General features: G+C 38.6%; 2 protein-coding genes across 7 annotated transcripts; both read left to right on the forward strand.

The window, feature by feature from the left end:
* Positions 1–12576: 12576 nt before the first annotated feature.
* PPP6R3 (protein phosphatase 6 regulatory subunit 3) lies at positions 12577–80085 on the forward strand. 5 transcript variants are annotated; one of them, XM_050898051.1, is made up of 25 exons: positions 12577–12654; positions 28662–28831; positions 29208–29320; positions 40898–41130; positions 42532–42718; positions 43575–43712; positions 44221–44286; positions 44771–44883; positions 45567–45680; positions 46390–46519; positions 48404–48556; positions 50586–50735; positions 51260–51324; positions 53314–53429; positions 53804–53889; positions 58517–58603; positions 62298–62395; positions 62903–62957; positions 63688–63818; positions 65002–65120; positions 66562–66715; positions 68109–68215; positions 69163–69313; positions 72740–72862; positions 76465–80085. In XM_050898051.1, the coding sequence occupies exons 4-25, from the start codon at positions 40904–40906 to the stop codon at positions 76514–76516; spliced, it is 2622 nt and encodes an 873-aa protein (XP_050754008.1). In that variant the 5' UTR covers positions 12577–12654; positions 28662–28831; positions 29208–29320; positions 40898–40903; the 3' UTR covers positions 76517–80085. The 5 variants fall into 5 exon arrangements, with proteins under 5 accessions (XP_050754008.1, XP_050754009.1, XP_050754010.1 ...); XM_050898052.1 differs by lacking the exon at positions 29208–29320; XM_050898053.1 differs by lacking the exons at positions 12577–12654; positions 28662–28831; positions 29208–29320 and adding exons at positions 38575–38614; positions 72405–72422.
* Positions 80086–127891: 47806 nt separating this feature from the next.
* Positions 127892–137195, forward strand: GAL (galanin and GMAP prepropeptide). 2 transcript variants are annotated; one of them, XM_050898066.1, is made up of 7 exons: positions 128400–128456; positions 128652–128732; positions 129406–129460; positions 130522–130593; positions 130997–131083; positions 134410–134487; positions 136873–137195. In XM_050898066.1, exons 2-7 carry the CDS (start codon positions 128652–128654, stop codon positions 136926–136928), a joined length of 429 nt encoding a protein of 142 aa, XP_050754023.1. In that variant the 5' UTR covers positions 128400–128456; the 3' UTR covers positions 136929–137195. The 2 variants fall into 2 exon arrangements, with proteins under 2 accessions (XP_050754024.1, XP_050754023.1); XM_050898067.1 differs by lacking the exons at positions 128400–128456; positions 130522–130593 and adding an exon at positions 127892–128088.
* Positions 137196–144179: the final 6984 nt, after the last annotated feature.

Here is a 144179-nt window from a genome sequence, read left to right on the forward strand (position 1 = left end):
CACTAGCAAGAGGAGGCAGAACTGCCCAGCCAGAATTGACCTTTTCAGTGGCAGCTTGAAGTTATGATGAAAAATTACTGAAAGGGCATCTCTACTCCATTCTTTCTTTCCCAATCCCTGTGCATCTTCCCCTGCCCCCCAGAGTCTGAGACAGAGCACTTACTTACTTACTTCTTACATTCTTGATCCAAACATGCCACCTGCTGTTTATCAGAAGGGAGACATTGTATAGTCTAAAGCCAGTGCATAAATTAACCAAACTAGAAGCGTATTTGCATTGCAAAACCAGCCAAAGGACCTGGGTACCACAGGTTAGAGTCTGCTCTCCACCACCGTGCAAGAATTACCCTGCAACCCTACACTCTCAACCTGCAAATCTGTAAATGCCATGGAGCAGCAAGGCCAGAGCCCGGACAATCTTACAGACTACCACCATACCAGCCAGAGTCAAGGCACAAAATTGGCACTGCCTGAAAAAGCTGCAACACAAGCAAACACCACTGCTGTGGGTTTCTAACACAGGGCAGGGAAGGGGCTAGCAGGGACAGGACAAACTGGTGTTGAAGTGGATTGCAAGGCAACACTCAAGGGCTGCTTCATAAGAGCAGTGATAGCAGAGGTAGGCCTCTGGGAGGAAGCAGTGCCTCTGTAAAAGGGAAAATTCTGAATGGAGAGACCTCATAACATGCTTTAACTTTTGGTCAGCCCTGAAGCAGTCAGGCAGTTGGACCAGATGATCATTGTAGGTCCCATCCAACTGAATTATTCTATTCTATTCATGAGAAGCAGGATGAATATCTGATTTTTACCCCATGGATGTTGCTGACCAGACTGCTGCTAAGCAAACACAGCATCCCTGTTCAGCATGGGGAAAGGGTGCCTAAGAAGTCCGTGGGGAAGCAAAAGTCTCAACGCTGGGCCCAGGAAAGTCCACTCAGGCAGAGCCTGTCTCAGGGTCTGGGGGCTTATCTGAACTAAGCAAGGAGAGCCCTTCCCTTTTTCCCAGGCTGCAGCCAACCCTGTGGCCCTCTCCCAGTGCAGTGGGAAGCCAGGCGTGCCATGGGACTCCCATCTCATCACCCCAGCCCCACTACTGCTCCCTGCTGAGCCAGGCCTGGGAGGGACTGATGGCTACAGACAGGCTGGATCCAGATACCCCAGGGAAACTTGTCCAGTGATGCTGCAGGGCCAGCAGCAGGAGGCCTGGCTGGGTCACCAGCATGTGAGGGGGAGGTGAGGTGCCCCAGGACTTTCCAGCTCGTACCTGGGCCCAGACAGCTTTGGGGACACTACTGGGTGACGTTCTGTGGCACAGAGGTAGAACTGCAACCCTCTTTGGTGTCCTGTGTGCACCCCCGCTTCAGCACTGCCTCCTGGATTATCTGCCTGTCCTCCCAGTCCTAAAGCAGTCTGCAGGACAGCCACAGCTCCCTGGAAGGGCTAGGAGATGGCAGATGCTCTGCAGAGAGAGAGGGAAGGAAGAAGGAGTTAAAGGACAGAGGGAGGAATGGGCTACAGTTAGCAGATGTCCAGGGCTGAAAAGTAGGTCACCTATTTCTGCTTGGGGGGTGGGATTTGAAAATCGACACTGCATCAATGCACAAACAAAGCCAAGTAATACAGCAAGGAATAAAACTGAGCCTTGGAAGCCTGACAGAAATCCTCCAAGTACACACAGCTCCTCTAACACACCATACACAGCTATTAATTAAGATTGCCTAATTAATAAAATGTATATTTTTACCTGCATATACATATATACAGTCACAGAAGAGGAGAGGCTAATGAAAAAAAAATAGTGAAATTTAAAAAACCTTCAAAACCTAAAACCCAAGAAAAGAAGAAATTCTCTTATTACCTGTGTACAAGGCTTGGACAGATATGAACTTAATTCCAGGTTTTTCTCAGCAGCCTTGGGCACGTTATTTAGGCCTAGATTCCCAAGGTTAAGTACTAACTCCTGTTGACACCTTTGTGAGTCCTTGGAAGACATACACTTGCAAATACTTCTGAGGTTGTGGTCCTTGGTGTGCCTGTGTCTTTCAATATAAAAAGGTTTAAATAGCATCACCCAAGCAGGTCATGAGGTCTCTGCAAGGCATTCCTTATCTCAGATGTTGGAGCTACATGAACAGTTAATTGCAATCACGTACACTTTTTAGGAGCCTAATCCCTTTGACTGGCACTTGTCATGTTTGCATATATGTACCATGCTATGGGGGCAGCAGGGCAGGGGAGACAGGAAGAGAGGGAGATGAGATACAGAAAGTTAGGTGGGTTTCTCTAGCCAGGTCAGGGTAGAGACATTCAGTAAGTATTTATAGTCTATAATTTATTCAGAAAAAATAAATCTGAGGACAAATTCTGATTGACATAAAAGCAGCCTCCAGCACATACTAATCTCTCCTGACACCACTTTATCACCAAAGGATGAGAGGTATTTGACTCACTGAAATACAAAAAATCTTCCAGGTAGAAAAAAATGGACTCACTACTTTGTATAATTTGTTCAGAAAACACAATATTTCTTAACTTTCACAGATTTTTAAAAGCACTCTGGGTATTAATGAGAAACTTCTGAAATATTTTAAATGCTGCAGAAGACACGTGGGTGGGTGTTTTTATTTGTTTGGGGGTATCACAGAAGAGTTATCAGGCACTTTTTAGAGCTCTCTGGTGCAGGATGTTCCAAGCCCAATTTCAAAACTCTTATCCATTGATGTCCTCCTATTTCTTTCACACCAACAACCAAATTACTTTTGGGAAAGGAGCTGTCAGATGAAATCCTCAAGCACAAGGGATTAAAATCAGCTACCTAAAGCCCAGACTAGGGGGCATAGGGACCGTGTCACATTTGCTACGAGTCAAGTCCTTAGTGAGATCACTTGAGTTTGGAGATATTTGCTCATGAAAATCTCAAGCAGAGGCTGGAAAACTACCCCTCGTATTCTGGTATCTGTCTTAATCCATCCCAAGGTTAGCTCAAGGTCTGTTCAGCCTGGATATGGCATCCTTTGTGTGCCTGTGCTTCTTTCCTAACTTAAAAAGGTTTAAATAGCATTGCCCAAGTGGGTCATGAGGTCTCTGCAAGGCATTTCCTATTTCAGAGGTGGGAACTACCTGTACACTTAACTGCAATCACTTACACTTTTTAAGAGCCTAATCCCTTTGACTGGCACTCCTCATGTTTGCATACATGTACCATACTATGAGGGCAGCAGGTTAGGAGAGATCAGAAGAGAAGGGGGCTGAGGTAAAGAAAGTGTTGTCCCAAAAATCAGGATTCTTTCACCCAGTGTGCAAAAAAGCCGATTAACACACAGAATTGAGATATTTGTTTATTTCATGTCTGTGCAGAGATGGGTGCTAGGTGGTAACTCCACAAAGCTAGCACACCCGGTTAACACACGGTAAAGCATTTTATACCTTTCAAGCAACAGTTATCAGTATTTTTACAGTTTTGCTTAGGTACCCTCCTTCTTATTGGTTCTCACAAGCCTCACCTCCACTTAAAGTCACAGCGTCCTCTTTTTTTACTGCGCATGTTCTGTGAGGAAGGGGTTTCTGTTGGTAGGGGGCTCTCCCTACCTAAGGGCGGGTTTTCTAGTATGTTAATTAGGATAGTTCACTCAAAGTTCAAGTAGATCTTTGGTTGCCCTTGTGTTTATCTTGGTATTTCTTTACCCGCTGACTTATGGTGTCATCTTGTTTCTGTTCTCAAGGTCACGCCTCGTTAACTAAGTAGCATCCTTTGTTTTTGTTTCTCACATATCTCCAACAAAAGCATCTTCATTTTCCTAGAAGTATCATGAAGGTAATTTCTCCACCTTGTTTTTCCTGTGCTCCTTTAATCATCTTAGCTACCAAGAGATGGGCTAGCTGATCATAGCGGTCCTCTCTGGCCTTCAAACACGGAAACAACTTCTCTTTCCTCTGTTCCTTCCTATCCAGTGGAACAAGGGGGTAAAACCAGAGTTTGGCTCTGTGTTTCAAGGTTGCAGTACTTAAACTCTGTACAAGTTTCCATCTTGACCAATTTGAGGGATGACACGCCATTTTCTGTGGTGGAATTGAAGGGGATGAAAGAGAAGGGAGAGGAAAGCTTAAAGCAAAAATAAATTGCAACTGCTCGTTATGACATGCACCTGATTAGATGACTATTCCCAGTGTTCACAAGTTTGCCTTGGTGATCCAGCCTGTTTCTATCATCTCTTTCAGTCCTGTGCTACAGTTTCACACAAATGTGAATCAGTAGTTACTAGGCAGCTATATCTTGGCTGGCTGGGAAAGACACATGATATATGCACTTTGCACGCTTGGAAAGCACCTTAATTTTCCTAGGAGAAGTACCATGAAGGTAATTTCTCTAACTTGTTTTTGCTCTGTGCTAGTTTAATCGGCTTAGCTATTAAAAGATAACATGGGTTTAGGACTATCGTTGGCCCAGAGTGGTCATGTGGTTATGCTGGTAATTAGCACTGCTGCTGAACTCAGTGTTACATTTTTTTAAATAGGTAACTACACAAAAAAACCAGTACCCACCGCACATCTAAAGAAGCAAAAGAAAAATGAACACTCTCTCTCCCTGAATCTGTATTCAATTATTCATTTAGTAGCTTTCCTCCCTTTTTTCTCTCCTGTGTGATATTAGTATCTATATTCAAAGCATTTAACTGCTTGAAACGGGATTAAGACACTCCAGTCTAAAATTGCAATCCTCTTGCTCAGCTGCTCTGTAAGGTTTAAGGTATCAAAAATCCCTGGGAGGGCTCTGAGAGGGCCAAGCAGCTTACATCCAAATCATGATGCAGAAACTCTGTATTGCTTGGCCTGGGTCCCCAGGAGTTCAGTTTGGTCAGCATCCCAAGTTCTAGGCATGCTTCCAGGATACTGGACTCTTCACAACTCACAGTCCTTGGCTATGTTTTCTTCTGAAGCATAGCCAGAGGGAAAAGAAATGGAGCTGGGTGCTTCTTATATACAGCCTAGGGTGTAGCCCACTTAATGAGGCTGCAGGATACCAAGCTCCCATTCCTTTCTTCGCCCATGGGAATTTCAATCTGCATCTCTCAAGTGTACCTATAACCACCAGATTACAAGATCTCCTGGGGTGGGAATGTGCTGCCAACCTCCTGTCAGGCCAGTAATACCAGAGAAAGATGAGCGCTGCTGTAGTCCAGTCATAAAAGGCAACTTCTCTGTGTCTGCTCTGGGTGCTGCAAGTGTATTTTGTCTGGTGAGTGTTTAAAGGATATTTAATTAAGTTTTGCTCACCTTTATCCCTAGACTTGGGTTTTAGCCTCAAAAGTTTGTTGGAAACTATACTTCATTATTTCTTCTGCTTACAGTACAACCTGTTTTATTATTAGAGCATAATTTGGTTCTGATGTTAATAATTGATGTAACCAGCTCTTCCCCTGTTCCCCATGATTTCTAATTAACAGTGTTATGTTTGGATGGGAGATAACCTGTAAACATCCAACCCTTTTATCTAGACAAAAAACCCACAGGTCTTTGCTCAAGGGAAACCACCCTGACATATACATGGGGTCAGTGGTAGCACCAGGGAGCAATGTTTAGGATCATCAGGCTTCCATTTCTGCACCCATTTAACCATGTAATAGGCTACAAGGAGTCTCCAACAAACTACGTCAAGTTGCCTTGTGCTGCACAAACAGCTTTTGACCATGCTCTGCCCAGTACATCACTGTTTCCTTGGCTCTTTTAGAAAATGGATGGGAAGAAATCGTAAGAGGTACTCAGCTAAAAAAACATGTTTCCTAGTTGTGCAATACATGCAAGAAAGACCACACATACATATGTGCACATAACACAGCATGGAAACACAAAGATACCTCAGAGAGCTCAAACCATTTAAAAGGACCGTATACTACACATGTGGCAACAGGACACAGTCAAATCTGACAGAAGATTCCTCATAACTCTTTACTACAGTCAAATTCACTGTTCCTAGCACATTGTGCAGCCCTTAAACTTACCAGATAAAAGACATCATGGTCTCTGGTCTTCTGAGGATTTTCTACAGGTGGATGAGACATACTGATACTTGCAGGCATTTATCAATGTCAATGTAATTGCTGTCCATCCGAGCGCAGTTGGAGAAGTGGGGGAAACATGAGTTTGAACAGCCCTTTAGCTCCCGGTACAGGGTTTTCTTGTCTCTGTGGAGATGACAGTCCTATTGTAGAGGTCAGTAGTTTTTCCTGTATTCTTCACAGTCAACAAGCTTTTTATTTGCTTCCTCTCAAGGCAGACTTTCCTCTCCTACAGCACTCACTGGAAGACTTTGATGCTAAAACAGGGATACATTTCTCCTGATACACTTGTGAATCTCATTACTCTTTCCTGCCAAAGCAACCTCCTTGATCACTACAATGCTTTTTTGGGAGAGAAGGCCAGCACCTTCTACTTCCTCATGTGCAGCTCATCTATGAGAGAGTTCAAAATTTTTATCCCCCCCCCATGTGCAATAAATTCCTCTTGATGACTTCACAGCACTTGGAGCCTTAACCAGAATCTGCCTCAAACTCACTTATCCTCTCACTAAATCTCAGCTGCCAACTTCACCAATCCTTCAACAATTTCCAACGTCTCCATCTGCAAAACCTTCTGGAGAGAGGGCATACATTCCTACTAACCTCATGCAAGCAACAACCTTGTTCAGTCACATCCCAGACCCAAGGGACCTATAATTCCTCTAGGTTATTTCCTTTTTAGCTTCCCTCCACACGCCTTACCAATGTCTTTACAATTAGGCCTCACTGCCTCAGGAATCTCCTCCCTGCTGCTCCCTTGCTCCCCAAAACTGCCCTTTCCTACCCTCAGACCAACACCTCCTCCAGCACGAGCAGCACAGGGCTCATGCTAGTGAGCCCAGCTGAGCTTATTAGGGATTTGCTCAGTGCTTTGTCCATACCGCTGGCACACCTTGCCAGCTTCCAATATCCTCTGAGAAAGTGCAAGAACCATCCTGTCAAGAGGGATGGGGTTGGTTAGCCAAGACAGCTGTCCTGTGGGGCCACCCCATTCCTCTGGCCATCCAGCAGGCTCACATAGCCCATCAGTCTGCATGCTGTGCCCACACTGTGCGCCTCACTGGCAGATCACCAAAGCTAACAAGTTCTGTTTGCTTTTTGCGCCCAGGTGACATGCCATTATTGCTAGTGCTGGGCAGGTGGGAGAAAATATGTGAGGAGAGAGGAGGACAACCAGTACTGATATAAGCCCTAAAGCACTCAAGGCTCAGGTGAAAATCAAATGGGTTGGTGCCAAAGCTTTCCTCCGTGCTCTTTCCAGCAGGGCCACAGCAGCTTTGCCTTAGAAATGCTAATAGGATCAGTGGTGGGAATGAGATTAGAAAACTGCATTTGAACACTTTTTTTCAACTAAATGGATTAAGTTGTGGGTTGGGTACAGCCAAATATCCACGTTCACCCTCAGGAGTATAACCATGAAGTCATTGTTCAGAAATGCTCCTTCCCTCTTCCTAAAGCTACTTAGTTTTCACAATTTTAGTAAGACGTTGGGCTAAACATTAAGTCATCAAAATTCTTTAAAGGGCTTTATTCTCTCCTGAACTATGAGGAGGATAAAGGATTTTGTAAGGGCTATGGTTAAATCAGAGGTTTTTGTGTCTCGGCTGACCTTACTCTACAAATATTCATTTAGTGTTAATGCAAGGTACCGAATTGTCCCACTCTTTCTAGGTCTGTTTCCTAAGTGTAACTTGTCGGTGCTCAGAAGAGTTAACTACAATCAGATTAAAACCAGTTTAGAGTATGGCTTCATTTTATGCCTGAGGTGATCAAATGGCCAGATGTCACCAGTGGGGAGGTTCAGCTCCAGATTTGCACGCAGGTGCTCCCACTACCTTGCAGGCACTGGTTCTTCCCTGCTCCTGCGAGGAAACCCAAATCTGCAAGCTGGGCAAACTGGAAACAAATAACTCTTCATAGGGTCCCTCAGCTAGGTTCTCCCCGGCCCTGGAGGGGTGAAGGGAAGACAACACGTTGGTAGGGACAGGACCATGGTCATCCTGGCAGAGCTGAAGCAGAAGCACACCCTACATGCTCACAGTCTGACATTATGGCCATGCAGCAGCAGCTAGTGGTGAAATGCTGCTGAAAGGGTGCAGTCCTGCCTCGCCTCCCCTCCCCTGGTGTCACATCTAGCAACTGTAGAGCCATGGGATGAGCAGGCTTGGCAGGCTATGCCACTGCTTGGGAAGACAAGCTTGTTGTCCAAGGTGTGGCAGAGCTGCTGAGTCACAGCAGCCCCTAGCAAATGCTCCCCCTGGCACCTGTGCAGTGGGGTTCACCAGCCCCCACCAGCTTCAGGAGGTGGCAGCAGCTATGGCTGAGTGGTTAATGGTGCACAGTGAGGAAACATGCTCAGCATTGGTTGATGGGGTGATGGTGGTTGAGCAGGCTGATTATTTTTTTTATTTGCATACCACGATGTTGAGGAAGTGGCTGACTGGAATGATTAGAGGAATCCATCAGAAGCGGCCCTCTGAAGTGCCCCAGGCAGCAGCCATTACAAAGTTAAGATACTGACATTTGCAATACTAGCAACAACCCGTTTAGTAAAACACTATCAAGCTTCAGGTCACAGACCATGCCTATAAGTTCTCAGAGTTTCCCTGCCAGCAATTTGTCCTGGTTTCAGCTGGGATAGTTAATTTTCTTCCTAGCAGCTGGTATAGTGCTGTGTTTTGGATTTAGTAGGAAAATAATGTTGATGATAACACACTGATGTTTTTAGTTGTTGCTAAGTAGTGTTTATACTAAGTCAAAGATTTTTCTGCTTCTCATGGCCAGCCAGCAAGAAGGCTGGAGGAGCACAAGAAGCTGGGAGGGGACGCAGCCAGGACAGCTGACCCAAACTAGCCAAAGGGATATTCCATACCATATGACATCATGCCCACTATATAAACTGCGGGGAGTTGGCCAGGAGCAGCAGATCACTGCTTGGGAACTAACTGGGCATTGGTCAGCGAGTGGTGAGCAATTGCATTGTGCATCACTTGTTTTGTATATTCTAATTATTTTAGTATTATTATTGTCATTTTATTATTATCATTATTTTCCTTCCTTTCTGTCCTATTAAACTGTCTTTATCTCAACCCACAAGTTTGGGCTTTTTTTTTTTTCTGATTCTCTCCCCCATCCCACTGGATGGGGGGAGTGAGCAAGCGGCTGCATGGTGCTTAGTTGCTGGCTGGGGTTAAACTACAACACAATTAAATACTACAGCCACCCAAAGCAGGCTAGGGTGTTTTTCTGATTTGCCTGTAATCACAGGTATAAGAATGGTGTGGAGGTATTCAAATTTGCACACAAGTACCAGGGGTAAAGGACTAGGATTTCAGTATTTTGGCTCTGGTTCAGCTTACTGTGTGACAATGGGCAAGCCACATAATCTCCTCATTTCCCCTAACTGTTCAGTAGTGCTTTGAGATCCTCCTTGTAGACATGAAGTGTTTCTACCTTGAGGTAGTAGCACCCTAGCATTACTAACTTGTATGGTAATGGTAGTATCACCCGGACAGTTGTAGTTTTAAAAAATAATTACACAAAATCAAGATTTAGAAATATATTGACAGAAACTCTATAAGACAAAAATAGTGCCTGTGATGTCCCAAACCTTTCCAGAATTGAGATGGCGGTGATAAAGCCCTTGAAAATCAGATGTGTGGCAGTGCAAACACCATCCTGCCCCTTCTGAGTTGAGATCCATCCCTTACATCCAGGGCATATTTGCTCAGGATATACGATGCGTCAACAGCAGCACAGTTTAACACTAGTTTGTTGTGAAGCCAAGCTTTATGCTTACGGAAACTATACTAGGTAGTTAATTATTTTACTATAGTAGCTGTTCTACACTCAAACTATTAATCCCCTCTCCAGATACTGCCTCTGGTGCTTGCTATAGGTTATAATCTCATCACCCTTTTAACAACCTAGTTGCTTGTCCTGAGAATGCCATTTAACATTGTACTCTCATTTATCCATTATTTAAACCCATAGGCCATTCTTTCCTATTATCTCCCTGCTCACAGTTTCCAGTGCAATGTCCTTCCTCTAGACTGTCATTGACAACTGACAATACAACCAGAACTGCCTCTATACACTTTATATTGTGAAATCTCCATTTGCTGTAGTCAGTGCAGGTACTCACTGCTAGAACATGCAAGTGGCATGACATAAACAAAACAAATCAAAAGACACAGTGAAAGAAAAGAAAAAGGAGACAGCTAAAATAAACGTGGAACAAATACAGTCTAGAGAGCTTTCTGGACTGAGGACCAGCTGAAATAATGAAAAAAGAAACAATGTCCCATTTCATGTTGATTGTTTTGAGGATAAACTTTTTTTGTACATTTAACTAAATAAATCTGCTTGCATGAAAAAGAAAACAAAAACAGGCTCTACGCTCAGAGACCTAACTGCACAGCTCTGTGGATCAGCAAATACATTTCATGCTGCTGCATTTTTACTACGTGTTTGCAAGACATTAAGATCACATGCATCCATAATTGCTGCAGCTCTACTAACTTATTCAGGCAAAATAAGATGATCATGTGTCTGAGCTGGCAGTCAGCAATCTCCTTCTAATGGAAGCAACCCACTGGGCCCATGGCTTGGGGAGGGCTTCTGTTCACCAAACTTTTGTGAAATGAGCATGTGCAGATACATTATTCAAAGTGGAGTTGCTTTACCCTAGACTGCTGATTCATAATGAAGTCAAAGAAATGTATTGTTTTCCCCTTCCTTTGGTACACTACCTGGATACTACAGGGATCTGTGCTACCCTTCAGTTTTCAAGTGCTCTACATGAGGTGCCCGCAAGAACTACCCTATCACTAAACTATCTTATCATCTCTGTTGTTTCTTCCCCCATTGTAAATAAATAAATAAGTCCTTGCCTTAACCATAACATACCCGTTTCTCTTCTTAAAGCTATTATGACCAGTAACTATCAGAATAGTTATATATAAAAAAAATATAATAATATTAAAAAAAAATCACCTCATGCATGATTCACCCTTACTCATTATAAAACACAGCTCTTTCTTTGCCACCATTCACAGAAAGCACACGCTACCCTCATAATGGGCAAGGCAAATGCTAGCATGATGGAAAACTAGCTTTGGTGAGCCTGGACTGCACCATTCAGCTACTTGCTTACACACATTGATGAACAGTCGCCAACACCGTGCTGTCATTGTGCACAGTGCCCTGATGGAGCAAACCTCCGAGAAAAGGAGTGTTTTACAAGTCCCTGATGTCAACTAAGAAGGAGAACAACAGGCTTTCCTGGCTCTGTTACTATATTGGGAAGAGATGTTGAGAAGAGGGGAGGTGTGGGAGCTGGGACTTGCAGACAGGCTGTCTCACTTTGCCCCTCCATGCACTTTCATTCACAGATAGGCAGACATTTTATATACATAAACATTACTGACAACCCTAAACTTCTTCAAAAAACCCAAACACGCAAACTGTAAAGGGCAGAACCCCCATGCTGGGTCAGGCATGGTGACTCGGGCTCAGCAGAGCCCCCTTTAGCTGCGCCTTACCTCCGAGGAAAACCAAGGTGGGTCCAGGAAGGGGGGGACCAAAAATAGTTGCAGATGGCGACCAGGCCAGTATTGCCACCCCAGGGCGCAACCAGACATTTTTGGCACCCCCCGCCTTGCTGGTGCCACCTCTAATCAGCAGCCCCCTCCAGCTCTTCAAGAGCCACGCGCAGCGGAAACCGGTCAAAACCAGACAAAAACCCATTGAAACCAGGTTAAAATACACTGCCAGTTCTTAGGTGGAGTTGGAGGTCCCATGGGCGCCCGCACGGAGGCTCAGAAAAAGAAAAGCCCTAATTATGGAGAACGCGGGCACAGATCCCAGTAGCTCGCTCCTGCTAAGCGAGCGCTCTACCAATTGAGCTCATTCCCCTCCTCAGTAGTACCTTCCCCCCCTCCCCCGCCGCAGGCTGCCACATCGCACACCCTCTGCGCGCGCCACGGACTTGTTGTCAGGCAGTTTGGCGCCCGCGCCGCGCCCTAAAGGGCGTGACTCCGCGCGCTGGCCAATGGCAAGACGTAGGGGGTAAGGCTACGGGGAGATCGCCACCACAGGTGCCCACCCCTCCCCCCGTGGCCTCCTGCCGGGTTTGAGCGCCTCAGCTCTGGATTGGGCGGAAAGGGTTTATTTTTAAAAGGAATTTGCTCTTTCTATTGGGCAGGGGAAACGCCTGTCAGGGTGATGTTTCCTTGTTGCTAAGTCGGGAAGGTGGGAAGCGAGCTGCACCCGCCCCATGCGTTGACTGGCCAACAGGAAGCCGAGAGCCCGCCTCCATCCCCGTTCGACCCTGTTGCAGTCGCGTAGCTGAATGACTGACACCCAGCAGACTGCCAGTGAGAGGCCGAGCTCCTCACACCGCCCAATAGAAAGGCGCGAGCCGAGGAGGAGGGTGGTGCCGGCGCGGTATGATTGGCAGGTGGGGCGGAGGGAGAGGAGGGCTCGCAGGAGCTGATATGTCCGCCATCTTGGCGCGTCGGTGATGGTGGCAAGCGGTGGCTTTCCCGCCTGAGCGGAGGCAGCCTGGGGCCTGTGGCGGGGGGACGCGCTTGTCGAGGTATGGGCGGGATAGCGGTGAGCTCCACCTGCCGCTGCTTCGAGGGGACCGGTGCTCCGGTGGTGGCTCTTCTGTGGCGGCGCGGGCCTGGCGCCTTCTCCCCTCCGCGCGGGGTGCTCCGCTCCTCAGGTGCCGCCAGGCTGGGGCTTGGCGGGGCTGCTGGGGCCTGTCGTGTGCGGCGCCCCCTCGCAGACGCACCACTGAGCCCGGAGCGCCCGGGCCAGGCGCGGCGGGCCACGGCGTGGCTGCGGGGTGCCGCGAGCCTGGGCGCGGCGGGGAAGGCCCGGGCCGCGCTGGAGGGAGCCCTTCCCGCCCGCTGCCTCTTTCTTCCCGTGGCCGTGACGTTGGGTGCCCCGAAGCTTCTTCCTGGCGTCTGTGGCGCTTCATCCCGGGTGGGGAGCCGGCCGGCAGCCGCGGAGGGGCGAGGACGCCGCGGCTGTTCGACGGCAGCTTTTGGACGCGGAGTGTCGGCGGCCTGGCGCGGAGCGGGTCGTGGCGCGGTTGGGTATGGTGCGCGGCGCATTGTTCCCCGGTAGACCGGAGGAGCTCTAAACTGGGTGAAGTGTTTTGTCGAAATGGGGGAAGCTGTCTGCACTACTCCCTACCCCGGCAGTCACTTGTGCTATTGCTGTAACTTACAGAACTTTATTCTGGCTTCACTGTTATCTCTCGGATAATAAAACAGATAAGCTTTACTTAAGCTAATTTTGCATTTGCTTCTTTAAAATCAGTGGCTCAGTATTCCTGTGAGGACGCTGCCTTTTTTTTTTTTGGGGGGGTGGTGGTGGGGGGTGGTGTGTGTGTTTGTTTGCGGGGGTTTTGTTTTTTAACAAGGCAGCTTCTTTCAATTAGAATTTTTTAAGAGCATAGCAGTGTTTGGGTAAGCTTTAACTGCTGTTAAATATATTTGGCAAAATATGACTTTGAACCTGCCAGTTCTTTTGGTTTTGTTTTGCTTTAGTCGCTAAGAACTTGAAGTGTAGGAGGGAATTAGTGTTACAGTCTTGTGTCTTGTATGACATAAATACAACTGAGGCTAAAGATCATCTCTGTCAGGATAAATGTTATTTAAGTTAGAACAGTAGGATACTTTGAGTAGATGTGATGCTATTTTAAAAAAATATTCTGAGTGGAAGAGTAAAGAAAACTTATGAGTGGGTGGATAGCTTCAGGAAGCATTCTTTGTGGGATGCTGACAACTTAAAAATGAAAGGTTATGTTACTGCTAGTGATATTACTTAGGTTTAAAATCTCCTTCAGTGGAAGGAGTCTAAATGTACTCTAAGTGTGGTGTCTGTTTGATTTGTTTTGGTTTTTGTTTTTTTTTTTTTGTTATTTGATGATATTAAGCTAGTTTAAAATTTCCAGGTAGTATATAAAGTAGCTTGTGAACTGCACAAATACATGCGTGGTTCTTTTTTTTTTTTTCTTTTTTTTTTTTCTGGAATGCTGAAAGATGGGAAGTCTTGCTGTTTCAGTGTTCCAGATAGATTACTGCAGTTATTTGAAATGCAATGTGTATTTTCAGTACAACATACATCCTTGTAAGAGTCTGTGATGACTTAGCTCTGTGTTATTTATGTTTTCAATAGTGAGGCATGGACTAACTGTAGCTTGCAAGAGTCTGTATTATACAAATATAAAAGAACACTACAGAATTATCTTTCAATATATAACTTGTTAATGAGACTTCATGCAAATGTGGTATCCAGTCTGCATGTTTATTTCTTGACAGTTTGTAGTTTGAAGTACTTGTTTAAGTTCACTTGATTTGTTTCCTCCATCTATGATATGGCTTGAACATAGGTGATACTTCTTATTTGCTTTCCGTATGAAAAGCAGAATGTGTATGCAGTATTGAATCCCACGCTTTCTGAGTTACTAAGGGAATTTATCTTTTAATACTACTAGAAGATTTTATTTTGGCCAGGAGAACTGCTGAAGAGGTCTGTTTACAATGAACTTAAGAAAAACACTGAGTTAAAGTGAAAGTTGTAGTTTAGAAATTCAGGATAAGTGGCCTGTTTAACAGGAATGTCTTTAAGTAGGGTAGTGCATTATAGCTTCCTTGCAAGCAAGTTAGATTTATATGTAAACTGCTGTGACTGTAATATCTTTGGATTCTTTTAAATATAAATCAACTAGCCATTATTATTCCCTTATGGAATTAAAGATACTAAATAGCTTGTGTGTCTCTTCAGTATACTACCTGCAAACTGTTCACTCTACTTCTGTTGGCTTGCTAAAGTGAGAAAATGTGGCCGTTTCCTTCAGAACCCTTCTCTCTTGCACTTAACAGAGGTGATGCTCTAGCCTGTATACCAATCAGAGAAGGAGATGATGTTCTAAAAGTGAAGTTCAAGTGAATTAATAGAATGGAATCTGAATTTAGCAGTACTAAAGCAGAAGATTATGTATGTAGTTTTAGTATTAACAGATGGTTAGAGAGTGAACTCTATTGTTATGGCTCAACAGCTTTCCTTCTCTATTCAGCTTAAGCTTGAAATGCATGTCCTATGAAATGCTAAAGAGCTGGCTCAAAAACAACCAGTATGGGATTGAAACAGTCAGAAGGGAGAAATGCTTTGAAGAACTGTCTGGTCCACTCTTCTTTCTCTCCATCGATGTCCTCTTTTGTCCAAGTGCTTAAAAAGCCTTAAAGTATTTACTTAACTCTACAGTTAGTTAAGATCACTCTGTATCAGTATATTGAAATAAGACATTTTCTAGTTTCAGTGTTCCAGCATACTACACAACATCTTTGTATGTAGGAGGCTTGCATATTCACTTCTTGCATATAACTGGGTTAATTTGTGGCCTTTGGAAGTTAAGGTGGAAACCATGGCTTTTCTGCTTGGGCAGAAGACACTAGTATGAGCATAGTGATCTGTTTCTCTAGTAGGGTAAGATGTGTTAAGCAGATTGTCTACCATCTAGATTCGGCTCTTATAGCAGCACCTTCATCTGTGACCCTTAAGACTGCTATGTACTCTCTGTTATTTCATGTCAGGTTTAGGAGTAGTGCGTTATCTCAAAGTAGGCACCACATCCAAATTCTGGAAGATCAGATGTCTGATTGGATTATCATAAGAGCAAGATGTGGAGCCATTGTTTTTGGCAAAACTTTCTACAATAATAGAACAAGTAGGGATAAATGAGAATTAATATCTTGCCTGTCTCATTTTGTCAAGTTGGAGGAAGAGAGCAAAGAACTTGGGAAACTATTTAGTGATCACGTTTGATCCTAATATTTTTGGGGTGGGAGGCAAGCCTGAAAGATCAATCAGAAAATACGTAGAGAATATGAACATAATGTTGAAAGCTTTGCATAGCATGTTTAATTGTTTTTGTGGTGTGTCAGGGTGCCAGCATCTGTTTTAGAAACCATATGCTACTAAGCAACTGAAGTAAAATGTTTTTCTACTCTTGGATATTATATGCAGATCTGTAGCTAGCTTGGGACACTTCTCAGAAAATGGGATAGACTGAATTGATAGGATTGAGAAGACATTTGGTATAAGCTGTTAACAGCTTGCTTGTTTATGGAATAGTTCTTCACACAATATTGGGAAAAAATCTGTTACTGTAAAGTACAAGACTCTTCATGACCTTTGTTTATTTAATAACTTCCATAAAGCGCCAAGAAGCATGTTTGAAGTTGTGTATGTGATTTGGAGTGGGTGAAAAAGTTACTGCCTCACCCTTTGACTGTTCTTTCTTCTTGCTGTTACTCTGTATACTCATCCCCTAATCCTGTTAAACAGATCTGTCTTTTCCTCATCCATGGGACTTAAACCTGGAATGCTCAGTGACAGAATCTATGCAATGGGTTGCATGCCAGCAGTGCAAAAGAATACCAAAAGGACCTCAGCGTATAACTGTATGGAACTGTGAAGCTGTAATACACTCTACTGGAGTGGTGGTATATGTTGTTAGGCATGTTGGCAAAGTGGCTAAGAACACCACCTATGAAATTGGTAGTGAGGATTTGGTTAAAGATGTGAAGTGAGGCAGAACTGAGTAAAAAAACATGTATGAATGCACAAGCAGGAACTGCCCCATAGTGAGATTTGAGGGTTAGTTTCCTTGAAGTTTTGAGAACATTCCTATTTCATTTTGACTGAGATGATTCCAAGCATTTATACACAGTCTAAGTTGCATATCTGCAACGAGATGGAGTACATGGCCTAGTGGTCTCCATCCTGTGTCCACTGGGTCTTCTGGAAAACGAGCACTGAAACACCACAGGCCAGCTCTTGTCAGTTGTGCCAAAAGATACTTTTAAACATGAAAAAACTCTGAAGTCTTTTTATCATGACCAAGCAGGTCCTGGGTGAGGCTTGTGAAAGGGCCATGTGATTTCCAGTTTGGTAACCAAACATGGTTGGGATTGAGGATGGAAACTTCCAAATTTTTTTAGTAAAAACTAGTGACTTGTTTCTGAGTTTATTTAATATGTTCTAGAATATGGCAATTCCAGTACTAAAAGCATTCTCATTGTTACTATGTATCAAGTGAATCCTAGGCCTCTTTTATCCCTGCTACGCAGTGGCACAGTCCCCACCTTCAGTGACCATAGGCAGAATTTCTAACTGGATCCGAGTATATAAAATAAGATTCTATTGTGCAAATTTAACTTCTACTAGAGGTTTTTGGAGTGAATCTCGTTATTTCCCAAACTAGTAGCAGAGAGAAAGATGCTTTCTATAAATGTACATTATACTCCTCCAGAACAGTGAAGCGTAAGACCCTAGTCTGCAGTTAGGTGATGCACATTTCTCACTTGTATTAGTGCCCTAATTGATAGATAAATCAAAAGCAAGTTAATAAAATTTCAAGTAGTGCTTTATACAGTGGCTGTAGGCAATGCTAGTACAGATGTGATTACATCTTTTTTTTTTTTTTCACTGTACTCTAACTGGTTTGAGCGGTTGAGTTAGAGCAGAAAACAAGGGAGTAACAGACATTTCTAAAGGCTTGGCTTGCTACAAATTGATATTACTTCAATGCTACTTGCATTGTGAAAGGAGTATGCTGCCTCCACAGGGTGGATTTTTGCATCTTTGTACCAGAGTGGTTATACAGTTAGTGTTTCTCATATAGAAACTGTAAAAATACAATGCTATTTGCTTTTATTTTGTGTAAGTGTAGTGGAAACCAAGCCTTGTGGGGTAGTTTTGGGGTTGGGTTTTTTTTTTTACTAAGAGTTACAGTAGGGCAGAAATCATAGGTAAGGTCTTGGTGAAAAAACTCTTCTTTCTGTGAAACACACTGTAACTTACCTTTAAAGCAGACGTAGGGCTCTCTTCATATTCTGTTCTTACTTACCATGTACTACTTTGACCAGTCTCCAATCTAAAGAGCTCAGCTGGAAACTTTAGGACTGGTTTGAACTACAGTAATTCACATTATTTCGTCTGTTACTGCCTTGACAGACTTGCCAGATATCTGAGTATCTTTGGAAGCTAACTCTTCTACAAAATAATTAGTAGATTACATCTGTTTGGTGACAGCAGCTAAACTTCTCAAACATCTTGAAAAAGCATGGAAAGTCTAGAGACTGCTAAGACAAAGCTGTAGTAGTGGCAGGATCAGACCCACTTCTGGGTGGGTGGTTTTCCTGCTGAAGTTGTAAGTGGCTTGCATCTACAGGAAACCAACTTCCATTTCAAATTGATATTGGTCAGTATGCATTCCAGATGGAAGTTCATTTGAAAATTGCAACAGCATAGGGATTGTATTCCCATCTTCCATGTGTGTCTTTCTCTGTTCTTTCTGGCTGTTTTGAAGGAGGAGTTTGTCACTGCTGATGGCAATTCTGAGGGCTAATAGCATTTTGGTAAGTGTTTTTTCCTGCCTGTCAGTGACAGCTGTAGAAGTTAGACTGAAGTGGCTATGAAGTAGTCAGTTATTCCTTTTGGCTGTGACAAGGAAGCGTTTACCAAAGGATCCTTCTGTGTGTGTACTTGATGTTAATGATGGGCTCTTTGTTATAGCTTCAAGCCACATTTAATGGCAAAAAGATGTTGTACGCTGAACATTGTATTCAGATGAAATTTGTCTGATAAAGGAGGTGGTAAAGATAACATTAGTAAGAGGTCTGCATTTCTTAATGGTCAACATAAAAAACTAAATGTGTCCTTTCATGCTGCTTGCCTTTACTGTAGTGATTAGTATGCTGTTTCCATTTTAACAAGTTTTTTTTCCCCTTCCTTTCAAAGAAGGAAAATGGAGGAAGATTTAAAGGCAATGCAGGTAGAAATCCAGTAGTTGATGAAAGATGGTGTAAGACCACTGCACAACTTGTTGAGCTCTGCAGGTTGTAAGAAAGGATAATTGCTGTCGTGGCTGTGAGTTGATAATAGCATTCAGTGCTTAATTTTAATTAACTGTTAGATACTTGTAAAACTTTACAATTCCTTTTGACATTACTGAGTCCTTCCTATTGCTTTACCATTGGTGTTATGGAATGTCTTTCCTCATTTAAACAGGATCTACTTTGCCATCAGATTATGAAAGCTGTGTCTGTAATTCTGTAGCTTTATTGTTTTTTGGGCTAAGGCTCTCTTCTAGAGTCATTTATAAGCCCAAAGCTTATAAGTTTTGCTGTGAGACCAGTAATGTGTGATTGGGGACTGAACTTGCAACTTTACTCTTTCTCAACCCGTTATAAATGTTTGTTTGATTTTATTTCTCAGTAGTTGTGCCAGGTGCAGTTGTCTTATTAATATGATTTCAGTTGTAGATGGGCACATACTTTTTTTTTCCTGTGGCTGTCTGTTCCAGTATGCTCTCCTGCTGTACTTAAGTATTATTTATTTATTTTGAGAACCAAAAAAGAAAAACCTTGACATGGCTGAACTGAGTACCAGCCACGCCCGGCTTGGATGCTCTGCTTCAAAAATGCAATTTATAAATACAAATTAATCCCTAACTCTCCAGTTACTTAATAGGGAATTTAGTTGCCCAGATTGGAATTGTAGAGATGGGATATCGAAGGCAGAAAAAAAAAAAAAAACCCAAAACCTCTGAATCTTATGTATGTGGGTGTCTGTGAAAAAAGATTCAAAGTCTGAAAAACCCATTGGTTGTTTGATATCTTTTGTAATATAGGAAACACCTGCGGGTGTTTGATATCTTTTTCATTATAGGAAACTGGCTTCCTTTTAGGGCATAACAGAAAGCAATGATGTTAATGCTTGTACAATAGCTTTTTCTTTGAAATACACTGTTCCAATCCTCCACTTCTCCGGACTCGGGAATTCTGAAGTTTAACTTGTACTCCTCAGAAAAATATGCTAGCCGTAAGGCTGGAGACTAGAATGCAGTGGGGTTGCTTTTTTCCCCTCCCATGTTGAAGTTGTAGCCCCATACAGCAAGAATTAAACTATTAATAGATACAATAGAAAATTTGTAACTACAGTACTGATCTCATGCTCATGAGGGAGGGATTATAGATTATTTCAATGTCTATAATTTATTTAATTTATTGGAGATTGTGAAGATTATGAGTGTGAAGATTAAGGTCTCTGGAAATGTGAATTGGTAACTATGATGTTATATAGTGGAACTACTAAGCAGCAGAATGCAAGTAAAAATGGTAAATGTGTTTTACCATTAAGTGGGTTTTTGTAGAGAGTGATCTCAATTTTTTTTATTATAGGAAAAAACTGGAAGTAACAGCCAGTGAATCCATCCCCCTAAAACTAAAAGCAAACTGGCAGTTGAAAATAAAGAAAGTTGGAGAGGGAAAGAGATGAAGTTGTTTTGTTTTTAACTGCAGCTAAACCACCTTTAAAGTTTTGTTTCTAGACTCTCAAGCATTTTGAACTAAGCTAATTTCTGTGCCACTTGCCACACTAGTGACTTGACTTTATGGAATGGTGATAAGACTTACTTGACAAAATCTGTGTGGAACCCTAAATGTTACTTAAAAGGATAGAAGACTTAAGTTCAGGTCTTGAGTAGATTGACTTCTAAGTTTCTGCTCAGCAGGGTATTGCTTTTTAGGGGTACATCATGTAATGCTGTTGTAAATACCATTTTAAGTTCTGAGCTAGCAGTTTAAATGGCTTGCTTTCTTTGAAACTTTGTTCTTCAAATCCCTTGAGTAGTCATACAGCACAGAAATATCAATGTAGTTTTCAGTAACTATTTGTCTTGCATTTGGATTAATTATAGCATTGTTATTTCAGTAATTCCTAGTTAGTAAAGTAACACTTCTTGGTGAGAGTTGAGGCCTCCTCGTGCAGTGGGAGAAAAGTGTTGACAGATATATTGGTAGCTAGAGAAGGGACTTGTAGGAAGGAATGGATGCTAGAAGTGTTTTGGGGAATTACTGTGTTGTAGACCTGTCTTGAAAGTGCATGAAGAAAATGAGACAGGAAACAGCCAGTTGAAATAAGGGTCATTCCACAACAATGTTGTATCCCTAAACTATGGCATGTTGCTTGAACGGCTTTTTTAAACTCTGTTTGCATGTATGTATTAGTGCACTTATGATATTACACAACTGATGATTACTTCAGTGTCAAGATTTAGAATATGAAAGGAATCTCCCTTTGAAAATAGTTTTCTTTAGAAATGCTACTAAACCTTTGAGGTAGACTTGCCCTATAGTTTGCCACCTGCAACTATGATAGAGTTTTGAAAGACACTGTAACAAATGTACTCTTCTGATGTTCCAGAGAGAAGCATTGAAATAGAGCTTTAAAAAGATTATTTTGCAGATTACAGAGAAAACAGAGTAGGCTTGGCATTTCCATATAAAACTTCGGCTTTTTCTTCATAAGCAGGGTGCGTGTTGCAGTTGGAAGAAGGTAGCTTATTCTGTTAGGCCATCTTGATTTTTCTGGTATTGTTCATCGAAATAGAAGAGTTCCGTGCGGAAGGCATACTTCTGTTCAGTGGAGGCACCAGAGGCATCTGTGCCTGAAAAATGTGGTGTAATTGCAATGTGTGTGGTTTGTAAAAGCACCGCATGGCAAAACTTGGATTAGTGGAGTGATTTGCTCTAAAATATAAACTGCCTGGGGGGTTGGGGAAGGAGGAAGAAAGATAATATTAACAACTTAATAGCTACTTCAAACTCTTCTGTGCAAAATGCCTTCTCAGTGATCTTTCATTATTTTGCTGGGTTTCTAATTTCTCTTCTAGAATTTATTTTTGCTTATACCCAAACAAAAATGATAGTCATTCATTAAACTTATGTAGGTGAGACTTGGTGAAATAGTCTCATTCAAAGCAGTTTTTTCTTAGTTTTGTAAGCTGAGTCTCTCAGAAAAGTAAAGCTCGTCAAGTCTCTATCTGTAGTTTCACTATGTAGTGCTAAGTGCTCACTGTTTAAATAACATGGGGCAGGGGGCTTTCTAGCGCTTTGTATTACAAAAAATGATGGTAAAATGCTTGTGGAGGATGTTGAATCTCTATTCAGTTGTCTTAATCTTTGAGTGATAAGGTAACCCAATTGTTCGGTATCCAGTGCTTGACATTCCATATGTATTAAAATATTTTTCTTTTCCAACTACTTAACTTCATCCTCAGAATATCTGCAGAGATGGGGAAACAGTTGTGTATAGACTATTTTCCCGAATATACGGAGTATGTTCTGTGAAGGACAGTGTTCTTACTTGGTTAAAGATTCAATTAAAGCCATAGCATCAGCACTAAACTAGGGAAGATTCCAGATGGCACTAAAGCATTTGTCTAAATGCAGATACCAACATTTAGGTAAGCAAGTATGGTAAAGTAGTATCACTTACCTTGTATCCTGGTGCTGCTGTTGTATTTTATTTCTTTTGCTTGACATTGGAATAACTTTCCTACTTTTGTCCTAGGGGTTGTATTGATAAACATGAAAATTTAGGGATTGTAGAAATAAGTATAGATGGGGCTTAAGCTTTTTGGTAAGTGAGGTCAAATTAGTAATCTTTCCCCGAGAGTAAATCAAAATGAAAGATTTATTTTAACCTGCTTAAATTAAAGATTAAAAGAGAAAATATCTTCAGTTTTTCTTTTCATGCTGTCGGACCTGCACGCTCTTTAAAGAGTGTTAGGGATTCCAACTTTCAGTTTGAAAAGCAAAATAAGTTTGTGATACTGTCATGTTAGGGGAGTATTAGCCTGTGTCTGCATGCAGGTGGGTTGATTAGTTCTGTCAGTTTTTGCAGGATATGGTAGCACAGAAATCATAGGTAATATACTTAGTGGCTCAGTTCTTGATATCCTAATTAAAAGGGCGGTCCTGCCTGACATGTTGAAAATGTGCAGCTGTAAAAACTTACTGAAATAGTTCTGTAAACCTTAGTGTGAAGAAAAGCAGGAAGATAATCTTGCCCACAGCCTTTAACTAGTGCAGTTCAGGTAACCCGCAATAAAAATGCGGGTTACCTGAACAACAGGTCCAAGGAACCTTTAATGAAAGTGAAGAGTCAAGAAGTGACAAACAGTTTTGGATTTAATTTTGAAGTTGCTATCTTAATGCAAGAGTCCACTCTAATTCTGGCAGCAGCTATAGCTGACTGGAGCTTCAGGAGGCAAAACACTGGCAGCCTCCTAGAGGCTGCTGACTTCCACTTCTGAACTGTGAATGATCTTAAGTACTCTTTTTAACAAGACTAAGATTTTGCATAAAAAAGAAAGCTCATAACAGACTTGAATGCACTGTCTATACAGAAAGAACACTCTGGTGTCCTGGTTAGAAGTTGCTGAAGTAAGCAGCTTTCTTCTGCCTCCATGCACCTCAAAATTTGATTTGCATCCAACTTGCAGGGTCTAATCAACAACGTGAAAACGAGGATGAACTTGTTTTTCTGAACAGTTGAAGGTTGTTCAGAGAAAATGGGTGTGTTTACATGATACACTACAATGCCTTGCTAGAAATGTCCAAGCCAGTTATGCATATGCTTTTGTTTAGTGTGCCATGCCAAGTAGTGATTTAGGTTCAAAAGCTGTGTTGCCAGTTAGCATGCTGTTGTACTCGGGTTAATTAAGGGAAGTGAGAGACAGGGCTGAGTAGCTTTGATACAGCAAAGTGTCTGATGCAGCTGTATTGGCCTTCTAGTAGCGCTGCTTCTGGTACTACCTTAAGGAACTCTTTATCATGCTATTGCCAAATACTGGTAAGCATGTTCAAACAGTAGTCTTCTCATCTCTATCCTACTCTTTTAGCAGTGTTCCATCTGGTTGGGGTGGAGTGGGGCAGATTGAATGAAATGCTGAAAATTAAAGCTGTGGCTCAAGTCGTGCACAGCACTAGTGCAGCCATGGTAACTGTATCCCTGTGATCTGATGGTAGTGTCTTAGACTTGGGGAAAAAAAAAATCGAAACCCACACAATTTTTGAGTACTAACTGGAACAGAATAGAATAAATGCTTAAGAAAAAGAAACCTCTGCTAAAATTTATACATCTAACCTTAAGGCTGTCTCCTTAAGTTACAAAATTTTTCTTTTAATGTTCAAATGTTCTTTTAATGTTCAAACAAAAAAGAAAGTGTACTGCTGAAGCAGTCAGTCAGCATTACTGATTTGTACATTTCCAGAGTAGTAGTACAGGAATTCAGGATTCATTTACAGTTGCAGATTATCAGGTGGTTGAGACAATAGTAGAACTGATGTTGAATTGTCCAAATTCAGCCTTACATATCTTGTTCTTATTTATCTTCAGATTCAGGAGAACTTTTACACTGCCATCCTGCAGCAGGCCTAAGGTGATATAATTTGGGGCAAAGATGGAAGATGCAAATCCTGGTTGCCCTGTCCCTAATGGTGTGTTCCCTCTTCCTTGGCCGTGCTGGCCCTGGTGATTGACAGACCCTGTCAGCATGTGGACTTGGCAGAAAAACTCCTTCCCTCCTTCCTCCACCAACTGCATTTGTCGCCTCTTGAAGTATGTTTTTTCACTCAGAAATGACTTGGCATCTCCTTGACCAATGTCGGGGAGACAATAGAGGGAGACAGCACAGCAAGGGGTAGTGCGGATCTTCTTTGCGTAGCCAGCTTAGCCTCCTTTAGCACTCCTGTCAGAGACTGGATGGAATTTCAATCCTGGTCCTCATCTGAGTATGGATGGTGACACTTCAGCATACAGATGTGCTCTCTAAGCAAGGTGTTTGGAGCTGATAGCCAAAGCATTCAAAGTTTAAGTCCTATCATAAGTGAGCCACTTCTTACAGCGTTTAAAAGTTGCCTTGGTTATCATGCAGATTTTTTTATAAACTTCACTAGTTCACAAATTAGAATTCTGGACTAGATCAGATGCACTGATTTCTCTGCCCTTCAGCTGTCTCTACCCTACCAAATTCATGGCGGTGGACAACATTTTAAGGCCAAGTTTCTTTTCTTTGAAGACCATCTGGTCAAGGGGTTGCTTAAATAAAAGTTTTTGGGAAGAGATGTTCCTGATTAACTTCTGTAGTAAGCCCTCAGACATGAGTGTTCTAAGGAGGACACGTTGTTATTTTTATTTTTCCCACCAGACATTTGGAGAGGCGTGGTAAGGAACAATAATGATTTCACAGTGCTCTGCCTTGAGCATTAACATTAAGCAGTTTTGTATTGGTAGACTGTAACTTCATTGGAGAATCTTTCTGAGCCAGTAAGCCAGTGGAAAAAGGGAAAAAAAATCTACTATTTTTTACTTAAGCACAGTTGTGTATAAAAACACTTGCTCTTGTTCCGAGTACAACATGGCTCAAAGAGGGAATAGAACTAAACCATGCAGTGGCCTATGCTTCCCATTATTAATTACAGTCCAGACACCTTTATTGTTCCTGAAGAGATGCTGGTGTTCTGCTAAGTGTTTTGTCAAACTGATTGCCCCCATGGTGGGAGTGTTGGGGCTACAAAATGAAACTGGAATTTTTCCACTGAGGTTTTTTACATCACAAAAAACTAATATAGCAACTTCATTTCAGATATAGTAGGTTGTGTAAGTTACTATTTTGCATGCATGGAATGAATTACTATAAGAGCAGCACTATTCAGTAGCTTGCAGTTCTTGCACTTTTTTACCAGGATGCACAAATGTTGCATTGGTTTCTGTAAGCGAAGAGACCTGTTTAGTTTAAGTGTTTGGGCCAATAGAGATGCATGGGAACGGTTTTAGCAGTAGAGATATCCCAGTCCATGCAGCATTAATAAAATTTGTTTAGTCCTGTCACACAGCTGGTCACATAGTGGTTAACTTCTCCATCTAAAAAAGTGTAAATAAAGTTCATCAGGTAATACTTTAGAACGAGCTTTACCATGCTGTTGCACTTCACATGAAGATGGATGCTACCCTGGATAGTTGTGCCTTGCTTATTTTTCAGGTATATCAGATAAACATGTGAGCATGGATATGTTCTAGTGGTGATGAGTTTTCATAGTTTTATGTTTGAATGTAATATGTATACATGACAATACTTCCATCCTGCCTTTGCACGTTATCTTCAGGTTTAAATTTTTGATACCTGCCATCATGGCCACACTTCTCCCTGACAGAAGTACCATGTTAATGTGGCTGAACTATTGCTGGATGTGAAAGCCAGATTTCTGGATGTAGGAAAGCCAGATTTAAATAGACTTGAAACCTCATCCCATCAGTTGATTCTTTTTCTTATTATTTAAAGGAAAGAACTCCTGTGTATTTTCTTTTTCCTTTATCTGTACTGCAGTCCCTTTCAATATCTAATCTGTGCTGTGGAGGGGAACAGTCTGAGCCAATAAACCATCTGTACCGCTGAGTGGAAGTCATTTTTTAAGCCAAACTCTCTATTCTTGTAGATTCTGAGGTGGACTGAAAAAGTCCTGATTGACCAGAGCAGGCATCTGGTGGAACACCCTTCCCAGGGTATGCTATAATACTTGCACTGCTAGTATCTTGTTAATTTTGATTACACTAGTGTTTTTATTTTCCTATATAGTCCTACTGTATTGAATTCAGAAGCTGACTGTTCTGATGCTGAACAACGGTATTTAGACACTGAAATTTTCTTTTCAAACAGAAAGAGGAATAGAGAAATATCAGGAAGACATCCTTGTAAGGGGAGTAATAATAGTGGTTTTCGTTTGGATAGTTTTACTGGCAATTGAAATCTCTGTGGATAGTATCTTAAGAATTTGTAAACTCTTCTGAAAGTGCATTAAGCCAAGCAGGCTTCTTATTTTGCTTCCACATGACATAATTGAGGAAGTGACGTTCTCTCCCTTCTTGGAGCTCTACCTCTGAACATAGGTGTGCATTTGAAATGCAGAGATGATAACCAAGGAAACTTTAGTAAAGCAAACTAAGTCCAGAAAACTTGTTTACTTTTTCTGCTCTAGTTAGTCACTTGACTCACAAGGGATTGGCAAATCTACTTGACATGTAGACCTGAAGGTCTACGGATGAAAAACACATGTGACCTTTGAAAGTATTATGGTCAATGTATTACAATGACATTCAGTTCATGTGTATGTTTGTTACTAAAATAGCCTTAGAGAAAGTTGTGTTTGGTGGTTGTGTATGTTAAGGCTTGGAGTCTTTGCTGTTGTGAATAAAATGCAAATGTGGTGGCTTTTGGTTCCAGAACTGTTGAAGGTAACAAACAACATGGTATTTCAAGCCACAAAACTTACTAGCCCTAACAAAGCTAAGAAAAACCACTTTTATTTGGTGATTGTTTAACTAGAATGCAAGAGCTTCTTTTAGTTCAAGAGGAATTTGTTTGTAGTATATATCTTTAGGTTGACAGGCTATCTATTAAATCATCTGCAAAGATCAAGAAATGGCTTTGGAGACACAGCTTATCTTTAACATGGAAGGTGTAAAGTTAACTCATTCTTTTCTTTAGCAGAATACTTGAAATGCTTTTAAGGTGCATGGTTTGGGTGGGTTTTTTTTTTTAGCTGAAGATATATTTGTGACAAAGTCTAATAGCAGAGCTTTTCAGCCAAATACTAGGTAGTCACTGACATGAATTAATGAACATGCTACTATATTTGCCACCCTTCTTAGTTGCTAGTACTTCTACTTTTTTTCCACGAACAATATCACCAATGTTCCCAAAAGAAACAAAAGTCTTGTCTTGCTTGAAACCTGTGTTAGAAAGCAAAATCAAAAAGCCCTCTGTAACTGGTGGAAAGGGAAGGTGAATTTTTGTATTAGAAATTCATCTTACAACTGCCAGAAACAGCTACATCAGAAAGAAGCATCAATTGATAGGATGCTTTTTCTTGCGTATTTGGTGTTGACCAAAGCACAGGCAGGTAAGTGCCACTCTGAAGCCAGTTATGGATATCCAATTAAGCTCTTTAATGTTACTTTGCTTTACATTGAAAGAGTTAAACTGTCAAAAGCAGAGATTGTATTAATGATAAATTTTAGGTGACTGAATGCTGACTTAAAACAGCTGGTTACTTTGTAAGTCTGTGTGTGGACTGTGTTGTTTTTTTCTAAGTTAAACTGATTTCAAATTGAAACTGGCTGAATTTTTTAGACAGACTTACGCCAAAGTAACTGGCATTCTTAATGCTTGTATGTTTATTTCTGTGCAGGTTTGTGGATAAATCAGATGTTAATATAACAAGAGAATAGTTGTGAGGATAGAAAAACTGCTGCAAAAAACTCTAGTAATGGGTATTTCAGATCTTCTAGATCTGAAGATGTTGCTTCATATGAAATTGCTAATAGTTTATAAAAAAGAAAAAAGTCTGAATTTGTTAGATTCCGCAGTCTAGTGCAGATTATAAAGGCAGTTTTATTTCAATGAGGCAATGAAGTGTCTTTGTCTCCCAAAAGTAAAGGGGGATGTTTAATTAAAGTTGGTTTAAAAATAAGTCTTTCAGATGACAAGCTGCTTTTGAATTTATTCTCAGAGTATGCTGCACTGAACTGACACTTTTCTTCCTAGCAAGTTGTTTCCTTCTTCAGTTCATGTGTCTTATTCCCTGCAAAGCGATGCTTAGTATTTATGCAGTTGTTGAGCTATTGAATAGAACCTGTTAACAGTATTAAATTATAAAATGTTTTTTTTTGTCGTTGTAGGAAGAAATCTGCTTCATCTAATTCAATCCTAATTCAGTCCTGCTAATCTGCTAATACTGTAGATTGAAAGATTTTTTGCTGTTGCCAGGATACCCTGTAATGGGCAAGGAGCCTGAGAGAATACAAATCATTCTGTTTTTTAACTTTTAAAAAACTTTTGTGTTTAACAGGTAAGAAACTATTAAACTTCACCTACAGCAGTAGATATAGCTTCTGCATCTATAAAGCCTTATCTTAAATTTTAAGTGGTTCCTGAATGCTCTAAGTTTTTAATGTCCTTGATGTCCACTAAAGTCTTATTTACCTGATTTCTGTAGGTTCACATTTACCACCTTCTGCTCTTCCTTCTTCAGTTCAGACTTTGTGGCCATTCCTTCCCTTTCCTTGCAGCTTTTTTCTGACTACTTTCTAGCTGGCTGTTTCTAACTTTGTCTTTTAGCCCACCCTGCTGTTGCACTACCATCTTTCTCTGCCCTGCTTTGGTCTTATGATGAGAATCAAGGGTCATCTAGATGCACTGTTGTGGTTATTCTATTTGTTTTACAGGGAACATGTTTTAAAGTGTTTTGGTTTTGTGCCAGGAGGTGTATCTGCTGCCCAGCCTCCAATTCTTTGGAAGAGTTTCAAAGCAAATGTGTTCATGAACTGACATATATTAGGTATGAATGATGTTTAGCACTATAGGTTATTATATTGAAGTATGGTAATACTGTCTTCTGCAATTGAATTTTTGGTACTAAACTGCATGCTTCAGTGTAAAATTGTCTTCTGGCAATGTCTTATGCATTGTTTAGCTTGTTTTTTATAATATTATGGAACCATCTGCTTTTCTCAGTCCATAGATATCTTCATATTTTGAATTCTCCCAATTATCTTCAAAATGGAAGAATTTAACTGGATTCTGTGACCAATGAATATTTTAAATGTGTAAATGTTTGGCTGTTGAAGTGGAGTTACTAGAAAATGATTCATCTTTTCTACTTGGGCAGGGGAGATCAGTGTCTAATTTGTAGTTATTGCAGGTAATTAAGATCTGTATTTATTAACACTTACTAACCTGTGGTTTGAGATAGAGTGTAGGAATTGACAAGGATACACTTGTTTCTTGGTATAAAATTGCTCTTGTAACTTCATTGCAAACTGTAGATTTCAGCTGATTTTTGTACTTCTGCTGGATGGTTATGACCTCTTGAATTTTGAGGAATTGGTGTCTTTGAGTAAACATTAACTAGTTTGGACTTGATTATGTACTTCAGCATGTCAAAGCAATTGATTATTGGGACATTCAGTCATAATAAGGGGAGGGGGTGTGTATATGCACATGATGGATATATATAGTATCTATATATTATGTAGAAAATATATATTTATAGTTCTGATCTAGATAGAAGTGCAGCTAGTGTGCATAAATAAGGGAGGCTAGTGTGATAAATAAGGGTGAAAGTGATTTCACTTCTATCTCAATTCTTAACTGTTCTGTAACCATAGTAGGCTCCCTCTTCCCTTGTCTGATAGGGGAGTGAAAGTCCCTGCTTACTAGATAATTTGCCTCCTCATTAGGAGGAGGAGGCAGCAGCTGTTAGAGGATGTTATGAAAATTACTGTGTCTTCATAGAGTTTTCTGACATGTGTCTCTCCCAGTCAAGAAAGGACTACCACGTGGTGTCTTTTGCTTGCATTTCACTGAAGAGTAGGTAGTTACCTTCTGAAAGTGTAGTAGTTAGCTGAGGAGCATATGTGCTGTAAATGAGTAAATGGCTGGAAGAATTGTATCTGTAGTACAAGCTTAAATTGTACGATAGTCAATGAACATGCTGAAGTGTTTCTCTTGTATTCTGAAACATAGTTTGGTTACCCAGGAATTCTTGATAGTATTTGGGAGAAGGTGCAGTGTTTTGTTTTTTGGTATGTAAGTGAAACTTTACCTGCAAATAGTTCAAAACACTGAAATGTTGCTAGCTTATGTACAAGGAATGCTCCCCCACAATTCCTGAATCTTACAACTTGATGATGGTAAGGTCTTATTAAGATGATTATAGAATCATAGAATGGTTTAGGTTGGAAGGGACCTTCAAAGGTCATCTAGTCCAACCCCCCTGCAATGAGCAGGGACATCAACTAGATCAGGTTGCTCAGAGCCCTGTCCAACCTGACCTTGAGTGTTTCCAGGGGTGGGGCATCTACCACCTCTCTGGGCAACCTCTTCCAGTGTTTCACCACCCTCATAGTAGAAGATTTCTTCCTTATCTAGTATGAATCTACCCTTTTTCAGTTTAAAAGTGTTACCCCTTGTCCTATTGCAACAGGCCCTATTAAAAAGTCTGTCCCCATCTCTCTTATAAGCCCCCTTCAAGTATTCAAAGGCTGCAGTAAGGTCTCCCTGGAGCCTTCTCCAGGCTGAACAACCCCAGCTCTCTCAGCCTTTCTTCACAGGAGGTGTTCCAGCCCTCTGATCATTTTTGTGACCCTCCTCTGGACCCACTCCAACAGGTCCATGTCTTTCCTGTACTGAGGACTCCAGAGCTGGATGCAGTACTCCAGGTGGGGTCTCACCAGAGTGGAGTAGAGGGGCAGAATCACCTCCCTCGACCTGCTGGCCATGCTGCTTTTGATGCAGCCCAGGATACAGTTGGCTTTCTGGGCTGCGAGTGTAGATTGGTGGCTCATGTCCAGCTTTTCATCCACCAGTACCCCCCAAGTCCTTCTCTGCAGGGCTGTATTGATACTGGGGGTTGCCCCAAACCAGGTGCAGGACCTTGCACTTGGCCTTGTTGAACCTCATGAGGTTCACATGGGCCCACTTCTTGAGCTTGTCCAGGTCCCTCTGAATGGCATCCCGTCCCTCAGGTGTATCAACTGCACCACTCAGCTTGGAGTCATTGCAAATTTGCTGAGGGTGCACTAAATCCAACTATGTGATTGATGAAGATATTAAACAGTACTGGTCCCAGTACTGTCCCCTGAGGGACACCACTGGTCACTGATCTCCATCTGGACATTGAACCGTTGACCACTACTCTCTGGATGTGACCATCCAGCCAATTCCTTATCCACCAAATAGTCCATCCATCAAATCCATATCTCTCCAATGTAGAGAGAAGGATGTTTTGGGGGACCGTGTCAAAGGCCTTACAGAAGTCCAGATAGATTACATCAGTAGCTCTTCCCTTGTCCACTGATGTAGTCACTCCATCATAGAAGGCTGCTAGGCTGGTCAGGCAAGACTTGCCCTTGGTGAAGCTATGCTGGCTGTCTTGAATCACCTCCCTGTCCTCCATGTGCCTTAACACAGCTTCCAGGAGGATCTGTTCCATGATCTTCCCAGGCACAGAGGTGAGGCTGACGGGTATCTTTCACTAGATCAGGTTGCTCAAAGCCCCAGCCAACCTAACCTTGAACAGTTCCAGGGATGGGTCATTCACAGCTTGTCTGGGCAACCTGCTCCAGTGTCTCACCACCCTCATAATCAGAGGCAGTTCCCTCATCCTGCTCTTGTGTGTCATGTGCCGTGGCCCCTCACCATCTTGAGGGCCGTGGGCTGGGCCCACACCCCATGCACCAGTGTTGTTCCTGGACTAGGGAGACCAGGAGGGGACAGAGGAGTCCAGGTGCAGTTGCCAAAGTACCAAATAAGAGAGAAGGAAAGCATTTTTACTGTTATTTTCTTGTTTTATTGTTTTGGGGTTTTTTGAATTGTTTATTACCCAACCTTGAAAAGAACTCTTAATGAAGCAGCTAGAATGGACCTTAATGCTGCAGGCCAGCACTTCTCCCTGGCAGAACTGCAGTCTTCTGCTTCTCTAAAGGAACAACTGTCTCTAACTTCTTTGCTTCATCTGTTGCTATTCTTTGTGCACCGCTGCAGAGGGTCTGGCTTCATCTTCAGCCACCCATTGGGCAGCCTTCTCGTCCTCAGACTGAACAAACCCCACCTCCAGGCCCCAGGGACCTCAGTGGCCCTCCGAGGGACTCCTCTGTCGCCCCAGTGCAGCAGCCCAGTGAAAGCCAGGTCATCTTACTCCCTTTTCTTGGGGCTTAGGGCAGAGGAGATAGCACTCTTTCAGGAGGGGTTGGGGAGGGGATGGGGCATGGGAAAGAAGGGCTCACACCACCTGTGCCAATTAACAAAATAATTGTTAATGCTGGGAGATGGAACAGGTGAGCCTGCAGGACACTAGGTACAGAGGCTGGGCCTCCCAGCTAATGACAGGTGTGGAGGCTGGGCTGATGGTAGGGTGCTGCCTGGGTGCTCCTGTGGTGCTGTGTTGATGGTGTCATGGAGGGGAGCCCTGGCACGGTGTAGTGGTGCCAGGGGAGCCATGCTGGAGGTGGATCCACTTCCATCAGTTCTTTCTCATCTCTGGGTGGATCTACCTCCATGGGCTCAGCCACATGGCCATTGCTACCATGTGGCTGATGGTGCCCCTACTTTGATGCTGCCTCCTCTTCCTCCGTGTCTCCTGCAACCACCTGTCTGCCTTCCCATGCAAAAGTGGGCAGCCATTCACCTTGCTGCTGTGGGATCTCTTTGTTCCAATCATCCTTGGAATCAGAGGGCCTCGAAGCTGAGCGAATTGTGGGCCAGCTGTCCAGGTCCCTGTGTTTATAGGGCCCAGAACAAAAGGCAGTGAGGTGGCTCATGACATCAGGAGGTCACTGTGATGGCAATGCACGTGGCCGGATATGGGAGCTGAGGGGCTGTGGCCTGAAAGATGCCCTCATGTGGGAGAAGGAGGAGGATCAGGGGAGGCTGAGGGCCCATTTCCTGGGGATTGCTCCCCTATGCTGTTCTGCTGCCCCTTGGGCACAGGGACTGTCCTCCACCTCTCCTCATGTGCCTGGGCTTCAGCCCCATCCTCATCCCGTGCCTGGGGTCCCCTGGAGGAGATAGTGGCAACAGTGTTGCAGGAAGGTCTGTGGTCCTCGGTGACCTCCACTGACCTGACTCCCTGCAAGTAGTGCAGCCCCCTGTGCCCAACAGGGACTGAGAGGGGGCAAAGCATCCAGACATCCCGCAGGCGGGAAAGGGAGCCACAGCCAGCCTGCACAAGGTCTCCCAGCACTCCATAAAAGAATTGTTGATTGGTTTTGTTTTCCTTTCAGTATCTTTTCTAGTTTGCTACATCCTTCTGGAAATGGGAGGACTAGGACTGTGCACAGTATTTGAAATATGGGTGCAATATATATTGAATTGTTGAGGTAAAGGTGTTTGTATTTTGTGTTTTATTTCATTCTTTTTAATTTCAAACCATCTATTGGCTCCCGCCTCCACAAAGTTTCTTTGAAACTTCACTAGCTTGTAATAATAAAAGTCTAATTGTTAGTGTAAGTAATGGAGTATTTCTCAAAAATGAATTTTCACTAGGACTGTGGTGGGTTGACCCTGGCTGGATGCCAGGTGTCCACCAAAGCCGCTCTATCACTCCCCCTCCTCAACTGGACAGGGGAGAAAAAGTAAAACGAAAGGCTCATAGGTCGAGATAAGGACAGGGAGATCACTCACTAATTACTGTCACGGGCAAAACAGACTCGACTTGGGGAAAAATTAGTTTAACTTATTGCTAGTCAAATCAGAGCAGGATAGTGAGAAATAAAGCCAAATCTTAAAACACCTTCCCCCCACCCCTCCCTTCTTCCCAGACTTAACTTTACTCCTTATTTTCTCTACCTCCTCCCCCCGAGCGGCGCAGGGGGATGGGGAATGGGGGTTTGGGTCAGTTCATCACACGTTGTTTCTGCCACTCCTTCCTCCTCAGGGGGAGGCATCCTCACACTCTTCCCCTGCTCCAGCGTGGGGTCCCTCCCATGGGAGACAGTCCTTCACGAACTTCTCCAATGTGAGTTCTTCCCATGGGCTACAGTTCTTCATGAACTGCTCCAGCGCAGGTCCCTTCCACAGGGTGCAGTCCTTCAGGAACAGACTGCTCCAGCGTGGGTCCCCCGCGGGGTCACAAGTCCTGCCAGCAAACCTGCTTCAGCGTGGGCTCCTCTCTCCGCAGGGCCACGGGTCCGTAGGTCCTGCCAGGAGCCTGCTCCAGCGCAGGCTTCCGACGGGGTCACAGCGTCCTTCAGGCATCCACCTGCTCCGGTGTGGGGTCCTCCACAGGCTGCAGGTGGATATCTGCTCCACTGTGGACCTCTATGGGCTGCAGGGGGACAGCCTGCCTCACCATGGTCTTCACCATGGGCTGCAGGGGAATCTCTGCTGGGGCGCCTGGAGCACCTCCTCCCCCTCCTTCTTCACTGACCTTGGTGTCTGCAGAGTTGTTCCTCTCACATCTTCTCACTCCTCTCTCTCTGGCTGCAACTGCTACTCCCCTGTAACTTCTTTTGCCTTTCTTAAATATGTTATCACAGAGGCCCTACCAATGTTGCTGATTGGCTTGGCCTTGGCTAGTGGTGGGTCCGTCTTGGAACCCTCTGGCATTAACTTTATCAGACATAGGGGAAGCTTCTAGCAGCTGCTCACAGAAGCCACCCCTGTAGCGCCCCCCCCCCCCCTCCCTGCTACCCAAACCTTGCCACGCAAACCCAATACAAGGGCTCACATTCATGGCCTGAACAGGCTGTTCTGATACTGAAGAGACTGCTGCATCTTACTTTGTGTTCGCCTGAGATTTTTATTCTGTGTCAAATTGATCTTACATTTTGTTTAAGAAATGTAGCAACTGTACCATGAAAACTCTCCTGTATTACTGCTTTTATTTTTTTATTTGTGATTGCTGGATGTAATGTAAAGTAATGTAGTTAAATCTAGGGGCTTGGAATAGTAACATGTCTTTCTAGCTAATAACACAACAAACCTCACTGCTTTAATTGAAAATAAATTTATTTTCAAATAGGTTATTGGGTAAGTATGGTCTCTATTGTATTATTTGAAGTATTTAGAAATAAAACTAAGGAATAGTTAAGAGTAGAGTTCTTACACTACTGAAAAACCATGCTATTTTAGTGGGATAGAAGATAAAGAATTCCTTATTTTTTTTTCCCTGAACTCTCAGTGCAGAAGCAGCAATGTAAGTGTGTTGCTGTATATGAGAGATTCTTTCTTGCATTCATTAAGTGGAAAAAGTGGGGAATTCAGTTATGGCATAACTGTGTATTGCTATAAATTACCATTACTTTACAGAAAAGAACTGTTTTGGTCCAGATCTTCAAGCTAGAATGCAGGTGTCTTATTTTTTTGTATTTTGTTGTTCGGATTGCCCTCGATTCCAGACTAAATGCATAAGTGCTTAATTTTCCCATTTAATAGGTCTTGGGATATTTAATGCTTTGAGGAATTGTGCCCCAGCCTGCAAAGAGCAGGCAGTTGTAGACAGCAGGTGTACAGTGGGTGATGCTCTGGCTGAGTGAAATAGGCAGTTTAAAAAGTAGCCACTAGAGTGTCTTCTCTGTCAATTTGAGTGACTGGTAATTCTGTTTAGCTCTAAAATTTTTTCAGACATGCAGTCATGCTTAGGTTTGTTTTGAACAGGTGGTCCATTTCCAGTGTCAAAATAAGCACTTTTTAAATGCTAGTATGGTGTCTAACTACTGTCCGTGGTTTGGAGAAAGGAAAAAAAAAAGAAAAAAAAAAAAACAACCCACAAAATGGGAAACTAATTAAATATACCTAGGGACTAACTGGTTGAGGATATGTGAAGCTGGCAGAAGGGCATGCTTAGCATTTTAAAGAAATCACTTAATGCATTTAAAAGTCTTTAAAATGTTGGTAAAATCTCTTCTAGTGATAAAAGCATAAGAGTTTATCTTCACCATTACTTTGTCCTTCCCCAAACCTACCTACCTATTTGGTTTTTAGAAGGCAATGGATTGTTTGCATTGGAAATGCTTTTATCATTAAGCAACGTAAGACCTTCTTGAAAGCCTGTGGTGGCACCAGGGACTCCTTTGGTGGTTGCTCTCCTTGCATCCAACAACTAGCTTGTCTTTTGCTGGTTGCTACACAGGAGTTGTTAAAATCCTGTTTTGCTGAAGTAGGCTACGTAATTTAGGATGTGTTTCAATCATGGAAAAGTTTATTGGTGCAAAAGTAACTGATTTTTTTTTATCTGCACTTGAATCCTGTGGTAAGAAAATATGATGGTACATAAAGAAAATTGACAGTTACATTCTGAGTTTAGTTTTTTGTAATGCAATCCTTGTTATAACTCTCTAGCATTTCTCAGACTTTCATATATTACAGAATCTTCAGCTTGACAGATATACTTTTTAAAAAAGTTTCTCTTGCTTGAAAAGTGAAACTGGATATTGCTGTAAAATCTGCAAAGTTCTTACTGGAAGCTCTGTGTATATGCTTTTAACATCCAGTTCTAAGGTAGAACAGCCTTCAGCTGGCTAGCTGAGGTCCTTTTGGTTTTCTTTCTGCACTGGTCTAGATCCTCGTGTCTGCTTGTAGCTACCAATACTCAGCTGTTAGGTAGAAGTATGAGGTATAAAGTTGGAAGTAACTCCTTGCAGAGTACGTTTCTCAGGTTTGTTTTACCGGAAGTCTGATGCTGAAAAGTTTAACTTAAATGAGCAGCTTACTTTAATAGTTTTCTTATTTACTGAAGGGACTTCTGGATGCTTTAAAGTAACAAGTGTGTTTTGTAAAAGGTTCAATATAGGAGACATTGTCCAAAATTAAACTATATGCTTGTCTGACGAGAATTCACGTCTTCATCCTGTAGCTTGAAAACAGGAATGTATGTATTCAGGAAAGGTGCTTGACAGCTAATTCCAAGCTACAGAGAAACTTGCTGATACAATTGTTACCAACTTTTTTTGATGGAGATGCCAATTAAGCATTTGGCCTCTAGAAAGAACCACAGACTAGTTACTGTTAAACAAAATACACAGTGTGGTTTTCTTTAGTAGGCAGAAGACTTCAATTTTTTTCTGGTCTGAAAGGATTGCTTCTAAGCTTTATTTCTTCCCTTTAGCAAACAATTCGAGTGAGAATTTCAGTTACCTGTATCTCAGAGCAGTTGACAGGCTTTCTTCATTTTGGTGAACTGCTTTCTTTCCTTTCAGATTTAAGTCAGGTGTTTATTGCATGGAATGTTATTTCAGCATTCATTCAGAGAAGAATCTGTTAACAATATTAACTAAGAAAACAAAGCAATATTTTTCTGAATGCTAGGTGTTCCTTAGGGTCTTGAATTGTCATAACTTGTACATCAGCAAGTTGATGTAGACTTTCAGAAGTACTGTTTACATGAATTGGAAGTCTGTTAGTCTTGCTTGCTGGGAACTTTCAGAGATTATGGAAAGCTAACTCAAGTTACAAAAGACAGTCAAGTATCTGAAGCAGCTTTATCATCTTTAACACAATTTTTCTTTCCACATCTGAGAGTTGTTAGTATTACCCTGGATTATTTTGCTTCTTGTGGTATCTAATCTTAAGCATGTCTCGTATTTGGCAGTCTTTTGCGTCTTGCATTGAATCCAAATGTGATTCTTCTGCTCGTGGAGTTGAACACTAGGAGTAACACAACCCAATTGACCTGTGGAGTTTATCGTAAATTTGCAGGTAGTGAAATTTTGGGAGGAGCACTCCTGATTTGTGGACCTAAGGCCTAATTCTGACTGTGTTAATGGGACTGAAATTTGAAAAAGCATGAAGATAATTCAGAATTTCAGAATTGGTAGGTTTTGGGAGGGAGAGTAGAACAGTAGGCTGTGGGAAGAATAACTTTTTGTTTTTAAAACTTCCATTCTGAACTATGGTAGGCTGGTTCTAGATTATCACCAGTGATAACGCCTAAGAAAGTTCTCTTCAGGGTTCCTGGACTTCCTCTTTGGCACGTTTTATGTTGTTTATTTTTCCTTATTTCAAAGGACCTGGGCTCCTGTTGAAAAGTGATGGAATAATCTCTGGCCGGCACCTGACATGTTGAGGGAGCACCCCCTAAAAGAGCTTGCCTGGGAGACAGTTTGTGAAATAACACAGTAACATGTTTGCAGTAGTATGCCTCTTTTTTTGTTGTTGTTGCTATTTTCCATTGTTGAATTTCTCTTGAAATAAGTAACTGAGAAATACATTGAAGCTACTGAAATAAGCTTTAATTACTGCAGAGAGATTTACATCTGGAATTAGCATTGGTAGTGGTTACTTGCAAAGATGCTACTTTCACTAACTGGGGCAAGGGGAGGGATTTGATCTTCTTTCTAGAGGCTTAAAAAAAATCCCAAACAAAAAATATCCTGTGACTTTAATAATGCACTAGTTTCACTTGCTTATAGTAAGTCTGTGTGTAGCCTGAATACCCACAAGCTAGTGTTTTTAATAACAAGTTTGTATAATTTGATTTAAGCTAATTTGTGAGATCAGGTATTTTGAACCCTGCTTCTAAGTTTACTAATACTTTTAGTAGAAAAGAATTTTTTTCCTGTTTTTTAACCACTCAATCCTTGCATGATATCTCAGATGATTATAAGTACTGATACTGCAATTGAAATTACCTGTAACTTTTCCTGCTGGATTTCTGTTTGACTCCCATACCTTTAAACAGAAAGCTATGTAATCTAGGCGCAGTTATGTACACTTACAACTTCTGACAAAAGGCTAAGCAAAGTAAGGTGGTATTAAGTGATCAGTGTGTAAAGGTTAAAGCAACAATGAAAACCCAAAAAGCAAATAAAATTTCTCCATAGTGAGTATACCAGGCTTTTCAATATTTAGGCCAAATACTGGAAGTCTTGCTAATGAAGAGAGTCAAAGGATTTTGCTGGATCCTTGGACTTGTATCTGCTTTCTAAACTGCTCAAGTACTAAATTTGACACTTCATTGTTCTAGGTAGCTGTAGTGTGTATGCTGAATCCATTTTAACTTGGAAATAAGTGCTTAAAGCTGTCTACCTCTTAGTTTGCATAAGAATCAGATATTTCTGTTTCAGTTTTTGTAGGTTTTTATAAGGGTATATGACAAAAGCATAGTTTGATTGTCTTTAAGCTTGCTCCTGCATACAACCTGCACCTTACAGAAGTGTTCTTGCTAAAATAGTACTATTCACCTACATTCTCTGCGGTAACTACATGTCCTCGCAGCTGATGATGTTGCTAATGCACAGCAGTAATTAATGTATTGAATTAACCCTTCACACCTGGAAGGCAGTTACTAAAGGAGCAAAAGGAGTGTTTATTTTCTTACTTGAGTGAGTACTGCTCAAAACCATGCTGCTTGCAATTGTAAGGGAAGAAAATTTTCTCTTACTGTTTTCTAGCATCTGTAGTATCTCTTTCAATCCACTTAAATTCTGCATTCACATAAGACCAGCTGATACTGTGTCAGAGGTTAAATGTCATGTAAAAGCCCTATTTTGGAGAGGGGGGAATGGAATGAATGCTTATATTGAGCTTAATGAGAGGTGAAAGCAGGAGTTTGTTGGATCTATCATAGACTGAAATATTCTTTTCTGATAGCACAGTTGTCTCAGTAGCAACTGTTTGCAAGGTGTCTTAGAGCAACAGAATTAACATGGAGGTGCCAAAGCATTTTATATGGAAAGGTGAAGTTGCTCTTCCTTATACATTTCTGTTACGGCTTTTTACAGTGTTTCAGTGGCTGGGGCCACTGCCCTTTCACATGTTTGCATAAGGTATTTTATTGTCCCTTGTTCTTCCTCCTCTGTCAGGTTTGTGGAGGGAGGTATAGTGAGAGAGTAGGTCCTGTGTTGAAATTAGCTCCAGCACTTTGATGTGTGCTGCCTGCAAGTTAAAATTATTATAATTCCTCCACCTTTATAGGTGTTTTCTTCAACGGTAGGGGTAGTACTCTAGTGCATTTATGCAGTGCCCATTTTATCTTCTGCCAGCTCTATTAATTGCTGAGCAAGTTGTTCTGAATCTGAGACCTGGTACATAGATTAAAAACAAAGGTTGGGCAGACCAAATTCAATAAATTGAAAACTGAAGTTATCCTTTTTTCTTGAATGCAAATTAGCATGTTCCTTTCATGTAAGTAAAACCCTGGAGCTGCCTAACTCTATCTTTGGATCTTAGAATGTTGCCTGTTGCTAAAGGTACAAAAATTACTATGGAGTATTCAGTCATCTTTAATCAAGCCTGATTTTTGTAGCTTTTGATCATCAGCATCTACTTTTGTGTCTCATTTGAGTTCTAGAAAGTTTCTATGCGTGCAGGTACCTTTGGGGTTAGAAGCTATGAAATACTACTGTGAAGCATTAATACAAATACTGCTTAAATAGATTTGTAAACTTAATGCTTTGTGTATATGCTTCTTATCCAGACCAGCATGTTTTGGAAATTTGATCTCCATTCGTCATCCCACATAGATACACTTCTAGAGAGAGAAGATGTAACACTGAAGGAATTGATGGATGAAGAGGATGTTCTGCAAGAGTGCAAGGCTCAGAATCGCAAACTTATAGAGTTTCTGCTGAAGTCAGAATGTTTGGAAGACTTAGTTTCATTTATTATCGAAGAGCCACCTCAAGACATGGATGAAAAAATTCGATATAAGTAGGAAAACTTTTGGGGTTGGGGGAGACTTGGGAAGGTGGAAAGAGGGGTAACTTAGTCCAGTTAATTTGTTAGTATGTTTTGAATCCCTGTGTGCTGGTGTGTAGTACAATCCTGGTATCTTTCGAGTAAGTTTGTTTTCAAAGGGCTTCGTAGAACTCTTGAATAAATCATTCTAATATTTGCGTAGTTTTCAAATGGAAACCTCTTATCCACAGATGCTTCCAAAACCAATTGCTGTCCAAAGGAGGCTTAAAAAAAAAAAAAAAAAATCGGAACTCACATGAAGAATCTTGTAGTTGTGATTATTAAGAAAATAGTAGAGTGAAAATCCCCATTTGGGTAGTATAGTTAAGTGCTTAGCTTTGTTTTGTCGATGATTGGTAAGATGTTTTGAAGATGCTTATTAGAAAGTCTGTAGCACTCCTTGGAAGAATGTACGTAACGTCTAATTGCTGGTGTTTTCCTTTGCAGAGCTAGAACTGTAAGAACTGGGTATGGCCATGACTTCAGCTAGCTTGCTGAGAAGGTTCAAATTCAAAAGTCAACCTAGCAATTCATATAAAAGCACTTCTACCATTTTTGGCCTATTTTAGAGTTGTCTATGCAGAAAGCTGCTTTTTTTCTTAAAGCAGTATGTAAAAAAAAAAAAAAAGTAAAATAAGCTACACTCTTAGTTGCAGCACTTCACCATTTCTGGTAAACCAAGCCTCCTCTGAGTGTTTCTAGTAGAGTTTGAAATTGAAGCATCTTTCACTTAGAAACCTTAAGCTGCTGATGCTGTCAAAATTAACTTTAGTGTGAGTGGGTGATAGTACTGCAGGAAATTACTGCTCTTGATGGCCTCTTAGTTTAATTACTCAATGTTCTGAACTGTACTTCTGACTCTGTCATGAAACAGTACTAGCTAGTTTTGCAGGCTTTGTCAGACTTTGACTAGTTTACTGAGTTTCTACATAATTGCAATATATATATATATAAAAAATCCTGAAGCTATTCCTTTTGACCTTTTTAATATAATCCCTGTTATATTAGAAAGGGGCAAACACTGCTCCCTCCCCAGTATTGGTCCAGTACTATCAGTGTGTTTAATTTCTTGGTAACTGACTTGAACAGATGGATTTAACAATAGAACAGATGGATTTAAGAATAGATCTTAAAATAAAAGCTTGCCCTTTCCTTTCCCCACTTTCCTAGCGTTGTCCTGTTGCTACTGAAGAACAGAGGAGCTTGTAGGCGAATGTGCAGTTATGTTACCATGCAGTAGTTTGCTGTTTTAATTAGTGCAGACCAATCCTGCTTGAAAACTTGGTCAGAAGCCTTACCAGGTTCTGAATTCAGAGCTGGAAGTATGACAACTTTGAAGTATGAAAGATGGATAATTTTTTTCCTTGTCCCCAGGTATCCAAACATATCATGTGAGCTGCTTACATCAGATGTCTCACAGATCAATGATAGGCTGGGAGAAGAAGAATCCTTACTTATGAAACTGTACAGCTTCCTCTTAAATGAATCTCCTCTAAACCCTTTACTGGCCAGTTTCTTCAGCAAGGTGCTAAGTATTCTTATAAGCAGAAAACCAGAACAGGTAAATATTTACAAGTGCTCTAATAAAGTTGTAGTACTTGGCAATGCTGCTTTAAGACTGCACATTTGAGGGGTAGCAGCGGAGTCAAAAAAGAGCATTCGACTTCCATACTAGCTGAAGACACTTTTTTTATGGTATGCACAAGATTAAAAAAATATATCTGGATGAGTAAGATCTATTTGATTTGCCTGAGCTATTTGTGCAATCAGTGTGTGAGTGCTTACCTTTTGGCTTAGCTTAGCTCAGTATTTTATGTGGTGATATTTGCATTAATTGCTGTTAGAGGTGAAGGTAAGTGAATTGAATCAGTGGGAGTGGGTCCGATTTGGTGTGAAGAATTCTTACAGAACAAGGTGAGACACGTTTGGAGTCCTTGTTCAGAAATGTTGTTGTACTCTGTTCGTGTGGCCCAGTACTGCAAACAGCTGCAATGACTGGTTCTCATACCTGAGCAAATTAAGTTTGTGACTCTGATCTGTATCTTTAATTTAGGAAGCTCTGTATTTGTTTGTATTATGTTAAGATTTTGCTGTGTCGAGCTTTGCTCACTAAGCAGGGATGAGAGTAATTTATACCAAAAAGGAAAGCTGACTGTGCATTGGATTATAAGTAGTTTATGGTCAGCAAGTTGGACTTGAGGAGGCCCAAGACACACGGCACATGGTATGGATCTGTCCTGTGCCACTTCTGGTACTCTATACGTGCCTTGTACTGAAGCTTTAAGTGGCAAAAGTGTTTAAGTAGTTCTCACTTATTTTCTCCATTTGGTAGGAGAGAGAAATTAAAACTGGTTGGTGTAATTTACCATATAAAATACAGAAAAGCAAATGCAAGCTTATTTCTTTTTAATTTCTAGATTGTGGATTTTTTAAAGAGGAAACATGATTTTGTGGACCTCATTATTAAGCACATAGGGACCTCTGCTATCATGGACTTGTTGCTCAGGCTACTGACTTGCATAGAACCTCCACAGCCCCGACAAGAAGTGTTAAATGTAAGTAAAACATCTCAAAGGATTTGTCTGACGTGTGAACTGTAAGATGGCTTATCTTCTGCTGGTTTTACTAAGTTTGTTTCTTAAATGTGCTGAAATTAGATGTGTGGGGTTTTTATTGCTTGGAGCTGCCAATACTTTTCCAGTGGAGCCACAGCGCTGGTGGGGACCACTTAGAACCTGAGTGGCTGGTCTCTTCCCATGGTCTTTAATATCTAACTTACAACTGCCAGATGCAGTTTTAAAAATGTTTTGGACCTTACTGAACACTTTTTTTGGCATCAGAAAGTTTATTTAAAAATTATACCTCAGGCTTTCTTTTCTACAGTTGCTCAGAAACACTAATTTTTTTCCTTTTTTCTGAAGTATTATTAGTTCTTGTTTAGAAATATCGACAGTATGACTCATGGCAATTGTCAAACAACTACTTTTAATTTTGTTCATTTTAATTCATTTAATTCATTCACTTGGATAACATTCTTACTAACACTCACAAACACTTTTACAGTGGCTAAATGAGGAGAGAATTATCCAGCGGCTTGTGGAAATTGTACATCCATCTCAAGATGAAGATGTAAGTATTGGTCTGACAGTCTTCTGGGTCTATTTGGTCAGCAAGTTGCTGTACAACATAGTGTTAGAACTTTTAGTTTTACTGTTTTCTGCTTGCTTTTTTCAGTAAGCTGATTTCAGTATTTAAGTGTGGTCATTTGAGGGAGGGTGTGTGGTCCCCGTGGTCCCTCCCCCCCGCTTCACCCCAATCCAGGTCAAAGCCTGTTCATAGTCAAAGCATATTCAGGTCAAAGCATATTCAGTGTTGTTTAAAGATTCAACTCTAATGTTTTGCCACCTTAATACTGGAAATAGATTCTTGCCTCATGCCTCAAGGGTTTTTTTTGTCTTGTTAAGATTTAGTTATGGCATAAAGCTATTGCCTGAATGTTTTTTGGGTAGGAGAGACTCTTGTCCAAGTTGAAACTTTCACCTTTTTTAATTGAAGATTTATAGTCCAGCATGTTATTACTTTTGTAGTGAAAAGCTATGTCTTTCTGTTCCAGAGGCATTCAAATGCATCACAGTCGCTCTGTGAAATTATTCGTCTAAGCAGAGACCAGATGTTACAAGTACAGAACAGTTCAGAACCAGATCCACTGCTTGCAAGTCTAGAGAAGTAAGTTGGTTTGAATTTCTGATTTTATTTTCAGTTCATAAAAAACATAGTTTTTAACTTTTTGATCTTGAAAACTGTTAGAAATGGCAAGCTCTGCTTTTCAGGTGAATTTTCTTGGCTACGCTTGTCTGTATAATTTAAAATAACTCAGCAAGTAAGCAGAGCCCACCTGGAGGACTTCCTTGGGGGTGTGTTGTCTCATTAAAATACTTCCTGTGCTGCCAGAGTTAGTGGGATCAGACATGTGGAGGTCAGCTTGATACTGTGCAGAGTACACATGGGAGACTTTGGCTTTGATCTGTTATTTGTTTTAAGTTAATCTAAGTGTGTGTTTCTGCCAGAGAAGATTATCATGTATTCCCTTCTTCCTTTTGCTCGTTATAGGTTTAGGTTTGTGTGGCTGTTATGGCAAGCTGAATCAGGTTTTTGATCTGACTGAAAACTCCCTTTTTGTGGTGTTGGTTGTCGGATCAAAAAACTAGATCAATGGAAGGAGTAGGAAAATATGATTGGGGCAGTGAGGATGGGAGTGATTGTCCTAGTGGTACCTGCTAGCTTGAAATAGCTACTAGTTTTCTTTGTATTATCCCCTTATTAACTTTATATGGGCAAATGGTAGCTACTTCTGTTAACAGCTGGATCCTGAAATAGTGTTATATCTGATGCCATACTTTTCTTTTCAGACAAGAAATCATAGAGCAGCTGCTGTCTAATATTTTTCATAAAGAAAAAAATGAATCTGCAATAGTCAGTGCAATCCAAATACTATTGACCTTACTTGAGACAAGACGACAAACGTAAGTGTTCTTACTCCACTTAAATTATGCCTGCATAATTTAATTAAACTACTGTTCAGCATTAGCAAGTGTCTTCCATGTACTTATGACTGAACCATTTTTGTGGCCGGTTGTAGCTGAAGAAGTAAAAGAGCAAACCAAGTGATTGCGGTTGGCATTACTACGCTTTCACCAAATGACTGGTCTTTCTGCGTTTTTTTTTCTAGAAGCTAGTTAAAATGCCGCTTGACAGATCACACTAATTACATTTCATCAATTTGTTTCTGGATACAAGAATAGAGTAAATATGTACAGTGCAGTGAGTGGGTATTGGCTTTTTTAAAAGTCATTTGGAATTTCATTACAACTTCACTTTGAGAAACCGCTGAACAGATCTCCGTGGTACATTCAACTTGTTTATGTTGTTCAGATGAGTGAAGCTCTCTCTCTGCCTCAAAAGACGAACTAGAACAGCTGTAATGTTTACTCTCAAAACCATATTGGAGGTTCCAGGCACAATAAACCCTAAAAATAGTAGGGCTAGTGTTTGGAAAAATCTTGTTCAACCATTACTTCATGCTTAATTTATATTTGTAACCTTATGTTTTTACTTACCTCTTCATTCTTTTCACGTGCCTTCAGAACCATGACGCTCTCAAAATCATACCTTAAAGATGTTTTACAACTAACTTTGATATTAATTATCAGATTTTGCTTGTGTGTGTTTTAGATTTGAAGGCCACATAGAGATCTGTCCTCCAGGCATGAGCAGTTCAACGTATTCGGTCAACAAAAGTGTTTTAGAAGCCATAAAAGCACGACTTTCATCCTTCCATGAACTCCTTCTTGAGCCTCCAAAAGTAAGTGAAACCTTGTTTCACTTTAATTGAAACAAGACTGTCACTGTGTGACTGTATTTTAGGCAGGTTATAATAACAGACAAAACCCAGTTTGACAACGTTCAGGCAAGTGCCCAGGCTCCTTCCCAGCCTGTTGTGAGCTTTGTTCATTATTGTTGTCCCTGAGCCAATGTGTTGTGCTAATTGATATGCTTTTCCAGCTTAAACTTCAATTGGCAGAATAGCCTTGAAGCAATTACTTCTTTCTGAAAGCAATGAAAAGAGATTTGCTATATATTCTCAAGGTGGGTCCTGTTCTCTGCTTGGAAATCCGATCTGGATAGGAAACATGGACTATGGATGCTTCAGTTTTTTCAAACTTTGGCATGGCCTGCATGAGGCCTGCGCAGTTCCTTTAGACTTGCCCAGGACCCAAGTAGACCAGCTCCACAGCATGCACCCTGCACGCTAGGCATGTTAAATTCTTTGGGCTTTTTAACTGATTTAAGCAACTTACCTATGTCATGCTGTTGCAAAAGATAAATACAAGATGTGTAAATAGGGGGTTTATCTATGATCCATTTATATTTTTCCACTCAAATTTTCACTGGCAGAATTTCAGCTGGAGCACTGCACCCTGAACTGGGTGTCACAGTTGGTAAGAGAGAAGGACCTGTGGGCCAAAGTGAAGACCAGAGGTGTATAAAATACCATATGGGGGGGGACAAGGTAGTGTCAAAGTTTATTTTAGCCTGGAGAAGATGAGACCTCAAGATTTCCAAATGCAGAAGAGGTAATAAAATGCAGAGAAACTGTCTTATCTTTATTGCAACAACATGGCAAGATACAGGTCTATGTTACAGTAAAAGCAGGGTTACATAAGATACTTGAGTATTTTCTGATGGTTGGACATACTTAGCATTTGAATAAGTCATCTGATGAAGTTATCTGTTGCTCACTTTGAGCACTATTTAAATGAGCATCCTTAGATTTTTGCCTTATGTAAGGAATGGACTAAATGCACTAGCAGGATGTTGGTCATCTTTTTTCTGATGCAAGGGTGGCACTGGTCAGGCAAAAATGACATCCAGTGTTACAGAAGGCAGTAGTGGTCTCCTTGTCAAAATCTGTTTGTGCCTTAAGATAGGAAGACATTTTCATTATGAATTCCCCTGCTCATTGCATATTTGCTACTAGATTTTTAGATTTTACAGTAGCTAATACCAGATTTTTCTTATTGGCTGACAGTTATGTGACAACAGTTCTGGTTTGTTAACCAGATAATATTTTCAATGTAAGAACCATGGAGCTTATGATTGTAATACAAGGACCCATTAGTGCATGGAAAGAGATTCTTGCTGTGTTGGAAGTAACTCCTTCAAAGACTACAAATGGAGCTTGTTTTGTGTATAATGTTAGAATAAGACACCAGAGAAGCTTGTGGCTTAGTCAAATTATTTTCAAGTATATGAAGTTAGGGTTGTTGAGGCATTATAATATATTTAAGAGGCTGTCCACCTAGCTGTTTTGTGTATATTGTAGCAGTGTAGACTATAGCTGTATGTGGATTAACCAGTGAGAAGTATTTCCTAGGAATTATCACCTAATTCCTTTCAAGGTTGGGTAGAATGCATCTACTTTGAGATCCTGTCTGTAGTTAACAACCAATTTTTACAATGTCATTGGTTTCATGTGGCTGTTCTTAGTGCTTCCTGTCTATGGAGTGAAAATAAGCTATAGTGTTCAGAACTAAAAATTGCTTTTTTGCAGGGTGAAGGTAAGACTGTTGCTCAAGGACCGACTGTATATATTTTTAAGCACTACTCTGTCATTGTGCATAGTAATGATGAGCTGGTTTTTTTAAAGATACCTTAATGGGTTTTATGTATGTACCTCCTTTTTCAGAAAAGTGTCATGAAGACGACCTGGGGTGTATTGGATCCACCTGTGGGAAACACGCGTTTAAACGTGATTAGATTAATATCCAGCCTTTTACAGACGAATACAAGCAGTGTGAATCAGGAGCTTATAGAGCTTAACAGCATAGGAGTAATATTGGTAAGAACTTTATGCTACCTTCTTTTTTTTTTTTATGGATTGCTATTAAGATCTTGCCTGTTTTTTCTGTCACTGCAGATAATTTGTTAGTATATTTTCCAGCCTAACTCTTCAGCCTGTTGGTGTTGTGGCTTCTTTTGCACCGTTTAAGAACTCTTAATATTGGATTCTACTGTTAAATTCATCTGTCTGAAGTCAGCATTTTCCTCTGATCACTTGAATGGTTCTTATTCTCTACACCTTCATAAACATATGAAGTCGTTTTCTTAACAAGCTTATTTTTTCATCTGTATGTTCTCAAGTTTTCAGCCATGTTCAAGGCTTCCCTGCTGTTTTCATTCTTTTCCTAAGTTCCCTCAAAACCCCTTTTCCTCTGTTAATACTATATGGCACATCAAATGGTATCTCAGCACTGTCCTATAAAGGGACAATTATTCTTGGTAGCTCATACGCCTTCAAACCTCTGAAAGCAAGATGTTGCACAACAAACTTTCAGTCAGTTCATTCACTGCTTTTTGCTAATGTGGAATGTGTACTTTGAGTACTTCCTACCTCATACTTCAACTATAGCAGGACATATTCTTTGTGTTTAGGTTGACCAAAAAATTCGAATGTTGGTATCAGTTAAAAAATAACTAGTGAAACATGCTAGAACTTATACTACAGTTTCTGAATAAAATAAGTAAACTTCTGCTTCTAAGCAGGCATTTGCAAACTTAAAGTGTTAATATTTTCTCTACCCCAAATTGGTTTAGTCTAAAATCCCTTTTTCCTTCAACTAATACAGCTATGGTTGTAATGTCTTCATCTCAATTTCTCTGCACAACATGGGTTTGCAGACAGGTACCAACTTTTTATACAAATAGCTAACTTCACTGTAACTGAAGCTTTTCCCAGATGCGTTATCTAAGGGAATGTACATGCTATGGACACTTGCATGTTCTTATAAGTAGATTATTTTGTAAACTAAATTCAGTGAGGTTTGAACATGCTTTTCTGTTGCAGGTTTTACATAAGGAAGAAGAAAGTAATTATAGCCATATTAAACTTCTCGCTGCTTCGTGCTGTTTGCTGAAAGAGCACATGCTTTATTGTGCAGACTTGACTGTTAGGAAAAGTAATTGTCTAGTTCCAGTAGCATATCTTTATGGGAGGATGTCATTAGTTTAGGAGGACTGAAGGAAAATTGGAGATCTTTAGCTGTATTTTGAATGAGACTTAAATTGTTTAATACTGTTCCAATCACTGCATGTATTTCCATAACTAATTTCATTTTACCAGTGACAGCAATCATTTGAGTTTTGCAGTAAGAAGTAGTCTAAAATAACTGGACATAAAGCTGGAAAAAAATCTTGCCTATGTTTAAGAGGAAAAATGTGGAGAACCAGGAACATGACTAAATGAACACTGTTTATTGTATCTCAACCTTAGTATTTGTCTGTGTCTTGTGTAAGGTGTTTAATAATCTTAAACTGCATCTCAATTATCTGAGGTAGCCTTCTGTAATAAAAGAATAAAATTAGTAGATGACAGGTTCAAAACGGGTAGATATGATTTTGTAAGGAATCTCGCTGAAGCGAGGAGCACATTATAAACAGCATGGTAGATGCTAGAAGGTTAAGTGAACTCAAAAAAGAGAAATCTGTCAAGGGCTACTGAAGTCATAAATAACACTTCTGACTCTGGGACTCTCTGGGCTGCAGCTAGCAGAAAGAATGTAAGTGGGGAATGTCATTCCTCCCTGTCATTGTTCTCTGAAAGTGCATTATTGGTTACCCCCAGGATAAATCCAGTTACAGATGAGTTTTTGTTCTGATCCAGTATGATAGTCCGTGTGTTTAGATAATAGCAAGCACAAGAATTAACTTTTTTTAGGTCACAAATTTTCTCTTGCACAATAATACTTACTGTAAAACTTAAAGAATTTGTTCCAGTGTACTCATTCACATGACTTGCTGAGGTGAGACTATTGGTTATGTTTAATGAAAAGACCTTGGTTTGTGTAAACCTTATTGAATTTGTTTTTCAGGATATGTTCTTTAAGTATACGTGGAATAACTTTTTGCATACTCAAGTAGAAATCTGTATTGCATTGATTCTTGCAAGTCCTCTTGAAAGCACAGAAAATGGCACAATTACAGATCAGGGTTCCTCTGGGGACAATCTCTTACTGAAACATGTAAGTTGTGGTTTTTTGGGAATCTCTTGAATTTTCCTGTCTCCAGGTTATCGTAGCAGTTACTCTTACATAAAATATACCCCAATTTTACTTTATGTATAGAATGAACAGGAATATTTTTCTATTTTTTCCTAAAATGTTTAGTTCAGGGTGTTAAACCTGTGAGTGCCATAGAATAGATTTTTGCTTCCCCAAAGTGAGCATGTGTGCAGAGCTGCAAGTATTTATTTTCCTTAAAGGAGAAGTTCCTCTCATTTTTAAGAATTAAAACTGCTATTTCAATAGCTTTGTGCTACTACAACTCAGCAGCTATAAAGAGAAGCAGAATTAATGTAGGTTTAGCTTTTAGGTTTCTGGTTGGGATCCGACTGCTGCTTCTGAACTTTAAACCCTTTAATGAAAGTACTTATCCTGAACCTGAAATTAGTTGTCTTGTAAGACTTTAATATTTGTTAAAATCAACTGTAAAATGCATAATAGTATTCTATTTTACTGCTACTAAGCATATTTTGCTTTTTTGATAGCTCTTCCTTAAGTGCCAATTAATAGAACGAATACTTGAAGCATGGGAGATGAATGAGAAGAAACAGTGAGTAACTAGTTTTCTCATTCCCTGCAATTGTCTATGTAAGACTTGAATTGTGAAGTGAATGTATTACCAATTCATAACTGATCTGGCCAGTTCTAAAAACACTTGCATGTTAATATTTGGGTTAAAGCTTTCTCTCATACTACTTTTTGGTAGCATTCTAATGCTTTTTCCCATGACCATTTGAGAATACAATAGTTTGTCATTCTCGCCATGTATAAGATATTACTATGATCTTTAAAGTCTGCCCATCTTCAAGTACAGAAACGTAGGAGAGAAGTATGGAAAGTCATTTCCATAGATCCAGCCTAAAACTATTCTTTGGTTGGATAAGAATGTTCTTGATCCAGTGCTTACCATATGGATGAATTAATTAAATATTTAGTCTCATGTTTGCAAATACTAATGTGGAAAATATTGTTGTAAACCTCAGAGTGTGCTTTTATCTGGAAAGAATTTATTTTTATTTGCAAGAAACGAGCAGGCTGTTGTAAGTAATTCAGCCCTTTATCCAATTTTGTACAGGTATGACTCCAAATATAAAAGATAAGTCTTTAAGATAATCTAAAGGTATTTTTAGCTTAGCTGCTTCAGGCAATGGAATTTTTTTTTAATGCTTTTGTATTCTGTCACTTAATGTTATTTTGAGCAGCTCTAGAAGCTTGAGGGTGACTGCTTTCTGCTGGTGAAAATCTGACATAGTAAAAGCTGTTTGATTCACTTGGATTAATAAGCATTTGCTAAGAGAAGATACAATCGTATTCTAGACTTTTTGGCTAGGCAATGACAAGTCAGTCCACTTTGTCAAATACAAGTGTTCTTTATGGCATATCCTGTGTTAGAAATGATAACCTTTGCCATCATCAGACGTTGCTTGTTTTAAATGTACTTGCTACCTGAGCAGTTGAGGAAATAAGACAGGAATCTCAAGTTGTTCCAGTAAACGATGTGATGCTGTTTCATTCATGACATCTTGCATTGACATGACATAATTTCAGTTAGCTCATGTATTAGATGATGATAGTGGAAAACCAAGTAATGTGATTTGTGTTTGCATAACCTAATCTAATTCCTGAACTGCTGTCACTTTACAGAGATTTTAGTCAAGTTCATGGGAGGTTTGTCTAGCCAATTGAGTGGGCCTTTCTTGATTTTTTTCATTTAAAAAGCACAAAACCTTAAAAAGCTGACACAGCAAATGTCTGGTTAGCTTGCAGCTAAATGCTAGAAATTCAGTCCAAGTCGGAGCTCTCACTTTAGCTTTTTGGTCAGATCTAGAACAGTTCCAGCTGATCATAGCTACTCAAAGCACTACTCTAAAAACTGGTAATTCCTTTTTCTACAAAGCAGTTCTGTCATGTAAAAAATATTCAGACTGCCTTGTAATTGTACCTTTGGTATGCACTTAAATGTCATTCCTAAACTTCAGGAAAGTAATGATCCTAACTTAAATTTCAGTTAGTCATACCATTCCAGCTCTGTATGCTAAGTGTAATGTTAAGAAACTGTGCAGTACTAGAGCACACTTAGGATTTAAGAATTTTTTCTCTTTTGATCATGGACTCAAAGCCCTGAGAGAATGTTCAGTGTATTGGGGTTTTGAAAAATACTCTCAGCGACAGAAATTTCCTAAAAACTGTGGATCTTGGTTAATTTTGTCGTTATCTTGATAATGCTCTACATTTTTTCTTTCTACACACACACAAATGTGAAAGCAGAAATCATCTGTACAGATACTCTGCACTTCCTTCTTGGTAGTTTACATGCTTGTTAAGTCTTCTAAACTGGCTCAGTGTAGTCAAACCAGTTGATATCTTAAATTCTTGAGTATTTTTGTGAACTTTTGGTTTTAGGATGCAACCCTTCTGCTTAAGAACCCCTACGCTATTTGTCTTGCGGAACTTCTTGACTCTGGCAGAGTGTTTTATAACAAAATACAGTAGCGCAGTTGCTGAGTGTGGGCAGTTGAATTCCTTTTGTCTCTTGCAGGGCTGAAGGAGGAAGACGGCATGGCTATATGGGTCATCTGACAAGGATAGCAAACTGTATTGTGCATAGTACAGATAAGGGGCCAAATAGTACACTAGTCCAACAGCTCATTAAAGGTAATGTTAATGGTCTTAAGTTTGTCTTCATGGCTTTCATTAACAAATTTTGAGGAAATGAATTAAAAGGCAGCTGTTGGATAAAAGAAGAAAATATTGATTATTTCTGACGCATTCAATTGAAAACCAGCCATCCTTAAACATATGCTTAAGTCTTTTTTTAAACAGTATCAAAGCTCCCTGAAATAAGCAGGTCAGCATCTCTTCACATGTAATTTGGACTTGTTTGCTAGATGGAGTAATCCTTATGGATTTAGGAGGGTGCATATGTTCTTTGCAGTATTTCTGGTAGAGCAGAAGAGAACAATTAAAAATTGTGATGCTCCATTTTCAATAGTATCAAATTGGGGTGTTTTTTCTGTTTCGTACGCTAGAGCTTCCAGAGGAGGTCAGAGAGCGATGGGAGACATTCTGCACAAGCTCTTTAGGAGAAACTAACAAGAGGAATACGGTGGACCTGGTAAGTAGTGATGGTAAGGTATCAAAATTGCTGCTGTTTACTTGGGCCCCGGTTTCTTTTTGTCAGCAGCACAGCCAGTCTTCCCAAATACCATGTACTTGTGTCGACAAGTACATCTAGTTGCTGAGCTATGGAACTGATAATTCTTTAGTTTACTTTTCAACTAAAGCCATATCATTAATATTTTGTATGGGAATCTTGCAGTAGCTCAGTTTGTATAGCTCATCCCAGACAATCGCCAAGAAAGAAGATTTCTTTACAGCTTCAAGTTAGCGTCCTCGAAAGCTCCTGTCTGCTTGAAGAGTACAAATTGAAACTGCAGGAGCTGGTATTAATTGCTTTATCTACAGTATGTAAATGAGCCTGTTAAGTTTAATGGGAAAATGTGACGTGCATCCCACTGCATGTGTTACTGACCTTGCTTAAGTCAAGTAACTTTGCATACTTCTGTTGTGCACCTGTCAAATTTCTTCTGCACACAACAGTAGTGATTACACTTTTAGAAAAAAGCTAAACTTAAGTAGAAGTATGAAGGTTTTGTGTAATCGTGTTAAACATACAGTTTTAAGACTAATCACTTGGAGACTCTAAGCTGAGGCTGTTTCTAATGTCAACAGACCAATTAATGAATTTTAATATACCTGACTTCTCCAAGAATGCAGTGCTTTGCATGTGGCTTCATTAACTTGTGCTGGTGCTGCATTAATTGGGCTATAAGACTAACAGACTGTTAAATTTGCTATTTGAACATAATATAGCAACTGGAACATAATGCTAACATCATGTGTGTGGCAATAGAAGCAATAGGAAATTCATCTGAAACTGTAACTTGTGGACAGGACCAAATGATGTACAGGCGGTATTTTTTCCATGAGCCTGTGAATGTGAAGAAGGTCATAGTGCTTGTAGAATAATGATATTTTCCTCTTGTTAGAAACTACTTCTTGCTCAGGGCCAAGAGAAGAGTCATCTAAGGCAGAATTTTAAGCTGATTTATAATTAATAACATTGTAATTAGCTCTTTAGATATGTAATCATTTACTTGGATGTACTTGATGTAACAACAGTAAAACCTCATTTAGAACATATCTCTAAACTCTGCAATATTCAGTTGAACAGACGTACAAAGCATTAAAACAAATTCTTTTATCTGAAATGCCATCTGGAAAGTACTGTGTCTTTTGAATTTCTAAAGTTATAGGCTTTGTTTCTGCTTGCATGATCAATTCTCATGAGCCTTGGATTAGCATTTAATTCAAAGTAAGCGGTAATGGACAGTATAATGTGGTGTAGGGAGATTGAAAGACAGATCTCATAGAAAACGCAGCTTGTTTTACTGAGTCAGGTTTAAGTTACGTTATTGTATGAGTGTATACTGAAAGCACAGCCCCACAGTACTTCTTCCCAGTTATACTGTCCCCTAATATCCATGCTTTTGATCTGTGCTTTGGTCTCCGTAGACCTTCCTCTCCATCTATAAACCTGGACAGTTTGGTATGTCTGAGTGTTTGAGCTCTTCTGGAAGTCAATGAAAGCATCCTCGGTTAAAATAACAGCTTATCAGAACTAGTGTTTATGCTTGAAAAATTATATACCCTATTTAAAGTGCAGATTTTCAGTGTTCCCAGAGCAAGATCTTAATCACACCTTTCTTAATTTTCTATCGATTAACCTTATATTTATTGCTGGGTAGATGAGTAGACTGACTTACTTCGTTCAAGGTTTTCCTGTCTTAAGCAAGCTGTTGAGCAGAATCTAGTCATGGGTGATACAATAAATCACACAGTTCCTGACCTGAATGACAGAACTGTGGTTTACTAGTATACTTGATCTTCTTCAGTCAATTTACTAAGCTCAGATTATCTGATCTTTATGTGTATGCATACTCTTATGATGTGAAGTTCATTAAAAAATATGTAAGTAAGTTAGCTGTGTGAAGGCTATGGAAATAACTGATCTTGAGTACTTTCAATGCTTCAGTCATTTGGTGCTCAACAGAGAGCTCTTTTACTATAATGGAACAAGGTATGTGGTCCTGCGGTCCCATGCATAATGAACTGCTGCAGCCATGAGACTATTCTTTTTCAGTTGTTTTACATCAGGGACGTTGATTCTAAATTTATCAGCACTTTATCCCTTTCATTCTCTCCCTCTTTAGGCTTTTCTGTCTCTCAAACAAGTTCTTGTTACGTTTTCTAAAACAACAGTAACTGCAGACTTAGAAGTGAGCATGTAGCAGTAGTATCTCAGAGATTCCCCAAAACACTTTACAGACTTTACAGGAAGTTTATTTTTGTTTTTCCACTGCTAATTGTCCTTCTAGTAGAAGGTAGGCAGTACTTCACTAAGCTTACCTACTTACCTAGCTGAAGATTAAACAAATGTGGAGTAATTGTTCACTTTCTCTTTAGACAAGGTGCATTAATGATGCTGGTACAGTGCAGAATGCTATACAATTTGTAATACTAGGTTTGTGTAAGAGACTTTGTATAACTTCAGATATGACTCTCTATGGCAGCCTTCCCATATTAGTCATGATATTGAATGTCTGTGGGATATACTTAGACTAGGTGAGGAGAATATACCTCCCCTAAGCCTAAAAATAACAGTCTACAGGACAAATTGTTCATGGTTACGTGAAAAGTCACCATGTAGTTCCTTTCTCTTAAGGAAAATCCTTCTCAATATTACCAGGAAATGAGGCAAAAAATGCCACACATTGGAATGAATTATTTGCAAAAAGTGCCTGTGCTGTGTGTTAGTGTTAGAAAGCGACTGCTCTGAACAGAGAGGAGCTTTCTTAAGTAAAGAATTAATTGCTGGAATTCGCAGTGGTCATTCCCACTCCCTTGGCTGGCATAATTCTGCCATTTATTTATTACGGTGGAGTAATGCTAGTTTCTTCTTTCAGGTTTATGCTTCAACTACAGCAGCTGTCAGAAAACAAGAGAAGTAGCTCATGTATCTTAGGCCTTATGTCCTGTTGGTTCCCAAAGGGAGAGTTTGGGGGAGAAGACACTATGTCTAGCTAAGAGTCCTGAGCTTGTTTCTGTTACAGCAGTAAGGGCAGGATTTCTACTGGGGATTAACTTGTTCATTAGAAGTAACTAAAACTAAATAAACAACTTCTTGCTTGGTTTTGGGTGTCTTCCCCCAACAAGTTGCAGTTGTAGAAGGAGTAGGTGTATTAACTTTTGTCCTCTCAAAATGTGCCCACGAGGGGGGTGGTATCTAGGGAAGCTCAGGTTATAGTATGGAATGCCATATAATTACCTTGAAGTGTGCAGACTTTGCAACAATATTTTCATAAATACACACTAAGTATTAACCTTCAATGTACTTGGTCTGTCATTTGATATAACGGTTCTTCTCCAGACACGATGAGCCCAGAGATCATTTGGTGCATTACTATTCTTCCCACTTATTGACAGTTTTAGTGTTGATAGATCAGGTTTCCTTCAGACATTCACTAACTTGAAGTCAGGGTACTTCGAGTATGCAAATTGCAGTGCAGGGCTGAATGGTAGATGTGCAAGAGTAAAGCGCACTCAATTATTTTTTTAAATAAGTGTTATACTAACAGAGGAAAAAGCATAAAAGCACAATATACTTCAGGTAACAACTTTTTTCATTTATCTCTTGCACATGTGTCCTGACTGTAGCATTGTCCTGTGATATTTGTGGGAGCATAGAAAGGTCTCTGTCTTGCATGAAGCCTTCAATGTGTTTCAGTACTCCTTTTGTATAGACTTTTATTTTCTTCAAAAAATAAAAAGAATCCATGAACCACCTGACTTCACTTGAGAATCTGTAACATGGAGTTCTAGGGGTGTGTAGAATAATGCAGTATGTTACAGTGCAGTGTGAATTTTGTCATCTGTAGATTGGCTTTATACTAGTGATCCTTCACAGAGTATATCTTAAGGGTCAACTGTCTCTACTGTTACTTTAGCTAATTGCTGTCCCAGCTAAAATTACGTTTGGAGTGCTGTTCTAATTGAAGATGAGTACTTCCAAGAACATGCTGCTTAGATAGCAGTGTCACCGAACAAACTATTCCCACTAGTTCTATGTCAGATCATCAAAAAAATCTCTTCAACGGTAATGTTTAAAACAGTGATTGCTGTGGCAACAACTCTGTTTGTTTCTGCAAGTACACATTGGTTACGAATTTCTGAAGTTTAATTTGTCTTTTTGTAAATACTGTAGATACCCAAGACAGTTTTCCCTTAATTTTTATGTATTTTATGTATAGGAAAGGAGGAGGATCTCTCTATATAATCTAGTACTTTGGTGACTACTAATTCACTTGCTGTTCAGTATATTTCGTGCAGTACAAAGACAGGATGCAAATTTTGTCTCACTTTGTTTTAGATAACTATCAGCTGTACGACTGGCTCTTTTATGGTGAATAGTTAAGCTTTGGCTTTTTTGGGGTATCTAATACTCATGTATGTGTTAATGCTATTGAAATATTTCAGGGACTGTTTTATGTGGTATAGCAGTTGGGAAAACTAAAAATTAATTCAGTTTCTTGTTTTGATATGAAACTGAAGATTCAGCCAGATAGTGTGAGTATACTTGAGTGGCTGTCATACTACACAAATGACTGAATTCCTTTGTATAGGTTACTACCTGCCACATTCATTCTTCCAGTGATGATGAAATTGACTTTAAAGAAACTGGCTTCTCACAGGATTCTTCTTTGCAGCAGGTAAGTTGAATTCTTTTAACAGTGTGAGTTGCTCTTTCTGTAAAAATAAGACATTTTTAAAAAGCAGTGGAACTTATATTTCTATCACAGGCAAATACAAATCTAGAAGGTTTTATTTTAAACTTAGACATGTGCCTGCACACAACTGTGTTTTATCAAACCCAGAGGTATGGTTTTTAACACAAGTCATGATATCTTGGTGTGCCTTCCAGTTTTTTTTAGTCTTTGATCATGCTGCGTATGCAGATCTCTACTCATTATGCCTAAGAACACATTTTATATGCTAGCTGTCTGGCTAAGTTGAACACAGTTTCTGTGTTAACTTTAGTTCTTACTAGATGTAGAAGTTTGAAGTGGTAGCTTCTAATTGTGTTTTCTGGCAAGTGTGAATTGCTATGAAAACAAATATGGATTTCTGTTTCGTTTTGCTAATAGATTTTTTTTTAAAATGTTGACCCTTATTTTGATGAGGAAACAAGGAGGATTGGCTATTTGTTGTTACATGCTTTTAGTGTTTGGCAAAATGTCAAACTCTGCAGCTGTCACGACAATATAAATGAAGAGCTAAGTATGCTCCTATGACAGGTTGTATCTAGCAGCTCAAATGTTTTTAACTTTATAGACCCTTGATACCTGGCAAGTGTACATAGCCAAATCTTCCTGAACTAAATTTCCAGTGAACTTGATCACTTATTTTTAAATTCAGTATATGCTTTTGACAACTCATTTGTGGGTGTTTCAAACATAATTATTTATCATTCGGTTTAATGAAAAAAAAAAATTGAAAATGCCTAGGGAATTGTCAGATCAACCAAACTGAAAGCTTAAGTCAAAGCTGTGTCCACCCTGAAGTTTTAATGCTTTCATAGCTGACTAACTGATAATGATACAGTGTCTAATATGGTTATGGTATTAGAGTATTTTTGCGATGAGTGATTATGGAGAACATTGGTGCCATTTTGATGAAGAACGACAGCATTTCTGTAATAGTACTGTCCTATCTGCAATATGCATCTCTTTCAATTCTTTCACTGATGGTGAAAGAGTGGGAGCTGTGCAGCACAAGACTGCTGATAGATCCCTTATACGGAACACGTTACTCATCTGGGTTGTTAACCAAAATCTTTCGGCTCACACCAACAGCTGCGTAGTAACTACCTAGTCTAAGACTGACTTCAGTGCTTTATGCATCTTCTATAGTTTTTATAATAAGTAATTGCATGTCTAAGTTTGAATTGTGGGTGGTGGCTCAAGTTTTAAGAATCTGATGTATTTTTATCTCATTCAGTGATTTTTGTGCATGTAAGGTGCACCTGAATACAAACTTGATAAGTTGGGTGCTTTCTGTAGCAGCTCTAGTGAGAAAGTTAGATCTTCAAATATCTCTGCGCTTTTCATGCATCCCCTTAGTGACCTGCTATGCCTAGACAATCCCAGCAGTTCCAGGTAGTTAATCTGGAGGAATGTAGATGGTCCAGTGCTATTTCTTTCAAGTTTGTCACCATTTTCTTAATCTCTTTTTTCCCCCCCCCCAAGCTAAGCTAGTGAAATATACTTTCTGAAGTGCTCTTGTGAGGAAAGCATTATACTAGACAGGATAAATCACTGATGGGAAATGCATTGAAATTACTTAAAGCATTCTCCAGCTGCACGAATTTGTTCATAAAGGTGTCTCTGACTTCAGCTAGAATACTCTATTCTAGACCAATAGTTAAAGGAGGAAACAGGAGGTAAATCTCTAAAATTCAAGTGGACCCAATCCAATCCATTAGGAATTGGATAAGGGAGGAAAATAATAAGGAACCTATTCATCTTTGGTTTATTTTTGTCAAATTTAACTTCTGCCTGTGCAGAATTACATTTGCTATGACTTCTTTCTTCTGGCATCCAAATCTAGTTCGATACTGTTTTCTTTTGATGAAGACCCTTTGTTCCAGAAGGGGAGGCTTCTTTTTCCCCCTTTTTCTCAGAAACACTTTTTATGTAAGATTCTGAATAACACTTCAAAACTGACGTCTTTGCAAAAGTGTTCCATCACCTAATTCTGGGTTGTAAGGTTTCTCACACCAGCAGTATTTAATGTGCTGCCTTGCTGTGGCTCTGGAAACTTTTACTCCAGGAAAGTATTGTTGTTCTGTTCTCTACCAGCTTAGTACCACTTTTTGTCTCTTTTTAAGAGTACTGAAAGTATAGAACTGTCTAGGGTCTGAGATATGCTGGCAGTTTATAACTGCATTTTATATTCTTGTAGACAGTTTTGATAAGTGTGATAAGATTTCACACTGGTTCCATAACTAGCTGATGTCATAAACCTCATGTCTTAGTTTTCTGTTTATCCAGGTGAGTGGTGTTCTTAATGGTTGCACCTTTTGTAAAAGAGAACAAGTCTGTTTAACTTCTTTGGGTTTTTTTCTTCCCATGGAGGTAATTCACTAATGTCTTTCCAGTCACACGTGCTTTTTAATATCCATAATAGTGAAAATACTTTACAGGAAAGGAGAGCTCAGTAACCAGTGTAAAGCAGAGTAATTATTTTATAGGGAGGACAGTCGGTAATTGATTGTCTACCTGTGTAATGTTGATATACTAGTTGTGTTAGTATCAAATCCTGAAGCTTTTCAGAACTATCAGATTTTAAAATTTAGGATCAAAATGTAAAAGAGTTCTTGCTTTGACCTGGCTTAGCATAGTGACCCTGCCAGTTTTGAGGGTTTTTCAGACCCACTCGCAGCCCTGATAGTGTCTTGCTGTATACCTCATCCTTCTATATCTCCTTTCTTTTTCCTCCAGTTTTCATAATGCCTTAATCCAAACTTGCTTTTTTTGACCATTCTCTTGTTTTCTTTCCATATTTATTTTGTTCAGCTTTATCACCTTCTTCAGAGATTTTGTCTGTATACTGTGTCCCTTTAGCTACCTGGGCAAGAAACCAAGAGAGTTGATGTGACAGCTGTATTTCCTAGAATATCTTAGCATTGGCTGACTTTATACATGGAAATAACACTATTGAAAGTCCCTAGAGAATGTGTGATAATTTAATTATAGTCCTGGGAAATAAGGGACAAAAACTATTGTTATGGATAGGAGAAAATGGCCATGTGTACATTAATATGTATATACATCCATCTGCTGGCAGTTGACACTGCCATCTTTATTTAAAAAAAAAAGGCACAGTTGAGTCAGTGACACTGCATTGAGATGTAAAATGTTCAATAGTTTCTTTCTAGATGTTAGACACTGCTGGTGTGTGTGCCTGAGACTGATATTTCTAGTGATAACTATATGATAAATATGCAACTGTGCTTTAGTATCTATACATAATGTACTTTTCTGGTTCTTACCGTTTATAACTTCATGTTATTTTGAAAAAAGACAGCTTTTTCTTTTATCTAGTATTCTGTGTTGTTTCACTGTTTCTTTGGGGTGCATTTGGAAAGGTGCTGATTAGCACGTGGTTAAACTAGAGATTTAACTTTCTTATTGAGAGCTGCTATTAGACTGGCTTTCAAGTCAGCAAATGTAAGTAGGTGTGTAGTCAGTGTTACCATTTAAAATTCAAAGGTTAAGACAAATCCTTTTCCTGTCCTCTGTTTAGATTAGAGAGACTTTTATTTCTTTGGAGCAAAATGGGCAAATAGGATTTAGAGTATTATTAGAATCATTATATCACTGTCGTTGGTCCTGGGGTTGCCAGGCCTTTTCTGATTATCAGATGCAACAAATGACGTCCAATTTTATTGACCAGTTTGGCTTCAACGATGAGAAGTTTGCTGATCAAGATGACATCGGCAAGTGAGTATAACGTTATACTGGCTTTGACTATAGTCTCGGGAGTTTCCTTTCCTACTGTGTATTTGGCTGGTTTTGCTGATGTGATGTGATTTTGCTGATACAAGCCTTTACTGATGTGAGCCTGTTGCCAATCAGTCCTGTCTTTTTGTACCATCTGTGTGCATTGATAGAAGCCTCCATGAACAGTTTACAGAGGGAAGCTTATCTTCCATTTCTAATGTCCTGGTTGTGCCAACATGAGAACAAGTGCTTGTGAATAAATAAATAAATTATAACTCTGCTTTTGAAAGCTATGTCTGTCAAATGACATGGCATTGTAAGTTAGAAGGTGTAAGAACTGCTAATGTAGATCTTTGCAGGATTTTGAGCTGGATCATGGTAGACCATAGTCAGATTAGGCATTCTTTAGGCCTACTTTTTTTTCCAGTGCATAACAGTACAGTATTTGAGATTTGTGTATGTCAAATACAACATCTTGTTTTCTTGCATACATCTGCTTTTTTGTAGTGTTTCTTTTGATCGGGTCTCAGACATCAACTTTACCCTCAACACAAATGAAAGTGTAAGTATGTGTTCCTGTACTGTCAGAAAAATTACTGTCTTTTTAAACTTCAGTGTGACCTCAAAGTTTTGGTGGTGGTTGTTATATTTACTCCTTTGATGTGTAATCTTTGGAAAATGACTACCCTACCTTGTTCCTGTATCATGAGATTTTCTAATTGGAAGACACTATTGTTGTTTTTTGTGATCAGTATTGAACAGAATTGCTTCTAATTTGTATTGCCAGGTTCAAGAACAGGCTTGGATCCGATTTGTGCATATTGCACATGTGTGTTTTATGGTAGAAGCTATTTCAGTCTTCCAGTGAGATTGTGGTGACAGGAAAGTAAGGACAGGGACTTTAACCCTAGATATTATTTGTCAGTTGAGCTGAAGTGAACCCCACTACAGAAAATAAAGCTGGAGTACTTGGTGGTTTAGTTATCTGAAAAGCTCTTCAATATCATTGCTGCATGCTGTTCTTAAACATGACGGAAACTCCTAGCTGTTCTTCGACGGTCCACTCATCTTGTTAGTAGCTGAGTAAAACAAGCACCACTGAATATTTTCTTGACAAGCTTTAGGTTCTTAAGACATTCTGGTTTTCTGCTGCTTTTAGAGAAAGGGTTTTTTTTTTTTCCCCCCACTTGTTTAAGATTCTCTTCAGAATAGTCATATATTTCCAAAATGTTTACTAATGTAAGTAGAATGATTAGTCATAAATACAAATTTTATACTTTTGCTGTATTTAGGGCAATATAGCCTTGTTTGAGGCATGCTGTAAGGAACGGATACAGCAGTTTGATGATGGTGGCTCTGATGAAGAAGACATTTGGGAAGAAAAACATATTGCATTTACACCAGAGTCCCAGAGGCGTTCCAGGTAAGAAATGTGTTTTTCATCCAAATTGCAGTATAGTGAGCCCTCAATACCGAGCATGTGTTTTGGTTCAGGCTGACTGTTAGCACAGGCTGTCCAGCATAACTAGCTATTTCCATTCTGTGGAGAAATGAGTAAAGGGACGACTCTTGTGTCTGTCTTCCAGCCATAATTTGCAGAAGATGGCAACAGCTGCCCTGCCTACTCAGCTCCTTCTGCACTTCAGCTTTTGTAGCTTGTTTTTTTCCTGCCGCTTATTCCTTCCCTCTGCTGTTAAACCTGCTCAGCCCTTCTTGCCTTGGGCAAGGCAGTCCAGCTCCACACCTCTGTAGACCTTGCTGTACTCTCTACAGTACCAATGCGGTTGTGGACAAAACTGCATAGGAAGCCACGTTGCGGGGAAGGAACATCTGGTCCCCAAAACTCTGAGCTGTGCAGCCTCCCTTGATATCTACTGAATTCTGTCCCAGGGTAGTCTTGGCCGCCTTGTGGCTTGAGTCACAAACACGATCTCTTCTTCCCTTGCAACATTCAAAGTGCATGTTGCTAATACCTTCTGTACAAAATCATTTTGTCTGATGGTGTTGTGATTACTCAATGTGATGTGTTTCAGGGACATCCTTACCTTCGCACATTACCTTGCTTTTTGTGTTAGTTGCACTCACCAGACAGGGAGAGATGCCCATAGGGTTTAACGTATGTATGTAGTTAAAGAGGATGGACTGGAATACAGTTGGGGAGATTTTAAAATAGATTTGTTAGATTTGTTGTTAGATTTTAAAATAAATCAAGTTATATCTTGTTAGATTGGTGTTGAACAGTTTTGTATTTCAGTGCTTCTGTTTAGTGTGAAGAGACCAAGTAGACCAGCAATCTCTGTACACAGATCTGATTCCTTACTTTTCTGCTCCCTCTTGCATGGCAGGAGTAAAACCAATCTTTGTCTTTTACTTGCAAATGGGCGGAAAAAAGATAGCCTCTTTACATGATCAAGTGAAAATCCTTAAACCTTGTTTTTTTGAGAGAGAAATGAGAGGAATACTAACAGCTAACAAATTATGCCTCAGTTAATCTATCAGAAATGATAGCTGTTGTAATTCTCTTTAGCCTCAAACTCTCCAGAATTTCATTGTGCCCAGGGTCTGATACTAAACACAGAATGTAAACTACCTCTTTATATTTTAAGTTCGGGCAGTACAGACAGTGAAGAAAGTACGGATTCTGAAGAAGAGGATGGAACAAAACAAGACTTGTTTGAATCACACACCAATACAGAGGACAAAATGGAAGTAGACTTAAGTGAACGTACGTAGCTTTTCTCTCATCTGCTTTGAATTATAGGAAAGTGTTAGATCTAGCAGTCTTATTTTGTAGGAATTTTCCTCATTTACCGTTTTTATTCCAACTATCTTAATAAAGTAGTCTTTCCCACTGTAAAGAGAGCTTGCAACAGAGCATGCAAATGTTGGGAAGTCTGAATTCCTTACGTGTCTTGAGTCAAGTTACTTAGTCTCTCTAAAATTCATGTTTCTACTCTTCAAGAGGAAAAAAAGGAGGAGGAATCAGAAAGGGAAGGATGAAATGTAATCATTTGTACATCTTGAATGCCTGCAAAACTAATAGGTTGTTAATCTCCAAACCTAAAATATGGTTATTTTTACTGGAAGCCTTTCAGACCAACTTTTCATCTAACAATGCTCTTTTAAAAGACTTCGTACAGAAGCCAAGTGAATGAATTTGCGTTGGTGTGGTTTCACATGTGAGTGAAAGATGCGTGTCAGTAGACTCTTATGTGGGAACTTAACTGATGTAATTGGTTTAAAAGTTTTCACATTCAAGTCACAGTAGACTAAACTGGCTTTAGTTAAACTGGCAATATCTGTAGGTAAAAGCCCTGTGTTTATCTAAACTGTAAGGAATTAAATTAAAATAGAAGGAAAAGTTAAGGGTTTTCTTTTCTTTTGTCAGATTGGTGTCGTTGGCATCTGTGTGTCAAACAAGTTTTGATCCATGTGGATCTCCTCCCATATCTGCCTGGGTTGGAATTTCTAATTGCTAGTCAGAGCTTCCTTTTCAGCCTGTTTTTTTGTATGTAAGTGTTAATGAAAAACATGTTTCCCTTGGGTAGGTGAAGTATTTTGAATTGACCTATCCTAAATTAGATGCTGTTAAGTCACAGTTGCTCCAAAATTTAAAATCCCAATAAGTATTTTAAGTTGTAAAAAGCCTTAAACTTTTCTGAAACTTTGCAGTGGTGTTAGTGCATGAGAAATTATTTAGAGACTGCCCGTACCTAAGTTGACATGCTCATTTTCTATGTTCAGGAAAATGTGCATAGGAAACTGAAAAAGAGATGAAAACTCTTAAGTTGGTTTTTTTTATTTATAGAAATTAGTTTTGAAAAATGATAACAAATGTTGATGTTAGTTTAAAGAATGAAGTGGGATTATACTTGTGATCTAGTATGGTTTATTTTTGTTCTTCAGATAAGCTATATCGATTTTTAGCAGAATACTTTGAGTTACTGTTTTTAAAATTCTGCCTTACTAGCAGAATTTCCCTTTTAGGGAATACGTTCATTTTTTAACGGTATATAGAGGATTCTTCTGCATGTGCTTTAAAGTCTAGTTATGAATTTTGCTGCTCTTTTTGGAATGTACATATAGAGAATCAGTGTGTTAGGTGTATGTGCACTCATGTTCTTTATTTAAATTTGTTCATAATGAACTTGTTGATGGTTTTTCAGCACCAAACTGGTCAGCTAACTTTGATGTACCCATGGAGACTGCACATGGTGCCAATCTGGATTCTGTTGGGTCTGATGTGTGGAGTACAGAAGAACCTATGCCAGCAAAAGAAACTGGCTGGGCTTCCTTTTCCGAGTTCACGTCCTCTTTGAGGTAAGAATGTTAGTGATTCAGGGCAAGTTCTTCGCTACTGAATGTAATGGCAGCTGCCGTTTGGTTTCCTTGGAGTGTCCATCTCTACCCAAGCCTGTGTTAGTAGTGTTCTGGTGGAATACAAGATGTGTAGTGTCTGAAGGGCCCCATGTGTTATAACAGTATGTCTTTGTATGATCTACGTCATAGCAGGCTTTTGTAGGATGGGTGGATCCTAGTATGTCATTTTTTTAGAGGGGTTTTTAAAGAATATTTGGGTCCTTTAATATTGGTCTCTGAACAGAATTTGGGCTGTGACTTTTTATTTTTATTTTTTAGTGTAGACTGAACCCAGTGAAGGGTTGAACGTGAACTGTTGAATGTAAAGGTCATAAAATGTCTATGATGATTCTGTTTTAGGGAAGTTATAAAACAAATAAGTTTGGTTTTTTTGTGTTTGGGTGGGGTTTTTTTGGTTTTTTTTTTTTGAAAACTTGCATGATTATGCAGCTGTGATATCTAGGTTAGGCAGTTCTGCACTATTTTGAGAATGCCTGAGGTACACTTTCCTTTCTTGGCTTGAACTCTACATAAAAAGTAACTGAAGTCCTCTGTGTAAGTACCTAATCATATAGATGTAAATTTTGAGTTGCCAAATACTAGCGGTCAAGAACAGATTCCTTCTCCAGTCAGAAGACTCTTCCTTTTATATATCTGGTGCTCAATTGTCTGTTTGGGCATTAAACAGCTTGGATATGAAACTATGATTTTTTCCAACATAAAACAGTGTATTGTTTCATGCTTGAGGCAGGTAAGTTGATAACAGAATTATGCATTTAGAAAATGAAGATTTGGAGTTGCCACATTAGTGGATAGAAAAGACATTATTCTGTAAATGGTGAGAAGTGTTTCAAGTGTCTAAATCTTGTCTTTCGAGTTCCTTCAGAATGAAAAACTTGTAGCCATACTGTATATACAATTCAGTAGTAAAATCACTTCCATAGTGGATGATGACTGTGTTGGCAGTCTCCGCAGAGAACCATCTTTCAAATTGCAAAGAGTGCATTTAGAAAGTCAGTTAAAAATGTTGGAAACACTACAAGGAGCCAGTGATACTTGTATGCCTTATTTACCAGGGACATGTCCACTACTACTTGTAATCAAACCAAATAAAACAAGTAAAAATAAAACCACCACCAAACATACACTCAGTCAGCTCAATTCTGGTGGATTTTGCATTACTAAACTTCTGTTTAGCATGTCTTCCCAAGACTCCTACAAACAAACTTGCTGCCATTCAGTTTCAGTAGAGTTCTAGGCCTCATAGCTTTATAGAACTAAAAATACTGTTTTAAGAACATTTCATTCCGCTATTCAGAAATGTTTCTAAAGCTTTTTTACTTTGTATTTGAAGCTCAAAAGATTCCTTAAGAAGTAATTCTCCTGTGGAAATGGAAACAAACACAGACCCAATTGATCCCTTGAGTGCAAATGTAACTGCTCTTGCAACACAGCTAGAGAGTAAGTACACTGCATTCAGAAATGCAAACAAATTGATTTTAAGAGTTTACCTGAGAAACTGAACTTTAAAATTTAGGTTTCCAGAGGCCTCTCATCTGGCTCTGCTGCTGTTCTGCCAGGTAATGAAAATGACTTGTCAAAGAATTTCTGAAATATTTAAAATAGTTTCCTGTTTAAAACAGGAGCCAGTGTTACTGTTACCTCTAAAAAGCCTGCACATCATGAACAGAAAAGTATTACAAAGAAGCTAGTGTGTTCTGTTGGAGAATTCTCACCTGTCTCAGTGCTTAGCTGAGCTGATGCCCGAGAAGAGTGGTAGCTTTTAGTCTCTTCCTATGTGGCAATAGGCCAGTAGCCTCAATGTGTTCAAATTTCCCCTTCCTGCTTGTTCCTTTCCAAGTTAACCTTCACTATGCGTGCACTAATTTTTTTCTACGTGTATGAACTGGTTAAAGGCCAAACGTGCTAATTAGCTTTTTCTATATATTGTTAACAAACAGAACAAGTGCAGATGAGAAATCCAGGGAGACTGGACTTCCCAAAGGCTTGTTTGTACTTGGAAACTTAGTGTCAAATTTGTACTGTGTGGGCTTGTGTAATGAATTTGACTGTACAGAAAAATAATACATCACTGTAATCCTACTAAAGTCATGTTCAGGCAAACCTGTTGCAGTAACCATTGTCAATCTAAATCACTAAGTGGCTTGCAAAATGGAAAAAAAAAATAGTTACGGAATGTGACTTTTTTCCTTAAGCCATCTCTAAGAAGTACTTATGCTGTCTCTATCTATATAGTGGGAGTTGCAGAAAGGTGACTTTCTCTGTAAGGAAGAATTCAAGAAGTGTACAAAACTGCAAAAATATCATTCTGCTTATATTGGCTTGTATGCTTGCTCATGAAATAGAAAGGTAACCAGCCATGTATTAAATTACTTCTATATATTTAGCCCCAGGAACTGTTGCTATGGAGGCCAGCTCAGATGGAGAGGATGATGTAGAAAATGCAGACAAGGTAACTGAAACAGTAATGAACGGCAGCATGAAGGAGACACTGAGCCTTACTGTAGATGCTAAAACTGAAACGGCTGTTTTCAAAAGGTGAGAATACCTATTTATTGTCTTCCCACTCTTGAAAAATAAGCACTGTTGATGGCACACTACATGTCATCAAAAAGAGTTCTTTGCAAGTGATAATTCCCAAGGCTTTAACTAGAAGCCTTCCAAAGTAATTGTTTTGAAATTTTACTTCCAGTTAGTTACTATAACGTATGATTTTCCTTATCAAGCCTTAATTCCAGTGGAAGATTATTAGTGGAAGACTGACTCAATAACTTCTGACCCTGATGCACATTACTGTGCATTTTTATGTACAATTATTCTTTTAACATACAGGTAATTGCACGTCACAGCTCAGCTTTTTAAATTTTGCACAGAATTGTTAGATTTGGATTGGAATTCCACTCCTCTCATCTAGGAGGATGAAGGACAGAAGTTGAAGGCCAGCCAGGCACTGCTCTTGAGAGTAACTCATCAGACATTTGGGGTGATCACTGTTGGTGGTATGGATGATGGTGTCAAATCTGTTCTGGACTACAGGTGGCGCACACAATTCTAGAATAACCAGAAGAACAAACTCCTTAATTTTGGTATCTTCTGATACAAAGTGTTTGATTCTACCTGTCTTACAATATGGTTATATTCCATATTACATATATCAAGATTGTGATGCTTTTATGGGAATAAAGCACATTTCCTTTTCATCTACTTGAGATCTCATCCACTAAGATCTTGTGATCTTAGGTCTAATGATCAAGTGTTTTTTATTTAGTATCAAACCTTTATGTAGGGAATTGGAGGCTACAAACAGTCTGACCTGCAATAAAAATTTTGCCTTTGTTAATTGAAGCTGGTGTGTCATGTCCCCACCCCACCATCTTGACAAATCAGAACATACTACTAGCATTTTGGCATGCAACCCTCTTTTTTTTTCATTCTTTTAGAATAATTTCCTAGTATCTGTCCCTATTCTAGCTTTAAATATTGAAAAGAAATTGTCCATAAGTCTTGGAAGTTGCTTAAGAAAATCCCAGTCCCTTTCAGTAGAAGAAACTTCCTAGTGTTAGTCCTTACATTGCCCTTCTTTTAAATTCATTTTACTTTGTCCCATTAGTGATAGTACATAAGTGCTGTTCATTTTGGGTGGTTCAGGAATTGAAATATAACAGCTTTCAGTAACTCTTGCTTCCATCCTTTTGATTATCGAAGCAATAAATAACAACTCTTAACCTGTCTTGGCACCTGACTTGTGATGTTTTTCAGTACGGAGGAGGGAGCATTTATGGCTGCAGAGCGCTTGTAAATCAAATGGCATTTTTAGAGGAATTGAGCCAAAGCAGTTTAGAGGAGGATTGTGACTCAGTGCAGACTGACGTGGTATGGAACCATAGTGCCTTGCTGACTTAGTAAATGACGCATCTGCTCTCCAGTTTATTCTGTATTTGGGGAAACGCTTTTATATGGTCTGCACTCCTATTGTGTTAGATGTTTACAGTTGAATTTAGTTATCCATGGTGTTTTTACACTTCTCCTTAAACTGCTTTAGTTCACACACACTTCAAAGTTCTGTGACTTCTGATACTGGTGCAAAAACTAACATGAGGAGGCAGCATGTGGTGGCAGTTCCTGCCTGCCTTCATGGAATTACCTGCTTGAGCTGTGGAGTAAGCACTTCAATTTTTGTAGTTAAAAGGACACAGAGGTGCAAAGGGAGGCAATATCATAGAATCACCCAGGTCAGAAGGGACCTCAGAAGATCATCTGGTCCAACCTTTTGTGGGAAAGGGAGCTCAGATGAGATTATCTAGCACTCTGTCCAATCGCATCTTGAAAACCTCTAGCAGTGGGGACTCTGGGATCTTGATTTGGAAAGGGGAGATTAAGGAAATGTAGAAGGAGGCTGAAAGGTGAGGTCTTAAATATGGAGACTGTTCTACTCTGATAGAGGTATGTGGCCTCATTCTGAGTCAATGCTCACATGGCTTTCTTTAAACCGACTTTTAAATATGCCAAAACAACAAATGGGAGAGAAAAGTAGTATTTCCTTTGGAATAAATATCTACAACAGTGCTGAAAAAAAAAAGTTTAGATTAAGGGACAATTAGAGTAGCGAGAGGAGGTCCTACTCTGGCCTGTGTACCTGGCAAAGTGGGTGCTTCCAGGCCTAAGTTTTATATCGGTTTCTGCCAATAGAACACTGGTGGTGTTGAAGTCAATGTTGAGGGGAGCAGGAGCATCGTAAGCACAGTATTTAATTTGTAGAAAGCTGCAAAGGACAAAAATGTGGTTTCTGAACTTCAAAATGGAGAATGAGAAGGGAAGAATGATACCCCTTCTTAAAAAAATAAAAAAAATTAGGAGACCAGTTGTGATGGTGACAAGTATTTTATTTTGAACAAATACAGAGAGTATCAAGGCGAATGAGATGGGGAGATCAGATGGGGAAAACTGGATCTTGATGAGAGATTGCAATGCAAAAGACAGTATTTTTACAGGCTCTGCAGATATAAGGAAGCATGGGAGGAAAGAGAAGGATTCATAGAAATTTAAAGGATCCATTGAAAGGAGAACTGTAAGAATAGGAAGAAAAATCAGCAGAGGCTTTAAAATGTTCCTGACTTCTTGCATAAATAGATTTGTTGCCACAGAGGTGTAGATTGATGTTTGTGTCTACTTGAGAGCTACCTTATAACTCTCTCTTGCAGGTATATGGTCAAACTTGTATTTTAGTGCAGTCATAATGGTGTGGCTGAGGTGGGAGAGGGTGGAATAGAGAGGCAGAAAAGCTTTGATTTAGAGGCAAAACACAAGTATTTGTTTCCTGATGACTTTTGAGGCTGTTACATGATAATGTCTTACATAGTGTGAGTGTACTGCTTTTTCACTGAACTGTGTTTGGTTTTTTTCTCAGAGAGGAAGTTCATGAAATAGGTTGGGCTGCAGCCTTAGTACTGCATTACCCATAAATCATATTTCGCTGTGGAGTTATTAGGGAGTTTAAAAATGAGTAATGAGGGGTAATGAGTTAATGATTCTGCTGATATGTTTCATGGACAGACTTTAATGCCAGTTTCTGAGGGAATCTTGAATTTCTTTAATACTTTCTTCCATTTTTGCATACTTCTGGCTTCAGAGTGTTGAAATCCTATTGGTATGTATAGTAAAGGATCATGACTGTGATTGTTACCACTTCAGGCATCACACACATTCCTTTTTTCCTTTCTGATCTTATTTGTAATCACTGTATTTCCTGCCCTCTTATCCAGTCGAATTTTAATGGACATAAACACCAGTGCATTATTAGGTGTTTGTAAAGTCTAGAGCCATGTGCTTGATCTTCATATTGCAGTCATAACTTAAAATCCATTTGCATGTGAAATATGAACCCATGTCCCAGTTTTCTCCTGTTGCCTGAAGTTTCCCTATAAGTAAACTTAAAAATGAAATAACTTCTTTCCTTTTTTTAAGTGAGGAAGGAAAACTGTCTACTTCACAGGATGCTTCTTGTAAATATGTAGTAGAAGAGAACGCAGAGGTTGCAGAAGAGGCTCCTTCAGCTCTGCAGCCTACTAACAGCTGTCCAGAACAGAGGTAACTGCATTCAAGGATGCTTTCAATCCTCTAAATAGCAGTTTGCATGTTTTTCTAATAGGATTGATCTAAAGAGATTAATGAATTCCTGTTAGTTATCAGCTCTGAGTTTAGCTCAATCTAAACATCTATTATAATGTTTGCATCTACTTTATAAAATTCTCACAAGTTATATTTTCCGTTGATTCTAAGACTCCTGAGTTGTCAAAAAATGTATTTGCCTTGTACTATTTGTATTACAGGGTGTTGTAAATATCCCCATTCTGTTTTGTGATATGTTATCAAGTTAGAATAGTGAATTGATACACTTACGGAAATGATTAAAAAAATACTAGGAGAATAAATTTGACTTTGTCCTGAAAATTTACGTAAGTTAGGTCTACCATTTTTTTTCATTCTGTATTCTATACTGCAGAACAGTTTGGGGGGCGTCCACTAGTGCAGCTGTATGGAAAGGAAATGGTGCCTTAAGTCATGCTTGTTTGATTGTGAATCAGTTGTTATTTGCACCCTTGTCTTCATCAGGTATTAATCTCAATAGTTGTAGATTTGGACAAGATTTTTTCAAAGTACACAAATAACTTGTTTCAAATAAAACTTGCCTGAAATATGGAGCAGCCTGGATTGCTCAGCATGCTTATTGGAGGAAAGAAAAGAAAACATTTTTCTTTGGCAGCTTGGCTACTAGTGCAGTCTTGGAGAATAGTAATTCAAGATACAATTTTGAGGGGACCACCACCAAACAGAGAAAGCTGCTCTTGCATAAATTTGTTTCTCTTAAATTGTCAGGTAGTACTGCTTTCTCCAAAAAAAGACATTTGACAGTATTTCTCCTGTTTCATTTCTTGTTAAAGTACTTGTCTGGGGGTGTTTTTGCCTCCCAAGTTACAATGGTATGGAAACATACACAATCAACTCTGAGTCTAATATGGCTTCACCAAAATCAGATGCATGTAGGGCAACATTAATCACAAAATGTTAGAAATGCTTAATGGAGGTGTTTCATATCTGAGCTATTTTCTAGACTTTAGTCAGAGCAGGATTCATCTTTATCTTAAAAGCCTAAAACAATGAAGACCTTAAGGTAGGTGAGAAGATTTCCACCCTTGAAGGCAGTATTCAGTGAAGACCTTGCTCTGGAACTTAGGTATTCATAAGTACTTTAAAATTAATATCTAGGCAAGAGTTTACTGGTTTCCTAGCAGAACTAATGGCTTGTTGAACATCAGGTACAATCCCACAGGCTTGATTCTTGGTGTTAAGGCAAAGGGTGGTATGCTGCCATTTCCTATTCTAGATGTAATTCAGGGGTGCCCAGAGAAAAACCTTGTAAAAGGAAAACCTAAATGTGTGTTTACTAAACCCTGAATAATCTGTAGGGTCTGCTCCTCTTCCTGCAGGACAGGGCTTGGGGGGTCGGAGCTGAGGATGTTCTGAATGGGAGCATGTTCTGAAGGGAGAGAGGATTCTGCTTAATTAAAAGCAATTCCAGGAGTCACTTTTGCCTTGCAGTATAAACAGGGGTATGATTCTGAAAATCAGTTCAGAATATATATACACACATATATATTTTCTGAATCTGTATTTAACTAGTTGTTTTAATAGTGTAAAAGCTGTTGTGTTTCTTGACTTCAATAGATTTTAGACTATTATTAGAGAAACGTGGTATTTCTCACACAAATCCTCTGAAAGTAGTACCATTTTTAAGACTTTGCGGATGCTGTATTATATTTCTAGCTTTCTAGTGAAGATAAAATTGAAATGCTTTTGTAAGCAAAGATTTAGAGTATAGCTCTATGTACAACACAGAACTGATGCATGTTCTGATTATACTGTATGCAGACTAAGAAAGATGCAAGTATGTTTGACAAATTTAGATTTTGGTTTTTAGACTTGTTTATGAGCTAGTATGTCTCACCTCTGTGGTACTGGGTGTTACACTAAAACACTGCTACCTTTTCCTGTAAGCCAGAACTTTCTACTCTGCATAAATTCCATAAATTTAATCAAGAAGTGGATTCTAATCAGAAAAAAAACAACCCTGTATACTTAGTTAAAGTGGGAAACCCAGAAACTGTCTTTCACATCCTCTTCTTTATCTGGAGGTACTGTTTTTATCAAGACAATATTTTTAATGCTGATAAGCATTAAATTGTAGGGAAGAAGTCTTTGGGTACTCGGTGATGGCCTTTTAGGGAAAGATGCTTGTCTAAACCAACAGAGGGCTCTCAGAGCTAGCAGTTTGTTGGATTGCTTTTGAGTTGCAGGAAATCTTGAGGAACTCCTTTCATTGAATCCAGCTGGCTTCAGCGAAGCTCAGTACTTTCTCTAAAGGTGGCTGTCACAGCAGATCCTCATATAAGCGCAGTATAAATATTAAGATAAACATAATTGTGCTTTTGGGGCTCCATGCATGTATGACTAGTGGGAGGAGTCCCCTAGGTAGGTCTTTGGCTGGTGGCCAGCAGTAGTAATCTCTGCTAGGAGCCCTGTTCTGTCACAGACTTTTTTCCGGTTAATAAGTGACTTGCTGTGTGGACTGTCAGACTTCCTGTCCATGCAGCACTTGTTTCTTACCTTCCAGGTTTCTCTAAAAAGTGTTTACTTTTGCCTAGTGCTGTCGGTCTTTTGTCTAATGTGTACATATGTTTTTTTAAGAAGTGTTTTTAGAGCTTAGCAGCCAAAGACTTAGCTAGGGGACTCCTGCTGGTCATGTGCATGTAGAGCACGGACCCAAGAGTGGCTTCTCTGTGATGTACACCATCAGAGAACAGGAGTTACAGGTAACTTTTCTCATGTGTAGTTCCAAATGGTATTTATGTTCTTTAAGCAAATCTTCAAATGTATTCATTAGACTTGCACTGAATGGAAGTTGAGATTTTTTGTCTTTGCTTGCAATTCTTAATGTTCTCATGCCCTACTGATTTGATCTCTTTATTTGTGTTAGTCCAGAGCAATTGAGCCCATGTTAATGCTAAACAACTTATCTAGAAATGTATATACTGGTACTGTTTTCACTTTTGCAGGTTTGCTCCTTATTTTCTTCCATACTTCCTGAACTTTTCATGCTACTGGACTGACATTCAAAGTATTTGTGAAATGGCAGCTTGTAGATTAGATTAGTAACATAAGCAGGTTTTTTAAGACACTGTTGTTTTTCCTGTTGTGTCTTAGCTGCTTACTTTCAAATGCAACCTTAACTACTCCTGGTATCACATTTCGCCTCACAGAATAAGATTTGGAGAAGTATCAGAAATGTGCTTTTTATTAGTGATTCTCTTGGGGAGATATCACATCTCTAGGGATCACTTAGTAGCTCAGTTAATAAAGATCAAACACTCTTCAATGGTGTGCTTAGTTGAAGTGCTATGCTTAATTAGGCAATAAGGACTCCAGAAATGCTGGACTCCAGAAAATAAATGGGATGAGCATGTTATTAGCTTGTGTTTCCTCTCTTCAACTCAGGGGTCATGCTACACATGATTTGGAGTTGTTGGGTTTTGGGGTTTTGGGGGTTTTTTTTTTTTTTTGCACCTACCTGAATTTTTCTTGGACCCTTCTTGTTTCTTGTATACTTACATCTTTTTTTTTTGGCCTCTTAGGACTGATCAACACACCCATTTAGGAGAGGCATCTGTTAATGGCCCTGTATGATATGTGGTGTCTACTACTTTGGCTGAAGAAAATGAACTGATATCCAGGTGTTTGAGTGTTTCTTGAGGATTTCATCTAGACCCTGTTGAAGCCAGTCACTGCTGCACTAATTTCGCAAGGGATCAGGACCAGCAACATTTATATTCTAGATTTTAAGACATTGTACAGAAATTCATAAGTGTAAAAATATTGCACATTGAGAAATACCAATAATTTTTGCGTATGTTTATATTGTATTGTTCTAAATAATGGGTGGCCTGTGAAATAAGATCCTGCTACCCATGTAATGATGACAGTAGTGTTACTATAGTTAAAATGGCTGTAAGAATAGTTTTATAAAAAAGTGAATACACAAATCTAATGTATTTGAGACATAACTATTTGATGATTAGTGTGACCAAAGTATTTAGCAGTTTTCATACATTTTTCACCTTGTAAAAAGAAAAGAAAAAAAATGAATTCATGTTTCTTCTGAAACTGAAATGCCCTATAAATGTTATTTTGGTTGTTTTAGCTTACAAAAGTGATTTAAATAAGAATTTTTTGGTGTTCAGCATTTTACAACAGGTTTTTTAATTGGTAATTGTTTTCTGTATTGTTTAAAACAGATCAAAAATGTAAGTCTATTGGTAGAGATTTTAAGTATTTATTGCTACAACTTAGTTGACAAATTGATGTTACTGTAAAGCCATATGTTCTGTTAAGTCTTGTTTGCTTGAAACAATACCTTACAGGTGAAACACTAGAATATTTGAAGTGCACATGGCTTGTTGTGTTTAAGTGATTCACCTGCTTTTTAACCCATTCACCAAGATTTAGTTTAATACCAAGCATTATACAATGGAACATTTCAGAACAATCTGCGTATTTAAAACGCTATAATCCTTTTAGACAAGTCAAGTAAATTAAATGCCCATGCTGCTAATGTAATTACAGTACATGCATTTTAAAAGTATATAGTGTTTTTAATACAAATTTTGGCAGCAGAGCATGTTAATTGTTACTTTCACTGTACTGATCTGTGTGAGGCTTTCATTTTTATGTTCTAAACCAGTTTTTTCACAGCTGGTTTGTGTATATATATATAGTGATTATGGAAACTAATTCTGTGTAATTTATAATTTTCTATGTCTGTAAAATTCCAACAGCCTTCTCAAACAGAAGCAATATACTGTATATTGCCACATTGTCTGGTGAAAGGGTTAAAGTAATTCACCTCCTGCACTTTTAGATGCAAATCCATTTTTGTTTCTGTAAGTTATATTCATTTATTTTTTACATCATTTGTTTTCCTGACCAGTATTTAAAGCCAAAAGGATACTCTAAACAATGGCCAATGATTTATTTTAGAAGGCATCCCAAGTAATGTGCCTAAACATTACATTGCATACAGAAATAAAAAAAAACCAAACCCGTATGTATAATGGCATTGCCCTTATTGCTTCCTCTTGCATGTTCTGCAACAAATTTCAGTGGCACTCATCATTGCAGATTGCTACAAACTGATCAGTTGTGTGAAAATGGAGAGAAAAAACACAGTATCATAGGTGGAATTGGTAATGATGGTTGCCCTTTTATTTATACTTTATAAATGATGGAATCCAGTCAGTTTCTAAGTTGTTTCTTCTTCAGTTCAGAATTATTCCAGATCAGCTTGACCAAAAATGTTTTGTATATTAGCTTTAAGGTTGGCAGCTGTCCTTTTATCAGTTTCTGATCTGTTACTGAACAAGCAGGTTTGGAAACAAAACCACTCATTTCAACACATGAATTGCAGTCCAAGTAGAGCAGTGTGGTGGCTTACGTAAGTTTGATGCTGATAAGGAATAAAACTTTTATCCTTTCCAATGGATCTATTTGTCCCTTGCTAACAAGTTGAATTAACTAGCTACATAGCCATGAAAAGTAAAGGAGATACTGGCAGCAGATTAGTTGAAACTGTATTTCAGCCCTGTTGCCTGTAGTTCAGCAAAGTCTTCTAGTATGTTGTCCATAATGAACTGTCATATCAGTCCACTATCCAGTTCATACTGAGCTCAAAATTGAAAAGGGGGGAGTATTTTGTCCCCCTTTCCTCCATTTCTGATTGGTAGTATCAGTTGAGTGGAGGTGTGAGAAGTGGTGGTGAGTGGAATTCACCCTTCAGTGTAGTTTGTCTTCTAATTAAAGGGTGCAATAGAGGTAAACTAGGTTGGCTTACCTCATGCTGATTCCAGTGGTCTTGAGGGTTCTTCCTTACTATTGCATTTATTGTTAGTTTTAACAGCTTGTGTGGGAGGTGAGTTAAGCCTGGGATTTAACCTAGATTTGATGTAGTGTGAGCTTGTTCTGAGGGGGTGTAGGGTGTGTTTTACCTGCTAACTGTATTACTTGCACAAGGAATCCTGAACTTGAAGGGAAAGCTTTGGAGGTGTGTGTTTGGGGAGGTGTATGGGTGTGTACACACACACACCCACACACACCTGCCATCTTTTACCGACACTTTATGCTGCTCACATAGGCTTACGAAGGTTTGAACATACTTGGAGAGTTCTTCTGAATGGCCGTGTTACTCAACCTGTTTAATCAAATTTGACTTGCATGCAATGGAATTTGAGTCTTCTTTATTAAAAGATATTTTAATGCATTTGTGAGATGGACTAAAGTCTAATACCTTTGTACAGGTTTGACTTCCTACAGTGTATTTAGCAGCAGTTAGGATGGAATAAGCTTGCTTTGAATGGCTCGTACTGAATATATGCATTGCCACATTTCACAGAGCTCTTTGAAATGGCTAGAGGCTCAGTCACTTGAAACTGAGGAATAGTGATGTCAGTTGATATCAAAGGGCAATGGATTTAACCCTCAGGACTTCTCTGGTAAAGGATTTTACTCAAGAGCATGTTGCAAAAGTGGCTAGACCAGCAATATATGTAATAGCTCATTGCCTCTTCAGACCTGTGTCTCAGTTACCTGGCAGTGGATGAATCATGCCTGACTGACCAGTTAAACCATTATTTTTAAGTGTAAGCCTTGTACTAGGTTTTATAGCAAGATTATTCCATTTAAGTAAAAGCGTAAGCTGTTGCCTTGACTAACATCATTATTATCAATTAAGCAAGTATTCCCCCTGCTCAGTGAGTTGACAGGTAGTCACTGAGAAGACAACAGGGTAGTTGAAACAATCGCATTATATCATTGTAAATGCAACCCAGCGTGACCATGCTGTTGAGTGAAACCTACCTTTTTGCTCCTGTTAAGCCTTGTATCTACCTCTTGAAAACAGTGGGTTCTGTATTGTCATCTGCATACTCGTGTGGAAACTTACTGTGACATTCATTCTTTGTATGAAATCCACTGAGGAGTTATGAAAGACTTAGGAGGAAGATGAATCAGGTTATTACTATCATTTGTTATAAACTTATCTTCCTGTTTAAATTAGCTTTAATTTCCTTGGAGATTGTTTTGTTTTCTGACATATGTCTTATACAGTTATATCAGGAAGTATTTATTGTATATAAACTGATGGCTCTATTAATATACTTAAACAATCACTTTGGACTGTCTCAGAATAAATAGTGCTTTCTCCAGTGTAGTGTAAGTGCTTCAAGTTTCGTTATAAAAGTGTCTGTATTGTTTCCCAAACCAAGATGGAAAATGGAAGTTAATGCAGCAGCAACAAGCCTTTTTTGTTAAGTTTTTAACTTCTGTCTTTTAGTTTCTGCGTCTTCCTAACAGGTAAGGATTTGGCATCCTTCTGTTCCATTATTGTTTGAACATATAAGGTTACAGCACGAAGGAAGATGAAGGCAATAAAATTAAATACTCTTAGTGTAAAATAGAGGCATCTTCCTGCCTGCTTTAGCTAGGACAGTTCATGAAATCTTTTGGACTTGCCCAGACCTGACTTGGCTTTCTGGTTCAAACAGTTCCAAGCCTGTGATTTGCCCTGTGCTTAGTCTTGGTTAATGACTTGTGTGTAATTACACTTCTCTTAATGACGTCGCAGGGAAGTCAATGTGTGCTGCTTACTTTTCTGCCACAAGCTGAAGCAGTAATGAGAACTGAACTTTACATTGTGTTTTGCTAGTAGTATCTTTCAGAATTTCTCTCTCATAGATGAGTCTGGGCTTAGTGTTTGATGCATCTTTTTCCATTGGAGAGGGGAACTTTTTCTGCATTTTTATCTTCTCTAAATTGGTAAGTACCTTGCAAAATGAGGTAGGATTCCCTTTAGTTCACCTTTCTGGTTGTAGCTTAAATACTGTAATTCTGATTCTAGCACCTTCTTCAGAAGGAGTGTTCTCCCCTGTCATTCTGGATCTCTTCTGAGTGGTGTGGGTGCTTTCCTGTGATCTATGTTCTCTGCATCTCAAAACATGGATTCTGAAGACTAATTTAGATCATGGTTGTGTGTTGGCATACAGTCATCCAGAGTAAGAGAATCAAACTTGCCCAGCTGTGGTTGAGTAGCTTTTGTCACTCAAGTCTGATGAGAGTCAACTTACCCATTTGCTCAGGTAAAGTTTATCTGGCTCTCTCACTGCTTTAGTCTGTGGATGATAGTTAAGTAGATTGGTGGTTGATTCTCAAGGGCATAATAGAGATACTTCCTCTTTTTCAGACAGAACCTGGACCTTTTACTTACAGATCTGTTGGAACTGCTTTTGAACTCCACTATGTGCTACTCTTCGTGTCTGTCTTAACTGGGGGGGTTCTTCCTTTCCTCTCATCTACACCAATTATCTGTTGAAGTTTGTTACAATGTCATCTTGGATAATAGATTAACCTGGTTCTTTTGCCAGGGCACTGAAGCCTGACTGCATACATTGCAAATAAAATCTACTTTTCCTTACACCAAACAGAATTAAGTGTTTGGAAAATCCCTCTTTGCTATTTTTTCAAATGAAGATATGAAGTGTTGACTGGCTTCTACTGGTTCTTTTATCAGACAGTGGCACAAGATTGCTAAGATAAGCCTACTGACTGTCTGCTAAAACTCAAGTGACCTTGTTTCTGTTGGAGTTCTCCAGAGCAGCTTTCCTGCTATATAGAAACAATTGTTAATGTTGTATTTGTTAAAAAGGGTTGTTCTTCTGTAGTCACTGCTAAACCATCGTTCTGAAGTGTGCTTTCAAATGAGAAGGATTCTGCTTTGGACTGAGCCATAGTGGACTGTGCATATTGATCAGCCAGCATTCAAATGAGAAAAGGTAGTAACTAGGAATTGAGATGTTCATGGGACTATGGGGTCGTAGCTTGAAAAGATAAAAGGACTGAGGAAGTGTGCAGCTTTTTTTTTTTTTAATGGTGGTACTGTGCATGTCTAGTTTGAAGTACTCTAAAGACAAGTTTCTGAACTCAGGAAGTCGTGGGTGACTTCCTGATAACTAAATTGTTTCAAGTGTGTTATTTACATGATTAATACATAATTCATATTGATTGCTATGTCCAAGCACTTAAGACAATTTTTAACTAAGCTGTATAAATAGAGACACGCTTGCGTGCGCACACATCAATGGGTAGGATATAGTCTCTTAACAGTGCTAGCTGCAGCGTGCATGGTGCACTTCCTAAATGCACTGAACTGTAGAATACTAGGAAGGAGAAAGAGGTACTTGTGCATATGGTACAGCCTATTCTTAAGCACTTCAGTAAATATAAAATGTTTTTAAGCTTCTGTGTCTGCACGTGTAGACACTATCAGTGGTCTCCAGCCAGCCTGAGTGTAATTTGATGGGAGGAAGAACAGGTGCCTCTGGTTTCTGAGGCCAGCTTCAACTTTTGTCAAAGATGATTTCTCTGCTTCTCTCATAGTCCAACTTCTTGATATACTTGAGCCTTTTTGCTGACATGTTTATAGCATCCCAGAAACTGAGGCAAGAATTTGTATTTGTGATTATTGAATCAACACTATCTGCTTCAGCCAAAAGTGGTTCATCTGTAAACTTCTACTGATGCTGTTAATCTATTAACTGCTATGCTTCTGCATGCTGCATTAAATTCTTCTCAATACAATGGTGAGATCTAGCTGCTTCAGCGACTGTCACCAGTACTATCCTCAAGAACATGCTGACAGGCTGACTGCAGCTTTGAATTTGGTGTGGCACAGATGTAAACCATCATAACACCCTGTGTGAGAAAGGTAGGGTCTCTCTGATGTGGTGGAACAAGCCTCCAGCTGCTCTAAGGAGTGGTCTAATGCATCTTGAAAACAGTCCAAAGGAAGTAAACTCACCTGGGTGGTTACCTGCTGTTCATTAGGAGCTTCCTGGTCTCTGCTGAAGGAACAAATTGCCCTTGACTTCGCATTAAGTCCAGAGAACAGTGGCTACAGATAGTGCATGCAGGACCTCCTGCGCCAGCTGTCCCAGTGTCCAGGCTGAGCAGGCTGCGCAGAAAGGTCTTTGCAGATGACTCAGCTCTGAAAGAAGCTTTCTTCATATGGTAAGGCATACCTAGTGGGAGTCTCTAATTATGATGTAGAACCAGAGTATCTCAGAAAAAGGCTTTCATTCTAAAACTAGGTGCAGGTTAATGGTTATGTTAAGCTTGAATTTGCATATGAGGGTGCTTGGTGCTTTCATCTGAGCTGTTCTCCAACATCCCTTTTCTGTCACATGAGAAAGTATGGACTGTGTTCTAAATGACTAAGTACCGGTTCCTTCAATGAGAGGCGTGGCTGCTACTTCCAAATGCATTCTTGTGCCAAGTGTGTGGAGAGGAACAAGGAAAACGGTGTTGGGGTAGTGTGACAGATTCATACAGAAACTAGGTCACCCAGTTACACTGAAACATATTTATTAGGAGCAAGAAATTCTTCAAGTTCACAAATGTGCAAAGTGTCACCAAAAGATTTTAGGCAACGGTGTCAAATGGGAAGGTCATCTCTATTGCACATGTCAAGATACTGGCTTGAAAGAAAGCAAGCAGATAAATGACAAAGTTAAGCTTTGAGGGCAGGGGAAGGGGATTCGGAGTTCTTAGTCTCAAGCAAGCTCTTGTTTCTCTTTTTGGTCATTGCAACATTTAAGTGAGCTAGAAAAAGAAGGTTAAATCTTTCTAGCTGGCTAACTGCCTGCAAAATAATGGGCTGCTGTAAACAAGAACCTCTGAATGGCCTTGTGCTCCTGGGAGAATTTTTTTCAAATAGTTATGGCCATGATGCCTGTGTCAAGTTAATCATGGGGGAAAAAGATGAAGTTGTGAGTTGCACTAGAAGAAAGAAGCACGATGCACAGTAACTGAATCCTCTCAATAAGTTGTTAATATGAAGTCAGAACTTACACTGATAGTGTGGGCTGAATATTATGTACTGAAATCTGACCCTTTGGAATGTGAGGATTCAGAAACTCAAACGATTCCTGCTGCTAGACAAAAATTAGAAGGTTATTAGTTTTATATTGACATCAATTGTCTTAAGAGACTTATTCTTCTGTCTAGACTTGCTATGAGGACTGCAGATGTAGTCTTTACTTACATGTAACAAAAGATACAGACTGTGATAATATGGCATGTTTAAAAGGGTAATTAGTTAATTTTTAAGATTATTTTTGAGACTGTCATAACACTCAACCATGTATATCATTAAGGTATTCCACATGCTCTTATCTGACTGTAGGACTTAATATGGCTCCAGCTTTGATCCAGACTAGTATGCCTCTGCTTGAATACTGCTACCTTTGACAATCTTCACTGTATGTTCTTGTAACAAAAAAGCTTTTTTGACCTCAGAGCAGAAAGGGTAATGGGGCAAGAACCTCTTTTTTTTTTATAAACAATGTATGGCCTTGATGTGTGCTAAAAACCTTTTTTTATGTTTTAGAAACTCAAAAATAAGCATAAGCTTTTCTATTAGCTACAGCTTTTCTGTTGAGAAATAAAGGTAACGATGCTTACTACTAAGCTGACATGCATTTATTAGGTCTTCAACTTACTGAATATGTGTGTAAGGATTGCTCACTGCTTTTCTGCTGCCATAGCAGCTGCTATAGTGGCTGTGGATGGAATTGATGAAACACTGCAGTAACTATACTGCATGTATAGTACTTGAACTTTGAAACAAACTGCTTTTACTCTAAGAAGTGAAGGAGAGAGCAGAATCTATGTCAATACTGCCTAATACTCTTCATTATAAGAGACTTGTATCCCTTTTGTGTAAGAGCTTTATCATCAGGATAACTTCTTGCAGAACTTAAGGAAAAGGAACAGTGCTAGAGATGAGGGGTGTTTTTCTACACTCAAAAGATGACAATTACAAATAGGGTGACAGAAAAATGATTCCAGCTTTGATTTATTTTTACAGTGCAAGTAGCTCTTGCTTTCTATGCATTAAGAATGCTGGCAGCGTTGTATTTGGCATTCTCTTTTGCCTGATGTCTCATGGAAGATTTCACAGACCTAAGATTTTGGACTGTGCAAAGATAGAATGAACTGTTATTAGAACTGCAAAAATCACATACTTCAAGACATAGGTATTTATGAAGTAAATGTTCCTTTTTCATAGATGTTAGAAGCTAATAGAGATGAAGGCTGATAAGTAAAAGCATGTATGTCTAAAACTGAAAGAGGCAATTCAAAACATCTCTTCTGCAAATCTGTGTAACAAAGACTGGAATTTCACTTCATTCTTATTGCTATTGCTTTGAGTCCAGTAATTTGCCTCTAACTAGAAGATGTTAGTTATATTAATTGATGGCTTTTAATAGATCTGGATGAAGTAACTTACTAGTAGCAATCAAAAAAGCACACCATTTTAGTAGTCTAGTTTGTAATTGATAATAGGTCTAAAATTCAGAAGTGGCATGTATTATATAAATCAAGGCAATAGATCTAACTGAAATAAAGCTGTTCTTACCCTATATCTGAAGAGTTAAATGACACAGAAAAAAGGTTTTACATCTTCTGTCTCCAGCTTACCAGCTACCCATACAACTACAGTGCCTTGTATCTGAAATCAGATTTTTGCAAAAGCAAAAATTAAGTACATCACCACATCTACAGTATGATGCATCACACTTACATTTTTCTTGGATATCACTTAGTATACTGCAATTTTAATTGTTTTGTTTGCCACAATGAGGAACGAGGTCAGAACTACTTAGTTTATTTCTAGTAGTAATGTGAAATATAACTAACTTCTAGGTACTGATTGGGAGTCCTAGCAACCCAAAACTCATCTACTGCTGAGCCTTTAGACTCAAATTTCTTGTAGCCTTGTTTCCCTAAGTGTGGTGGTATTTTTTTCTTTTCACCCCCTCTAACCCACTTCAGCATGCTAGATCAGCTTGAACTCTGGGTCTGTCACATTCTATGTGAATAGCTCAGTTTAACTTTGAGTTATATACAGCGTAATTCCAGATCATCTATGCTTAAATTCTTGTTCTATTTCTCCTCCCTCCCCTTGCCCACTTCTTGAGAACTGGCAAAATGGCAGAAGTCGAAATAGGACGTATTTTTACTCTCTGGGACACTGAAGCATGCCTGTTTAAGGAGAAAAGGCCTGTTCTGTGGCAAGAGGAGTAACAACTGACAGCTGGGCAGTGAGAAGAGGCTTGCTTGAGATCTGATGCCCAAGATGATGCAGAACACTTCAGGGGCAGCAAGGTCCCCAGATTTCCAGCCCCCATGGCTGTCAATACTCAGCATGAGTCTTAATTTGCAGGGTCCTTATGCCCTGCAGAAGCTGAGGCTCAGCAACATTCAATATCTCCGTTTGGTGGTAGCAAACACTTCAAAACCTTATGAGCTTGCACAGCCAAGTTGCATTGTAACCAGAAGGGAAAACATGACTGCTTGTCCCATCTCATGTCATTTGTTTTTTTCCACTATGCATTTCTACTCACTTTCTAAGGATTTAAAAGATTCTAAAGCATTTCCTATAATATATTTTACTACTGTCACTATCTTTAAAGGAAGACATTTGTTCAGTTTAAAGATACAGATTTGTTTGTAATAGATTACAGGTGTTAAATAAAAATATGAATGCTTAAATGGGTTTGAGATTAAAGCTTTTGTTATTTTCATCAGGTTTTACAACTGTTTACAACTTCACAGAATCAATAGTGGTGGCATGTTCTCAAACAGCTGTTAATGTGATATTAAAAGACATAGTTGTCCTTTCAACAACAGTACAGGGAAAAATACCCCCTTTTCATAGATTTGAGCACAGCTAATAAACAGCATGGTAAAACTCCTCAATTATACATATCATCCATCACACTGTAATCACTAATATAAATCTGACTGTTGTGGCCATGAAAGAATAAGGAAGGAAAAGCTGGACAATTTTATCTTGCAAGAAAAGTTGTTAAATTCTTAATGATGAAGTACACCAAAATTATCTTACTAGTGTGAACTAACTCTATATTGGAAAAAAAAAGTAGAAAAAACCCAATAAAAACAAAAATCAGCAGTCTTGGCTGTAGTGTAGTACTGGAATTCTGTCGGGGAATTTGTAATGCTCCCCATGCACTTAAATAAAAACTCAAACAAATCATTAAACTGAGATTTAGTCAGAATTGGGCACTTCTGTATTGGTGAAACATTTGCTGTAGAAAATGCATTTGAATTGATGACCAGGATAACACTTTTTTGTGAATTACTGGTATTGTGTTCTTGACATAAGACTAGCATTATTAGTTGATGTAAGACTAGCTTGCATTTTTAACATCTAAAACTTAGATTGGCTATACTCATCTATTAATATCTTCTCACATTTATTTAGTCTGAAAGAAGTGACTTAATTGTTTTTTTTATATTTGAGAAGGCAGCATTCCTGAGCTGCAATAGGTGGATCCAGAGTGTTCCTCTAGAGGAACCTGTCTCTCCAATGATTATCAGGGAAAGCCTAGGGAAATAGCTGAATCATGTAGCCATATAGTTACATTAACTAAAATTGAATGATACAGGAAGTCCTTTATCAAAAATGGTTTGGGTTTTCTTTCCCTAAAATACTCCTTACTCCCATTCCACCAGCCTTTTGATGATAGACTGACTTAGTATCTATGTTGAGGAAGGAGAAAGGCCAGCTTCCTAGTTTTACTTGCAAATTTCTTCCTTACTAGTCAGAAGAACAATAAATACAAATAAAATTTAAGTGATATTCTTTGACATTGGACAGCAATTACATAGGTAGCAGTGTATTGCATTTCTTTCTCGGGCAGGTCAACTTGCCCCTTACTGCTCTACTTATCCATTAGACCAGTAAATCATAACTTTGTAGGATGTAAAATCTAAAGTAAGGGCAAGAACCATAAAGCTTTTAAATGACAAAAAGACAAAACTTCAAACTGAGAAGGGTAACATAAAGAAGCAGTGACAAGAAAAATGCTAAGGAATTAACTATCCTATGACTTCAAGTAGCACTATACAAGTGCCTCAGATGCATATCAATTCTGATGAATAATTTAACCTGAATTTAAAAGTATGTTCCATTTCTATTATTAGGATTAGCTTTCCAGGGCACAACCCCATTTGTAACACTATCTCACAGACTTGTGAGGCACAACTTCCCTTTAACTTTCCATGTTTGCCAAAAAAATCACATTTATGTACTCATTTTCTAATTTTATTCCTTATTACAATCTATGCTTGCTTGTTATTAGCTTGGTCTCCTTAAAACCACCTAAAAATAGGCCCTGTGTTTATGATTTTCCACTTCTCTAGTACAAAGTAGCATTTATCATCTTGTACCAAGAACAGTTATTCTCTATTCTGCCCTTGATAGGCAGCAGTGATGTCAGAGGACTTCTCCCTTGTGTGAATCTCTTAGAGGCAAACACAACAGTGTAAGCATCACTATAGTAACCGCTGCAGAGTCTCCGCCCAAAATCCCTGAGGGCAAACATGAGAAACTTACACTTTTTCCTTTCACTGCTGTCCCTCCTTTGGTTACAAGCAAAATGGTTTCTTCTCATAATCAGTTCATGAGGTCTCAATATCATTTTTTGTGGTTACATCATATTTCATCATGCCCACTTGCTTCATCTCTTCAGAAACTTTTTCTGTGAGTCTTATGGCAGGAAATGATCTACCTGTTGGCCGCACTGACCATATAGTGGTAGTATACATCTGTAACTGAGATGAAAGAGCATCTAAACTTGGGTCCTGAAGTCTTTGGTTGTAAAACATTCTTGCAAAGCTTCTATGCCCAGTCATCCACAAGACTAGGAGTCCTAACTGTGTTCCCTGGGCAGGGTTTGTAAGTATCTGAGTTCATCGTATCGGATAGAAAGGATGAACTGTTTTTTAGTGGTGGTGGTGAGCTCTAAAAACAAATACATAGTACTCTTGGGTATGCACAGGTAAAACCTTGGGGCTTTTTTTTTAGAGATTTCACAGAGGTGGATTACTGATTTTATGTGCCTAAGCAAACAGGATGACTCTTTCTTGTAAGTACAAGTACTGCTGCCATTACAAAGGAGTTAAGTACTTGTAAAGTTATCTAAGCTGTCAAAAATTAAAAATCTCCAGAGTCTATTTGGGCCACTTTGGCTTCTCGGAAATGGGAAGATTTTGCCAACTAAGCCATCTAAAAGTTAAAGAATATTTTCTGAAATCCAGAGACATAGGTGAAAGTGAGCCTATATGATAACTATCCTCTGAGCTCACAAACAAGTTGCTCAGGTCTTTTGAACAAGATATCATGAAGTTTGTGTTGTCAGCTGATAAAATGAAAGTTAATACCTGCAGTTCTAGATGTGATTTCAGATTTGTATCTTTGATTTCTATTGGATCTCAAAAAAAAAAAAAACCAACCAACAAAACAAAACCATTTGTGGTCTATCTAGATAAAAACAATCCAAGAAATTGAATCTGATTAAGAATTTAATGCTTTGATATGGGTAAGGAGCAGGCTTTTTATATCTTTACAATTAAGTTATTTTGTGAAACTTAAGACTCTTCTATGAAAGAGTGAGGGTACTGACATTAATGTCACATTAACCACACAGGCAGGTCATAGTGATGCATATAATTCATATGAGTAATATAATGGAAAATTCCAAAATTATGAGGATTTTTATGAGTAGATCTGGAACTTAGTCTTAGAAAATTAGAATGATGAACAAAAGTCACGACCTGATCGTACTCTGAAATGAGATGAAAAAAAAATTGCGAGCAACTAGGTAACTTTTTGAGTAATGGACATATACCTGAAATCTGAAGTGGAAAAAGCCAGCTAAATTGCTGTAAAACAAAAAGGGATCACTAGAGCTGTTCAAAGAGCAGATGTCCCTTTACTTCTATCTATGCATCTCTCTTTGTAAGTTGAGATCAGTTGGTTTGCCTTTACTGATCCTGAAATATGATAGCTCTACGTTTTTACTTAGTCAGTGAAGCTGTGAGGCATAAGGCCAAACATCAGCTGAACATAAATCAGTAATTCCAAGCAGCTGGATAAAAGCAAACTAAGAAGTGTAGCAAACAGAGTAACACATGGAATAGTTACTCCATCCAGCATAGTCAAAAAGCCTCAGCTGGAGAACTTGAGAACACCTTTGTGTTTTTAGAAAAATGTACCCATTTGGACAGAGAACATAGAATGCTATGTGTATTAGGGAGATCTAGTAAATGTAACTTATCAAAAACACTTGTAGAAATTATTGGTTAGCTGTTAGAAAACTGAAGGGAGAAGGAAATCTTCAAATAGGAAAACAGACTGCTGCAAAAAAAGTAAGTAGTAAATTTTGGTCTCTAAAGTTGTATTTTCAGCCACCTGATTCTTGATAATTTAGTGTCTGCCCTTTTGGATTGACACAGCAAATAATATTTGTTCTACTTACAGCTAAGATTTTGTCTATAATAAATGGTGCAAAAGCCTGGAAAGTTTGTCTTCCTGATAACGATTTCTTGCAAATTTCCAAAACAAATACAAAATGGATCTTTTGACTCATCTGTTTTACTGTGAAATACAGCTTGTGGTCTAAATTGATTAGGTGAATGTTCTGTTGCAAATAATCTACATCCTGTAGAAGGGGATATCAGACTATATGCAAAAGAAGGAAAATGCAGATTTATTAATTTAGCTGAAATCAAACACTTATTTCAGAATAAGTGACTTGGAAATGCTTCACATCTTGTTCTTTAGTGTGCAGTTCTTTGTTTGAAAAAGAAAATCAACTTTTCTATTATCTATTGTAGTAAAAGAATCTTTGATACAATAACATAGGAAAGAACACTAATGCAGACAACAGACAAGTGATTTAAAACAGATGTGAAATTCCCTCTATGTAGAAAATTATAGGCACTGGTGATGACATTAGATGCATATGACTAATCACAGTTAATGCTTGCTGTTGCCAATTAGCTTTATTAGCACAAGCAATTTGAGCACAGGATGACATTACTTTAATTACTGTAAGCAGCTTGTTCATTTATTGAGTAGTATGCATTTAGAAAAGGGTTATTCTATCTGCAAATTAATCATAATCCTCTTTATCATTAGAAATTCAAGAACACTGAGGAAAAAAGACTTTACCATGCAAATAGAAAAAATTGGGTGATGAAAGTGTGGCAGTAATTTTAGTATTTTACTACTATTTTATTTTTTGATAAAAAGACAAAAGCTGTTGTATGATTTCTGTCTGAAAGCTGTACATGAGTGAGACAAAATTACTACCATTAGACTTAAGGCAAGACATTATGACCGTTAGATGGTAGCAATGCAAAAAAAAATCTTGTGAAGGTGTACAGCAAAAATAAGGCTAAAGGTATCCAGAAAAAAAAAAAACCAACTCGCACTCCAAGCTGCACTAGAAACACAGAACTTTTCTCCTTTTTTATCATATGATGATATGTTGGTTGATCTGTGGCACAGGTATCAATTTTTCATACAATTCTGCATATGAGAATACAATCTTCAAAGGGTAGAATATGCATAATTTCATTAGCAAAATGCAAAAATAGTCATTGTGCAAGTATGTTTGCTCAGAAATGCTATAGCAAATGAAACAGAGCTGCAACTATGAGCTGATTTCATTTGCACCACCACACTGGCTCACAAAACTATTGCTGCAGAAATGTCAAAATCATGTTGATGTTTTGGAAACAAGAATTCAAAATAAGATTTTTTTTCTTTGTGGGTTTCTCCTAAGTCTTTATTATATACCAGAAATTGTTAGTTCTTAATTCAAAAGATAATAGATTCAAAAGACAAAACTTATCTTTCCTATATTTTAAGTCTGTAGATAATTTGAGCTTAAATCAGGAATCGTATTCTCCATGTTTTACAATAACTATTTGCAATTTTAAGCTATCTGTTGCAAATCTTGTTTTGGACAAGATATCCACTGTTCAAAACTGAATTTTGAGGGGTCTTAAAGAATGATAAAGTCCTTAGCAGTTGTTGACTTCTGCACTGTTGTTATTCTTTTCTTTTGCTTATCCACATTCCTGTAGAAGCAGTACTGCTAGAGAAAGTAGCCAGTCTGTGGCTTGTGTTATGAGGGCTCCTATGGCAAGGCCACATCACATAATCACCTGCGGACTCTGCTGTATGCAGGCTGCTAGGGCATATGAATCCCTGCTGTGGGATAAAAAGAGTGAGTTAGTAAAGGCCAGCAAGGCTGGTAACACTGGCTTGCCCTTGGCGGCACAACCAGCTAAGGCTGGTGAGACACTGGAAGAGGTTGCACAGAGATGTGGCAGTGTCAGGCTGGATGGAGCATTGAGCAACCTGATCTAGTGGAAGATGTCCATGTCCACAATAGGGGAGTTGGAGCTAGGTGTTCATTAAAGGTCCCTTCCAACCCAACCCATTCTGTGATTCTATGAGTCAAAGGTTCATCCTGCAGTGATGTGGAGAAACTCCTCAGGAGCCATTGTCTCCTTTTGCATGTGAGCTGCTTCTAGAAGTCCCCTTCTCCTCAAGGTAATACATGTGCCTTGCAGACCTCTAAATAAATTTAATGCTAAATGATTTTAGTAAGCACAAGGTTGGGTAAGGAAGGTTCTGTGACTTACACTTCGGTTTCCCTGTTGCCTGTGTCCACAAACCTCCTGTGAACTGTCCTTAAAATGAAAGCATTCACTCAGGTTACGTCACTGTTTTCCACTGCATCAGCTGTGTGCAGTGTCCCATGTCTGTCTTTCAGTCCCAGGACATCTGCAACTCAAAATTTCCACCAACTTCTGACAAAACTGGTTTTACCAGCCTAAGTTTCTTTTCAGTAGTATAGATGGCTTTATTATACTGGCTTGAAGGTTTAACTCTCCTGATATACCTGTGTCCACAGAAGAAGAATTTTGCTGGTAGAGCATACTGATACTGTATACTGCTACCCTTTGTTATAAGCCATTACACTAAGCAGGCTGATTGATCCTCAGCCTACAGGATCTAGCCTTCAAGCCTACCTTTGGCAACAGTCGTCAATAACAGAACATGAATTGTTTAAAATGCACTTCAAACAGTCTTTTCAAACTTACCTTAGTTGAAAAATAACTGATCCTCTTTCTCCATAACCTTTAATATCACTTTCCATGCGTGATTTAATTCGAGTAGAAGTCTGCAGCATGGATGAACTCCTATAAAGTATCTCCCTGAAAAGCAACAAACCCCTAATTCTCTTCTAGCTTTACATCCATTTTCAACTTATCTGAATATATTCAGCATGCAAAAGCTTTGTAAATAGAGTTATAGTTGTCTGAACAACATACTCTGCACTTCCAGTATACCAAGGGTATCAATAGCTGAAACTGCTGAAAACAGAGTCAGTAGGTTTGAAGTGTACAGTCTTCATAGCAAGCAACTTAAAGTAGTCCCAGGAACTGAATCAATGGAAGAAGATATACTGCGAGTATAATTCAGATATGCTGACCAAAAATAAACACAAGAAAATAATTTAAATTATTAAATTCTTATATGAATGTTCAGCTTTGTGATGCGTTTGTTCTCACACTACATTTTGTTAGTCATCTGCCCGTGCTCCAGTTTCTTCTTGGCACATAATGAACTTTTTTCCTCCTTTCTGAAGCAACAATTGCTTGTGGCAGACTGTCACAACCTATTCCCAGGATGAGTACATTTCTATTCAGAATGGAGGCTCCCTTCTTGTTTCTGTGCTGAAGATTATGCTGTGGAGCTCCCTAGCAATACATACAAATGTGTTAAAGGGCAGAGGTGTATATATACACAGCAATGATCCAAGGGAAATCTTAGGATTTCAAAAACTGATAGCATTTGGCAACTTGTGTTTGGCTTGCCAGGTGCTTCCTGATTTTTTTAGGTTTGTTTTGTGGGGGAGGATTTTTTGTTTGTTTGTTGTTTTTTAAGGTCACAATTTGAAAGTTTCTTTCCTCTGGGCGCATACAGTGTGCAATATTGCCTGAAAGGTTATGGTGCTTGTCAAAGACTGGGATCACAGCATCATTCTATGAGAACAGCATTAAAATAGTTGGGAGACAAGGATGAGGCTGAAGAAAAAATGCTCTATCTTCCTGGCTGCAGAGAGTCATTTTTATTATTTATTAATTCTTTGAATTAAGTGGTACTTAGAAAAATGAAAACAATACTGTGTTTTAAACATAATACCATGTTTGCATCCTGAAGGATACAAAAAATGCAAAGCATATTTAGCAATGACACACCTATATTAGCAAACATTGATGGGCAGTAAATTTTCCATAGTTGTTGGTTTGGTTTTTTTGAGAAGCAATGAGGATACCATTGCATTGACACTGAGCAATTCTGATCTTGTTCTGGACTTTCCACACTTCTGCTGGGCCACAGGGATTATTGCAAAAAAAAGGACGGCTTTGTCAATGTTCTTTGAGAGCAAAGCCCGAAGGAGAATGAAGTAGTGCTTCAGGCCCAGTAGTGTATAAGCCATTTTAATAGGAAAGGGCAGCCATTGTCTGCAGAGAAGAGAAATGTGGAACAGCACGTTCATTTCAACAGATGTTCTTCACTGACTGTGAGCATCCCAAACTGAGGAAACACAGTTTGGCACAATAGCTCTGAGAGGATAAAACAGTTCTGTTCTATAGAAAAATATTCCTCTTCCCCCCTCTCATTCTTGTGACATACCACTATTCAAAGCAATCTCATTTACATAGGGATTTGCAGCATGTTAATGACCCATGAAGATGCAATACTATGTGTAAGGAACCCAGTGAACCCATGATGCTGAATTTGCATCACTGCAGCATTCCCCACCCTTCCCCAAAGACTAAGCAATATTATTTTGATCAGATTGGGGGGGGGGGGGGGGGGGCAAGAAAGGAAGGGGCAATTATGCCACCATAGTTAAAGTTGTTCCTAAATCTACAGATTTAGGAAGAAGACCTACCAATGTTTTTGATATTTTGTGGTGAGTTACAATTAAAAGTACATTTACTATGCAACTGGTATTTTGTTCTGATGCGGCCAAAGCTAGCTATTCGAACTATTCCAAGCAAACTTTATTCTCTGTCCCTGCTGATGGCTTTTCCCATAAGGCTGCCAGCTCCTGTATTCAGATTGGTGGTTCGGCTCTCCCCCTGCGTTTGGCTGGTTTTGGATTTAGATATCCCTGTTCCCTAAGTATAGGGAACAGACTCAAACCCTGCTAGTCCTGGCCTTATCCTGTAACTATTTGATATGCCCCTGGTAAACTTTTAATTATTATCATATTGCATTTGCACAGGCTATAGGGTTCTTTCAAAGACAGCAGTCCAAATTCGATCTCCAGGTTTAGGCTGACAGAAAGAAATAATGTAGAAAAAATAGAATTGTTTTCTGTGTTTGTTTCATGATCTGAGGTGCTATTTTGACTGACTAAAGTAGTCAGCAGCATCCTAGTCAATATGGACCATATCCAAATCTTATTTCTATAATGGATGCATTTTCTGACGCTGAACTACTCACCATACTCACATTAGAGTCACAAATGCTTTTTACTCTATGACACCTGGCCATATTGCTCATGGAACTAATAAGGAGCATTAAGCATAAATATAATTTTAGTAGGGCCTGTTACGATAGGACAAGGGGTAATGGTTTTAAACTAAAAGAGGTTAGATTCAGACTAGATATACGGAAAAAAAATTTTATGATGAGGGTGGTGAAACACTGGAAGAGGTTGCCCAGAGAGGTGGTAGTTGCCCCATCCCTGGAAACATTCAAGGTCAGGTTGGACAGGGCTCTGAGCAACCTGATCTAGTTGAAGCTGTCCCTGCTCATTGCAGGGGGGGTTGGACTAGATGACCTTTGAAGGTCCCTTCCAACCCAAACCATTCTATGATTCTATGATTCTATATTTCCTTAATACTGCTGATTCTTATATTTCCTTAGTGCTGATCTTTCCAGAGTCTTCTACCATCCTCTATTTTATTAATACAATTATCTTTGGCTACATTCGTAAAGTAAAAATCTAAATAAGCTTGTAAGGTTCAGAACAGTCTGAAATACTGTATCTTAACCCGGCTTTCATGCAGAGCAGCAGGAACACATGCAAAATGCAAGCACAGAGTAAACAAAAATGTGTACCTGTCTCAAAATGTTGTGAAGAAGAGAGCTTAAACTCAAAGCATGGAGGTATTGTTCAGAACAAGTGAGTTATTCTGAGCCAACTATTGAATTATTCTCTTACATTTCTGTGTCAAGCTATTTGCAAATATGTTGGCTCACAACAGAGTCCAAGCCCTGTTCACATATACATTCAAATTCGGTTTGTTAGTATGCAGAGCTTTAACTATTGCGCCTCCAAATGGAGAGCAGGTACTGGCTAAGTCTGTAGAGTACAAGGACAGCCTGATCACCAGCTAGCACAAGATTTTCTAACTAACTGTAGTGTTTAGACATCTTACTCTTCCATGAGATTGTATTGGTCTAAATAGCAATCCTCTCTCTCTCATTCCCCCTGGTTTTTTTACTGTCCTGATTTAATTACATAAGCTGATTATAGCCCCCTCTTAGGACACATCAAAAGTTTATGATTGTTAGAACACTGGGATACGTGCCTGTAACCTAAACTATGTTTCTGAGCATCTCAGGCTACTATCACCCTGGTGAAGGGGATCCCACCTAGGCTACATCTCCACTGACTTTTAAATATGGTTATCAATTAGTGGAAACCTATAGAGAGCTATGATGCGACTGTGTTTTAGTATATTCATAAGTGATGTGGAAAAGGGCATGCATGGAAAGTTTGTCCTCTGAACTTAAATAGGGGAGCAAAAATGAAAGCAACCTGCAGAGTGTTGCAAAATGGTTTCACAATACTGAATAAAAACATATTTAGTATTTTACTGACACAGCCTATTTACCAGTTTTATGGAACCTGAATAGAGGTAGCCAGGCCCTTTGGTTTCTAAGCAGTCATCACACACAAAGACAGGGGAATCATTGTCTGGTTCTGTGGACCCAGTTCTGCTAAAAGAGGTTAATTGTAAATGCCAGTGAAAAGCTGTAGCAGCAATTAGAAGAACTGTCCTGCGGGGTGGAGGTGGTACTGAAAATCAGATATACATCACATAGGGTCTCCAACTGGAGGAAAGAATCTCACTAGACTTCTAAAAAAAATCAAGGTTGAAGGAGGAATAAACACCATCTAGCCATCAATAGAAAGGAAATGATCACAGCTGATCCTTCACTGGGCGACTACTCATCATGAGATACAAGTAACTCAGGATCAGAGCCACAAACATTTTCTCTAATTGCATAAGCCGTCCAACAGGCATACCATGAAATGGAGGATACTGAGGATGGAATAATTGCATTTCCAGATTTCTCTGTGAACAGATCTGGGAATAGGCGCAACCGTGTTGGGGACTGGAGATAACAAAGCTAAGCCTTAAAGCTGTCATTTGTTACCTTTTATGTACCTGAATGGCAGATATACATCATGGAACAGTACCAATATTGTAGATTTTTCTCTCTGATGAGGCTTACTTATGGAAAATGGAGATCAAGATCTTGTCATAAGCCATCATCTTGGTCAGTAGTATCTGTTACAAGCTAATGTGGATGGACAATATTGCCTCTCACAACTCATAGAAGTGAGTAATGTCAGCCTATTTTGGGTTACAAGTTGCAGGAAGTCACTCAGATAAAAACGAAGGAGGGTTCAGTACTGGTACCAAGGATTGTTGACTTTTACATCCCAAGATATTTCTCAAAAAGGTATTTCTGGATGTGTACCAAAGACATTTTAATTTCCTGGGATTTGCAGCACCTGAAGGGGATCTGAATCCAAATCCTCACTTATACAATACAAAGAGTAAAAATGAACCTCTGTAATAGGAATATGCCCATAACAGAACAGGCAAAGTTTGAAGATATGTATAGGAAATGGAAAAGCCACCAAGCAAAAGACAAAATGAAAAATTAAAGAAAAGGAAAACTAGAAAAGGAAATATATCTAGCAAAAAATGATAGAGTAGGAGAAAAATGGCATGGAAGACAAGAGCTAGAGGCTCGCTCTCAATTTTGTAGGAGAAAAGATGGTAAAAATAAAAGGTAAAGGCAGTTTTAAGGGAAAGTCCAGCTGAATGACTGGAGGGAACTCAGGACCATATAGCCTGCACAATGGCTGTATTTGGGGTACATGGAGAAGCATAGCTTCATACCTAAGACCCACTGCTAAGGTAAAAAAGCTACAGCTTGACTGCCTGCTAGAGGGTGGATAAGCATACAGCAGACGCTTAAAGAGGAGTAGCTCATGCGGCTGTGTTCCTGAATGAGATGTTCTGTATGCCTGCACTCATCAGCGTCTCATAATACTCATCACATGAATACACCACGGATTTCTGTGTCATGCTCAGAGGCCAGTCTGAGTAATTATAATTTATCCCAATTTTCCCGTGCAGTTTCTACTCAGATATCGTTGTCAATAGCCTAACAGAGATATATTACAAAATGATGTGCTTTTATGCATGTGCTGCATCAAAGTGAATGTCATGGTTGAAAAAGCAACATCAGTGAATGCGATTTATAACATATAACTACATGGGGAACTGAATCCCTACCTGATTTGCCTTCTTAAAAATGTCTGCAGGAGGGGAAAGTGAAGAAGAATGGGTCTTATGATGGCTTTCCTTCCAACACAATATTTAGGGAAGGAACAGCAATCATATGTTTTTGCTTAGATCTGACAGTAACAGTTTTAAATTACATTAATTATAAATGCATGATCAGTGTTACAAGGTAAAACTGCTTGGAGAGATTTCCTAAATAAGGTTGGATGTACGTTGAAGGTTTGGATTTTTTTAGTCTGATCCCAAAAACAATAAGCATCACAAATTTATGAAGACTTAATATTATAGGCAAATGGATGCAGAAGAGGCTAATTAGAATTTACAGGTAATCAAATAACATATTAAGGTATACAAATACAGAGTTAGAACCCTAAATTTAGGATTTTTTTTTTTTAATTTAAAAAATATTTAAACACTGCTTAATAAGGGAGCTTGGTGGTTAACACCTTCATATACTGCATTTGGTATAAGGGTAATGCTTATTTAAAAAGAACTGATGTATGACTGGGACAATAGTTCCACCCCCCCACACCCCTAACCAGTGTTAATACAGTCTTAAGCCAAATCCTGCTCAATTCCCTCAAGCTTTATGAACAGTTTCATTGGCAGGGTGGGGTTCGGGAGTGGAGAGGGAAAAGTTCAGAACAAATAAAAGAGAACGAAAAAGGCAAAGGGTGAGAACTATTTCAGCAAAATTCAATATGGAGAATATCCAAGGAACCAGGCTGAGTAATAAGACAGTATCTAGAAAACAGAATGATAAGGATACATGGAAGTGCATAGAAATTAATGTAATTCACGTTGCTTACAGTAGAATTATTTTGCCAATGAGAGGACTTGTTTACTATTTAATGTTTTCTGAATAGTCTATGAATTAGTACTTTGTTTTAAAAATGCTGTCTTGAGAAAAGATGTCTGCTTCTTAATAGCCCAGAATGACTCACAAGGCTTCATGGTTGACACCAATTGCATTTTAAAGGTCTTCGTTTACAGAATTCTAATAAAAAATATTTTAGACACCTCTAAATATTGAAATGGCTTTCAAAGCATTAAAATTTCCCTAAATATCACATAAATTTTTCAAATAGGAGTTAATGCAGGAATAAAATGCAAATAAAATAAGCAAGCTAACCATAAATATACACCAAATGAGTAAATTTCATTTATATAAACTATGAATGTCATTTTCTAACTGTAGGCTATACAGCAATAACTGACAGAAAAATGTGATGCTCTTTAAAGATATGGTAACAATTTCTGAAACCAAGAGCAAGATTTCTGTGGTGACAGAAATAATGGAAAAGAAAATGATCTAGCTATTTCTAATATCTGAGGTTCAGATCAGAAAAAAGCAGAACTGCCACTTCAAAGGGTAAGTTTTTTCTTAGTCTTCAAAAACTGCAGTAATTACTAGTATTACGCACACAGTATCTATAGGACCTTTGCAATAAAAGAAACTAGCTATAATACGTGGCAAGTTGTGCTGTTTTATGCAGTCAATGAATCTTCCAGCATTTTTTTTTTTCATTAGCTGACTTTTTCATACCTGGTTTATAAGTGAAAAAGGAAAACATCACATTTTAACAAGCACAGTTTGAAATTTGAAACCACATTCATGAATTGAAACAATTCAATGAAACCTTAGGACAACACAAAATAAGGTTTTTCAACTTCATGGTTAGTTTTTTTGTTAACAAGGCAGTTTTCTTCAGGTTGAAGTCTGTAACAGAAATAGGATTTAATCAACAGTAACATTCTTCAGAATTATTTTGCAAAGGTATTACTTACTGTTGCAGTTTCAGTTAACTTGCATGGTAAATGAATAAAATTAGGAAAAAATAATCACTCACAGTGTCAAATCAAAGACATACATGCCATTTAACAGATGGGACAGTGATCATTCTTCCATTCTGTTTCTCTTCTTGAAGTGTTTATTTTTCCCAGTGAAAACCTGGAGTGACCTAATTCAAAACTGAGGCATCTCACTTTATCTGAAGGGGAGTAAATGAAAAGCGCATGTCTCATTTTTACCTTGCAGCAAGGTCAAAGAAAGTTCTCCGATACATTCAGAAGACATCTGCTGCTAAATAAGGCAGCAAAAGCATTTGCATTGTTTCCCCACACTATACAATGAAATCTTCCAACCACTTATGCTCCAAGTTTAGCTCTTAAAATACCAAGGATTTCAGCAAGTCCTTACCAGCTGTTTGCCAGTGGGACTCTAGATACTATTTTAATGTTAATACACAAAACTTGAAAGATTATAAGCTAAATTGTGAAAATACTCTTTTCAGATTTCTTATTTCATCATCTTTCATCTATCATCTTTCTCCATATTCAGCTGAAGTCCAATTTCACCTCAGTCTTGAATTCATCAGTGAGAATAAATGCCTACTTACAAAACATATAGAGTGCACTTCCTATAGCAGTTGACTGCTGTACTAGTTCTACTTACAAGGGTAAGTATATTACCAATAGGGTAATATACAGGACCAGAGTATTAATTATCAGCACAAATTTTTGAAAGGAGGCTACTTTTACATGAACTAAACAAACTTTCTGACAAAGTCATTCAGGAAGCTGGTGCAGACAGTCTGCCACACTAGTCAAATATTAAGAATATTGAAATACATTGAACATATATTGAAGTTGGGAACAGCTGTCCCAGCTGTGTCCCCTCCCACCTTCTTGTACACCCCCATGGGGCAACAAGAGAAAGCCTTGCTGCTGTGCCAGCACTGTTCAGCAATAGCTAAAACATTGATGTGTTATCAACCATATGAGCTGCTATGAAGAAAGTTAAATCTATCCTAGCCAAAACGAGTCCACCTATAAAGGTGAAAACAAGTCAGAGTAGACAACTGAAAGCTGATGGAGCACAAAAGTCCTCCCCTTATAAACAAGCATTGTATTCTCATTTTCCATAAAATAACTAGATTTGGCATGTTGCAAGATATAATTTTGACCACTTAGTAAGTAACTAACTTTCCATGTCAACAGTGCAGGTGTTTACATAAGAACTAGTTGTTCAAGCTGCCATTAGAGTTGAAAGACAGCTAGCCAATGGAGTCCAGAAAGTGACCTATCTCATCTTAAAGTACTCAGTTATCTACAGTTAGATGTATTTGCACTCTAATTTCCAATGGCCGTATTGAAAAGGTCTCTTAACTCTAATAGAGCTAAGATAGATAACTGACTAGCTCATACATAGCTGCCTAAAAGTAGGTAGGCAAAATAAATCCTACCCTCATTTTTTCCACATATTTTGACAAAGGAAATGTTTAAATTTATTTTTCTTTAGCCTAGAGAGATGTCTACAGGTAAAAAGACAACTTTTTTCCTTTTTTTCCCCCTGAATCCACCTTTGCTCAGCTACCTGTTGTTCCTAATTCAAAATACCAGATACAATCCTCAGTAATTTAAAATATCCTATTGCGAAAACACTCTCCTTCCCACAGAACATCATCTTGTAACTGAGACATCTGTCAAAATGTGTAGTTTTTCAGTATTGTATTAGGGCTTTGATTATGAAACACTTCCTTTTAACCTTCACCAGAGTCCGTATTTACTAACTTTCAAGGACTAGAGTAAGCCATTTTGATTAGCAAATGAAAGATGGGAAAGCAAGGGTCCGTTTTTATGCATGTGTGCGTACCTTTACCCAATAGTGGAGGCAGTCCTTTTGGCCAGCCATGGTATTTCATTTATTTGTTAAATTGTAACGTGTGGGTCATGACAGATTCTGCAGGTACTAATATCAATTCTTTTCACAAAGATGTATTAATGATACCGAGGACATATAGAGAAAAATAAGCTGGAAACTGAATAAGCATAATTATTCCTATTTTTATCATGCTAGCAAAATCTACCTTGATACAAGTGTTTATTACAGAAACGTTTATGAAATTGCCTGTTTTCTTCTTGACGTGCTAATGCACACCATTTACCTTTTCAAGACAGTAGATATCTAATGAAAAACAGGCATAAGTATTTTAACAGCCTATAATGTTTCTTGTTTTTTCAGTATATACAAAGCTTATTTGATAAATATTATTCAATTATACAAGAAAACTAGTAAGCTAGCTGTCTGCCAGGCATATTTCTGCCTTTTTCTAGTTTATTTAATTTGCTTTATTCGATTATTTAGGGAAAATGGAGCCTGTAAATTTTCAGTAATAATTGAACTGCTGTGCTGTAAGGAAGAAAAGAAGAAAGGAAAGAAGGAAGGAAAGAAGGAAGGAAGAAAGAAAGAATGAATGAATACACAGAGAAGTATCTAATCTTTGAACTAATCTGAAGAAAAACTACCCATTTGTTTTACCTCAGCATTTGTATATTTAGAGAATTAACATTTCAGAAGAAGAATAAACTTTTTGTATTCTGTGTAAAAAGAAAAAAAGTATAATCTTACAGTGAAGACTGGCTTATAAAGTCAGGCATTTGTCTGAAGAACAAACCTATACTTTTGTAAAATGTTTAAATCTTTTTTTAAAGGCTTCTAGGTAATGTAGGCAAGTGTAATTTTTATTTTTTTTTTTTAATAAAGAGGCATTCACACCATCTACCTTTAGCATCTAACTAAGACTCTTAAGACAAGTTCTTAGCTGCTCATATTTTCAGCAGAGAGAGAGAAATTACTAACAAATATTCAGAATCACTTTCTTGAGACCTCACTGATTCCTAATTTAGGTTCTTATACACCTGAAGTTAGATGGTGTGAAACTCACTTTCCTGAAAAATGCAGTGTTATGGTTCTGAATACAGCCATCAAGACAAGTGCAATGATGTCTTCTTGAACCTATAAAGAGCTTGAAATAATAGTTCCAAGAGAGGTATGAATCATTCTTATTTTAGTTTCATTGCCAAATGAATATATCATAGACTAAGATGGTAATCATTTTACTCTGCGTTGCAACATACAAAAAAGTGATCAAGTAGGGGTGACTTGGAAAGTACTAAATTCCCTATTTTTTTCCTGTTACATGTCTAAGCAAGATAAATTCAAAATGAAACTGCTGGTTCAAACTTGCAAAAACATGAATCCCCAAACCTTCTGATGGCTTTCTTACACTGATAATAAGGAGGTGAAAGTTGATTAAAATATGCCCATAGAACAGTACTTCAAAACTTTACAATCCAGCTGAAGTGTTCAAACAAGTAATGATTTTCTCTACAAATAGAATAAATAGACAAATAGAATAAATGTTTCTTTCTCCCAGGTAAAAACAAAAATCCCCAAGTAACTCCTAGGAAACACAGGATGAAGATAGTAAACAGAAATATGTTAACATAGTCCATTGGTACACCTGGATTTGAAAATGTTGTACCTTTATTTCTGTTTGCCCAAAGAACAGACAAAATTAAATGGGTATAGATGAGGAAAATAGAAGGAATAAAATGCAGGCAAGGTAGAAGATAGGGGACTATGACAAACTCATTTGCCCATGAATGTCCCTTTTTGAGCATTCCTATTCTTTCCTTCTTTCAGAAGTACAAAGCTGGGAGAGGTAGCAGATCCAATATCAAAACAAGAAACTAATCAGAAACGCAGTTTGGAGAATTTTTTATGTGGTGTTTGCCTTTGCTGAGCTGTCTGGATTTGCTTGGTGCTACATAATAAAAGTTTGTGATAATTCCAAAGATGGCAATCCAAAAGACCTCATGAGATGTTGCATTTATTTTTTTTCTTAAAGAGTTTGCAACCAGCTGCTGGTAATTGATAGAAACTGTTAGCTAACTTTCATTCAAAGCAAATTAGTCATCTTATTCTTCTGTAAGTTCAAGTCCTTTGAAGTAATATGTGATAAGATTGTATATAGTCAACATAACTTTTCCTCAGATAAAAGTGGGAAGAAACAATCAATTTGAAGTCTGCAAATTCATGTTTGGCTACCAGCAATAACAGATAGTTTTCAAAATGGCATAGAATCAAGACGCTCATATAACATAGCAGTGTTCATTCACTAGGATAAAGCTCTAATATTGCTCCAATATCTGAGAAATTTTCCTTGTTATAAATACTGCAAGACACAAAGCATACAGTTTCTGTGCACAAAAGGCCAGATAACTCTGGAAGCAGCCACCTTAAGCCTCTCCTTGATCAGATATTGCATCAGGTCCCAGAATAAGTCTAGGATATCCTGTCCTTTGGCTTTTGGGAGGATAGGTAGAACAAAATCACTTCCCTCGTTTGTCTTGCAAACCAGGCCTTTGAGTGGGGGCCTGTTACTGGGAAGACAGAACTGATTTATTTTTTAGCCTACATTCTTTCTTTGGGCACTGAGGAGGCTCCAAACTTTTTTTATGGGAGTGTTTTGGCAGCAGTTCTCCAGAGACAGTGGATTTTTTGGTTTTGCCTTTTACATACGGATATTTTAACCCCTACCAAACAGTGCACTCCCATTATATTTGACTGATGTGTCTTAGTGCTATCATAAAACAAGAGACTCTCAGGTTTTTTTTTCTATATTGTTTCTGAGAGGCTACTGGTAGAGGTAAGATTGCTCAATACTCTGAGTGCTTTCAGCAGCTGCTCTCCTTTTTATGCTTATTGAAAGAGAATGTAAGGATTCTTTACTTTTTGCTCCCTTTCAAAAGAGTTTTAACAGAAAACCTTGAAGATAAATATCTGTGTGAAAACTAACCCTCCCTTAGAATATGCATATTCTGTGTGTGTGTGTGTGTGTATGTTAATATTATTACGAACTTCAGTCATCTTGCTAGCAATACCATTAATGCCCATATGAATAAGTATCAAGTCTGAGGTCTGAATGAGCTCTGGCAACCTTTCTGTAGTGTGTCAGATTGCAACTCCTGGTAAATAGCACAACTTTCTGAACAGGAGGTCAGATCATTATATGGATGCATCTCCTTAGGAAGAACTTGACAACCAGTTCATTTTTGTGTTTCTTCTTGAGTTCTTCTGTGAACGTTGGACTCTGTTCTTTCTCTTTGCCAGGACACTATACTGATTATTGATGGGCAGCAAGTTAGTTAGCACAAAGTTAGTGAGCACAGTGCTCCCTTCCCTGTGGAGTACCTACATCATTCTCCGTGAAGTTGCAGCCTTCTCTGTCTGCTCCCCTTCATGGTTTCCAGATGTGTAAGCCTGCTGGTTGACCCATCATACAGCATTTGGTGTATATTTACAGAGTTTGTTATGACAGGCCATGACAAGTAGGGACTACTGATTCACATTCCATCCAATTTCTATTGACATTAGACTTAAAGCTCTCTAGGAATTTAGGATTTCAGACCTAGAAAGATGGGAATCAAAACCTGAAATCTCAGTGATTGCTGCTTTGTAAAAAGAAATCTTTTAATGTCAGCTTCATACTAAAAGTCCTGTTCAGAATTCCTGCTAGAAAAGAATAAAAATTTCTACTTCATATGCAACAATGACATTGACTTGGATACCTAAGTTTCAGGTTTTCTACAATGTGCTTTCCAAAGTAGCATGATGGAAATATGTGGCTTAAGCAGCTAATGTACACAAGCATTTTCTAAATTCTTTTATTATCAACTGTATTCTGGCAACAATTCCTCCTGATTTGAGTACTTTAAGAATTTTTGTGACTGTTTAGCACAGTTTGGTTTCCTTATCAGTAACAACATCAGGATAATAACAGTGCAATAAACATAAAATAAGAAAATGCTTTGAGTTTACCACCTTAAAAATACGACTGCTTGCCCGAAGTATCTAACCTTTCATTGTCCCTTTCATAAACCAAGAAGATCTGCTGCCTGGCTTCTCTACAGCTCCAGAACTACCAAAGATACCAAAGTTCAGATATTAATACATTTTCAGTTATCTTTCCAGATGAGAGATGCCATGATTAGTGCTTCCAACAACTGATGAAACAGCTCCAGAATAAATTTCAGAATAGCTTCTTTAATGTCCACTCATTATCGTTAGGTGGATATTACATGTGCTCTAAGGATTGTGAGAGATTTTCTATTTTGTCTAGTGGAACGTGTTGAAAGGGAATTGCTCTTTTTAAGACATCCTGACAAACTTTGAAGGCACTCTGCCATGTCTGGGGAAACCTCGTGCTGGGAAAGATACTGATATATCCTTAGATCTATGAAGAGACTGAAAACTATTTGTGGAGTCCATTCTGAGAGCAAGGCATGTGACATGAAGATGGACTGAGTAGCCATCTTTTGTAACAAAAGTGTTCTGCAAATATATGTAGATTGGCCTTGTCCAGCTTAAAGCAACAGCAACCACCTTTCTTCTGCTTCAGAGGTTGCTAATTGTCTCATCAGAGCAAGAATATATTTGCAAAAAAATTCAAGTTATACAAAAATCCAGCAAAAAGATATTAGGCATGAGATGCTCTGAAAATCTGGATAAATCTGTGAAGACAAGTAAAGGCTTTGTGGAAAAAAAAGAGAAAGTGCTCCTGGAAGAAGAACTGTATTTCAGCGATATGCTTGGTAGAAACAAGAGTGTTTAAGGACACCATTTTGAGAACAGAAAAACCACAATAAATAATCATAAGCAAATTGAAATTGTTAATAACTGTATAGAAAAACAAAGGCTCACCAAAAGTGATCCCAATCAACAAAAAAAAATATTGTTAATTGTAGGAGTAGGGACTGAATGATCAATAATTGTAAACTATCTTATCTTGCTAATGAAACTGGTGGCACCACAATGTTGTGCTTTGTCAAGCAAAGCACAGCTCCACAGGGATTCTAACCCCTGGTACGAGGCTATCTTTCCAAAGGTTCTGTTTTCACAGGCTGTGAAGAACAAGGTGCTACTGGTAAGCCATCAAACTCAACAAGGCAAGTGAAGTTAAAGATAAAAAGAAGTCAGACATCTCCACAGTTAGGTGATAGCTGGGGAAGGGCTTTCAAAATTTGAAATTGGAAAAATTTGAAATTGGAAAAATTTGAAATTTGGAGCAGGGCATTCCAAACTCTCTCTACATCAGGCTTCAAATATCTAAGCAATTTCTTGAATCTGGCCTCTAAGGAATAGCCTTGGTGATAGCCCAGCAGGTTGAATTTTTTACTAGAAACAAAGCTTGTCTTACTGAATCTTAAATGCAACAGGTGATTCCCATGTCTTCCAAATGATGGTTAGTAACAATTCCTTTATAGGCCATTTCCCTCTTTCCTATCTGTAGAATTAATTGTGATTTTGCAGTAAGGAGAGAGGAGTTGAGAAACTGGGCTCAAAATGCCAATGGAAACCAAGTCCTCAACACCATTCTATCTCTTTGCTTATTTCTAGTCACAGAAATGTGTTCATGTTTTTCATTCCTCCTCCCCAGTCATCAAGGATGCAGTACTGGTGCCCACACCATTTGTATTTCATGAATGATAGAATATATTTACCAAGTCTGACAAGAGTTATGCCAAATATTTCAAAATATTTTTGTTGAAATTATCCACTATTCTATTTTAAGGCAAAACATATGTTCTTTTTTACTACTTTTATACACATGATAGATGAGTTTGGAAGACATATTTTAGTAGATTCCTATTGTATTTTGGCCCATTTATGTGCATTAGAATTAGCTCTTACAAACTTTATTTGCAACACATATTATGGAGTATTGTGACGTTACTACATATTTATCTTTCACACTCATATCTAAGCTATTTACCCATAGTTGATAGATTTAAATTTAAAAAATTTCAATAAATGATGCACTTACTTCCCTTCAATAACAGCAAAGGTTTCTGCTGTGTTTATGAATTTTTGGACAGCATCTCTGGCAAGCACTGCTTTGCTTCTGACAGCTGGCCTGGATAAAAATGCTCCATTCCATGCAACTACTCCAAATACGAAATTCCAGCTAAAGGTCAGGGTATGCTATCAGCTACACTAGCCACATATTATCATCAAAAGCAATCGCAGTAGCAGATGGACAGTAGAATTGTTCAGTCTCACTGGCCTTGGTGGTGAGATGGAACTATCCCTGATAAATTTTTTTGTCTTTAGTGGAAAGAGACATGGACTAACAATGGGCAGAAATGCAGCCGCAAGGAATCAAATCAAACAGATAAATAAACCAGTTCATAAATCAGAAGTAGAATCCATGTGAAACATCACATTCATTCTTCATGAACAGAAAATGATGTGAAGGGACAAATTATATCAGCCCAAATTTTAGTAACAGTAGGTGCAAGCCATCTTAGAACAGGAGCCAAGATAAAGAAATATCACATCTAGCATGATCAGTCTTTCCAGATCTGCAAATTCATATGTCATCAAGGTATGGGTTTTTTTTTTTAATTTTGCTCTGTGTTGAGGTGTTCCTCAAAGTCATTATTCATTAAGTTTCTGGAAGTATTTCTCAGGTGAACCAGAAGAAAATTAAATTGCATACCAGAAGATGATTACAATCTCTATAGAGTGAAGAACTGTTGAGACAGAGAGCTAGCTTTTGCAGTTTATGTGTAGAGAGATTAAGATGATTTAGGAACCAGTAACAGTTTAGTTGTTGTAATACAATTAGCCTAGTAAGAAATAATTTACTCTGCCAAGAAATTATTCTTCTTCTGAAAGTTCACAAGTTCTGTCAAAGCATTTCATCCATATTTTGTGAAGATAAACATGATACACTGATCTCATGGTTTTTTTCACACTGAACTGTAAACAAGTTTTTAAAATTATCTTTTACCTGACAAAATAAATTTTGAAATATACAAAAAAAAAATCCATTTAAAAGGCAGAAATAAAGATTGAAAGAGGTGTGGAGATATGAATAAAGAAGTCAGGCTCACTTGTGGTGAAGGAATTAAATAGTGGCAGTTCTATTAAAATCAGACAAAGAGTGCATTGTACTCCTACAGCACTTTTTACAGAAATCCCTTTATATTTGGGAATTGAAATAATCATAAAATCAGAAGACATTCCCTTGTATATACACAATAATGTATTCAACAATTAGTCCAGAGACTAATAGGCTCTCTTCTGATATCCAAACTTGCAAGTTGGTGTGATAAATTCCAGAAATTGTTTACTTTCCTCTACAAGGCAGTATTTCTTCTGTTCTTATTATTTAAACAATTTCAACAAGTGTCTTCTAAAGATTGGGTCATAGAGGGTTATATATCTTGGGAGAAAATGACCTTTAAAGAATGATAGTGAACTGTACCACCTATTAAAGACATCTACTGAGGCTTAAAGGTCAAAAAAGCCATGCCTTCTAATAAATAATATACAAGATTTGCTAGAATAATGGTCCTTCATAACTATTTGACTGAACACCCTTTTTTCAAGGGCCTAATAGCAGAGCCAGGAGAGAAAATCTAGCAGTTTTATATGCAGAAAGTCTATGGAACTTAATCCATTTAATTTCCTTTATAAACTTTTGAGGCTATTACAGTTAACATAAAGTTTGATTTTATTGATTTCTTGTATATAAAAAAAGAAATCAGCTCCTTAATCATAGTCACTGCTTTTCTAAACTTCTTCTGGATAATTTAAAAGAAGACAAAAAAAACCTGACAGGGATAATTTTCTGAGCAATATATCAAGAAAATCTTAATGTGAGAAGACATTTATCTCTGCTTTTTTTCTCCTTCATGAAACTCAGGTATTTACAGAAGTCACCTCTATAACCTATCTGACCAAAACAATCAGAAGAAAAGTTAGCCAAGTGGAGTGAAAAACAACAGTCTAGAGAAATAGGGCCTGTATGGCAAGAGGTGTACAATGTGTCAACCTACAAACTATGTGAACTCAAACAGAGTAAGATGTTAAATTCAGAAGATAAAAGGACACTGCAAGGTTTTTCATAATACATGTAATATCAGCATTTTTCTATGACCTGAAAAGGAAGCTTTTCTTTATTTTCATGCAACTTCAGTAGGAAAATGTAGGAAATGTACTGACATAAATCCATTACTGACATGGTCTTTATAAAAGCTCTTGGGATTTCCCCAAAACATGAAGTTTAACCAACCATTGTAAATGTCCCTGATTCAAAGCAGGGCATATGTACTCTCTGTATAATGTATACATGTAGTTTGAGTCTTTTATCCCCATAGGAGGCCTTTAATCCCCCAGGTACAATATACTCCCAATGCTCTATGATTATCAAACTGGGTTGCTTCTTTCTCTAATTTCTTTTTGATGAAAGAAGAGTCATGGCAGATCTAAAACTAGACTTAAATCTCTCATCTCTTTCACACTAGAAAGCATGAACAAGTAGACTCCTGGAAACTCTTTCTTATTTGATACTAAAGAGTTGACATCTAATACTCAAATTTGATGTCTAGAAGGAGCTAGAAGGCCTCTTTCACTTCTATTTCTTGGGATGATAAAGTAAACTGAACAAATCTGTGAGCACCTGTAAGCCAAAGAATAAAAAGTATGATTTTTCCTGGACTGCATAACAGAAAGTGGACCATCGTGATCTGCCTGCCTGCACTGCTAATAGAAAAACAGATCCTCAATACTGTGTAACCTTCAGAACAATGAGGTACTAGTTAAAAAGTACAAGTGGAAGTCAAAAGAAAGTAAGAGAACATACTTAGGCTCATACAAACATGAAATTCATTCAGGACTGATCTATAGACTTAATGCAAATATTATAGAACTTTGATACTGAAAATTTTGCAAATCAATTAGAAAAAAGATAACATTAGCAATTGCATTGTACAGAATACCTATAGTTTTCAACCACACATGAGAAAATATGCATACTTAAGTGTATCATAATAGATCTTAAAAATTTAGACCCAGGAAACATGTATATTCACTTGCAACATGCAGCTATTAAAATCTTTCAAGAAAGGACATAATAAGGATTTCTTTCTGTTTCTTGTGTGCCTCTGAATTCTCCATACTGTTAGTTGGTTTGGTAACTTGGCTGATAATGTTAAAGGCTGAGTGAATATTCACTGTATATCTGACCGGATCAGTAGGACTTAATTGCTCTTTGTAAGTTACAGCAGTGACCACCCTTCCCAGAGAAGGAAATGGGGTTGTTTTCATTAAATCTATCATTAAAAACACCCCTTAAAAAACTTGACTCTGTTTCTTTGGGTTTTTCTTTGTAGAATCTTCTCATACTGAAGCAAGGATTGATTGGTAAGCAAACAATATTTCTCAGAAGAAAATACTACATCATAGGAAATCTTTTTGTCTTAAACAATTAGGTGGATTAGTGTTGTAAGTACAAGAAATTTTAAGTATTCTATGTTTAAGAGAAGGATAGATGGACTCCAGTGAGGAAAAGTTTAGAAAAGAGATTAGGGAAGAGCTAGAAACATAATTTCTTCCCATTAAATATATCATTAGCAGAGGTTTAAACTATACCTTCTGAAATTTTATTTGTAATGATAAGCAAACTAAAAAAATTATAGCATCTAAGATGCTAATACAGATAACTGAGCTGCACATGAAGCAGTGAGACTTCTGGTAAACCATGACCAGCTTCCATAATCAGATAGCTCTTAATAGTGCCTCGCTTCTGGTGATCTTTTTAATTTTTACCTTGTATTACACTGGGAAAAAATTCTTCAAAAATACTTTCAACTAAATATGTAGATCTTATTCTGCAGCTAACAGTTGGTAAGGTATAAGGCAAAATGATGGACATGATGACAGACCATTCTGTGAAATTCTGAAAAATAGTTTGGAATAAATTTTGATTCAAGTGCCACTATCCCAAAATGAAAACTACAGTTGCTGTTTTCACTAAAGGGCTGCTAATATACAGTCACACATAGCATAGTCACGGTTGTTAGAAAGGCAAGGGATAAGGATAATTGCTAACATTCAAATGGCATAAGCCGAAGTGCTCAAGAGTTAAATCAAAGGACTTCTCTTCTTATCATCCAGATTCAGGTTCCAGTTAAGACAAAAAACCCCACTGGTTATTGTTTTTGCAACATCTTGTTTATATAAAAATTATGATAATTTTTTTTAATATTTATCTGAGGAAAAGAGGAGTTTAATGGAGGCTATGTGCTCTGCTTTATCCGAACTCTGATCACACAAAGTACTATCAGCAATTAAACTTTCCTCTGTGCTACAGCTGCACACAGTTTAGGATATGCACAATGGTAGGATGAAAGGCAACAGACACAAGTTGCAACACAGGAAATTCCAACTAGATAAAAGGAAGAAAAAAAAATCACCTTGAAGATATTCAAACACTGGAGCAGGGGCCCACAGAGGTGAGGAAATATCTCCACCTTTGGAGATATTCAGACCTCAACCGGTCAAGGCCCTGAGGAACCAGATCTAGTTGGACGCGTTACCAGCAGGAGGCTGAACTAGATGACCTCTAGAGGATTTTTCCAATTTAATTACTGTATGAGTCTATGAAAATAAAATGAAATTCAGTAATTTAGCCATCATTAAAGTTAATGAAACCTGGTTTGCTACAGATTATGCCTTATGATTGATGGCATGCTTAATTTTAAGCTTCTTTTTCCAAAATCATATGTGGGAACAGGACAAAAGAGAAGACAGCAGAGTAATACTGTAAGCTCTATTTCTTTAGGAAAACAGATTAAAAAGAGTGGAAATAAAATGAGACAGGGATAGAAAGAATATGAAAAGGAGTGATGATCCTACAGCAAAGCAGAAGAATGACAGAGGAATTAATAAGGGAGACAACAAAATGTAAGATGACAACATGTGAGGGAAGCTAGGTAGTAAAGATGATGAATGTGCTGGGAGAGTACATGAAGTTAAAATGCGCAATCAATCACAACAGTAAAAATACAGATTATGTTATACCATAAATAGATCTGAAATAATTCTAAGAAACTCGCTGTCCCTGAGTTTTGTTGACACAGACAGACATACAGGTAGAATGGAGAGATCGTGTAGTTGAAGTGTTACTTTTCTGGAGTATTAAGTGTACCTGTATTATTCCTGACACATTAACTGAACCTGTTCTCTAGAGAAGCCTCCACATAAATCCTCTACCATTATATTTCTTATAACATTCTTTTTCTAACCATACAGTTAGAAAGTTTTTCCTAATAACTAACCTCAACATTTTTTCTTGCAGATTAATCCAGCTCTACCTTCATCTACCCACTATTAGGCATGGATAACAACCAATCACTGTTTTCTAACATTTTTTTATTGTTTGAAAGATTGTCATCATGGCTGGAATTATTTGCCATTAGTTTAGGTCCCTACATGTGAGCTACACGTCAAAGCTTCCATAACAGTCAATGGATAGTTAGCCAAAAGAGTCACAGGAATCTAGAGCGCTAGTCAACTAACGACATGTAGGTACTTAAACTAGTTTAAGTGGAGTCAGTCCTGACCATATTGATTCCCTCTCCACTGACTGTCATGGGAGCTTGATATGTTACTCACATGTAAGTTCCTAGAGCTAAGAAGCTGAATCCCATCCTGTGTGTCCCTCTTACTTCTTCATTCTCAAGCTTTTTTGGGGGAGGAAGTGATTACCTCAACCCCTCATTTATTTTCTGTAATAAGGAAACTTGGGGGCGGAGGGACACTGCTAAGGACCTGAAGTGAGTTTGGTGGGAAGTAATCCCCCTATACAGACATGCACACCAGCCACAGAAAATTTTATTCTCTACCTGCCCCGATTTACTTCTGTTTTGCTGGGACTTTTTAGTGATTGTTGGGGAATTTTTTCATTTGCTTGTTTTTAAAGCTAGTATTTCAGCAGACTGTGTGAGCCCTCTCTACACCTTAATAGCCTTTTATTTGTGGTTTTGGCTTGCCAAGAAACCTTCAGCCTTCTCTTATTGCCCTAACATACAAAGAGCCTCGCAACTCGCATTGTCTAAATCCTGGTCTAAATTAAGAGCATGGGATCCCTCTGTAGCTGGTGGAAACAACAAGCACTTTAAGGGCAAAAATCCACACACAAACAGCATGTAAACTGGTTTTTTTTATATTGAATTCATAAACGTTCCTTTTTCAGCAATACACCACCATTGCATGGGCAACTTATTTAACCTATCTTGTGCATGACATCATTGGCATTTTTATTCTGCAAAGCCATGGAAAAGGTCACATGCATCACAGACATACTGACTTTTCTCCCCCTTATTCCACTGAAAATGCTAAAAAGTATTAACAAAAGATCTTCAAATACAAAAAAGGGCTAATACGTCCACCTTTATATGTCAAAAAATACTGATGGAAGCTAGGATCTTGAAAGATGTTAAGCACTTCTGTTTCCACTGAGAATCAGAAATGTTGTGAGTGTTCAGCACACATCAGGATCTCAGTATATATCCTACCAAATACAAAGGAAGTTTTGCCTGCATATGAATCACAGGTGTGAGCAAAGATAACTTTAAAGTAATTTTTAGCTTTGCACAATCTGTTTTGAACGGTATGTCTCAACATGTCTGTCGTGGTTTAACCCCAGCCGGCAACTAAGCACCACGCAACTGCTCACTCCCTCCCCCCACCCAGTGGGACGGGGGAGAGAATGGGAAAAAAAAACCCTCATGGGTTGAGATAAAGACAGTTTAATAGGACAGAAAGGAAGGAAAAATAATGATAATGATAATGATGATAATAATAATATGACAATAACAATACTAAAAGAATTAGAATATACAAAACAAGTGATGCACAATGCAATTGCTCACCACTCGCCGATGGATGCCCAGTTAGTTCCTGAGCAGCTATCTGCCCCTCCTGGCCAACTCCCCCCAGTTTATATACTGGCCATGATGTCATATGGTATGGAATATCCCTTTGGCCAGTTTGGGTCAGCTGTCCTGGCTGTGTCCCCTCCCAGCTTCTTGTGCCCCTCCAGCCTTCTTGCTGGCTGGGCATGAGAAGCTGAAAAATCCTTGACTTAGTATAAACGCTACTTAGCAACAACTAAAAACGTCAGTGTGTTATCAACATTATTTTCCTACTAAATCCGAAACACAGCACTATACCAGCTACTAGGAAGAAAATTAACTTTATCCCAGCTGAAACCAGGACAATGTCATAAAATTCTTGTTTTCTATCAGAACTGAAATTCCACATTTGGAAGCTGGACCACTGAGAACTGGTTTTAGCCTGAGATCAAATTATTTTGGTTTTGGAGGGGTTTTTGCTTGTTTTGTTTTTTGGAAGGTTTTTTTGGGGGGAGAACAACTTCTGCCTCATAGTTACTACTAGTGTATTCTTATCCCCAGTGCATCAGGTGAAAAGACTTCTAGAGGAGAATAGAAGAATGTTTTTTCCCTATTTATTTTTCCATCGGGAAGTTGAGGGAGAACAGTCTGTTCAGCTCTCACTTTCAGTCTTCCTTGCAAGTGATCAAATGTTCTCAAGCCTTTTTACTTCTGGAATACAATGCAAAACACCAAATTTTCCCTAACCTGTTTTCAAATTACACAGTGGGCCGGTAAGGTTATTTCTTATCAAAGCACAAAAAGACTAATTGGGTGCATTTACAGTAGGATAATGAAGGCTGTGTAATGTCATCCTGCTAATTCCATTTTGTGCTTTAACAAAATAAAAACCAGTAACAACAAAGATACAAAATATTGTATTTTGTAACTGAATATCTATCTTTTAACATTCTGCCTAATTTTCTTATACTTAAATGAACTCAATATAAAAATATTTTTTGAAAATATTTGATGTAAATGTTATTCTGTAGCTCCTTTTTGCATTACTGTGAATGTACTTTATGTCTGAAATGCCTACTTGTGAGGCTTTTTGTATTACAATATTGCAACATACTTGTTAATGAAGCAATTGGCATTGTTAAAATGTTGTCCTGTTAAAAAATAAAAGCCATGAAAGCATTGACCTGTTTTCCTATGGGTCCTTATTTTAGTACACATAATTTGATATCTCACTTATTGTAATTTAGAAATAATATTTTAAGTGGATAATAGAACATAGAACAGCCCAGGTTGGAACGGACCTCGAAAAAATCATCTGGTTCCATCTATTATCTAGCACCCTGTCCACTCAAGTCTTTAAAACCTCAGTGATGGGGACTCCACTAAGTCCCTGGGAGATTGATGGTTTTCACTGTAAAAAATTTCTTTCTTATATCAAGATGAAACCTCTCCCAGTGCAGCTTTGCCCGTTGCCCTCTCAATGTGGCTCCTTGTGAAGAGAGAGCCAGAGAGCCTTCCTCTTTGTAGCTGCCTTTTAGGTACTGGAAAACTGTGATGAGATCCCCCCGAGCCTTCTCCTCTTGAGGGTGAAAAGACCTAACTCCTTCAGTCTTTCCTCATAGAGGAGGTTCTCCAGCCTTTGATTATCTTTGTGGCCCTGCTTTGGACCCTCTTCAGTCTGTCTGTGTCTTTTTTGAATTGTGCGGATCAGGACTGGACACAGTACTCCAGGTGTGGCCTGACAAGTGCTGACCAGACTGGGATGATCACAACTCTACCTCTGCTAGTAATGCCCCTGTGGATGCAGCCCAGGATCTGATTTGCCTTCCTTGCTGCAGCGGTGTACTGCTGACTCATGTTTAGTTTGTTGCCCACCAGGACCTCCAGGTCCCTTTCAGCAAGGCTGCTCCCCCGCCATACAGATCCTAGCCTGTACTGGGCCCTTTGGTTATGTCATCCCAGGTGCAGGACCTTGCACTTGTCTTTGTTAAACTTCATACAGTTCTTGCTAGCCCACTCTTCTAGCCTGTCCAGGTCTCTCTGTAAGATGGCTCACCCTTCTGACATGTTCACTTCACCACCCAGTTTGGTGTCAGCACCAAACTTGGTGAAGGTATTTTCAATGCCATTGTCCAGACCATTGATGAAGATGTTAAACAGTGTGGGGCCCAATATCTATCCCTGGGGGACTCCACTTGTGACAGGCTGCCAGCCTGAGTAAAAAACATTGATCACCAACCTCTGAGTGAGGCCTGTTAGTCAATTTCCCATCCATCTCTCAGACTACCCATCCAATCTGTATTGTGCCAGTTTGTCAAGGAGGCGGCTATGGGGAACACTGTTGAACTCTTTGCTGAAGTTCAGGTCTCCTCATGTCGACAGAAGTTGTTATTTTGTTGTAGAAGGTGATCAGGTTAATCATGCATGATTTGCCTTTGGTAAATCTGTGTTGGCTTTTCCCAATCACCTGCTTCATTTGGCTTGTAATAGTTTCCAAGAGGACTCATTCCATTATTTTCCCAGGGACTGAAGTAAGACTAATGGGCCTGTAGTTTCCTGGTTACTCTTTTGGGCCCTTCTTGTAGATGAGTGTCACGTTTGCTCTCTTCCAGTCATCAGGGACATCTCCTAATCTCCATGACTTTTCAAAGATTATAGACAGTGGCCTTGCAACAATGTCAGCCACTTCTCTTAACACCCTGGGGTGGATTCTGTCCGGGCCCACAGATTTTATGTGGGTTGAGCCCTTGCAAGAGGCCTCAAGTCAGCCCTTCCTCCACCACTGGTGTGTCAACGTACGTGTTGTCGTAGCTATTTGATCCTATGATCTGGGGTCCAGCTATGCCAGTAAAGACAGAGGCAAAGAAGGTAATGAGAACCTCTGCCTTATCAGCATTATTAGTGACTAGTTTCCCTGCCGCATTTAGTAATGGGCCTATGTCTTCCCTGTGCTTCTGCTTACGGCTCACATATCTGAAGAACCCTTTCTTGTTCTTGACATCTTTGGCCAATTCCAGTTCCAACTGAGCCTTAGCCTTCCTGACTGCATCTCTGCCCTAGCAAGGTTCTTGTCATCCTCAATGGGTATTTGGGCACCTTTCTATAGCTGCTATGCTTCTTTTTTCTTTTAAGCACACCCAAAAGCTCATTGTTAAGCCAGGGTCGTCTCTTGTTCTGCCTTCTTCCTTTCCCTTTGTAGGCGATGGACTGTTCTTGTGCTTCCAGGAGGTTGAGCTTAAATAACTCCCAGCAAGTGCTCCATGGATGCTTCCCATGGAATCCCTCGCAGCTAGGCTCTGAGCAGATTGAAGTCGGCTCTCTTAAAATCCAGGGTCTTTGTCTTACTACTGATCTTTAGCGTGCTCAACAGGATTTTAAACTCCACAATGTTATGATCGCTGTATCCAAGGCTATCATTAGTACTTATGTTGTCAAGTAAGACTTCTCAGTTTTGTGAGAATGTACATTGTGTAAATGTAGCAATGCGCTGTTCTGAGTCGGCATGTCCAGCATCTGTAGCAAGAAGCAGTCTTCAATGCATTCCAAGAACCTGATGGATGACTTGTGCACCACTGTGTCGTTTTCCCAACAAATGTCTGGGTAATTGAAGCCACCCATGAGGACCAGGTTTTGTTGGCTGTTGCGAATGAGAGGTTTAGATCACTTAAAGAATCACCATCAAAGGTATTAGCAAAAAAGTTATTTTAATGTGAACTTGTAAAAGTGCGACTTAACAAAGTTCAGTAGCAAGGTTCACTCTATTACTTACTACATGGAAGAACCATACAAAGGAAAATTGAGTTAGAATCGATTTTAAATGATTCACACAGAGACTGGAGATGTAAAAAGGTATGGGAGACCCTCTTGTTGAGTCATGAGGTTCAGAGTGGATGCCCTTGCTTTCTAAACTCCTTCTCAGAGAGGAGTCTAGGTGTGGCTGGATCCAGACTTAGTCCCAGACTTGGTCCATGGTTGATGTCTAATAGAATTGATATAAAGGGTAAGGAAAACCTCCTGTTGAGTTAACTATGCCAATTTGTTGGGGAATGAGTGATTATGGATCCTACACAACTTTGAGGTAGCAGCAATTTAAGATTTATTAACACTATTACAGTAAATCACAAGATTAGGTTATATGATTTTTAACAATACTTAATCATCAGCCAATTATCAGAGTGATTTAATAAAATTTGCTATAATCAACACTACAAAGTTTCCTAAATTGAATTGCACACACACAAACACACACACACAGATACAGAGGTTAACCTATGATCAAGATTTTTTCTCTCTGCCAATTGTAGTAAATTATCGGTACCAAATGATCTTTGAAACGTCGCGAAATCTAATTGTAGTGAATTACTCACTATTCTCCTTCGTCAGCATTTGTCAGCAGACAATCTTTGACCCCTTCTTCTTCGTCGGCATCTATCAGCAGACAGTCTTGGAAATCCTTGCAAAATCTACCCTGAGAGGCGTCCCAGCTTGGGAAGATACTGGGTCACAGCCTGCTGTGATCCCGGAGAGCTCAAAGGGTCTCACTTAGGATCACTATTTATAGGATCACGAGATGATTGACTTTGGTCAGTATATTTCCATTCTGGCCACAATTCTTGCCAGGTAATTCTGGCACCTTCCAGGGCAGGCTATGATCCAGGCAGCAGGAGTTTCAGGTACAGTTAGGGAGTGCCTCATCGTCCTAACTCACTGCACTGTAACCAGGATAAGAAAGCACCAGATTGTCCCAACTTACTGCACTTGCAGCCAAAACAAGAACACAATGTTGGCTGGTCCTGACATTGCAACATGGCCCAGGGGGTCTGCACCACCACATTGGCCCAAGACTTCCTTGAGCAGACAAAGTAAGGTCTCGTCGGCCTCGGCATCCTGATTGGGAGGTTATCTAATATAAGATCCCCCTTGGTGACAATCCCTCTAATCTTGATCCAAAGGCATTCTATAGAACTTTCATGGTCTCCATAGCTCACCACCATACACTCAAGTTTCTCTTTTACCTCCTCTTCTTCCCTCCCTATTTTTCCAAAAGAGCTTGCAGCCATCCGTTGTGGTCTTCATCATGTGAGTTTTCCCACCAAGTTTCTGTGATTCCTATGACCTCATAACTTTCTGACTGAGCATGGAGCTCCAGTTCCTCCTGTTTGTTACCCAGACTATGTGCAGTGGTATACATGCACTTGAGACGGCTGGTCTTAGGGCTTTTGCATTTGGAGAGGGTTGAGGAGCATTCCTCACTATCCTGGTAGGTGCACACATCCAACCTGTTGCTTATGAGTATACAAGTGTCACAGCGTTAAACACAATCCCCCAAGTTGATTAGTTTAAAGCATGATTCACTTAATCAGCCAATCTGCTAGCAAAGATTCATCTGCCTTTTCTAGGTAGGTGGACCTCATCTCTCCCCAATAGGCTGTATTCATCAAAGAATGTCTTGTGATCATAGAAACCAAAGCCCTGGTGTGGAAGCCAGGTATTGATCTGCATGATGCGTAGACCTCTGCCTGCACCCCTGCCTCTGACTGGTGGAACAGAGAAGATCAGCTGGGCACCTGTCCCCTTCACTTTTGCCCCCAGGGCTCTGAAGTTCTGATTAATCTTGCCCAGGTTTTGCTTTACCATGCCATTGGTGCCCACATGGAAAAGAAGTAGTGGAGAGTAGTCTGTGCTTTTAACCAGTTATGGCAGTCTCCCTGTGACATTCCATATCTTGGCTCCTGGCAAGCAGCAAACTTCCCTTCACTGTATAGCGGGCTGGCAGATGGGTGCCTCTGTTTCTCTTGGCAGTCACCCACTACTAGCACTCGCTGCTTCCTTTTGTGGCTTTTAGTGTGTGCTGCTGGTGCTGTTTCTCCCTGTGAATCTTGCTTATTGGCTTTATCCACTGCCAAGGCTTCATATCTGTTGCTGGTTGGTACATACAAGGAAGGAAAGTGAAGTGATAGTCTGTTCCCATGGGTTATCAAAGACCACAGTGCCTCATTCTCCAAGGTACTGGCTGTTGAAACTCTTTGTCCAGTAGTCCTTAGAGGTCAGTGCCACGAGGCAGTAGTATTTCTTCTTGCAAAGTCTCAAATAATACTCGATCTATTTCTTGTTCACCCTCCCTAATACAGCGTAGCCTGTTAATTTCCTTCTGCAGCTCCTCCACCCACTGCCTGAGTGACTCCACCAGAGCACAGCTTGCACTTCCACCCTCCTCCACCCAGGAGGGGAGGTGCAGCCTTTGCAGCCCTTCACCTGGTCTCATGATTTAGGCCCAGCCGGCAACAAAGCACCACGCAACCACTCGCTCACTCCTCCCCCTCAGTAGGGTGGGGAGGAGAAAATACAACGTGAGTTGAGACAAGGACAGGGAGGGACCACTCACCAGTTATGGTCACAGGCAAAACAGACTTGATTTGAGGAAAAAGAAGTCAATTTAATTTGTTACCAGTCAAGTAGGATAATGAGAAATAGAACCATATCTTAAAAACATGCCTTCCCCCTACCTCTCCCTTCTTTCCGGGCTCAGCTTTGCTCCCCATTCCTCTACCTCCTCCTCCGCAGCAGTGCAGGGGGACGGGAATTGGGGTTGCAGTCAGTTCATCACACATTGTTTCTGCTGCTCCTTCGTCCTTGGGGAGAGGACTCCTCACACTCTTCCCCTGCTCCAGTGTGGGATCCCTCCCATGGGGGTCAGCCCTCCATGAGCTTCTCCAACACAAGTCCTTTCCATAGGCTGCGGTCCTCCACAAACTGCTCCAGCATGGGCTTTCCCATAGAGTCACGGCCTTCTTTGGGCCCAGCCACTTGCTCCAGCATGGGGTCCTCCACGGGCTGCTGGGGAATGTCTGCTCCACCATTAACCTCCACAGGCTGCAGGGGGACAGCCTGCCATCTCACCACGGGCTGCAGGGGAATCTCTGCTCCAGTGCATCTCCTCCCTCTCCTTCTTCCTTGACCTTGATGTCTGCTTGGTTGTTTCTCTCACACCCCACTCCTCCCTCCGCTGCAGGCTTTTCAGCAGTCTTTTTCCCCTTCTTAAATATGTTATCACAGAGGTGCTACCACCATCACTGATAGCCAGAGGCGGGTCTGACTTGGAGCTGGGGAAGCTTCTAGCAGCTTCTCACAGGAGCAACCCCTGTAGCCCCTCCCCCGCTACCAAAACCCCACCACATGAAACCAATACACCTGGACAGCAGCTTCCCTGATAGGAAGCTCTGTCTGGGTGACTGCCTCCACTCATCCCAGGCTAGCCTGACTAGGTAGTTGATTCCTGTCTGCTGCGGAGCGTAGTCCTTGCCTGGTCTCGACCTCCATGCTTCTGACAACTTCAAAGCACTGCCTAATAAGCCCTTCTAATTCCCTGGAGACCTCAAGCTGCTGAGTAGGCTTGCACAGCCACCAGCTAGCTGGGGTGACCATCAGGGCTGCAGCCTAAGCCTATGGGTAAGCAGAGCAGACAGCAGCCCAATAACCAGCAGAGTGTATTGCCCTTCCTGTGTGCCTTTCTACAGGAACCACTGCACTCTAATCTAATGTTTCGCTTAATCCATTTTAATCTGCATTCTAAAATACAGTTTAAGAAAACGTGTGGTAATTATTTCTATTTTGCAGACTTCATTCATCCAGTGATGCTAAAATAAAGTCCCATGCAAAAATTACAGTATTTGCAGAATGTTGGTTCCATTCTGATTTAAATGCAAAGCTATAATTTAATAGTAGGAACCTTTTGCATCATGCCTCATAAGCACATTTTAAGAGCTTTCAAAGCCACTACAGAAATTCTAATTGGGTTATGATGATGTTGTTTTCAAATAAGGAACTAATATTAATTTTAACATAGGCAAGATCTTTTAAAAGCAGTGAATCTTCAGATTGTTTAACATTAAAATGCACAAAATATACAAAAATTATTTCATGTGATGTAAAACAAAAGCTATCATATGGCATGATGCATCTGTATAGAGTTATTCACATAGGTACCCTCAGTAATTAAAATGAGAAACAATATAATAGACGTATGATTTCACACTGAGCAGGAGTTTGAGACAAAATACTTCAGATCTCTGTTACCTCTAAATAAGAAAAGCTTCTCAACTTCTGGTGACCTTAGAAGCTGCTCACCAGGAGACAGGTAGCTGTCATCAGCTGCTCCTCACATCATTTCTCATTAGTGGGTAGGCAGTAATTCCCCGAGATCTCGCAGGAGCAGAAACAGCTCCCTTGTGTTTGCTAAGTGTGAGCTTCCACTGAATATACTGTTCAAAGAAGGAAGTTATTGGTGAGTTAAGAATTAAATGGAAACTTAAGCCAAGAACCAACTTCCTTCAGACAAGCATCAGTATTCAGAACTTGGGAAAGGAGCCTCTGCATCTAGAAGTCCTGAACCTGCCCTCTGAGTCACAGGTTCCCAGCTGTTGCAGGACTCAGCCAGAGTTGCTGCGTCCCAAAAAGCTGAGCTCTAACCTTAGCAGGAGCTGAGAGCCAAGCTCTGTTGCCTCTTACAGAGCTGAGATATTGTATTTGCTTCTGAGTGAGGCAGTGGCCCTGAAGCCATCTTCCTCCTTGGCCTACAAAGAAAACTGCTAGAGCAGTGGGTCTCCTGGAATTTCAATGAAGCTTCTGCATATAGCCACTTTGCCCAAATAGCAGTGGTCTGGAGATGCATAAGACTAGAAATGGCAGTAGGGTGTGCAATCTGTATTGATCCTATCAGAACTGGAAACCCTTGCAAATGGTATTTCTTAGAATATTTCAAATTCTCAGTGCTTTTCTCAGATAAACCTTCATCAAGAGAGCCTCTGGTTTAGTCTGACTTCTTTAGGATATGAAGCTTATGTGATTAAGCTGGCTAGCAACCTGTCCTTGATAGATTTGAATCTATTGGCTGATTTTAACCCAATGGGACAGATACATTATTCTCCTGTAAGTTTTATGAAGCAGGAATCAAGACTAAGTGTTTCTTTATCATTTCTCACAATATTATTGATGTGTATAGTAATTAACTTTCAGAATTTTTCTCTGAAGTTTTTATCCTATTATTTCTTTTTTAATACACAATTAGTCTAAAATCAATGTGCTTCTGAACGAAAAATCATTTTTAAAAGATTATAAGATGATCTAACATGTAGTAGCCACAGTTTTGTTGCAATGATATATGTTGTGTGATAATAGCTCTGGTAGCACACTGATTGATGGAAATTATTAGTTGATATCAGTTTAATTCAGAACAGAAAACAGCCCTTCTTTCAGAAGGTATCTATAATATTTAGTTCTATTTGACACTGAGCTGCAGGTGGTAAAATAGGCAAAAGATTCACTTAGTGAAAAATGCCTACATTTTACAGAAATTACAAAATGGGAAATTGGGAAGAAAACAATAGCAAAGGCTTTGGAAGGATGAAGAAAATGACCCTTCTCTTATTACTACTTTATTTTTTAAAAGAAAAAAACCCATGCTCTCTGTTCTACATCTGTTAAAGAAGAAACAAGTTCTATACATGTGAAGGAAAAAATAATCAAGAGGTTTCTTGAAGACTTAAAGAGCAAACTACTTTCAAAATGATAGTTGCATATTGAAGTTTTATGTCATCTTCAGATAAATGCAGTGTCACCTTCAACTTATCTCTGCTTAGGTTAACAATGAGCAGCTGAGATGAAGATATTGAAGGGTAGGGTAATGCTGTTGAACAGAAAGAAAAACTCTAAATAGCTTTCAGCTCTGTGACGGCGTCCTCATTTACCACCACAACAGCATTAAATCTTTAGATCAGTGAAGCAATTCACAGCCTTGTTGGCAACTGGAATGACTAATTGCTTCTGGATTCTCAGATCTGTCAGTGTGCATACTCTGTTGGAAAGAAATTTGTGCCTTTCCCAGTCAGAATTAGCTTTAGCCACAGAAAGCCTTGCATTTGTGATCTCCATGCTCAGTTATGGTAAATATCTGTATTCAGGGTTAAAACACTGATCTCAAAAATCTAAGATTGTTTCCAATGCAGAAAAAACAGTAACACAAGTTTACTGGTGTCACTGCATGTTAGTTGTCCCCTGGTAAATATTGAATTAGATTCAAAGATAGACATCTCCAAACTTCTGCGAAGAATCATTTCTGGTCAGCTGGATGATGACACTCCCCCAATAAAGCATTTACTTTCTGTAATGTCAGTGTTTCACTGGAATTAATCCAGTGTATGGGAGACAAATTTTTCTGTTAACTTATCTCCCAAGCCTAGAATTCATTGCCATTGCTCATATAATATTAGACATTTTGTGTACATACTTGAGGATGGTCTTAAACAATGTGTTCATTCTTGATGTTACCTGGGAAGTAGGAAAAAACCTCACTCATGTCTCATGCAGATGCATATCACTCTGTGAATGCAGTGGTTTTTAGCATTTGTTTTTAATATTCATTGGTGAGTTGCTGAAACCAAACCTGGCTATATAACTTCAACACAGAACTAACAGACACACTTTTTCCTGCTTCATTCATTATCTCTCAGTACGCTTAACAGTGAAGGGAGCCACTGCAACTCCAGACCCTTCCAAAATATACTGCAAAATCCACTTTTATTCAGCGTTTTTCCTGAATATTATACAAAGTAACCATTCTTGATGGTTTATGGGTTTTGTTAATTAAAAATAAAATAGGTCATCCTACCTCATCAAATGTATATAAGGGAGATTTTTACCATTAAACACCTAGTAGAATCCTTAGGATTTACCACTTGTTCTCAAAATTAAATCACCAGTGACAAAATGCAATTTTTTTTTTCCCAAGCCCAATGTTTCAATACTCTCATTTATTCAATCTGCATTATCATTTCCTTAAAAATTCGAAGCTTTTTACTCTGGCTGAAAACAGTATTATCCTCTGTGTTTTCATTCAGTTATTATCAAATGCAGTTACAATTGTAGAACAGAGTACCTGTTGTTGTGTGAGACAGCCAATCGTAACCCTGTCTCTCATGTATCAATTTAGAGACATTAGAGACAGTTTTGTTATTAATGGTTATTGTTCTATTGGCTTGAGTAAATTTTAGATGAGCTTCATCGTGAGTTTGTCTGATGGTGAACGTCTGGTGAGGACTAGGCATAACCTAACAAACAGCTACTGCAAATTGCATTAAGCCTTTACAATTAACCAAACAACAAATAAATCAGTGGAGGAATTAGTACATTGAAGGGTCACTTCATTAAGAAAGTAAACCATGTAGTCACAGAAATGGCCATTTTTCAAGCGAAGCAAGAAAAGGCAGGCTTCAGACTAATTCTAGTTCTTCTGTCTGAGCAGTGAGATTTAAAATTCCTATGGAATAAAAAAAGACTAATACATTCTTGACAAGGAAAATTGAGGGAATGAGAACATCAACTGTAGGAATGACTGATAAAATTATTTAATTGACACTAACCTAAAGATAGATTTAGACAAAAAGTATGATGGACAAGTGATAGATTAAGCCTCTGAGTATACAAAGAGGCTCTCTTTTGCATCTGACTCTAGTGGAGATGAAGAGATCATTTTACTCTGTAATTTGACAAGAAGATGCAAGTATTGTGATGAAAAACTGGAATAAAAATTACAGGTTAAAATACATTGTTTCAAATACTTTTTACAGGAATCTGAAGAACAAACTGTAGTCAATGACAGAATTAACACATTTTTGTAATATTGCTTGAATGCAAATTTTGACATCTCTTGATATAACTTCTGTGGGTTTATTCAAATAACACAAAGAAAACATTTTGTGTCACGGAGAAGCTTCAAGTTTCAAAAATTACTTTTGGGGAGTTAACAATTGAAAGCTAGGAAATTTCAGCCAGAAGTGCATTTTTGATAAGGTAAAGGAAAACAACATGTTGCAAAAATTGTATTTCTATTTTCCAGATCTATCTAGTCTGATTTGTGAGGATCCCAGCTGAAACCAGGACACATGCAATGGCTGACAGGGCATCCTCAGCAAATGATAGAAAGCATCAAATGAAATCTGCGAAACTGAGCTTCCCATTTATGTACATTAGCATTTAAGAATTGTATAAAATAAACTTTATTCAAGCAGTTTTAGATCAGAGATCCAATCACATGGCTAGGCTATTATAATCCTACTGCTCCTGACAAAAGAGGGTAGGAAACAGAACTATAAGACACAGCTTCTGCTTCTAGCCTGGATTATGAACATTATGCTACATTGAAGTAAAAAAATTGTTTGCTTTTAAATTGGTGAATGATAGGTGCATTGCACTGTTTGATAGCTGTCTGGGCTCCACATTCAAGTTCACATACACACTGTGTAAAATTTTGCAGAGAATCTTAAGCAGCTTCAGAAAAAGGAGCTGGAAGTATAACTTATTCTGTGCAACATCTGTGATGCTTTTCTTACTGAAAGATGAATTTGAGGGACTTGTAGTGAATAAAGTAATCTCTTGCAGAGAAAATACAATTTGGCAGGGAAAAAAAGGGAACTAACATTGGAATCTCTGCCTTGTAATTCAATTTTACACATCCTGATGCCAGCTGTAACCACAACTAAGATAAGCAAACTGGTGAAACTTCACTGGTTGTAAATTAACAGGCCAGGGCTAGTCTAATCACTGGGGAGAGCTACATCCCTAGCCTTTCACATATAACTAAAAAAAAAAAAAGAAAAGAAAAAAAGTGCTATCTCGAATACAAAGCAGCGAGGAAGTACAATAACAGAGTTTTGACTCAGCTCCTTTTGCTCTGATGCTAGAGCAAAGGGCATGAGTCAAAGAGATTTTAAGGGACCATGAGTGGCCTGGACCACAAGGAGCTCAAGGGATCGCAAGCAGAGCAGGGGAGTGTGAAGTCCTCAGTATTCCCAAAAGCAAATCGCAAACACTGTGAATCTTGTTAGCCAGCATCCCACACAGACGTTTGTATTTAGCTATACATTCGTTCCTGAGTCTCTGAAAAGTGATCTCTATTCACTTTACGCCTTCTTATTCCCCACCGTCAACCAAGCCCTTGTGAAGTTGCAGCAGGTGACAGGCGCAGGCCAGGCTGCCCAGACCAGAGCTCCTCTCGCTGCTCACCAGCCTGCCCGAGGCCGCCGTAATCAGAGGTAATTGCCCGGGCTGTTATCTCCCTGCAGCCTGCGTCGTGCTTCCAAATACCTCTAATTGAATTGCTATAATTTTTACCCTTCCTAATGCAGTGGGTTGGCGAGGGGGAATGACCCAGGGGAGGTGGAGGAGAGGGGGGTGGGCGGCTCTCGGCTCCTCACGCCCCCGGAGGGCGCCCCTCCTGCGCGGTCGTGCTGCAGCCCATAAAGAGCGGAGGGAACCGAGGGTAGGCGTGCAGATCTGTACCCGCGCACCGTGGCTATGTGGTGAATGCCTGCCGGCAGCACTGCAGCTGTGGTACAAGTCGCCCCGCCGCCAGCACCAGGTGAAACGCTGCAAGGGAGAGGCCGTCGCGCCCCAGCTCAAGGTACTCCCCTCTCGGCCTCTCTCCCAGTGGGAATTTGGGTGCCAAACCGGTAGCCACAGCCGCCCTGCCCCACAGGAAGAAGGTTCACCCCCACTTCCCACCCGCGGCGGGGATGCTCACATGCCCTGGGGGATCCGTAACTGGAAGGCAAAGCGATTAACTCGGAGCACTTACCCTAGTACGGTTTCTTTCCAGATGCAGAAGTGCGGTAGTTTCCTGTTTCTGTCTTTAATCTTTTGTGCCACCCTGTCAGAAACATTTGGACTGGTTTTGTCAGTAAGTACTGATTTCACTGTTGGAGGTCCTATCCATTGGGCAGCATCTCAGATGTAAAAGTAACAGTAAACCTTGCAGTGATATACACCGTATTTATATTGGTTGGACAAGATGCAGCACTGAAGAACACTGGGCAGTAAATATGTTTTTAGTTAAGAACTTGGGCCTTTTTAATACTAGCTCCCTTATAAAAAATAATAGGACTAAAGTGAAAAGGGTGTCTAGTTTATAGACCAAAATTGAATGGATGTCCCATCTGACTCAGAAAAGGTGGTGTACATATGGACTTTTTTTATAAAGAGGCTGTCATGTAAATTCAAATAATTAAAAGAAAACATTGCTGTTTATTAAGGTGGCAATATAAACTTGGAGCATAAAGTCAAAATTTCTGCCTCCAAAGTGTGATTTGCAGTTTCATTTATATGGTGTGAAATCTTCACACCACATGGATTTTGATAGCAAAACTATTGGCTTAGATAGGGAGGGGGCAAGAGTTCATGATTAATATTTTCTTCAATATTATTGGCTTTTATTTTTTTTACAATATTTCTTGATTTCAAGCCTTCAGAAGACACTTTCTGCTAACAGAATGTCCATTTGGATGCTGTTTGCTTTGTCTTCAGAAAGCACTGTGTAGCTCATGCAGTAACATACTTGCATTTTTTTCTTTAAGGCAAAAGAAAAAAGGGGCTGGACTTTGAATAGTGCTGGTTACCTACTTGGGCCATGTAAGTCAAGCACTTTTTTTTTTTTTTTGCATTATTTCAAAATGCGGAAGGTTTTTTCTTGTACACCAGTTTGCTGTAGTGTGCTAATCACTATTCTGATGAATGCAGTAATTTTTGTCTAAACCTGCAAGGCTGAAGAAATTCATTTGGGAGAACACTTGCTTAAATATTTGTTACATGCCTATTATAGAATAGAGTTGTCTTAGTAACTATTCTTTTCTAAAGCAGAGTTGTGCTGTAAGGCTTTATATCCAGAAGCACATCTGGTCACTCTTTGTACTTCTGAATTGTAATTGTCATATGACAAATACTCCCCCTTTGCCTTCCCCCCCCCCCCCCCCCCCCCCCGAAGTGTTACAAAATCTTATAGCATCTTATATGTCAAGCAAAGAATAACAAAATGTGATGTTTTGGCACTTCTCAATGTATTTTGGAAGTCAACTTTAAATCTATTTGAAAATGGCTTTGCTACCTGGCTTTATTATACTACTTTTTTTTTCTTTTCAATTAAAGCAAAACAAATTAAAACAGTAATATGCAAACTCATGACTGTAAATATTAACAGTTCACTATGTGAAAAATATTTAATGTACAAGGTGTTTAAAATACAGGAGCACATTGGCTTACAAAGATGGAGAATCACAAATACAGAGTGTAAGAAAAGTGAAATACAGTGCTAAGCTGTCTCAAATATCTGTCCTTTTACCATTGTTTCTTGTAAATGTAGTAACGCTCATTACCAGTATTTCTATATTTTCAGTCTCAATAATACATGACAAATACTACAGATACTTACTATGACTCTCTTCATTCTTTTTAACTAACCTTAAGGATACCTAAAAAAAAATTTAATGACTCTCTTCATTCTTTTTAACTAACCTTAAGGATACCTAAAAAAAAATTTAATATATCTTAAATGTATTAACTGGTTCTGTAAACGTCTGGAAGTATATTTGCCCCGAAGCAGATCTAACCAAATTGGCAAAGATACTGTGGGGAAATGTACTTGTCAAAGTGCCGTTTATCTAAGACTGGATAATAGGAATCATCCTTTGTTGCAGGTCATATTGATCAGCTTTTACTGATAAAGGAAATGCCCATTGCAAAGGGGAGAGAAGAGGCACCAGGGGCATGTAAGATAGTTTTTGAAGTTATTCACATAAACTATCTGCAGTTTTCTTTTAGGCAAACTCACTAGCAACATTTTCTAAAAATAGAGGAAAGAGTAGCAAAAACAACTTCCCAGATTACACATGAATGTACAAACTTACATTTTCTTTACAACTTCCTCTGAATTCAGTAATAGCTTCAGCAAGTATGTAGTACAGGACTGGGTCTGTAAATGATACAAATCATAAGCACAAATTCAGAAGAAAGGTTATTTTATTTAGTGACACATTAATTGCTTCTTTGTCATTTTGTACATCAAAAGTGCCCATCATGATCTTTTTTTTTTTTTAAAATCCATGAAAAGCAAGCAATATAGCAAAGGTTCTTAAGTCCATTAACTCCTTTGATTTTTAATTTATTTATCAGATGCAGTAGATAACCACAGATCATTTAATGACAAACATGGTTTCACTGGTAAACGTGAAATACAGCCTGATGAGGATACTAAAGCAGGTAATGCAATTCTGAAAGCCAATATTGTTGATTTGTTTTTTTATGTTTAGTAATTTATTTACTGTTATTGAGTTAACTACCTACCTAGATACAAGGCTATTCCTGCTCTTTAACAAAAATCCTAATAAACATATGAAAGGAAGAAAAATTAAATTTGGCCATTCAGTGTGCTCTTTGTATATGGTCATAGTTTAAAACATCCTGGTACCTAGGGAAAAGTACTGTAATTACATTGCTTTTAAAGTATAATAGATCATATTCCTTTGAATAAACCTAGTTTTTCCTTTTCATATATTCAGATGAGTATTTCAAATGTCAGTCTAGACACTCAAGAGTTAATTTTTTTTAGCAAAGAAGTGAGCCCATAAAGGAATCTTTCAATAGAGAAAGCTATAAAAACTGGCAAACTTTTTTTTAAAATTCTGATACTTCAGAGCTGAAACTAGATCTCAGAACTGTATGGCACTGTTTATGTTGCAAGAGTCTTCACTATTTAAAAAAAAAAATAAAATTCCATGTCAAGTCTCACAATATTTCCTATATTTAAGCAAGATCAATTATCTTTAGAAGATTGAGAACCTGGTCAAAACCAAAGTCAAGTCAACATACTGTTTTGAGGTTGCATGTATCGGAATTTAGTAAATGGCAATGAAAAGGATGCAACCTTGTTCTGGATTCATCATCCAAAGCTGGGCCTCTACGATATATGTCTAGACTCCCTTTATGAAGAGAAGCTGGCACTTTTAAGATTTATTTTGAACACCTACTTCAGGATAAGATGTAGAAACTTCTAGGAAAACCTGTTTGTTTCTCCTCAGGAGAAACTAAATCTGCTACAGACATCTAAAGTGAGCTGGGATGAATCTCATCTTTAGACTGGCAGGGTGATCTGTTCCTCACTGCAATCAAAGAAAGCAGTACTTACTTGAGTACCATTGCGTTAATCACTGCACTCATGGGAGAAGACAAGTCCCAGCCCCAGAGCTCTCATAGGCTATTTTAAATCCACCCAGCACAACCCAAATGTAGCTAACACTAAATAAATTCATAAATTTCATGGACATAATTACTTTGTAAATAGAAGAGTAACATTAGTACAGTTCTTAGTTGTTACGTTGTCAGAATGACTGCCAGTTTAGTTCTGGTACATAGTTACATAGTGGGGTTTTGCGTCTGTGGTGGTTTTGTGGGTTGGGTTTTTTTGGGGGGGTTGGTTGGTTTGGTGTTTTGTTTGTTTTTAAGAAAAAAGGGGGAAAAAAAATGAAGAACCTACTTCCTCAAACACTGGTGTAAAAATAATATTTTGCTAGTCAGAAACAATGTGAAAGGAAGGCATTTGTAATCTAACAATGCAACTTACGTTGCAACATGTTGCCATTTGTGGATATACTACCAGCTCCTTTACAGGAATATGATCTTTAAGAGTTATGGAACTCTTCTTGCCAGATTCTGCTGCATCTCCACAATTATGAGTAAACCCAACCAAACTTGTCTGGATGGGACCTGAAAATTATAAAACTGCCTCTGTTATGAACCTCATGCTAGATGTTCTTCTCATCAAAAGTTTTCTTTGAACCTGAAGTTTATTATAGAGTTCCTATCCAAAGGAGATTTGAATATAAAAAATGGATAAGGTAGTGAGAATTCTTATTTTAATTGAAAATGAAGGATTTCTTTCATTAAATTCTGCTGATTATTTCCAAAAGTATCTTAAAACGGCAATATACATACACATTATTACTGCTAAAGAATTAATGCAAAGGACTGTTCTCTCTCCTTGAGGGAATGCTGCAAAATTCACAAGCTCTCCAGATAACCTAGAAGAACTTGTAAGCTGTACTAGTTACATAACACTAGGTCCAGGGGTGGGGGGGCTGTGGAATCTATGAGCATAACTAGGAAAATCTTTAAATTCCAAGAGCATAACAGTTTCTTTACTAGAGTCTGCAAGTAATTGGCTATATGGAATTAAGTTCAACAGTGGAGTATATGGAAATACACGTGTACAACATGCTCAAGTCACTAAAGAAAAATATTTATCCAATAAATGTCATGTTGGTAATAAAATCTGGGTCAATAAACTACTAATATAATAATGATTAATCATAACAAAAATCCATAGCAGGTTAGGTGGGAATAAAAATTAAATTAAGGAAAACTTCAAATAATACAAATATTATTAATGTAAGTAATAACATCTTTGTGTCAGTTCAAAGACTGGAAGACAAGACTTTTAGATGCAAATTTTTTAAATGCTGACTGTCTATATACCAGAAACTTCCATGTCCCTTACAACTCCCCATCAATATTTTTTATTTGTGCTACAGAGCTCAGTCTACCTTCTGACCTGTATGTCACTAGAGGCCTCAATCTTCTCTTCCATCATGGAACAATTCCCCCAACATTCACCTGCTGCAAACTCAGTCTTTCAGACTGTTTTCTGAGATTAAAAACATCCCCTATGATAACATCAAGGGACTATATTTTCAGTGATGTAATAATGGACTGTTAGTCAGATACTGGTACCCATCTGTCCTATATGCAGAGAACTAAAAATCGTACGGAGATTACTTACCATTTGTTCTGTAATATAGAACAATTCTCCATCCTGTTGGTAAAAAGCAAGATGTCTCTTTTTTTTTTTTTTTTTTTTTTTTTTTTTTTTTAAATGGACACAGAAAGCATACTTCTCAGCTTCCCAAAGTGCAATAACAAGCTCCCAGGGCACTTGATAAATTGGGCCATTTAAAAAGCATCAAAAGGCCTACTTTCACAAGATAAAAGAGGAGTACATTGTGTTAGATACATATACAAAAACACACCTTTCTGAGCTTTTAGTAAAGTCCCAGGCCTAGCTTTTGGATTACAAATCACTTCTGTATCACTTGAGTGGCTTATTGGGAACAAAGTCAGACTACACGAAGAACTTTTAACTGTTTTCCAAAGCTGATGAATTTATTTGCTAAATTTATCTTTCTCTTCAATCTCAGGCTAGTGGACACAAAGGAGAGAGTTGAGAACAGAAAATAACTCCCTTCTGCAACAGAACTCATAATGCCTTAAAGACCGTGACCATCAAGGCATCAAAGCAGCTCCTATGCAGCAATAGCATACAAAGCTGGGCAATTTTGATTCTGAGAATTGCAGTTACCTACCTTAAAGTGGCTTCACTCTTCCATGAAATGAGGTTTTTCCATTAGGGATTTTAAGGAAAAAGAAATTTCAGATTGCTTTTTTTCAGAGTACTCATAAACCTAGCCACAATGTCACATACAGTAGATCTTTATATCACGTTAACATTAAGTAACAACCAACTTGTTTTATAGGGAATCTTGGAAGACCATTGGCTGATGAAAACATTGTGCGCACAGTAATTGAATTTTTGACTTACTTGCATCTTAAAGGTTAGTGAATACCTTTTTAATCTTTCACACTTTCTGGTGTGAAATTTACTGAGAAGATAGGACTATCCTTGAATGTACAAGCCTGCTACAGATTTGAGTGTGCAAGACTTTGAACAGCATCTCTGGTCGGGGGGAGGAACTGTCAATTCCATTTTAGTGCACTTAGGAATAGGCCTGATTTAGAGAGTGCAGGTAGTCCTGCCAAACTGCAGGTCAATGAATATCCAACGTAGCAGGGTTCTAATACCATTTGATTATTTGGGCACTGTGAAAATAGTAACAGCTACTACTGAAATTGTATGGACCCAGCTTTTAGAAGAGTTGAAAACAAACTAAATACAGTCTGATTACATGGGAGTTAGTATAAAACAATTCAATAACAAATTAAATAAGACCTCAGTTTAATACCAAGAACAGCTGGTTGAAATCCTGAAACACTTGTTAGTGACAAAAGAAATACGTCTCCCTTTCTGCATGTGTTCTACAATAAAGTCAGATCATAAAATTGCAACAACACTAAGCTGAATGTTGGCAAACAGCTCAAAATTCTGCTAGTAAAAACTCTGTGGAGTCTCAAAAGTGTGACAAGAATCGTAAAACTGAGCTTACAGCTGATTCTATAAGGATGGTAACTTTATTATAGCATTAGGTGTAGAAGAAAGCTGGCTGCTTCTGAGTTTTCATTAGTTTTGCTTTTTTTTAAAAAAAAAAACAAACCACAGTTCTGAGCTTTTAAAAACCTCTTCAGCCCTTCTAAAACTGTCTACAAAATGTTCAAAACCATAATATATACTTGTGAAGAAAACAGCAAGGAGAAAAGTTATTTTTACTGCAAATGTTTGAGGAATTAACTGTCTCAGAAAGCAGACAATTCAATAAATCTGTAACTTCTATATTCTTACCTTTGTATACAACAAATTATAAGCAATTTTGTGGCAAGAGTATGCTGTGGAATAGTAACAAAGAACTGTGTGTTACATTTGTATTTTAATTTCATTATTAAAAGAGACTTTCAAGAGATCTGTTCATTTTCTGTGTCTCTAGGAAACAAAATTCTAGACATCTTTGGCATCACTTTCTAAGTGATTTGCACCCACGCAAGCAAAATAATTCTCACTACTGAAAATATCAACCTAATGTTTGTTGAATCAACTTTGCATTTGAAACAAAAACTCTTTATGGTTAGTCCTAAGGGCCTGAGGTAATTCAAACGTATATTTAAAGTAGATTATTAGCATGTATATTTACTGTGGACAAAGAACTAGCTTGTTTGTTGTGCCACTGTGAAGAAGAGAGAGCCCTTAACACTCCTTTACCCTGCTATGTGAGCCTAGGAAGTAAAACCAGTAACTGGACAAAACAGAAAGGGTGTGAAACATGCTGAGCTCAAGCATACACTCTGATGAGTAGACTAAGAGCTGCTAAGTTGGTCAAGAAAATAAAATGCATCTTATAGAAATACAAATTACTTCTTCCCTGGGACGAACGAGCAAAAAAGGCTGTATTGTAACTCTAAGTAACAATTTCTTGTTTAGGGTAGTGATGACAAACAGCTGTTTTTATTCAGAAAAGATGGTATTATTATCTGTCCTCATAAAAAAAGGAATCTCCAGATCATATAAAATGGCCTTTCCCTGAGACAGTTCTTGTATTCCCAGGTTTCAAAAGACACAGAATGTTATCCCTTAACAATATTTATTGGCAAGACCTGGTAGGAACTCTTACACAAAATCAGAACTGTAGATTTAGGAGGTGAAAAACATACTTTATTATGGTAGAGACACTTTAACATTTTTGCTCAAATGAAACTTTATTACATTAAATATATTGGTTTAGATATGTTCCTTTTGGGGGGACGGGGAAAACTCCCATTCATGGGATTCAGATTCAGGCAAAGGTTATTCAAATTAGACATACATTTTGATCTGCAAGATAAGGTTAATACTTTAACTGCTAAGAAGTATCTTCGCGATAACTAAAAGCAGCCTTCAGCTCTTTCTCTTTAAAATTGCTCCCTCCAGCTTTGAAGGCTTCCCGTATAGAGCAGCCTGTAGGATGGCAGCTATAGCTGGATAATACTAAAACTTTTGAGATGCTGGGATCCAGCAATATCAATTGACATGATAAAACTGATAAAATTTCATTGTCATTCTGTCACTGCTGTTTCTAAAAAGGTGAAATTAGAGCAGGAAGATATTAACATTCAAAAGAAAAAAACAGTAGTTTATAAATTAAAATATGAAAAGTTCAAAAATTTGCCTCAGTTGAGAGAAGACGACTATAAAAACATACGCTACTGAAATTGGATTTCATTATTTAATTGCTAAGATTAATACACATACTAGTAACATATCTGTTAATTCTCTCTTTTTTTTTTTTTTTCAGAGGTGGGAGGAGCACTTGACAAACTACCTTCACCAGAGGAAACAAACCAGTCTTGAAGAAGAATGCATTTTTATTTTGTTGTAGTGTAGATTTAAATTGAATTCTAAGCAAAAGATCTAAATGAGCTGAAGATGAGAAGTATTGTTTGCATTAATCTGATAAATGGTAAACAGCATTCTGCCCTCTGTTTTTTTCATTTGTTTGGGGTTTTTTTTGCTTTTTTTTTTCCTCGCCTGTGATGTTATAGTGTAAAATTTTGCCTTGGTAAAATTTTTCTGTAGGTAAATGATAAAATAAAAATAAAGAGCAACTACATTGTTTCATTCTAAAATTAAATACATACCAGCACACAATACATCATATACAAAGCCCAGGTTAAATTGTAAGATTACACTGCATCTATACTCTGCAAAATTACAGTAAAATAAAACATAAATACTACATATTGGGTACTTGAGCTAACTGAGAAAACGAAGAAGAGTGACTTCGAACTGCTGCTATACAGAGTCTTTTTAGGTCAGAGATCTGTCTGTACTTCTGTGCTTCATGGAAGCCTTACTTCCCGTTCATATTTTCATAGACATGACATAAACTTATGTTCATTTTAAATTTCATAGTATTTGCCTTTAATACACCAGCCCATTGACCGAAGCGTACCTTCATGCATTACAAATTTAACTGTTCTGTACAGGTAATAGGTTTACACAAATCCTATGTGTAGGATTCCTATTCCTATGTAGTCAAGAATACTGGATCTGTATTCTTTAATGAAGAAAGTCTCCTGTCCACTCCAAGATTAAAAAAAATATTTTATGAGATGCTTTAGTCTGAGTTCAGCAAAGCACTTGAATACATGCTTAATCCCTACGAAAGAGCTTTGATGTACCCTGACCAGAATGCTAGGCCTATACACAATAAATGTCATATCAAGAATGAGGAAAGGTTTGAGAGGATACAGAATCTTAGAAAGGTTTTTCACATTCAGATGACTTTCACTCTCTGCATAGTGCAATGAAATATCATCCTTTCAAAATGCTGCTGTGCACTAGAGCCCACAGACTGACAGAAATTTTGCAGAACATTATTACATGATCTGTTTCTCACTTTTAGCATAGCAGAATACATTCTAGATGCCAAGCCACTAGTGTCTAACTTGAACCCACAAGCTTATCTCACTTTGTCAATCAGCCTGTGCTCTTTCTCTGATGATCACTCAGCCTCTGATCTAATGTCTGATGTTCACTTTCCAAAGTGTGCAAAGCACACTTTTTATCAGATCCAACAAGCTTTTGAGCAAGCCTTTCAGGCAATGTTTTACTGTTGTTTTTTTTTTTTAAAGAGTAATAAAAAATATACACTGCTAGTATACATGCTTCTAGTTCAACATTATTTGGCAAATCTGTAGGCTTCCAAAAATGTGAAAAAAGAATAGAGTGAAATTTAACTTCTGTACATTAGTATAGTTCAGTAATTCCAAACTCTCATTTTCACTAGTAATTGTCCACGTTTCCCATCATAAACTTGAAGCAGAGCTCACTAAAATCGAGGCATTCTTTTCAATGACTTCCATGGACTTCGGTTCGTTGACTGCTAACAACCAGTATCCACTTGCAGAACTCAGTAACAAGCCATCTTTCTATGGCAAAGCAGGTGAATCTATGATCAAATAAAAAGAACATAATCTTAGCATCGAATTTCTTTTCTTTTGAAACAGGATAAGAAATTGAGTTTAAATTAGAAAACAGTTATTACTTAAATCACATTAGCATACTGTCAGCTCATTAAAGTTGGAATGGTCTTGTTAGAAAGTTTATTTGAAATTCTGAAATTTGAGATTATTTGAAATACTGAAAAACTCATAGGATCAAGTTCCTTGGAAGATTTACATCACTGTCTAAGCAGAGGCCCACAAGTTCTTATTCATTGTGCTGCACTGCTATATGCATATATTATAAAAGCCACAAAGGATCATTATAATCTAATTACCAAAAGCAGTCCACATACTTTCACTTAATAATTACTTGTCGTGGTTTAACCCCAGCTGGCAACTAAGCATGCAGCCGCTCACTCTCTTCCCCCACCCAGTGGGATGGGGGAGAGAATCAGAAAAAAAAAAAACCCTTGTGGGCTGAGATAAAGACAGTTTAATAGGACAGAAAGGAAGGAAAAATAATGATAATGATGATAATAATAATATGACAATAACAATACTAAAAGAATTAGAATATACAAAACAAAAGTGATGCACAATGCAATTGCTCACCACTCGCTGATGGATGCCCAGTTAGTTCCCAAGCAGCAATCTGCCCCTCCTGGCCCACTCCCCCCAGTTTATATGCTGGGCATGATGTCATATGGTATGGAATAACCCTTTGGCCAGTTTGGGTCAGCTGTCCTGGCTGTGTCCCCTCCAGCTTCTTGTGCTCCTCCAGCCTTCTTGCTGGCTGGGCATGAGAAGCTGAAAAATCCTTGACTTAGTATAAACACTACTTAGCAACAACTAAAAACGTCAGGGTGTTATTTTCCTACTAAATCCAAAACACAGCACTATACCAGCTACTAGGAAGAAAATTAACCTTATCCCAGCCAAAACCAGGACATTACTACATTCAAACATATACTGATAATATTCCAAAATACAGAGAGAGGTAAAATTTTCATACTGTTTCTTCACCCACTACAGCTCTTATCTTTGCAAAAACAAAGGGGCAAAAAACAATAAAGGGGTATTCTTCTGGATCAATGCCAGTAACATTATTATTTTATTAACGTTCTTATTTTATTTAAAGCATGTCTGAAATCGCTACATCTCAGACCTAAATTCTGCAAATATTTGGAATGACATCTCCATAATCAGCCTTTCAGAGAAACACCTGATAAAAGATGGCCTCTAAACCACAATTTAAAAGCAATTAGTTTCAACAGGGCAAAGAGGCAATCAAAAGATGTGACAAGTTTCAGTAGAAAATAAAAAAAAACCCTAACCTTTTCCTCCTCTTTTCATTTATTTGCTCATTTGCATACATTGTATCCCACTTTTATGTAGGATTAGCTCAAACACATATCTGCACTAGACTTTTAAGCCAAAGCCTAAAAAAATGAGTAAAACTTTGTTGTAATGTTTGCCAGTGATATGAAATTACCCAGCATGCAAATTTAACTCTGAAAATGAACAGAAGGCTTGCGTGATGCTGAATGACCGGACAATAAAATGGCAGATGAAATTAAAAGCTGATGCAAGCAAAGTAATATACACAGAGAAAAACAATTCTAATTTTGCATACACATAATGATAGTCTAAATCATCTCCGGGAAAATAGCTTAGACTCATTGTACATGGTCCTCTAAAAAATGTCATTTTAAACCTCAGCAGCAGTTAGAAAGGCAAATGGAATGTTAGGAATTACAATGAAAGTAGCGAAAACCAAACCAGAATACATCATTATGCCACCATTCCCACTTTTGACACCAGCTACAGTTCTGGTCAGCTCCTTGCAAAAAAAAGCACTGTAGAACCAGAAAAACTATAGAGAAAAGTGATGAATATCTTCAGCAACAGGGAACAACACCTATACACAGAGAGACTAAATAGATTGTGACTTTAGCTAGAGAGAGACTAGTAAGGAGAGAGAAGAGAGAGTCTTAAATGTGTTAAAAGTGCTTAGTGAATTCACTTCTTGTAACACAGGATTTAATGATTACCTGATAAAATGATCAAGTAACATTTTTTAAATGCCACCCCCAGAAAAAGAAGTCCTTTTCCATACATCTCATGATGAAATTGTGGCACTGACAGGCACAGGAGATTGTGGAGGCCATAGGTTCTGAAAGGAAACAGTTATATTCATGGAAGAAAAGTCCTTCAAGGTCCAAATGAAACCACTACCTCAAAAAGTCTAATTAAATTGTTTCTTAGAACACATTACGGACATGTGTGCACAGAGCTATAAAACAACCTTTAGAACCTGATCCATAATTGAGGGATTAACTAAACAGGGCTTCTTCATCTGCACAGCATCTGATGCCAGTTTACAAAAGAAACTTGGAAATGACATATAAAAATGTGGCTAAAAATTCTGCAGAAATTAATACTACCTATAACCAAAAAGGTATAATTTTATACAGTGCTTCACCTGTCAAGTACTCTTACTAAGACTTGTTTAAATGCAGATCAGTTCAGTGTAAAAGAGGGAATTTCTGGTGGCATAGCTGACATAAAACAGTCTATTCAGATTAGGAAGTCATTAGGCAGTTGACAGGATACATATATTTTCCCACCTGTCTACTCATGTAAAGGTCAGATTGCAAAATTAGCATAGAAAAATTAGATAGGGCTCAGAATACTGAGGATATTTGAGGGGGCTTGATACTTGGGGTTGACATAATTCTGCTTTCAAGTTTAATGTTACCATAGTTAAAACCAAACACAGCCCTTTTTGCCTGACTAGTGCACTAACTTCCTAAGATACCAGACAAGCTTAGTGTGAGTTAGTTTACAAAAGATTCTGACAATTTCTTAGCTGTCCTTTTGCCTTTCAAACAAGATGAGGAGATATGATGTGACAGAGTATGTGAAGCAACACATTAATAACTCACAGAAAAACCAATTAAAGTATTTTTACACGATTTCAGAATACATGATACAAAAAAGCAACAAGTTAGGACACCAGGAAATACTTTGTAATTTCTCCAGGATATAAAATACCTCAGGAAATTTCTAAAGCAGATATGAGGATTAAAAGAAAGTATAGAGCTGAGTGTTATTAGCAGAACAAATGATTTTTCACCAATTAACAAAGTACATTAACAGAGTGGAGTACTCTGTCACTATTTTGTGTTCTATCATTTATTTTTAAATAAACACAAATAATAATTCTGATACTTAATTTTTTGAGGACTGAGCATGACATGGACCAACCATAGAAACTGCAACTCACAGATTGCTCTACTACTCAGATTCAGTAGTTGGGTATACAAATGTCAGTTGCTAAGATTTTTAATACCTCAGAGCACAGGGTATTTGTCAACTCACTTTGCAACACTCAGCACCTCCCAGAAATGAGCTTTAAAAAGTCAGAGTTGAGCTGCAGATGAGAATTATTTTATCTCCTTGCTTATAAAGCACTACATTATTCCCAAATACTTGATCAAATTCCCTTGAGATTCAACTTGTGTATGTTCCATCTTCTGTGGTATTTCTAATTGAATTGATCTCCATAGATTTTCCACTAATTAAGTACATATAAATCATACAGCCTTTCTGAGTGCTGGGAGACATGAGTCTCATATGGAATGTCTGTCTAAGGGGAAATTCTAAAATACCAAAATACAATCTATCTCAAATCAGGATAAAATGTTACCATTCAGTTTGCAAAAAAATATTTTTTTGCCTTTGGTACAGTTTCCAGTACAAATGTTGACTATTTATCACTTACAAACACTTAAATAACTAATTCAGAATGGATTGCTTCTGTAATTTCCCCTTCAGAATGTTTATGAGGTTGTATGTTTCCTTGAAATTATTGTATTTCATTAAAAATCATTCTATCAGAAAATAATTGATCTGATTTATGAACGTTATGGCTATTATTTACATTTATCAATATTAAAGGTGGTATTTCTTGACAAAATTTAAAACTGAGGCTCTGATTATTTACATCAATATAAGTTCCTATGTCATATTTGTAGAACGAGTATTCTTTGCTTACTATTTATTCAGATGTCAGTGTAGGGGAATCACACCCTGCTTCCCTAAGCTCTTTCTGCAGTTTCAAAGGGTTGTCCTATTCCTTTTGAACTCCTAATCTAAAAGATAGTAGATTTAGGAATCATTAGCTTTCTGGTGCTTTTCACATCTACTGTTCTCTGCAGCTACTAAGACTCTACTCAAAGTAGTCTCCAAAGATTGTGTGAGAATTTTATGTACCTCTTCTGCAAATCAGTGTTTGGGGACACTTATATTGGGTAAGTTCTTTTAGGACTCTTCACAGGAGTTTTAGGCACTTGAACTAAAGAGGGCAGATCTGAATCACCTTCTGCTCTCTGCTAGCTAGAAGGCAAGCCCTGGCTCTGAATCCAGAGTAACCTTTTAAATTAGGCATTTTGGTTTGCTTCTTCAAATCAAGCAGAATGACCCCAGGCCCTAAGACTTAGAGAACCAGTAGGAGCAGACAGGAAAAATAACCATGTTTTTACAGACAGGAAAAATAACCATGTTTTTACAGCTAAAAGTGTTACATTTTTGTACCGCTTCTCAAAACACAGTTTTGCAAATTGTGCCTGCTTGGCTTTCATGCTGGTTACCTACTTAGTCATTGTTTAAAAATACAGCTCTTTAAAGACAACATATGAGGGCCAAATCCTGACCTACGAAACTTAGTATAGTGGTGCTGATGACCTTGAAAGTACATTTATTTATATTGGTTAAGATCTGACCTTATCCACTGGAGCAACTTTATTAAAAAAACTCATTTAAATAAATCTCAGATCTTATGCTGATTATAATTTCAGAAATAAAAGCTATAGTCACCCTTATTCCATAAACAATACTCCTCCTTCCCACCTGCTGCAAAGTACATTGTTCATTAAATCCTTCTGTTACTCTGGGCCTTCAGAACCATCTACTGATTCTAGCCATTAAAGAAATGATACTGTGTCTGTATATTATTTAGACACGTCCCCACATCTGTGAAATCTTAATTCATTTTATGTAGTTCAAACTATATAACACTTTTTTTTTCAAAATACTTACATTTTTCTCTGCTTTTTGGTCCATTTTTGTTTGAATTCCTTTTTCAGTGCACATTATAGACAGTATTTTATCTCTCACCACAGCCCTCAAACATCTGTTTCCAAAACTCAGTTTGATAAAACATAATAGTTTTGTGGTGTTAATCATTATTTTGGTATTCTTCTCCCCACTCTAGCTATCTATTAGCATAAAACACAGTCATTACCAATAATTCATATTTGTGACAGTGTTGACAAGCCAGACATTCTTGGCTGGGTAAAGGGAGGCAGATGTAACACATTTTTTCCTTCTATGATCTCTAGTAGATATTACACATATGCATTATTCTTTGCCTCAGCCAGATAGAAAGGGTGCTTTCCTTGGGGGGGGGGGAGGGGGCAGAATCCTTTTTATCACACTACCTCTTGTGAATTCAGAGTGGAATCACATCTATGGACAGACTTGAGCTATATTTTTCGGATGAATCAAAGCAATAAAGGATTATAATCCCCTATTTTTAAAAGTGAGTTAAAGACACATTTTTTGGAGGCATTAATTTATTTTGAGATGCAGAAAC

This window comes from Gymnogyps californianus, chromosome 5, assembly GCF_018139145.2.
Source record: "Gymnogyps californianus isolate 813 chromosome 5, ASM1813914v2, whole genome shotgun sequence".
In the NCBI taxonomy this organism is placed as follows: Eukaryota; Metazoa; Chordata; class Aves; order Accipitriformes; family Cathartidae; genus Gymnogyps; species Gymnogyps californianus.

Excerpts from the sequence above, each read along its gene's own strand:
- GAL (XM_050898066.1), top strand. The coding sequence starts at position 128,652 with ATGCAGAAGTGCGGTAGTTTCCTGTTTCTGTCTTTAATCTTTTGTGCC. Across the intron at positions 128,733-129,405 it reads CATTTGGACTGGTTTTGTCA|GCAAAAGAAAAAAGGGGCTG; the intron begins GTAAGTACTGAT and ends TTTTTCTTTAAG. Across the intron at positions 129,461-130,521 it reads TGGTTACCTACTTGGGCCAT|GTCATATTGATCAGCTTTTA; the intron begins GTAAGTCAAGCA and ends CCTTTGTTGCAG.
- PPP6R3 (XM_050898053.1), top strand. Across the intron at positions 46,520-48,403 it reads TCCTTCTTGAGCCTCCAAAA|AAAAGTGTCATGAAGACGAC; the intron begins GTAAGTGAAACC and ends CTCCTTTTTCAG. Across the intron at positions 68,216-69,162 it reads TCTTGCAACACAGCTAGAGA|CCCCAGGAACTGTTGCTATG; the intron begins GTAAGTACACTG and ends CTATATATTTAG.